At 44.9% G+C, this 144179-nt stretch overlaps 1 protein-coding gene across 1 annotated transcript; it reads right to left on the bottom strand.

Moving 5' to 3' along the window:
* Positions 1 to 49106: 49106 nt before the first annotated feature.
* soul4 (heme-binding protein soul4) lies at positions 49107 to 121495 on the bottom strand. Its single transcript, XM_070884259.1, is given in 5 exon segments — positions 49107 to 49281; positions 55873 to 56035; positions 63930 to 63946; positions 72645 to 72790; positions 121412 to 121495. Coding segments are annotated over 5 exon segments (585 nt in total).
* Between the last annotated feature and the right edge of the window lie 22684 nt (positions 121496 to 144179).

The raw sequence follows: 144179 nt of genomic DNA, 5'->3' as shown, positions 1-144179 counted from the left end.
ACATCCTTCTCCATCCTTACTTCACTAATATCTATTTTATTTCATTTTAATCCAGAAATCAAAATAATTCACTGTAAACAGCTATAACACCAATCACCGAAAACACAAGAATCCTTCACCAGCTTTCTCCACTATCCCTCTCTCTCCTCGTTCACTTTCACTCTCTTCTGCGCATGTGCAGATGACCCCTAACCTCCTGAAATGCGGGAAAAAAACGTTGCTATGGACGTCGGCTTTTCACGACTGAGAAAACCGCTAACGCTCATTTCACATCGCTACAGCTAATGGCCAAATTATAAAGTGGAAACTAGCGGGTTTGAAAATGGGTGATATTCCAGCGATCACAAAAACCAATATAAATGCTAACACTGGAAATATCGCCCACTTTTGGGCAATCTGGAGACTAATGTAATGTAAAGTCTAGCCCTAAGACCTTAGCGAGCGTGCAAAAAAGATTTACAAGAATTATTCCAGGGATGAGGGACTTCATGTATGTGAATAGACTGGAGAAGCTGGGGTTGTTCTCCTTGGAACAGAGAAGATAGATAGGAGATTTGATAGAGTTCAAAATCATGAGTGGTCCGGACAGCGTATATAGAGAGAAACTGTTCCCACTGACAGAAGGACGCAGATTTAAGGTGATTGGCAAAAGAACCAAAGGCGACGTAAGAAAAAACCTTTTTTACATAGCGAGTGGTTAGGATCTGGAATGCACTACTGGAAGGATGGTGGAGGCAGACTCAATCACGACTTTCAAAAGGGAGTTGGATAAGTACCTGAAATAAATCTTTTTGCAGGGCTACGGAGACAAGGTGGGGGAGTGGGACTAGCTGAAGTGCTCCTGCAGAGAGCCGGCATGGGCTCAACGGGCCGAATTGCCTTCTTCCGTGCTGTAACCATTCCATGATTCTATGATTGCTCCTGTCCTACTTCTGACTAGCATTTTTAAATCATCAAACACAGAAACACAGCTGTCATTATGCCTACTTTTACAGCATTTTAGATTGTGTTGCTTTAAGAGCTTCTACTTTCGTAGGCGCATGGCACATCCTTCCTGGAGCCCTGACATAATTGCTATGTTTCTATGTTTTGTAATTAACAGATCACGTGATCAAATGTCCATTCTCAAAAAGCCTTGGCACTGTTCAATTTCTCCTTTCTCCACCGCCCTTCTCTCGAAAAACATTGAGGTCTTACTAGGGTGCAATTTTGTGGGCAATGCCAGCCTCCTTGCTCAAATGGTCATTCTTTATGTGTAAACCCAGACAGTGAGTAGTGGAAGACTACTATAGACGGTGAGGGCATCATGGGAAAATATGATCCTGGTCTCACCCATTGAGCACAAGTGTACTTTCCAGCCATATTTACGAGACAGTGATTGGGAGTGTGAACCCTAGCTTATTATCCACTTCCTTTGTGCATGGTTGCTGAGGCCTATTGTTGTACCCTAACTGATGCTGCTGCCAATCTTTGGCTCCCTTCCTCGCCCCGCCCCCCCTCAGTGCCTGTTTCTTTCTTTTTTTCTCCTTGTCTCTAATGGCAGTTAGTCATAATCCCACCATTCACACCCTATCTCGACTAATGTTTTTCTAACTCCTGGCATTACCATTTGAATTTGGGCCATCATCTCTTTTGTCTCTTGTCTCATCTTTCTTGTCCTCCAACCTATCACAGACCTTCCCTTTTGTACTTTCTTCCCCTCCCCCTTTCAGTGCTTGTTAAGAATCTGTTCTTTTCGAACACTCTCCAGTTCTGACGAAGGGTCATCGACCCAAAATGTTAACTCTGCTTCCTCTTTACAGATGCTACCTGACCTGCTGAGATTTCCAGCATTTTCTATCTTTATCCCTAATTGATGACCTGGCTGGGAGCAAGTCCCGCTCACCCATCATCCCTGTGCTTGCTGACCTGCATTGCTTCCGCTTAAGCAATGCCTCGATTTCAAAATTCTCATCCTTATTTTCAATTCCCTCCATGGCCTCGCCCCTCCCTATCTTTGTAATCTCCTCCATCCCCACAACCCCTCAAGATGTCTGTGCTTCTTTAATTCTGCCTTCTTGAGCATCCCTGATTATAATCACTCAACCATTGGTGGGTGTGCCTTCTGTTGCCTCGGCCCTAAGATCTGGCATTCCCTGCCTAAACCTCTCCGCCTCTCTACCTCTCTTTCCTCCTTCAAGACGGTCCACATCTTTGACCAAGCTTTTGGTCACCTGCCCTAATTCCGCCTTATGCGGCTCAGTCGCAAATTTTTTGTCTCATAATATTCCTGGGATGTTTCACTACTTTAAAGGTCCGACATAAAGACAAGTTGTTGTAGGATCAGCTTAACTCACTGCAACTAATTTACATATAACAAGGTCCCATAACCAACACTTTCATGAATGACCGAAGTTACCTGAGTTTGTTGGTGTTGGTTGAAGAAGGAACGTTGGCCAGGACACTAGGGGAATTTCCTCTTTAATAGTGCGATAGGATCTTTTACATTTACCTGAACAAGCAGACGGGGCCTCAGTTTAGCGTTCCATCTGGAAGGCAACACCTCAGACAATGATTCCCTCAGTGTTGCACCCTATATTACCTGCTTCATTCTAAACCATAATAACTGGACAAGGGGACACAGGTTCAAAATAGTAGAATGCAAATTTAAGAAGTTAGGAAGTTTTTTCACACGAAGACTGATAACAGATGAAATGGACGAATGTAAGTGTTATATATGTATACTTGTATTTACTCTGTATAGCCACCAGAGGGCTCATCCCCTAGAGTCCCAAGGGATCTCATAATCCCTTGGGAGCACAGGTATTTAAGGAGGCTTCACAGATTGGAGAGGCACTCTGGAGACCTGCAATAAAAGACCAAGGTCACACTTTACTTTGAGCTCACAGTGTTCAGTCTGACTCTTTCTCCATACACAACAACTGGTGATGAGATACAGATAGCGAACCCAAAGATGCAGAAAACAGTGGGCATCCTGGAGAAATTCTCAGAGGGAGATGATTGGGAAACTTTTGCAGAGCGACTCGACCAATACTTCGTGGCCAACGAGCTAGATGGGGAAGAGAGTGCTGCCAAATGAAGGGCGATCCTCCTCACCGTCTGTGGGGCACCAACGTATGGCCTCATGAAGAATCTGCTCACTCCAGCGAATCCCACGGAGAAATCGTACGACGATTTGTGCACACTGGTCCGGGAGCATTTGAACCGGAAGGAAAGCGTCCTGATGGCGAGGTACCAGTTCTACACCTACAAAAGGTCTCAAGGCCAGGAAGTGGCGAGTTATGTTGCCGAGCTAAGATGCCTTGCAGGACATTGCGAATTTGGAGCACATGCTCAGAGACTTTTTCGTACTTGGCATTGACCACGAAGCCATACATCGCAAACCTTTGACTGCAGAGACCCCAACCTTGAGTAAGGCCATAGCAATAGCCCAGGCTATCATGTATACATGTATAACAATACTCCCCCCACCTCCCCCGACCCCCCCCACCCCTCCAAAGTCAATAGTGTAACTGTTTACAATGTGAGTCGATCTGGGGCCCTTCTTGCCCTGGTTGATCATCTCGGTGTGAAAGCTGGCATTGTTGAATCACTTATTGGGCCCTCACTAGGCTGCTGCACAGCTGGCCTTGCTGGGCTGCCTGGTGTGTTGGGCCCTGCTGGGCTGCTGTGGATGATGGGTTCTGCTTCATGGTCGACCGTGGTGCCGGTTGACACTGGTGTGTACGTTAGGGGATCAAAAAAGGTAGATTCCAAGGTGGGTTGCTCAGGATAGTCCGTGAATCTGAGTTTGATTTGGTCCAAATGTTTCTGGTGAATGAGTCCATTTGAAAGTTTGACCCGAAACACCCTGCTCCCCTCTTTGGCCACGACAGTGCCGGGAAGCCACTTGGGACCTTGTCCATAATTTAATATAAAGACAGGATTATTGACTTCAATCTTGCATGACACATTTGCGCTATCATGGTATGCACTTTGTTGAAGCCGTCTGCTCTCTACCTGTTCATGTCGATCAACGTGAACTAACAAGAGCCTTGTCTTAAGTGCTCTTTTCATGAGCAGTTCAGCAGGTGGGATCCCAGTGAGTGAGTGGGGTCTCGTGTGGTAGCTAAGCAGGACTCGGGATAGGTGAGTCTGCAGTGAGCCTTCAGTTACCCTCTTCAAGCCTTAGTTGATGGTTTGCACTGCTCGCTCTGCCTGACCATTGGACGCTGGTTTAAACGGGGCAGATGTGACATGTTTGATCCCGTTACGAGTCATGAATTCTTTGAACTCAGCACTGGTAAAACATGGCCCGTTGTCGCTCACCAGGACATCGGGTAGGCCATGTGTGGCAAACATGGCCCGCAGGCTTTCAGTAATGGCAGCGGACGTGCTCGCCGACATTATCTCACATTCAATCCACTTGGAGTATGCATCTACAACCACAAGGAACATTTTACCCAAGAACAGGCATGCATAGTCGACCACGGTTTGGAGGTTCAAGACCATAAACTTAGCGGTGCCTCCCTGGGTACATTGCTTAACTACGAGCATGTATTATATCTGTGAACGCAGGACTCTAAGTCCGCATCGATATCGGGCCACTACATGTGGAATCTGGCTATCGCTTTCATCATTACGATGCCTAGGTGGGTACTGTGAAGGTCATTGATGAAGGTGTCTCTGCCCTTCTTGGGTACCACTACTCGATTGCCCCACAGAAGGCAGTCTGCCTGTATAGACATTTCATCTTTGCGCCGCTTTATCTCTTCCTGCATTTCCACTGGGACACTGGACCAGCTCCCGTGAAGCACACAGCTTTTGACGAGAGACAATAAGGGGAACTGGCTTGTCCAAGTTTTGATTTGCCGAGCAGTGACAGGTGATTGCTCACTCTCAAATGCTTCCATAACCATGGCTAGATCTGCGGGCTGCGCCATTTCCGCCCCCGTGGTGCGCAATTGCAGCCTACTGAGAGCATCATAGAAACATAGAAATATAGAAAATAGGTACAGGAGTAGGCCATTCGGACATTCGAGCCTGCACCGCCATTCAATAAGATCATAGCTGATCATTCCCTCAGTACCCCTTGCCTGCTTTCTCTCCATACCCCGTGATCCCCTTAGCCGCAAGGGCCATATCTAACTCCCTTTTGAATATATCCAATGAACTGGCATCAACAACTCTCTGCGGCAGGAAATTCCATAGGTTAACAGCTCTCTGAGTGAAGAAGTTTCTCCTCATCTCAGTCCTAAATGGCCTACCCGTTATCCTAAGACTATGTCCCCTGATTCTGGACTTCCCCAACATCGGGAATATTCTTCCCACATCTAACCTGTCCAGTCCCGTCAGAATCTTATATGTTTCTATGAGATCCCCTCTCATCCTTCTAAACTCCAGTGAATAAAGGCCCAGTTGATCTCGTCTCTCCTCATATGACAGCCCAGCCATCCCTGGAATTAGTCTGGTGAACCTTTGCTGCACTCCCTCAATAGCAAGAACGTCCTTCCTCAGATTAGGAGAACAAAACTGAACACAATATTCCAGGTGAGGCCTCACTAAGGCACTGTACAACTGCAGTAAGACCTCACTGCTCCTGTACTCAAATCCCCTAGCTGTGAAGGCCAACATACCATTTGTCTTCTTCACCGCCTGCTGTACCTGCATGCCCACTTTCAGTGACTGATGAACCATGACACCCAGGTCTCGTTGCACCTCCCCTTTTCCAAATCGGCCGCCATGCAGATAATATTCTGCCTTTGTGTTTTTGCCCCCAAAATGGATAACTTCACATTTATCCACATTATACTGCATCTGCCATGCATTTGCCCACTCACCTAACCTGTCCAAGTCACCCTGCAGCCTCTTAGCGTACTCCTCACAGCTCACACCGCCACCCAGTTTAGTGTCATCCAGAAATTTGGAAATATTACACTTAATTCCTTCATCTAAATCATTGATGTATATTGTAAAGAGCTGGGGTCCCAGCACTGAGCCCTATAGCACTCCACTAGTCACTGCCTGCCATTTTGAAAAGGACTCGTTTATCCCGACTCTCTGCTTCCTGTCTGTCGATCCACGTCTGTACATTACCCCCAGTACCATGCGCTTTGATTTTGTGCGTACCTTGACAAAAGCCTTTTGAAAGTCCAAATACAGCACATCCACAGGTTCTCCCTTGTCCACTCTGCTCATTACATCCTCAAAAATTCCAGAAGATTCGTCAAGCATGATTTCCCTTTCATAAATCCATATTGACTTGGTCCGATCTTGGCACTGCTTTCCAAATGCGTTGCTATTTCATCCTTAATGATTGATTCCAACATTTTCCCCACTACTGATGTCACGCTAACCGGTCTATAATTACTCGTTTTCTCTCCCTCCTTTTTAACAAGTGGTGTTATATTAGCTACCCTCCAGTCCATAGGAACTGATCCAGAGTCGATAGACTTTTGGAAAATGATCACCAATGCATCCATATTTCTAGGGATATCACCATATCACCTGAATCCGACTGCAAGGGACCTACATTTGTCTTCACTAATCTTTTTCTCTTCACATATTTATAGAACCGTTTGCAGTCAGTTTTTATGTTCCCTGCAAGCTTCCTCTCGTACTCTATTTCCCCCCTCTTAATTAAACCCTTAGTCCTCCTCTGTTGAATTCTAAATTTCTCCCAATCCTCAGGTTTGTTGCTTTTTCTAGCCAATTTATATGCCTCTTCCTTGGCTTTAACACCATCCTTAATTTCCCTTGTTCGCCATGGTTGAGCCACCTATTTTTACTCTAGACAGGGATGTACAATTGCTGAAGTTCATCCATGTGATCTTTAAATGTTTGCCATTGCTTATCCACCGTCAACCCTTTAAGTATCCTTTGCCAGTCTATTCTAGCCAATTCACGCCTCATACCGTCGAAGTTACCTTTCCTTAAGTTCAGGACCCTAGCTTCCGAATTAACTGTGTCACTCTCCATCTTAATAAAGAATTATACCATATAATGGTCACTCTTCCCCAAGAGGCCTCGCACAATAAGATTGCTAATTAGTCTCTTCTCATTACACATCACCCAGTCTCAGATGGCCAGCTCTCTAGTTGCTTCCTCGAAATATTGGTATAGAAAACCATCCGTAATACTCTCCAGGAAATCCTCCTCCACCGCATTGCTACCAGTTTGCTTAGCCCAATCAATATGTAGATTAAAGTCACCCATGATAACTGCTGTACCTTTATTGCACACATCCCTTATTTCTTGTTTGATGCTGTCCCCAATCTCACTACTACTGTTTGGTGGTCTGTACACAACTCCCACGAACGTTTTCTGCCCTTTGAAATTCCGCAGCTCCACCCATACCGATTCCACATCATCCAGGCTAATGTCCCTCCTTACTATTGCATTAATTTCCCCTGGAGTCCCAAGGGATCCCATAATCCCTTGGGAGCACAGGTGTTTAATTAGGCTTCACAGGTTGGAGAAGCACTCTGGAGACCTGCAATAAAAGATCAAGGTCACACTTTACTTTGAGCTCACAGTGTTCAGTCTGACTCTTTCTCCATACACAACAGTAAGTAGGGGCAAAAACCTTTTTAAAAAAAAAGATTCTGCCTTTCAAATTGACAAGAGGCATAGTGGGCGTTCTACATATTCTCCAATAAACAGTTTGCTGTGATTCGAGTAAATTGTTTGACCTGAACTACGTCAACTCAGTATTCAAGTTTAATTTTATAACAACAAATATTTACTCAAATAGGCCAGCCTCCCATCCTCCACCCTCCGGAAACTCATCCAAAAATATGCTGCCTATATCCCACCAAATCGCGATCACTTATCACTCCTGTCCTTACTAACCAACATTGGCTCGTCCTCCAAAACGTCCAATTTAAAATTCTTCGGCCGTACAACTTCCTGCCCCCCACCCCTCCTCCCCCCACCACTGAATTCTCATTCCTCTGACTCTGGTCTCTTGTGCATCCCCCACTTTACCCCACTATTGGCAGTCATGCTTTCAGCTGCCTAGGACTTGCGCTCTGGAATTCCCTGCCTATGTCCCTTTACCTCTTCTCCTTCGCCTTTAAAACCAACCCCCACTTAACCTTGTAGTCATCCCTTCAAATATCTCCTTTGGCTTGGAGTCCATTTATTACTGATTACACCTCTGTGGAGAATCTTGAGACATTTTCCAACATTAAAGATGCAATATAAACGCAAGTTGTTGTTGTCTGTGCTAAGTTAGCTAATCTCACCTGGGCGCTACGTTTGGCTCTAGTATTCCTGGGCTCGGGAGGGTAAAAATTATCCAGGATCAAACTCCTGACTGCTGTGCAGTGAGTATTGTTGGAAAGTGCAGTCAAATGGTCTGCCAGTACTTGCTTTCGAGGGTCACACTTGAGTAGTGGCCAATTGGGTGAGGCACCAGAGACCGACCACCACTTTGAGGCGTTGCCTTCAGGAGAGCTAAGCAACAATTGGAGGTTGGGGGAAGAGCGAAATAAATTTGGTGTGACTGATTTTATAGTGCATTCCATCAGAGCTCCACAAAGACAGAATGAGACAGTAAAAGAATAAGAGGTGATGTATGTAATTATAGTACCAATCATTGGAGAGAAATAGGATTTTTCTGTTGGGCTTTCTTTAATTAAGTTAAAGATAGTTTATTCTTCAATATATTAAGTAGGAGCTAATGGACATACAGGAAGTAGTGCAAGACTGAAAAAACAGGAAAGAAATGAAAAACAATCTCGCAGGGCTCAATGTGGGATAATGGGATGTTATGCTTGGATGTCAAGCTTTTGTCTGGAATCTCGCAGCAAGAACTGGGAGCAGAGGATATGCAATGAGTATTTTCAAGGATAGTAGATCTGAGTTACCTGTATATTTAAAGGCAGATCTTCTTCTTAGGCAGTCCCTTGGAATCGAGGATGACTTGCTTCCAAACTAAAAATGAGTTCTCATGTGACTGATGAGTCCAATGCGGGACCTACAGTCTCTGTCACAGGTGGCACAGACGGTGGTTGAAGGAATGGTTGGGTGGGGTGCCTGGGTTGCTGTGCGCTCCTTCTGCTGTTTACCCTTGGCTTCAGTTTACTCTTGGCGTAGATACTCGAGGTGTTCGGCGCCTTCGCGGATGCTTCTCCACTTTGTGAGGTCTTGGGCCAGGGATTCCCAGGTGTCAGTGGGGATGTAGCACTTTTTCAAGGAGGGTTGAGGGTGTCCTTGAAGTGTTTCCTCTGCCCACCTGGGGCTCGCTTGCCATGTCGGAGCTCCAAGTAGAGTGCTTGTTTAGGGAGTTCTGTATCGGGCATACGGATGACGTGGCCTGCCCAACGGAGTTGATCGAGCGTGGTCAGTGCTTCGATGTTGAGGATGTTAGCCTGAGCAAGAACGCTGACGTTGGTGTGCCTATCCTGCCAATGGATTTGCAGGATCTTGCGGAGGCAGCTTTGGTGGTACTTCTCCAGTGCTTTGAGATGCCTGTTGCATGGTCCATGTCTCTGAGGCATATAGGAGAGCGGGTATCACTACTGTTCTGTAAACCATGAGCTTGGTGCCGGGTTTGAGGTCCTGGTCGTCAAACACTCTCTTCCTCAGGCGACCAAAGGCTGAACTGACAAACTGAAGGTGGCGTTTGACTTCGTCATCGACGTCTGCCCTTGTTAACAGTAGACTCCCAAGGTATAGAAAATGGTCTAGGTTGTCCAAGGCCTCGTCATGGATTTTGATAATCGGGGAACAGTGCTGCATGGCAGGGGCAGGTTGGTAGAGGACCTTTGTCTTACTGATGTTTAGTGTAAGGCCCATAATCTCGTACGCTTTGGTGAAGGTGTTGACGATGGCTTGGAGTTTGGCCTTCGAGTGTGCGCAGACGCAAGCGTTGTCCGCATACTGTCATTCAATGAGGTAAACATGGCTTTCCAAAACAGGGTTTGTGACCCCAGAATAATTAGCTTTCAGGCTTCCCTTCATTGATAGAATTGCCAATTTGGAGGGAGGAAGTGCAGCGGGGTTGCAGGGGTGGGGGAGGGGGAGGGAAGGGATGGTGCTAATCCTTTATTAAAGATTTATTTCCCCAAATTCCTTCCCTCCTCTCCTGAAGGCATTACATTTTTGCTGGGGTGTAGTTCCAGTCATCCATTGGTAGCTCACCCAATTGGCCATTTTTTATATGTTATCCCAGACAGTGAATTAAAGCAAGATGTTCAAACATAAAGAGCATTGTAGCTGAGCCAAACCTGTTGTCGCCTGACAATCAGATCACAAGATAACCAGAGATGAAGGTCCATTTGGCCCATCTTAATTCATCCACTGTAGAAGTCTACATTCCACCCATTTCAGCATCTAACTGTTTCTTAAATAATTCCATGGTATTTCACCTGAACTAACATGGACATAGAAACATAGAAAATAGGTGCAGGAGTAGGCCATTCGACCCTTCGAGCCTGCACTGCCATTCAATGAGTTCATGGTTGAACATGCAACTTCAGTACCCCATTCCTGCTTTCTCGCTATACCTCTTGATACCCCTACTAGTAAGGACTACATCTAACTCCGTTTTGAATATATTTAGTGAATTGGCCTCAACAACTGTCTGTGGTAGAGAATTCCGCAAATTTTGAGATACTACATTTAATCCCCTCGTCTAAATCATTAATGTACAATGTAAACAGCTGGGGCCCCAGCACAGAACCTTGCGGTACCCCACTAGTCACTGCCTGCCATTCTGAAAAGTACCCATTTACTCCTACTCTTTGCTTCCTGTCTGCCAACCAGTTCTCAATCCACGTCAGCACACTACCCCCAATCCCATGTGCTTTAACTTTGCACATTAATCTCTTGTGTGGGACCTTGTCGAAAGCCTTCTGAAAGTCCAAATACACCACATCAACTGGTTCTCCCTTGTCCACTCTACCTCAAAAAATTCCAAAAGATTTGTCAAGCATGATTTCCCTTTCACAAATCCATGCTGACTTGGACCTATCATGTCACCTCTTTCCAAATGCGCTGCTATGACATCCTTAATAATTGATTCCATCATTTTACCCACTACCGATGACAGGCTGATCGGTCTATAATTCCCTGTTTTCTCTCTCCCTCCTTTTTTTAAAAGTGGGGTTACATTGGTTCCCCTTCACTCAATAGGAACTGATCCAGAGTCTATGGAATGTTGGAAAATGACTGTCAATGCATCCGCTATTTCCAAGGCCACCTCCTTAAGTACTCTGGGATGCAGACCATCAGGCCCTGAGGATTTATCGGCCTTCAATCCCATCAATTTCCCCAACACAATTTCCCGACTAACAAGGATTTCCTTCAGTTCCTCCTTCTTACTAGACCCTCTGACCCCTTTTATATCCAGAAGGTTGTTTGTGTCCTCCTTAGTGAATACCGAACCAAAGTACTTGTTCAATTGGTCTGCTATTTCTTTGTTCCCTATTATGATTTCCCCTGATTCTGACTGCAGGGGACCTATGTTTGTCTGTACTAACCTTTTTCTCTTTACATATCTATAGAAGCTTTTGCAGTCCGTTTTAATGTTTCCTGCAAGCTTCCTCGCGTACTCTATTTTCCCTGCCCTAATCAAACCCTTTGTCCTCCTCTGCTGAGTTCTAAATTTCTCCCTGTCCTCGGGTTCATTGCTATTTCTGGCCAATTTGTATGCCACTTCCTTGGCTTTAATACTATCCCTGATTTCCCTTGATAGCCATGGTTGAGCCACCTTCCCTTTTTTATTTTTTACGTCAGACAGGGATGTATAATTGTTGTAGTTCATCCATGCGGTCTCTAAATGTCTGCCATTGCCCATCCATTGTCAACCCCTTAAGTATCCTTCGCCAATCTATCTTAGCCAATTCACGCCTCATACCTTCAAAGTTACCCTTCTTTAAGTTCTCGACCATGGTCTCTGAATTAACTGTTTCATTCTCCATCCTAATGTAGAATTCCACCATATTATGGTCACTCTTCCCCAAGGGGCCTCGCACAACGAGATTGCTAATTAATCCTCTCTCGCCAGAAATAGCAGAGAACCCGGGGACTGGGAGAAATTTAGAACTCAGCAGAGGAGGACAAAGGGTTTGATTAGGGCAGGGAAAATGGAGTATGAGAAGAAGCTTGCAGGGAACATTAAGACGGATTGCAAAAGTTTCTATAGATATGTAAAGAGAAAAAGGTTAGTAAAGACAAACGTAGGTCCTCTGCAGTCAGAATCAGGGGAAGTCATAATGGGGAACAAAGAAATGGTGGACCAATTGAACAAGTACTTTGGTTCGGTATTCACTGAGGAGGACACAAACAACCTTCCGGATATAAAAGGGGTCGGATGGTCTAGTAAGGAGGAGGAACTGAGGGAAATCCTTATTAGTCGGGAAATTGTGTTGGGGAAATTGATGGGATTGAAGGCCGATAAATCCCCAGGGCCTGATGGACTGCATCCCAGAGTACTTAAGGAGGTGGCCTTGGAAATAGTGGATGCATTGACAGTCATTTTCCAACATTCCATTGACTCTGGATCAGTTCCTATGGAGTGGAGGGTAGCCAATGTAACCCCACTTTTTAAAAAAGGAGGGAGAGAGAAAACAGGGAATTACAGACCGGTCAGCCTGACATCGGTAGTGGGTAAAATGATGGAATCAATTATTAAGGATGTCATAGCAGTGCATTTGGAAAGAGATAATATGATAGGTCCAAGTCAGCATGGATTTGTGAAAGGGAAATCATGCTTGACAAATCTTCTGGAATTTTTTGAGGATGTTTCCAGTAGAGTGGACAAGGGAGAACCAGTTGATGTGGTATATTTGGACTTTCAGAAGGCTTTCGACAAGGTCCCACACAAGAGATTAATGTGCAAAGTTAAAGCACATGGGATTGGGGGTAGTGTGCTGACATGGATTGAGAACTGGTTGTCAGACAGGAAGCAAAGAGTAGGAGTAAATGGGGACTTTTCAGAATGGCAGGCAGTGACTAGTGGGGTACCGCAAGGTTCTGTGCTGGGGCCCCAGCTGTTTACACTGTACATTAATGATTTAGACGAGGGGATTAAATGTAGTATCTCCAAATTTGCGGATGACACTAAGTTGGGTGGCAGTGTGAGCTGCAAGGAGGATTCTATGAGGCTGCAGAGCGACTTGGATAGGTTAGGTGAGTGGGCAAATGCATGGCAGATGAAGTATAATGTGGATAAATGTGAGGTTATCCACTTTGGTGGTAAAAACAGAGAGACAGACTATTATCTGAATGGTGACAGATTAGTAAAAGGGCAGGTGCAAAGAGACCTGGGTGTCATGGTACATCAGTCATTGAAGGTTGGCATGCAGGTACAGCAGGCGGTTAAGAAAGCAAATGGCATGTTGGCCTTCATAGCGAGGGGATTTGAGTACAAGGGCGGGGAGGTGTTGCTACAATTGTACAGGGCCTTGGTGAGGCCACACCTGGAGTATTGTGTACAGTTTTGGTCTCCTAACCTGAGGAAGGACATTCTTGCTATTGAGGGAGTGCAGCGAAGATTCACCAGACTGATTCCCGGGATGGCGGGACTGACCTATCAAGAAAGACTGGATCAACTGGGCTTGTATTCACTGGAGTTCAGAAGAATGAGAGGGGACCTCATAGAAACATTAAAAATTCTGACGGGGTTAGACAGGTTAGATGCAGGAAGAATGTTCCCAATGTTGGGGAAGTCCAGAACCAGGGGACACAGTCTAAGGATAAGGGGGAAGCCATTTAGGACCGAGATGAGGAGGAATTTCTTCACCCAGAGAGTGGTGAACCTGTGGAATTCTCTACCACAGAAAGTTGTTGAGGCCAATTCACTAAATATATTCAAAAAGGAGTTAGATGAAGTCCTTACTACTAGGGGAATCAAGGGGTATGGTGAGAAAGCAGGAATGGGGTACTGAAGTTGCATGTTCAGCCATGAACTCATTGAATGGCGGTGCAGGCTAGAAGGGCCGAATGGCCTACTCCTGCACCTATTTTCTATGTTTCTATGTTTCTATGTTTCTATGTTTCTATTACACAACACCCAGTCTAAGATGGCCTCCCCCCTAGTTGGTTCCTCGACATATTGGTCGAGAAAACCATCCCTTATGCACTCCACCATATTGCTTTCAGTTTGGTTAGCCCAATCTATATGCATTTTAAAGTCACCCATGATAACTGCTGCACCTTTATTGCATGCACCCCTAATTTCCTGTTTGATGCCCTCCCCAACATCACTACTACTTTTTGGAGGTCTGTACACAACTCTCACTTACATTTTTTGCCCTTTGGTGTTCTGCAGCTCTACCCATACAGATTCCACATCATCCAAGCTAATGTCCTTCCTAACTATTGCATTAATCTCCTCTTTAACCAGCAATGCTGCCCACCTCCTTTTCCTTTTATTCTATCCTTCCTGAATGTTGAATACCCTTGGATGTTGAGTTCCCAGCCCTGATCATCCTGGAGCCACGTCTCTGTAATCCCAATCACATCACATCTATCTGGGTGTCCATTTCAACCGTTGATTACTCTTTGTGTTTTTTTGTTCCTGGAATGTGAACATCGCTGGCAAGCCCAGCATTTATTGCCCATCCCTAATTGCCCTTGAGAAGGTGGTGGTGAGCTGCATACTTGAACCACTGCCATCTGCTTGGTGAAAGTACTCCCACAGTGCTGTTAGGGAGGGAGTGCCAAGATTTTGACCGAGTGACTATGAAGCAACAGCGATATATTTACAAGTCAGGATGGTGTGTGACTTGAAGGGGAACTTGGAGGTGGCGGTGTTCTCATGTGTCTGTTGCCCTTGTCCTTCTTGGTGATAGAGGTCGCGGGTTTGAGAGGTGCTGTCGAAGAAGCCTTGATGAGTTGCTACAGTGCATCTTGTAGATGGTACACACTGAGGTAGTGAATGTTTAAGGTGGTGGATGGGGTACTAATTAAGGGGGCTGCTTTGTCCTGGATGGTGTTGAGCTTCTTGAGTGTTGTTGGAGCTGCACTCATCCTGGTAAATTGAGAGTATTTCATCACACTCCTGACTTGTTCATTATAAATGGTGGAAAGGCTTTGGGGAGTCAGGAGGTGAGGTCTTGATGCAAGACAGAGATCGATAGATTTTTGAATATTAAGGGAATCAAGGGACATAGGGATAGTGCAGGAAAGTTGAGTTGAGGTAGAAGGTCAGCCATGATCTTATTGAATTGTGGAGCAGGCTTGAGGGGCTTAATGGCCTACTCATGCTCCTAATTCTTATGTTCTTGCCACATTATCATCATCATAGGCAGTCCCTCAAAATCGAGGAAGATTCGCTTCCACTCTAAAGGTGAGTTCTCAGGTGGCTGTGCAGTCCAATGCAGGAATTACAGTCTGTCACAGGTGGGGCAGACAGTGGTTGAAGGAAATGGTAGGTGAGGAGCCTGGCTTGCTGCCCACTCCTTCCGCTGTCTGCGTTTGATTTCTGAATTCTCTTGGCAACGAGACTCGAGGTGCTCAGCTCCCTCCCAGATGCTCTTTCTCGACTTTGGGTGGTCTTGGGCCAGGGATTCCCAGATGCCGGTGGGGATGTTGCACTTTATCAAGGAGGTTTTGAGGTTGTCCTTGAAATGTTTCCTCTGCCCATCTGGGGTTCGCTTGCCGTGATGGGGCTCCGAGTAGAGCGTTTGCTTAGGGAGTCTCGTGTCGGGCGTGCAAATGATGTGGCCCGCCCAACGGAGCTGGTCAAGTGTGGTCAGTGCTTCGATGCTGGGGATGGCCTGAGTGAGAACACTGACTTTGGTGCGTCAGTCCTCCTAGTGGATTTGCAGGATCTTGCGGAGGCAGCGCTGTGGTGCTTCTCCAGCACTTTGATATGTCTGCTGAATATAGTCCACGTCTCTGAGCCATGTAGACCATAAGCTTAATGCCAAATTTGAAGTCCTGGTCGTCAAACACTTTCGTCAGGCGACCAAAGGCTGCGCTGGCACACTGGATGCAGTGTTGGACCTCGTTATCGATGTCTGCCCTTGCTCATAGTAGGCTCCCGAGATATGGAAAATGGTCCACGTTGTCCAAGGTTAAGACCCAGTTATGAAAGCCCTATACAGCCAGCGCCTCACTGCCAACCTGTCGACCCTTGATGACCCCGAGACGCAGAGTGCCCACAGCACCTGGTCTGCCCTCAAGACCTCCATACCCAGCGCCTGTGAAGTGATGCTCGGTCACTCAACCAGGTTCTTGCCACAGTATTTATGTGGCTGGTGGAATTGAGTTTCTTGTGTGAAGAAGTACTTCTACATATTAGCCTTAAATTGATCTTTTTACTGTTTTCAACATATATCGCCTTGTCGTCTCTCACAATTTATTTCAAATAATATTCTGGATTTACCTTTAAAATTCCCTGAACTATCTTGTATAAGATCATCTCTTTGACGCCTCCTTCTCTGGATGAAAAATCCAACTTGTTCAGTATTTCCTCATGAAGCTCTTTAACAGTAGGGATCAGCCCTCATAACCCTTCCTAGCAGTGCCTCCAGCACTTAAATGTTTCCATTGTTGCTTAACAACCAGAACCAGACACAACACTCAAAGTTTGATCATAACTTCCTCTGTCTTGCATTCTGCTCTTTTGGCTATGTAGTTTAGCATTGGATTGACTTTGTTGTTGCTGCAGTCCTTGTGCTGATGGTACTTCCATGATGGTAGAATTCCAGGATTTTGACCCAGTGACAACCAAAGTATGCAGTATATGTCGAAGTCAGGATGGTGTGTGGTGTCACCACATGGCATGGTGTTCCCATGCTTGTGCTGCTTTTATCCCTTTTGATGGAAGACGTTATGGCTGGTGAAGTATGTTAAGTATGTTGTCACAGTGCAAACTGCAGCCAGGGTATGCTGGTGGAGGATGGAGTCGATATTGCGTGCCCTAGAAGGGGTGCCAATCATGTTGACTGTTGTGTCCTGGATGGTGTCGAGCTTTTTTAAAAGCCCAAGTTTCCCTTATCTGCCCTCATAACTCAGCTCTCAAACACTAGGGATCAACTTCATGCCTCTTCTCTGCATCACCTCCAGAGCTTCAATGTTTTCAGCTATGCTCATCCAGAAGAGTAATTATTCCCTGGCACTTATGTGCCACAAATATTACCTGCCATTTGCCAGGCCAAAAAGCTTGATACCATCCGAGATACAGCAATCAAAATGATTGGCACCCCTTCCAGGGGACGCAATATCTACTCCCTCCTCCACCAGCAGACCCTGGCTGCAGTTTGCACTGTGGCAGCTTACTTACCAAACTTCATAACGTCTTCCATCAAAAGGGATTATTAGAGGAGTTGTGCATGAAGCTAAACACTGTAGAATTTTCAGCAAACAACTCTACTCCTAATCCTAAGATAGAGAGAAGGTCATTGATGAAGCAACTGAAGATAGTTGGGCTGAGGATGCTGCCCTGAGGGTCCCCTGCTGCGATGATTGGCCTCTCAACAACCACAGCCATCTTAGTTTGTGTCATGTATGACTCCAACCACTGGCCAGTTTTTCATTGGGCCCTATTGACCTCCGTTTTGCTTGGGTTATTTGATGCCATACTCAGATGGATGCTGCCTTCATGTCAAGGGCAGTTGCTCTTACCTCTCCTCTGGCAATCAGATCTTGTATAAATGTTTGACTCAAAGCTATGACAAGGTATGGAAATTACTGTTTCTGGCAGAACTCAAACTGAGCATCAGTGAGCAGGTTATTGGTGAGTAGTTGTTTAATGGCACTATTGATGACTCTTTTCATCACTTTTCTGATGATTTTGAAGAGATTAATAGAAATCAAGGAATAACTTTAATTTAAAAAGCATCTTTCACAATCACAGGAAGTCAAAAATCACTTCAGTCATGAAATACTTTTGCAGTGCAATACCTGTTGTAATGTAGGGAAATGTGGCAGCTAATTTGAACACAGTAAGGTTCCACAAACAGCAATGAAATAAACCAACAGATAGTCTCGTTTTGGTTGAGGAATAGACGTCAGCTCTTCTTTAAATAGTGCCCTGAGATCTGTTACATCTACCCGAGAGGTTAGACAATACCTCGATCTGAAAGTCAGCACATGCAACAATGCAACATTCTCTCAATACTCATCATCATAGGCAGTCCCTCGAAATCAAGGAAGTCTTGTTCCCACTTTAAAAGTGAATTCTCAGATGGCTGTACAGTCCAATGCGGGAATTACAGTCTCTACAGGTGACGCAGACAGTGGTTGAAGGAAAGGGTGAGTGGGGAGCCTGGTTTGCCGCACGCTTCTTCCGCTTGGTTTCTGCATGCTCTCGGCGATGAGACTCGAGGTGCTCAGCGCTCTCCCGGATGCTCTTTCTCCATTTTGGGCGGTCTTGGGCCAGGGATTCCCAGGTGCTGGTGGGGATGTTACACTTTATCAAAGAGGCTTTGAGGGTGTTCTTGAAGTGTTTCCTCTGCCCACCTGGGGCTCGCTTGCCATGTAGGAGTTTTGAGACATCCCCACCGGCACCTTGGAATCCACCACCTACTGCTTGTGGTGTTTAGTTGAAGGTAGCTCTGTGTTGTAGCTTCAGTAGGTTAGTGCTTCATTCAAAGATATGCCTGGCACACCCTTCTACACTCTCATCAAACCAGGGTTGGTCTCCCAGCTTTCTGGTGATGGATGTGTTGGGCCGTAAGTTTGCAGTTTGTGGTGGTCCAATTTTATTCCTACTGATGGCCCATGGCGCTTCATGGATGCCCAATTTTGGGTTGCTAAATTTATCCTTAGTCTGTCCCACATTGCATGGTAGTAGCATCACACTACACAATAGAGAATGCCCTCACTTTGAAGATAATACTTTGTTTTCATAGAACTCCTAATGATGCTATCGTGGACAGACCAGTCTGTGACAAGTTGGTTGGTGTGTCACTTATTTTTCTCTCTTGTACACAATACTTTATGTTCACTGTCCATCAGAGGCTGCTGAAGATAATCAGGAGCTGCTTTCTTTTTTTATTACCTAGTTCAGAGCACTGCGACCAGTTATACTTCCCCAGCGGCTGCCCTGGCTGAATTCAGCTAACTCAGCACAGACCGAGGAATTGTGGGGCATTGTGAGCTCTCTGCACTAGTGATTAATGCTTATATTCAATAAGCTATTGAAGGGGAGCTCATTAGCTATTGGTGCAACTATTGTTTAAGGTGGTAGGGATTTTCTGATCCACGTTTTCCAATCTCTTGGGCCACCATTATGATTGATCAGTTTTCTTTTGTTGAAGTGTTGCAATCAAGTAGTCTAATTGAATGTTCCAGTTAATTTGCATATATCTTCAGCTGTGAATACTAAAATATATTGATATTCTGATAAAGGATATTTCAACCAATGACACAATAGCACTAGGACATATCTTCCAAATGAAATTCAAACAAGACAAACCAGCAATTAAGAAATATTTAATGCAATTAGAACTGAGTTGCCTGGGATTTATTGCCAGACCTCACAGGCTGAATATGGCCCACAGGCTAGTTTGTTCAACCTGTAATGTCTGTAAGCTTGTCATGTTTGTAGCTTCACACTGTGGATGTGGACGTATTGTGTACTGAAACTGCAGAGTTAATAATAAACAGAACCAGGCAGATTCCGGAGGCTTCCGAGAGAGAGCTGCCTGCCATGTTAGGAGCTGTGTGTGCTGTGCTCTGTGAATATATCGCTTTTGGCGATGAGATGGGATTTTTCGGATTTAAAGCTTAAATTTTGTTGGGGAAGGATTCAGCCAGCCGGCAGAGAGACTTTGGAAGTTTCTGTCTTTGGAAAAAAGCTACAAAATCCAAGGTAAAATACAGCACACGGTGTGAACAGCTAGAGATTAAAATGGCAGGTGTAATCGGACATTTGGGGGAATATAGACACAACCGGGAACGTTTTAAAGCATATGTGGATCGGCTAGAAATGTATTTCACTGCAAATAACATAATCGAAGTTCCAGACAATGCAGTCCAGAACCGGGCTGTGTTGGAACATAAGAAAGTGATCTTCTTATCGGAGGCGGGTCCGGCATTATATGAAACCCTTGTAAATCTGCTTGTGCCTGACGAGCCAAAGGGCACAACGCTTAAAGAGATTTTAACGAAGCTGGAGCAGCTCGATAACCCAAAACCGTTAGAAATTGCTGAAAGCTATCGTTTCGGGATTCAGAATCAAAGGCTGATGAAAGTATCAGTGATTACATCGTAGCATTAAAAAAGCTATCGATGCACTGTAATTTTGGAAACTTTCAAAACCGAGCATTACGGGATCGTTTTGTTTGTGGGATGAAAAATGATGCGATCAGAAGGAAGTTATTGGCGACGGATGACTTGACTTTTGAGATTGCTTGACAGACAGCGAGGTCGATGGGCATGGCCGAACAATATTCCCGAGAATTAAATAATAATTACGGTCGTCAGGCAACCACGGTAAATCACCTGCAGGTTCAAAGTAAAAGATGGTGGGGGCCCAAAGTCTCAGAAACTGGGAATTCTAACAGAGCGTCAAAGTTGTGCTATAGGTGCCTGGGACAACACATTGCTCAAAGTTGTCCATACGTGAAGGCAGAGTGTTTCTTCTGCAGAAAGACTGGGCATCTTGCGAAGGCATGCCGACTGAAGGGTAAACCAGCTTCCAAAGCTATGAGTCAAGCGTTCAAATCTATGAGGAGAAATCACAAGAGACTACATAGCATGGAAGAACAACAACAGGACGAGGAGGTGTTAGAGTTACACGTCATCAGGAGCACAAGGTTAAAGGACAGCGATTTGGAAAGCATCAAAATCCACATAGATGTTGCGGGATTCAAGATACCAATGGAAATTGACACGGGTGCATCCGTGAGTGTAGTACTAGAGTCACTATATCGCGACAAATTGCATGATTTTCAACTGGAGAAATCCAAGATAAAGCTGCGAGGCTACTCAGGAGAGAAAATTCCTGTGGTAGGTCATATCACCATACCAGTGAAATATAAAGATCAATTTCAGAACTTGCCTCTAATAGTAGTGAAAGGAGACAAGTCTGCCTTCCTCGGAAGAAATTGGTTGAGCTCACTGAAGCTGGATTGGAGTTAGATTTTCTGTGTGGAAGCGAGATTTTCATCAATGGATGAGGTTATCAAGCAGTATCCGAAGGTGTTCTGCGAATCGGGCAGTCCAATCCAAGGCTTCAAGGCGAGTGTCAGGGTACAGAAGGACGCTAGATCGGTTTACTACAAGCCACGTTCCATACCATATGCACTCAGGGAGAAAGTTGAGCAAGAACTCAAAAAACTAGAGACTGAGAACATTATTTGTAAGATAGATCGATGTAATTGGGCTATACCCATTGTTGTTGTACCTAAGTCCGATGGTAAGGTAAGATTGTGTGGTGATTATAAAGTAACCGTAAACCAGGCTCTAGAGGGTAATGTCCCCAATACATTGCCAAATATAGAAGATTTGTTCACAACACTGTCAGGTGGTCAAATCTTCTCAAAACAGGATCTTACGAATGCCTACTTACAGCTTGAACTAGATGAGGAGTCCAAGTCATGTTTGACTATAAATACTCATCTAGGCCTATATCAATTTAATAGGCTACCGTTTGGAGTGTCTTCCACCCCTGCCATATTCCAAGGGGTGATGAACCAGATTTTGCAAAGTATTGAAGGGGTAGTATGTTATTTAGATGACATTTTAGCACCAAATAGGCAAATTCATAATGACATATTGAATGAAGTCCTCAAACGGCTAGAGAAGCACAGAATACAAGTGTCTGATCGTAAGTGTGAGTTATTTAAAAACTCAGTGGAGTACTTAGGGTACAGTGTAGACAAAGATGGTTTCCATCCAAATATGGAAAAATTGGATGCAATTAGAAATGCACCCACTCCCAGGAATGTCACTGAACTTCGTTCCTTCTTGGGTCTTTTGAACTATTATGGGAAGTTCCTACCAAATTTGGCTACAGTATTACATCCACTGAATGAACTTTTGAAAAAACAGGTCCATTGGAAATGGTCAAAAGAATGCGATACAGCATTCAAGGAGTGTAAAAGCAAATTGGTAGAGAACACCATGTTAGTTCACTGTGACATATCTAAAGAGATTAAGCTAGCATGTGATGCCTCTCCATATGGAGTTGGGGCAGTGATCTCTCATGTATCACGTAGTGGGGAGGAGAGACCAATTGCTTTTGCTTCACGCACTCTCAGTTCCAGTGAGAGTAATTATGCGCAAATTGAAAGGGAAGCTTTGGCATTAATTTTTGGGGTCAAGAAGTTTCACAAATACTTGTATGGTCGTAAGTTTACCATTGTTACGGACCATAAGCCCCTAACAGCAATCCTCCATCCAAAGTCCACAGTTCCAACATTAGCTGCAGCCTGAATGCAGAGATGGGCTTTGATTTTGTCAGCATATACATATGATATTGAATACAGACAATCAGCTGATCACAGTAATGCTGATGCAATGTCTAGATTGCCTTCCCCATCACAAGTTACACCCGATAGGGAAGAAGTGTTTTTTTTTTCATACATTGATGAACTGCCAGTCACAGCTGAAGAGATTGGTAGAGCAACCAAACATGACCCAGTGATGTCAAAGGTGTATGATTATATTGCAAATGGATGGCCAAACCAGGTAACAGACAAAGATACACATCCATTCTTCATTCGTAGGAATGAATTATCAGTCGATAAAGATTATATCACATGGGGTTCAAGAGTGGTTATACTAAATAAATTCAGGTCCAAATTATTAGGAGACCTCCATGACCAGCACCTGGGAATGTGCTTGACCAAGAGTTTTACACGCGGTTATTTATGGTGGCCAGGTCTTGATAAAGATATAGAGTACATCGTGAGTCAGTGTACTACATGTCAATTGGTAAGCAAGCAACCACCACCAGTACCATTACAGCCATGGAAGTGGCCTCCCAGGGTGTGGCAAAGGCTACATATTGATTTTGCTGAGTTAGAAGGACAACAATTGTTCATTGTGATTGATAGCCATTCAAAGTGGGTTGAGGTGTTTCCAATGTGGAAAATAACAACAAGTAAAACATTGGACATTTTACAAAAATTATTTTCTTCGTTTGTCCTCCCTGAAGAGATTATTTCGGATAATGGACCACAATTTCATTCAGAAGAATTTGCACAATTCACGAGCAAAAATGGTGTGAAACATATCAAGGTTCCGCCATACCATCCTGCTTCGAATGGTGCAGTAGAGCGCACTGTACAAATTGTAAAACGTGCCCTCATAAAACAAATGTTAGATTCAAATCCAAGGAAATGACAGTTGTCATTGGATCACAAATTGGCTAATTTTTTGATTACATATCGAAATACTCCTCATACAACCACTGGTAGAACACCAGCAGAGTTGTTTCTCAAACGACAGCCACCAGATTCTCGTTGTTAAAGCCAAATTTGGCACAGTCCGTAGAAGAGACACAATTAAGACAGAAAGAGAATCATGATAGAGGTAGAGTAAAAGGGAGAAGTGTGAAATTAAACCAGAAGGTGAGAGTGAAGAACCATCACCATAAATGGTTAAAGTAGTTACTAGGAAGAGTGGTGAAGATATGTGGTCCTCGCACATATTTTGGTAAAGATGTTTGATAATGGACAGGTTAGGTTTGTTCATATTGATCATATTTTACCTACAGACATGGAAGGAGTTGAAGGTGGGAATGATTCAATTATTTCTGATTCATCAGATAGTTTTGATACACCAGTAACAAATCCTAAATCCAATGTACTGGAAACAAATCCAAGAGAGAATCAGAATGTAAGTCTGAGTCCGAGTCAGGAAAACAAAGAGCCTGAAGTTAGAGCGAGTTCAAATAAAAATCAAGGAAATTCCGTGGAGGAAAAGGTTCCTCAGGATGAGCCTTGAATGAGTGTGAAATCGACACCAGGTTTGGAAGGTTCTGTTCGAGAGCGAAGGTATCCTCTTCGAAACAGATAACAAGTGGTAAAGTTAAATTTGTAAATATGAAAAAAAAAAGTTTATATCCTGTGTTATGTATAAACATGAAAGTTAGGTATGATGATGGTGTAATAACTTCTTCATTAAGGAGGGAGAAGTGTAATGTTTGTAAGCTTATAATGTTTGTAGCCCCACACTGTGGATGTGGACGTATTGAGTACTGCAACTGCAGAGTTAATAATAAACAGAACCAGGCAGATTCTGGAGGCTTCCGAGAGAGAGCTGCCTGCCATGTTAGGAGCTGTGTGTGCTGTGCTCTGTGACTATAGCACACGACCCTACCATGCATTGATCTCGCAAACCATGCTCAGCACCATTAATTTAAGCTGCCATTTAAACCAATTGACCAGGTTAGCCAACTAACTTTTTCTCCTGGCAATAATGTACATAACCTACCATAAAATCTGGTGGCCAGATGCACGCCTGAAGCTCTCATAAGAACATAAGAACATAAGAAATGGGAGCAGGAGTAAGCCATACAGCCCCTCAAGCCTGCTCCACCATTTAATACGATCATGGTTGATCCGATCATGGATTCCGATCCACCTCCCTGCCCACTCCCCATAACCCCTTATTCCCTTATCGTTTAAGAAATATCTGTTTTAAATTTATTCAATGTCCCAGCTTCCACAGCTCTCTGAGGCAATGAGTTCCACAGATCCACAACTCTCTGAGAGAAGAAATTTCTCCTCATCTCAGTTTTAAATGGACGGCCCCTTATTCTAAGATTTTGCCCTCTAGTTCTAGTCTCCCCCATCAGTGGAAACATCCTCTCTGCATCCACCTAGTCAAACCCCCTCATAATCTTATACGTTTCGATAAGATCACCTCTCATTCTTCTGAATTCCAATGTGTATAGGCCCAACCTACTCAACCTTTCCTCATAAGATAACCCCCTCATCTCCGGAATCAACCTTCTCTGAACTGCCTCCAAAGCAAGTATATCCTTTCTTAAATATGGAAACCAAAACTGCACACAGTATTCCAGGTGTGGCCTCACCAATACCCTGTACAACTGTTGCAAGACTTCTCTGCTTTTCTACTCCATCCCCTTTGTGATAAAGGCCAACATTCCATTGGCCTTCCTGATCACTTGCATACTGACCTTTTGAGTTTCTTGAACAAGTACCCTCAGGTCCCGCTGTACTGCAACACTTTGCAATCTCTCTCCATTTAAATAATAACCTGCTCTTGGATATTTTTCTGCCAAAGTGCATGACCTCACGCTTTCCAACATTATACTCCATCTGCCACATTTTTGCCCACTCACTTAGCCTGTCTGTGTCCTTTTGCAGATCTTCTGGGACTTCAGCTCAGCACTTGGCGACATGTCATTGCATCACTGCAGACGAGAAATTTTTAATTAATATTTGCAAAAAGAATTTGTATTGGTGATCCTATGTTGAAGATAAATTAGATTTGCTGCCATCATGTGGACAGAAGCATACATTGCATTAACATTTAATTGTTTTCACGTGATAATTATGGATAAGAAATGCCATAAGATGTCAGCTGTGGCTCAGTTGGTAGCAGCCTCACATCTCAGTCAGTAAGTTGTGTGTTCAAGTCCCACTCCAGAGACATGAGCACAAAAATCTAAGCTGACACTCCAATGCCGTACTGAGGGAGTGCTGCACTGTCAGAGGTCTTTTGGATGAGACGTTAAACCGAGGCCCCAAGTCTGCTCTCAGGTTGACATAAAAGATCCCACACTATTTCGAAGAAGAGCTGGGAAGTTATCCCAGTGTCCTGGCCAATATTTATCCCTCAATCAACATTGCTAAAACAGATTATCTGGTCATTATCACATTGCTGTTTGTGGGAGATTGCTGTGCGAAAATTGGCTGCCACGTTTTCTACATTACAGCAGTGACTACACTTCAAAAACAAAAGTACTTCATTGGCTGTCAAGTGTTTTGGGATGTCTGGTGGTCGTGAAAGGGGCTATGCAAATGCAAGTCTCTTTCTTTCTCTCTCTTTCTAAAGGAATGCTGCACTGTTGGAGGTGCCATCTTTCGAATCGTATGTTAAATCGAGGCTTCGTCTGCTCTCTCAGGTGGGTGGAAAAGATCCCATGGCACTATTAAAGAAGAGCAGGGGAGTTCTCTGGTGTCCTGGCCAACATTTATCTCTCGACAAACACCTAAAACACATAATCTGGTCATTTATCTCATTGCTGTTTGTGGGAGCTTGCTATGTGCAAATTAGCTGTTGCGTTTCCTAAATTGCAATCGTGACCACATTTCAAAAGTACCTCATTGGATGTAATGCGCTTTTCCAACATCCTGAGGTCACGAAAAATGCTATATAAATGTAAGTTTGTTCTTAGTTCATCCAATGAAAATGAACCTAAAAGTCCTTCCATTGCAACATTCAATTGGTTCTTAAATCATTCCAGGGTTTTCTGCCTCAACTTCTCTGTGAGTCCATATACTGTTCACTCTTTGTGTGAAGAATTTCTTTATCAATCTCAAATGTGCCTTTTACTAGTTTGAACCTGTGTCCTCTTCTCCTACTAAGAATTTAATTTGATGTAATTTTCCAGATTTACTGTTTCTACACTTTATTATCATGCGTTCCTCTATAAGATTACCTTTCAGATGCCTCCATTAAAAGCCGAAAAGCCCAGGATTTTCCAATCTTTCCTCATAACTCAGTCCTCTAACATTAGGAATCAGCCCTCTGCATTCTCTCCACTGCTTGAATGTCTCTCTTGTGTCTTGCTGACCAGAACAGGAGACACGACTCAATGTGCAGTCTGATCAGATCGCTATTCAGTTTGATCATGACTTCCTTCAACTTGTATTCTACAGTTTTGGCTGTGTAGTTCAACACTCTATTGACATTGGTAATTGCTGCTCTACATTGGTTGTACATGTTGAGCATCTAGTCTATTGGGACTCTTCAATCTCTTTCAGCTTCATCCATAGTAATTTCAACTCCACATAATGGAGTATCTATATTTTTCTTCCTATGTGTCGTACTTTACACTTGTCTGCATTCATTTTCAAATGCAGTTGTTCTGCCCACATATATTTTGTCCAATTCATTCTGTGGATTTTGAGCTGTCTCCTCTGATTCTACTGCCTCTCCTAGTTTAGTATCGTCTTCAAATTTGAACATTTTGCATTAAGTTTCTGACCCCAGGTCATTTATGTTATGTATTGATGTGTGTATCGTCCTGGTACCTTAAATGTATAAAAAGCACAATGGTACACCACAGAGGGCGCTGTGGTGGGAGACCTGAAAGTACCTGCAAGAGGCAGTATAAAAGGCTGACCACCACACCTGAGAGGCACTCTGAGGCTGTTCAATAAAGGACGAAGGTCACAGCAGTTAGGTTAACACCAGACCGTGTGGAGTCAGTGATTTGTGTGCTAAATACACCACAATTTATCAAACTAGAAACATCGGTGATCTCAAGAGCAATCCTTGCTCGACATAACTCTTCTAACACGTACCCATTGGTTTTTACCCTTCAGTCAATTTCTCATCCACACCTAACATTTACTCAGAATTCCCATAGCTTTGAGCTCAACTTTCACACGGAATTATGTCAAATGGCTGAGTTATCAATTACTGACACAAGCTACCAAAATTGCTTATTTGTTTGTCTTTGGGGGAACCAACTTCCTTTAGTATATTATCCACCTTTTTAAAAACTTGAGAGATTACACCTTGCTTAAAAAAATATTAGCAGTAACTCTTTTCCAACTCGTACAATCATAGAATGGTTACAGCACAGAACGAGGACATTTGGCCCGTCGAGCCCAAACTCTCTGCAAGAGCACTCAGCTAGTCCCACTTCCCCGTCCTTTCCCATAGCCTTGCTTTTCTTCTGAAAACTATGATTGAGTCTGCTTCAACACCCTTTCAGGCAATGCACTCCAGATCCGAATCACTCGGTGCGTAAAAAGGTTTTTCCTGATGTCGCCTTTGGTTCTTTTGCCAATCACCTTAAATCTGTGTCCTCCAGTTCTTGACCCTTCCGCCAATGGGAACAGTTTCTGTCTACTCTGTCTAGACCACTCATGATTTTGAACACCTCTATCAAATCTCTCAACTTTCTCTGCTTTAGACAGAACAATCCCAGCTTCTCCAGTCTGAGATCCCTCATTCTTGGAATCATTCTCGTAAATCTTTTCTGCACCCTCTCTAAGGCCTTCACATTCTTCCTAAAGTGCGGTGCCCAGAATTGTTGAGTCGAACCAGTTTTTTATAAAGGTTCATCATAACTTCCTTGTTTTTGTACTCTCTGCCTCTATTTATGAAGCCCAGGATCCCGCATTCTTTTTTAACTGCTTTCTCAACCCGCTCTGCCATCTTCAATGATATACCTCCCCGAGATCTCTGTTCATGCACGCTCTTTAGGATTGTACCCTTGAGTTTATATTGCCTCTCCTTGTTCTTCCTCCATTAAATTTTCTACATTAAATTCCATCTGTCACATGTCCGCCCATTTCACCATCTGGTCACTAGGGGCTAGATTTTATACTTTTGTGCTTATCACCCAAAAATGGGCGTTATTGCCGGCATGGGCGGTAAAACTGTTTTTTCACATCGCCGGCTTCTCGCCCATTCTCAAAGCACCTAGTCTCCATTTTTGAAATTGGGCGTTACTGCGAGTGATATGAAATGGGCGGTAGCGTTAAATCTCGCTGACCTTCTGCCATAAAGTGTCGCCGTGCTTAGCAACGGCATGGCAATGCTCGATTCCTGCGATTCAGGAGGTCAAGGTTCATCATGACATGCACAGAAGAGGAGAAAGAGAGAGAGGGAGCTGAGAGGGACCAAAGGCGTGTGTGGGTGGGGTGTGGCTGCTTTGGGAGGAAGGAGGGAGAGTTTAGAGCTTTACAGCAAATAGGGAAACAAAAATGAGCTGTTACGAGCCACATATTTGCCCAAATTTGACCTATAATGGAGGGAGAGGAGGAGGCATCACAGCATGCTGTGGAGACTGATGCTGGAGAGAACAGTGAGATGGGAGAGGAGCACGTTGGAGGCCGCAAAAGAGCCAGGAGGTTCTCAGATGAGGCAAATGCCTCCCTCCTGCAGGAGGTCGAGTTACGCTGGGGTGATTTGACACAGGGAGGGCATGGGAAGCCCATCCCAAAGGCCTAGCAGAAGATATGGACCAAGATAGCAGAGGTGGTCTTGTCGGCGACCAATGAGGTGTGTGAGGGCAACCAATGCTGCAAATATTGGAACGACCTTGTGGGATCCGCAAGAGTAAGTATTACATTTATTTACATGTACTTATGTATTTATATAATTTGATTTGTACCAATCATGAGTGTCTATCAGCAGATATGAGGTCTCTTTCACTTTTACCGGGAATGTTTTACTCAAAGTCTGCGGTCACGGTGCATGTCTTTAGGTAAAGAATGATAATTACCATAATAATCATGATTACAACTGTCGGTTATGTGTTGTATCAGTCTCTGTGACAGGACCTGGCAATGATATCACGCAATGATCTCATACCATGTCGTTTTGTCATCTTTCACAGAAGAAGCTATCGACGATGAGGTCCGTGCAGAGGCGAACGGGTGGGGGGCCACCAGTCTCCAGCGACATCACTGAGATGGAGGAGCGGGTGCTCGCAATCATGGGGAAGTACACCCGGACAGCCACGGAAGCATCTGCAGACCCTGAAGTGATGCCACGTGAGTAAAGTTTACACCATTGCGTGATGTAAAGTCAATAGATGCCACATCCACTCATATCCGAACAATCATATATGATAGATGATTTCTAAAATTGTCATAAAAATAATGCTGGCCTAATGAAAATCATTGCAATGCAAATGTGTTGATGGTCGTGAAATGTGATGTCTGTGATGATTTTGATAGAGGTGGTGCTTTTGTTGTGCATATGCTGTGTGTAGCGCTGGACTCATCTTGTGACCCGAGCACCCCCTTCTCCTCTAATAACCTCATTTGTGTTTTGCAGCTCAGCCATCAATGCGGCCCCAGGCAAGACCACAGAGGCCAGAAGGTAGGGGCATGGGGCCCGTCTCTCTGGACGATCATACATCTGCTGAGGAGCTCTGATTCTCGCCTATCAACTCATGGGTCTGTTCTCTACGGATGAGAGCGTGGACTTCGAGGAACCTGCATCACCACGCTCCAGAAGCCATTCCACCCCAAGGCCATCTAGTGGCCCTCCGGTCATTCCCGCCTTCACTCTAGAGCTACCGGCCCCAAGCACCTCACCACAGGGCACCCCATTTGTCCCCAGGACGGCGCTGACCCCGCGGAGGCCTCGTGGATGCAGCAGGTGTGGTCCACGAGCGCCACATGAGATCGGAGAGATGGTACAGTTGTCCAGGAGGATTGTAGACATTGGTGACCAGCTCGTCGAAGCATTGGGGGGCATATCCCAATAGCTGGCCACCATGATTGAGTACATTCCGCAGTTGGCGGAGGCCTTGGATGCGATAGCCAGGAACACTGCCGGCACAGGCCTCCCAGTGGTCCCAAAGCGCGGCACTCCACCCCTAGGTTCCGCACCACCACTGCGAACGACAGATGAGAACAAGGACCAAGATCCTGCTTCTGCATTAGAGAATGTTGCCCCCTCGGCACCCCTCTGCTCCTGTACCCGTGCAACCACCGCCTCTGCCTTCATCCCCCCCAATGAGGCATCACCTGAGGGGCTCCTCGGCCAGGTGCCGTGGAGTGAGGAGGGGAAGGGGTAGAGGTGGGGAGAAGAAGGGGAGGGGGGAAGGAAAGTGAGGTGCATGTTCGCAGGTGATGGCTGTGTTATATCTCCATCTGGGTGTATGCAATTTGTTGTAATGTATGGGGGGAGGGGACCACCCTCCTGCTTTGCATTTATATTCTGTGTTGCTGGACATGTTGAACATTTGATTGATGTCAATGGTGGAAAAAGTGGGGTGTGGGCGGGGTTGTGTGTTTTTGCCTATGATACTTATAATTTCAGACCAATGTTGGTATAAATTTTTTTTTATTGAACACAACCTTGTTGCGCATTGTCTCAGATAGCTGGACCATTACACACTGGTGATTCCTTAACATGAAAGGGTTAAATAAAACTTAACTTCAATCCACGTAAACTTTAACTACCACCAAAATGATGGGCACCATTGATGTCTGAGCTGCACACATACAGCATTGTGTCAGCATTGTCACCCACAGCAACGTTCTTTCAGGCAAATCGTTCAGATATTAGTTCTTCACGTAAGAGTCTTGCAGCTATGTAGCCACCACGGGCCCTTTCCTGCAGTCTGGAGGGGGTCATGGGCATGGTTGCATAGCCAGCCTGATTGTCTGGCCCCAGGTCAGCGTCCAGCCCCTCAGCGTCCCCTTCCTCTCTCTCCTGAGGTGGAGCATCAGTCTCTTCTGGCAATTCTTGGCCCTTCCTGATAGCCAGATTGTGCTGCATGGAGCACACGACCATGAATTTACCTACTTGCTCAGGGTGTATTGTAGCTCCCCCCTGCAGTGGTCCGGACATCTGAAGCACTGCTTAAGCACAGTTTTTGTTTTGTGGACCACATTGCGTGTGTCTCTGTGGCTCTGATTGTATCGCTTCTCGGTCTCGGTGTGGGTGTCACGCAGGGGAGGTCATCAGCCAGGTGGCTAGGCCATATCGGTTATCACCAAACATCCAGCATTGTCCTTGTGGCTGACTCTTAAAGATGTCAGAGACAGCGCTCTCACGCAGGATGCGAGCCTCATCGAAGGTGCCCGGACATTTGGCATTCACTGCCATGATCTGGTTGTGGTCGACAACTAGTTGGACCTTCAGGGAGTGAAATCCTTTTCTGTTACGAAAATGCTCCGGGTCCTGAGGAGGTGGCCGCATGGCGTTGTGAGTGCACTGTATAGCTCCCTGCACCCTGTTGAACTTAGCAATGCGGTAGAATGCTCCAGCCCTGTCAGTCTGAGCCTCCGTGGTCATGGGGAAGCTGATAAAGTCCATCCTTCTTGCGTACAGAGCCTCCGTGACCTGTTTAATGCAGCGATGGGTTGCATGGTGAGACAGAGGGCAAATTTCGATCGTGGAGGCCTGAAAGGAACCGGACGCGTAGAAAGACAGTGCCGTGGCGACCTTGAACTCGACCGACACTGATGTCCTGATGGCAGGCTGCATATGTGGCCTGATGAGCTCACATATTTCATTGATCACCATCTTGTGGAAGTGCAGTCTCCGAAGGCGGCACATGTGGTCGGAGACGTCGAGGTAAGATCTCTTTTCCCTGTACGTGCGGGGTGTGTATGGTCTGGCCTTTCTCCTCATTCTTGCATGTCTTAAATTGGGGACATAATGATGTACATCACACATTGAGTCATCTGCACTCTGCTGCATCAGCGTATTAATCGATGCAGGCTGAGAAATGGCTGGCCCCATTGCAATGAAAGTATAATAGCGATTGATCAGAAGCAATAATTTCCTCACTAAACTACACCTAGAGTAAACCCCCAATAGTCCAGTGTCTGAAAATATGTCTGTTGAGGTGGTCACTTCACCTGAGAAGAACTCCAGAGTTAATGCAAACTCCCCCAAAGTTAAAGCAGCCTTTTGAATGAAGCGAACAGCGATTTAAAAAAATTGCAGCCACACCGCTGGCTTTCGTTCAGAACAGTTCCACTTTTTCTGGGCGTTTTTTTGGGTGAGTGATATTGTGGGCGATATGTGTACGAGGTGGTTAAAGTGACGGTGGGCAATCTCCTGGACGTTAGTTTCACCAAATGTGCTCTGTATGACAAAGAAAAATGGGCGGGTACTATTATTGAATCTCGGCATTAATTCCGTGCGGAAAGTAATGCTGGGCGATATTATGGGCGTTGATTTCGCCCATTCTGATGATTACGCCCAAAAAAAGTGGGCGGGCGGTATTTTTTTCCCCCAGTGTTACACACATGGGGAAAGTAACACTCGGCGATAAATCTCCGAAAAATGACCAATAGTTTCCATTTTGTGCCTAAATGGGCGATATATGGGCGTTATATGTCATGTCAGCGGTAAAATAGACGTTAAGTGGGCATTAAGCATGCAAAAAACGAGGAAACTCTAGCCCCAGGTCTTCTTGAAGTCTATCACTATCCTCCTCACTGTTCGCTATACTTCCAAGTTTATTGTCATCTGCAAATTTTGAAATTGTGCCCTGTACACCCAAGTCCAAGTCATTAATGTATATCAAGAAAAGCAGTGGTCCTAGTATCGACCCCTGGGGAACACCATTGTATGCCTTCCTCCAGTCCGAAAAACAGCTGTTCACCACTACTCTCTGTTCCCTGTCACTTAGCCAATTTTTTATCTATGCTGTCACAGTCCCTTTTATTCCATGGGCTTCAACTTTGCTGGCAAGCCTATTATGTGGCACTTTAGCAAACGCCTTTTGGAGGTCCATGTACACCACGTCAACCGCATTGTCCTCATCGACCCTCTCTGTTACGTCATTAAAAAACTCTATCAAGTTAGTTAAACACGATTTGGCTTTAACAAATCCGTGCTGGCTTTCCTTAATTAATCCATACTTGTTCAAATGACAAATTCAAATCCAGCACAAGCTTATGGTCTACAGGGCAATAGTGATACCCGCCCTCCTATATGGCTCAGAGACGTGGACTATATATATTGGACACCTCAAAACATTGGAGAAATACCACCAATGCTGCCTCCGTAGGATCCTGCAAATCCATTGGAAGGATAGTCGCACCAACATCAGTGTTCTCACTCAGGCCAACATCCCCAGCATCGAAGCATTGACCACGCTCGATCAGCTCCATTGGGCAGGCCACATCGTCTGCATGCCCGACACGAGACTCCCAAAGCAAGTGCTCTACGCGAACATTCAACACGGCAAGTGAGCCCAGGTGGGCAGAGGAAATGCTTTAAGGACACCCTCAAAGCCTCCTTGATAAAGTGCAACATCCCCAACAACTCCTGGGAATCCCTGGCCCATGTCCACCCCAAGTAGAGGAAGTGTATCTGGGAGGGCCCTGAGCACCTCGAGTCCCATCACCGAGAACAAGCAGAAACCAAACGTAGACAGCGGAAGGAGTGTGCGTCAACCCAGGCTGCCCACCCACCCTTTCCTTCAACCACTGTCTGCCCCACCTGTGATAGACACTGTAAGTCTCGCATTGGACTCCGCAGTCACCTGAGAGCTCACTTTTAGAGTGGAAGCAAGTCATCCTCGACTCTGAGGGACTGCCTATGATGATGATTTGTCTAAGTGACTGATAACTTTGTCCCTGATTATTGTTTCCCCACTGCTGAGGTTAAACAGCGATATCCTGGGGCTGTGATGACTGCCCTCCAACCACCACAACCATCTTTCTTTGTGTTAGGTATGACTCCAACCAGTGAAGAGTTTTACCCATGATTCCCATTGACTTCAAATTTACTCGGACTCCTTGATGCCACACTCTGTCAAATGCTGCCTTTGATATTAGGGGCAGTCACTCTCACCTCACCTCTGGAATTCAGCTCTTTTGTCCATGTTTGGACCAAGGCTGTAATGAGGTCTGGAGCTGAGTGGGCCTGGCGAAACCCAAACTGAGCATCGGTGAGCAGATTGGTGAGCAAGTGCTGCTTGATAGCACTGTCGATTACATCTTCCATCACTTTGCTGATGAATGGAGCGGTAATTGGCCAGATTGGCCTTGCCTCAAAGTAGCCAGCTGGAAAGTCTGTTTGGAGAAGCGAAGAGCTGAGGACTGGTGCAGGACGGAAGAGTTGTGATAGCTGCCAGGGAATTTTGCGCACATATGCATGATGATCTTCCTATGGTTGCAGATGAGCTGCACATTAAGGGGGTGGAAGCCCTTGTGGTTGACAAAGACTTCTGGGTGATGCTGGGATGCCACATATGTGCAGACGATGATGCCCTACATCTGTGGGATGTCTGCCAGTAACACTGGCTTCATCAGTGGCAAAGTTGATATAATTGGCTAACTTGTCAAACAGGGCATTGGTGGCCTGTGTGATGCATCCCTGGGCGGCCAACTGCAAGATGCTGCAAATGTCTGCTGTAGATCCCTGGAAGGAGCCTGAGACGAAGAGGTTGAGGACGCTGGTGACTTTGACAACCACTGGTAAGGCATATCCATCCGCTCCTCGGGGCTGCAGGTCTTCCTCCAGCAATGTGCAAATGTCTGCGATGACCTGGCACGTTCACCTGAACGTCCTTTGGCACTGCTGCTCCGTCATGTGGAGGAAGCTCATACTCTGTTGAGGGTAAAGATGTCAATCTTAAAAGGGAAGTGACATTGGCATTAAACTTATCAAACAAGATTTGGCCAGAGACTAGTCTGGAGAGGGATCCTCTTTTCCATGATCAATTGGATGTCTACATGGAAATCCATCACTATCCTTAAAAGTTTGCAAACAAAGCACTTAAAAATTTACAAAAGTGGAAGTTCCCTTTGTCTAAAATGAAGTGCATACTCTCTCTCTGGAAGGACACAGGCCGTTTACATAAGCCTGGCTAACCTAAGAACTCCAGTATATGAGTGAGTACTGCTGGATTTTTACCAACTAAAACCCCCATGTCCTGGCCAATTTGGCTCCCTCAAAACCACAACTAGAAATGGTAATTGGAATCTTGCTGTGTTCAAAATCACAACCAAGTTTCCCTATGCAAGTAGTAATTTTACTTAAAAGTAATCCATTGTACTTTGTGATGTCCTGACATCAGTAATAGGCAAAATGCTAAAATCTATTATTAGGTCACAGTGCACTTAGAAAATCGTACTATCCTGTATCATTAGGCAGAGTCAACATGGTTTTATGAAAGGGAAATTGTGTTTGACAAATCTGTTGAGTTTTTTGAAGATGCAACGAGTAGGGTGGATAAGGGGGAACCAGTGGATGTAGAGTATTTGGATTTTCAAATAGCATTCGATAAGGTGCCACACAAGAGGTTATTACACAAAATTAGGACTCGTGATTGGGGTTAATATATTGGCATGGATTGAGGATTGGTCAATGGACAGAAAACAGAGAGTAGGAATAAACGGGACTTTTTCGGATTGGCAGGCTGTAACTAGTGTAGTACCGCAAGGATCAGTGCTTGGGCCTCAGCTATTTACAATCTATATTAATGATTCAGATGAAGGGACTGAGTGTAACGTATCCAAGTTTGCTGATGATACAAAGTTAAGTGGGAAAGTAAGCTGTGAGGAGGACGCAAAGAAGCGGCAGAGAGATAGAGGGCTGAATTTTCGCCATCATTGGGTGCCGTTTTTTTGGCGTCCGCTGATTTTTTTGGAGCAAACTTGATTTTGCAACTTTCCTCAAAATCTGTATGCCAGTGGCGACCATCAGCGCCGGATTTTTTGGCACAGGTCTGGTTGAAAACTGATTTCCACTTTTGGGTCTATTTGGCCATTTAACGGATTTTCCCACACACTGATTTTTTTCAGAACGATGCATAGTGGCCTTAAATACCGATCAGAAAAACCCTTACGTTAACTTAAGGACATTGGCGCTAAGTATATTTCTGAGTTTTTGGAGCGAGGAAAGAAGACAATTTAAAACACAAATTCATGATGATTTTTGCAGAGGGAACTCGGAAAGTTAATATTTCGCACAGAATGTTTTTGAGAATGAGCAAATTGCGACTCCACCCCACCACAGAATCTTTGCTCGTGGGGCGCCAGGCGTGGGTCGGAGAAGTGCCGGTGGCCGGCAGCAGGATCGCTCCCTCGGCCGGACACAAGCACAGAAACTCGGCGCTTGGATTCCACCTGCAACCCCCACCCACCCCGGGCCGGGATTCTTTGCAAGCTGGGCACTGATCTCCTGTGTTTCTGATCGGCCGAGATAACGATCCTGCCAGCATACACTCTGAATTGTGCATCGGAGACGGCACAGCAGCAAACATACGCATTTCTGCAAAAGCTATGAATAGTGCCATAAATCACTGTGTGTCGTGCCTTCATAGAGACAGCGCTTAATATTGCACATGCACAGATCAGGGTGTGGTCCATTCTACCAGTGCCTCACCCAGCAAAGAATTGAGTGCTTCAGTAAGTACTTTCTCACAATAACAAAATTAAGAATAATAATTATGGGTGCAGCTATTACTCTGCCTCATGTAATAAGGTTGATTTGCATGCATGCCATGCAGAGGCGACGGATAATATGACGCCACCATCGCATAAACCAGATCGCTCGGACATTGATGGAGAGGAGGCCGTACCCTGATCGAATCTACAGGGACAGGTGCTCATACCTACACCTGAGTGAGGCAGACTGCATTTGCAGGCTGCAATTTAGAAAGGAGGTCATCACAGAGATCTGCCAGCTAATCAGGGTAGACATAGTCAAGAAGTGGCAGGCGGACTGCCCGACCTGTGGAAGTGAACGTCACTGCAGCACTTGCCTTCTATGTTTCTGACTCATTTCAAGCAGCAACTGGGGACATATGCTGCATCTCGCAGCACGCCACATATTGCTGCATTTAATAGATGACTGCTGCACTGAATGCCAAAAGGGACCAGTTCATCAATTTCTCTATGACCACGCAGGCAATGAGATTCAGGGCTGTGGGGTTCACCAGAATTGCTGGCTTCCCCAAGGTACAGTGTGCAAATGACTGTACCTACATTGCCTTGAGAGCACCTTTGGACGACTCCGAGGTTTATCGCAACAGTAAAGGGTTCCACTCCCTAAATGTCCAGCTCGTCTGTGACGATATGCATCGATCATGACAGTGGATGCCAAATACCCAGGTAGCATTCATGATTCTTTCATCCTACGTGAGAGCGTTATATCGGCGATGTTTCAGGAGCTGCCAGAAGGGTACACTTGTTTGCTCGGGGACAAAGGGTACGGACCCGCCACCTAGCTTATGACCCTCCTGTGCAATCTAACACTGAGCCAAAGCATCGGTACAACATGTCGCACATAACAACTTGGAGCATCATAGAGCAGACAATTAGCAGACTGAAGCAGTGTTTCCGATGCCTGGACCACTCTGGAGGCTATCTGCAATATGCCCCTCACCACGTCGGTCAGTTCACTGTCGTGTGCTGCATGCTGCACGACTTGGCTTTCATGAGGAGACAGGTACTGGACATTGAAGATCCTCCTGAGGGGAGAAAGGGGAGGGAGGAGGAGGAGCATGAGGAGGAGGAGGAGGAAGAACCCATGCCACCACCTCAATCCGCAGGACGACGGCAGAGGAGGCAGCCTTGTGCACCTATAGCGGTGTCATGGCCTAATTTGTGATTGCTTTGCTGCCTGAAGGCTAAATGACCAGTGTTGACTCTTTTCACCTGTTCATGTTGTTGGCTACTTATAAGCCCTACAATCTGGACCATGTGTCAGATCAATTCACTACCTTCAGTATCCTTTTTAGCGACCATCTGTCTGTCTGTCTCCCACTTTAGTGACTGTATTTTATCTCCTTACATGCGCGAAGGTGCATCTGTGTTAGTGGGGTTGGACAGGGACAAACCTAGCAGACAGAATTGTGGAAGGCCCGGGTTCCTCTTCAGACTCTTCTTCAACCTGTGGATCAACCCGTGGCACACTACCTGAGGTTGGTCTGGGGATTTGAAAGTGAGTGGCAGCAGTTGATGCTACCAATTGCTGTTGGGCAAGGGCAGCCTGGGTGTGTCCACATATTGCAGCAGCTATCTCCGACATCCCTCCCTAATCTGTCCCGACACTGCATCAGCTGCCTCCGACATTCCCTCCCTAATCTCCGACATTCCCTCCCTCATCTGTCCCTGCAGTGCTCCCATTCCTCCAGACAGTGTTGCTACTGAGAAACATGGAAATAAGTGCAGGAGTAGGCCATTCGGCCCTTCGAGTCTGCACCACCATTCAATAAGATCATGGCTCATCATTCACCTCAGTACCCCTTTTCCACTTTCTCTCCATACCCCTTGATCCCTTTAGCCATAAGGGCCGCATCTAACCCCCTCTTGAATATAGCTAACAAACTGGCATCAACAACTCTCTGCGGTAGAGAATTCCACAGGTTCACAACTCTCTGAGTGAAGAAGTTCCTTCTCATCTCAGTCCCAAATGGCTTACTCCTTACCCTTAGACTGTGACCCCTGGTTCTGGACTTCCCCAACATCGGGAACATTCTTCCTGCATCTAACCTGTCCAGTCCCGTCAGAATTTTATATATTTCTATGAGATCCCTCTCATCCTTCTAAACTCCAGTAAATACAGGCCCAGTCGATCTAGTCTCTCCTCATATGTCAGTCCTGCCATCCTGGGAATCAGTCTGATGAACCTTCGCTGCACTCCCGCAATAGCAAGAACGTCCTTCCTCAGATTAGGAGACCAAAACTGAACACAATATTCCAGGTGAGGTCTCTCCAAGGCCTCGTACAACTGCAGTAAGACCTCCCTGCTCCTATACTCAAATCCCCTAGCTATGAAGGCCAACATGCCATTTGCCTTCTTCACCGCATGCTGTATCTACATGCCAACTTTCACTGACTGATGTACCATGACACCTAGGTCTCGTTGCACCACCCCTTTTCCTAATCCGCCGCCATTCAGATAATATTCTGCCTTTGTGTTTTTGCCCCCAAAATGGATAACCTCACATTTATCCACATTATACCTCATCTGCCATGCATTTGCCCACTCATCTAACCTGTCCAAGTCACCCTGCAGCTTCTTAGCATCCTCCTCACAGCTCACGCTGCCACCCAGCTTAGTGTCATCTGCAAATTCAATTCCTTCATCTAAATCATTGATGTATATTGTAAATAGCTGGGGTCCCAGCACTGAGCCCTGCGGCACCCCAATAGTCACTGCCTGCCATTTTGAAAAGGACCTGTTTATCCCGATTCTCTGCTTCCTGTTTGACAACCAGTTCTCTATCCACGTCGATACATTACCCCTAATACCATGTGCTTTAATTTTGCACAACAATCTCTTGTGTGGGACCTTGTCAAAAGCTTTTTGAAAGTCCAAATACACCACATCCACTGGTTCCCCCTTGTCCACTTTACTAGTTACATCCTCAAAAAATTCTAGAAGATTTGTCAAGCATGATTTCCCTTTCATAAATCCATGCTGACTTGGACCGATCCTGTCACTGTTTTTCAAATGCGCTGCTATTTCATCTTTAATGATTGATTCCAACATTTTCCCCACTACCGATGTAAGGCTAACCAGCCTATAATTCCCCATTTTCTCTCTCCCTCCTTTCTTAAAAAGTGGTGTTACATTAGCTACCCACCAGTCCATAGAAACTGATCCATAGTCGATAGACTGTTGGAAAATGATCACCAATGCATCCACTATTTCTAGGGCCACTTCCTTAAATACTCTGGGATGTAGACTATCAGGCCCTGGGGATTTATCGGCCTTCAATCCCATCAATTTCCCTAACACAATTTCCTGACTAATAAGGATTTCCTTCAGTTCTTCCTTCTCGCAAGATCCTCTGTCCCCTAGTATTTCCGGAAGGTTATTCATGTCTTCCTTCATGAAGACAGAACAAAAGTATTTATTCAATTGGTCTGCCATTTCTCTGTTCCCCATTATAAATTCACCTGATTCTGACTGCAAGGGATTTGTCTTCACTAATCTCTTTCTCTTCACATATCTATAGAAGCTTTTGCAGTCAGTTTTTATGTTCCCAGCAAGCGTCCTCTCATACTCTATTTTTCCCCTCCTAATTAAACACTTTGTCCTTCTCTGCTGAATTCTAAATTTCTTCCAGTCCTCAGGTTTGCTGCTTTTTCTGGCCAATTTATATGCCTCTTCCTTGGATTTAACACTATCCCTAATTTCCCTTGTTAGAAACGGTTGAGCCACCTTCCCTGTTTTATTTTTACTCCAAACAGGGATGTACAATTGTTGAAGTTCATCCATGTGATATTTAAATGCCTGCCATTGCCTATCCACCGTCAACCCTTTAAGTATCATTTGCCAGTCTATTCTAGCCAATTCACGTCTCATACCATCGAAGTTACCTTTCCTTAAGTCTCTGAATTAACTGTGTCACTCTCCACCTTAATAAAGAACTCATCCATATTATGGTCACTCTTCCCCAAGGGGCCTCACACAACAAGATTGCTAATTAGTCCTTTCTCATTACACATCACCCAGTCTAGGATGGCCAGCCCTCTAGTTGGTTCCTCGACATATTGGTCCAGAAAACCATCCCTAATACACTCGAGGAAATCCTCCTTCACCGTATTGCTACCAATTTGGTTAGCCCAATCTATATGTAGATTAAAGTCGCCCATGATAACTGCTGTACCTTTATTGCACGCATCCCTAATTTCTTGTTTGATGCTGTCCCCAACCTCACTTCTACTGACAGTCCTGCTAATTCTACCCTCACCCCACCGATGATGTCCAGGAGCGATCTCATTAGCTCAGTGCTCTCCCTACTCTGTCCTCTGCTTCCACTATTTCAAGTTGAGCTCTCCTTCCCACCCTCCTCAGCCATCTCCCAGGTGATGCAACCCACTGGGACCCGCAGCCTCAGACTGTACACCATGAAATGTTGCATCAGTTGCATCGCTCAGCAAAGGACTTGGCACCCTCAGGGGGTTCACCGGCTCCAATTCCAATGTAAACATCTCAGTTTTGAGGTCTTCCTGCTGTCCTTCATTCTTAGCTCATCCTCGTCCTAATGTTGAAGAATATCTGGACTGACAGTTTCCTGATCATGCTCTGCATCTACTTCTGCTCCAGCTTCTGTCTCTTCCTGATGTACAACATCTGCAAAACATAACAGAGCAGATATTTGGTTAGCAGCAGGGGTGGGGGCAGGGTGACATGAGTATGCGGGTCACACAGCGCAGGCTCTTTTCAAAGACCACGATGCCAATTTGCAGGGCTTACCCTCTGTCGGTAACCTGGGTCCAGCGCCCACATTGGTGGTTGATCTTATCTTGCGAGATTTAATCATATCAGAAATCCTCTGTTCCACGGCTGTTAGTTGCAGCCTACTTAGCACACCTCCTTCAGTTTTTGACCTTTCTCAGTTGATCTGTGACAGCTTCCTCTGCAAAGATGAAAATAGAACTTTTTAAGAGAGGGTTCTTCTGCTGTGGTGGCCCCACACACACACACACACACACACACACACACACATTAGTCACATTTACAAATGTAATTGCAGTGAATAAATAAAAATATTACTTACAGTAACTGCTTGGCCAAGGTCCTGCCACTTTTTTTTGACGTGCGTGCCGCTTCTCGGGGTCATGGTCACTGCATTGAACTCTTATGCAACTTGTTCCCAAAGTTTTTCTAGTAGAGAAGGTTTCAGTTTCTTTTGTCCCATTCTTCCTTTGTTCTCAAACACATCCCATCTCCTCTCAATTATGTCTACCAGTGGCTCAATTTCTTCTGCTAGAAATCTCTTGGCCCTTCCCCCTTCTCCTTCTCCTTACCCTGGATCCATCTTTTGCAGCTAAAATTTTGTCCAGATCCAGCTCTGATCCGAATGGGTTCTCACAAGCTCTTGAACCAGACCAGGAAGGTCACTGTGGATGCGCGGGCACACCCGTCACGTAGAAAAAGTGATTTTTTTTTTCCCCGGCGCATGCTCAGAGACTTTTCAGCGCATACTTGAAGCTCCACCCCCAGACTTAACTTCGAGAACCGCAACGCCAAAATTAAATTTTACTTTGCCGAAAGTTGCATTTTTTGGGAGATTAATTCGTGTCTTGCTAAATGAAGATTTATCCTGCCCTCAGAATTTTTTTCAGTAATTTTCCCAACTGGCTGACTGGCCTGTAATTACTAGGTCTATCCCTTTCTCCCTTTTTAAACAACGGTGTAACGTTAGCAGTCCTCCAGTCCGGCACCACACCTATAGCCAGAGAGAATTAGAAAATGATGGTCAGAGCCCCTGCTATTTCCTCTCTTGGTCAGAGAACATAAGAATATAATAGGAGCAGGAGTAGGCCATCTGGCACCTCGAGCCTGCTCCGCCATTCAATAACATCATGGCTGACCTGATTTTGGCCTGAACTCCACTTCCCTGCCTTCTCCCCATAACCCTTGACTCCCTTATCTTCCAAAAGTTTGTCTATCTCCACCATAAATATATTCAATGACCCAGCCGCCACAGCTCTCTGGGGTAGAAAATTCCAAAGATTCAAGACCCTCAGAGAAGAAATTCTTCCTCATTTCCGTTTTAAATCGGCGACACCTTATTCTGAAACTATGCCTTACGAGGGGAAACATCCTCTCTGCATCTCAGAAGCCTCCTCAGAATCTTATACGTTTCAATAAGATCACCTCTCATTCTTCTAAACTCCAATTGTTCAATATTTCTTCTTATGACATCTCATGAATCAATCTCGTGAACCTTCTCTGAACTGCCTCCAATGCAAGTATATCCCTCCTTAAATAAAGAGACCAAAAGTATACGCAGTACTCCAGGTGTGGTCTCAGCAACACCCTGTACAGGTTTGTCTCCTCTGCCTGCTCCACGACGACATGCAAGCTGCGATCCTGACCAACGGATCCAACACAGGCCCAATCCACGTCTGGACTGGGGTCAAGCAGGGCTGCGTCATCACGCCAACCCTCTCGATTTTCCTCGCTGCAATGCTCCACCTCACACTCAACAAGCTCCCCGCTGGAGTGTAAATAAACTACAGAAGCAGTGGGAACCTGTTCAACCTTTGTCGTCTCCAGGCCAGATCCAAGTCCGTCGCATCCTCTGTCGTCGAGCTACAGTACGCAGACAACGCTTGTGTATGCGCACATTCACAGACTGAACTCCAAGTCATAGTCAACATCTTCACTGAGGCATATGAAAGCATGGGCCTTACACTAAACATCCATAAGACAAAGGTCCTCCACCAACCTGACCCCGCCACACAGCACAGCCCACCCAGTCATCAAGATACATGGTGCGGCCCTGGAAAACATGGACCACTTTCCATACCTTGGGAGCCGATTATCAGCAAGGGCAGACATCGACGATGAGGTTCAACACCGCCTCCAGTGCACCAGCGCAGCCATTGGCCGTCTGAGGAAGAGAGTTTTTGAAGATCAGGCCCTCAAATCTGGCACCAAGCTCATGGTCTACAGGACTGCAGTGATACCCGCCCTCCTGTGTGGCTCAGAGACGTGGACCATATACAGTAGACACCTCAAATCGCTGGAGAAATGCCACCAACGATGCCTCCGCAAGATCCTGCAAATCCCCTGGGAGGACAGACGTACCAACGTCAGTGTTCTCGATCAAGCCAATATCCCCAACATCGAAGTACTGGCCACACTTGACCAGCTTTGTTGGGCGGGCCACATTGTTTGCATGCCTGACACAAGACTCCCAATGCAAGTGCTCTATTTGGAACACCTACATGGCAAGCGAGTCCCAGGTGGGCAGAGGAAATGTTTCAAGGACACCCTCAAAGCCTCCTTGATAAAATGCAACATCCCCACTGACACCTGGGAGTCCCTGGCCAAAGACCGCCCTACGTGGATGAAGAGGATCCAGGAGGTCACTGCGCACCTCGAGTCTCATCGCTGAGCGCATGCAGAAAGCAAGCGCAGGCAGCGGAAGGAGCATGCAGCAAACCAGACTCCTCACCCACCCTTTCCTTCAACGACTGTCTGTCCCACCTGTGACAGAGACTATAATTCCCGTATTGGACTGTTCAGTCACCTAAGAACTCACTTTTAGAGTGGAAGCAAGTCTTTCTCGATTTCGAGGGACTGCCTATGATGATGATGTACAGTTGTAGCAGGACATCCCTACTTTTATACGCCATCCCACATGCAATAAAGGCCAACATTCTATTTGCTTTTCTAATTACTTGCTGTCTCTCCGTGATATTATGGACTGATGAGGACAATGTTTGAACAGTTGCTGACCAGTGCTTAAAGGGTTAAATTATGATGACGGGTTGCATTACCTTGGCTTGTACTCCCTTGAATTTAGAAGGTTGAATATTGATCTAATCGCGCAGTATTTTAAATGATTAAGGGATCCGATAGGGTAGATACAGAGAAACTATTTCCGCTAGTGAAGGAATACAGAACAAAGGGGCCATAATCTGAAAATAGGAGTGAAATCAGTTAGCTCTCTTTCCACACAAAGTGTAGTGAAAATCTGGAACTCGCTCTAGCATGGACCAGAGTTCCTGTTAAGGTGCGCGCGTGGCCACACAGTAATCTGAAAGGTCTCGCGCAGGTCACTCACCGGCTTTTACATTGTAAATATCGAGCATGCTCAGAAACTTAGAGGGACTGTGCATTAAAAGAAACAGGCCGTGCAGAACAAACGCAGCTTACAGGGAACATTGGTATGGACCTTTCCTCAACTTAGTTGCTGCTTGGCCTGCTGAGTGTTTCCAGCATTTTCTGTTTTTGTGGTGAGTTAATGCAATCTGGCTACCTGGTTCCCAAAATCATTCAATGCTTTCTGAACTTTTGTCATCCACCATTTTTGTCTAATTAAGGTTGCCAATGTCTAATTGTACTGACTGGACACCTGTTGCAACTTTGTCGTGTTCTATAAACTTCTACGGTCAGAGAGGATGGATCTTCATTTAATGTTAGTTCAATTTTTCAAAATAAAACTAGTTGAATTTTTAACACCAATTAATGACATCACCTATATTTTGTAATGTTTCCGCTGCCCACCTTTGGCTTGTTTGCCGTGGACGAATTCCGAGTAGAGTGCTTGCTTTGGAAGTCTCGTGTCTGACATGTGAACTATGTGGCCTGCCCAGCGGAGCTGATCAAGTGTGGTCAGTGCTTTAATGCTAGGGATGTTGGCCTGGACGAGGACGCTAATGTTGGTGCGTATGTCCTCCCAGGGGATTTGCAGGATCTTGCGGAGACATATAGATTGGGCTAACCAAACTGGTAGCAGTACTGTGGAGGAGGATTTCCTGGAGTGTATAAAGGATGGTTTTCGAGACCAATATGTCGAGGAACCAACGAGAGAGCAGGCCATCCTAGACTGGGTCTTGTGAAATGAGAGAGGATTAATTAGCAATCTGGTTGTGCGAGGCCCCTTGGGGAAGAGTGACCATACTATGGTAGAATTCTTCATTAAGATGGAGAGTGACACAGTTAATTCAGAGACTAGGGTCCTGAACTTAAAGAAAGGTAACTTCGATGGTATGAGACATGAATTGGCTAGGTTAGACTGGCGAATGATACTTAAAGGGCTGACAGTGGATAGGCAATGGCAGACATTTAAAGATCACATGGATGAACTGCAACAATTGTACATCCCTGTCTGGCGTAAAAATTAAAAGGGGAAGGTGGCTCAACTGTGGCTAACAAGGGAAATTAGGGATAGTGTTAAATCCAAGGAAGAGACACATAAATTGGCCAGAAAAAGCAGCAAACCTGAGGACTGGGAGAAATTTAGAATCCAGCAGAGGAGGACTAAGGGTTTAATTAGGAGGGGGAAAATAGAGTACGAGAGTAAGCTTGCAGGGAACATAAAAACTGACTGCAAAAGCTTCTATAGATATGTGAAGAGAAAAAGATTAGTGAAGACGAATGTTCACTAATGTCAGAATCAGGTGAATTCATAATGGGGAACAAAGAAATGGCAGACCAATTGAACAAATACTTTGGTTCTGTCTTCACTAAGGAAGACATGATAACCTCCCGAAAATAATACGGGACCGAGGGTCTAGCGAGAAGGAGGAACTGAAGGAAATCCTTATTAGGCAGGAAATTGTTCGGGAAATTGATGGGATTGAACGCCGATAAATCCCCAGGGCCTGATAGTCTGCATCCCAGAGTACTTAAGGAAGTGGTCCTAGAATTAGTGGATGCATTGGTGGTCATTTTCCAACATTCTATCCACTCTGGATCAGTTCCTATGGATTGGAGGGTAGCTAATGTAACCTCACTTTTTAAAAAAGGAGGGAAAGAGAAAACAGGGAATTATAGACCGGTTAGCCTGACATCGGTAGTGGGGAAAATGTTGGAATCAATTATTAAAGATGTAATAGCAGCGCATTTGGAAAGCAGTGACAGGATCGGTACAAGTCAGCATGGATTTATGAAAGGGAAATCATGCTTGACAAATCTATTAGAATTTTTTGAGGATGTAACTAGTAGAGTGGATAAGGGAGAACCAGTGGATGTGGTGTATTTGGACTTTCAAAAGGCGTTTGACAAGGTCCCACACAAGAGATTAGTGTGCAAAATTAAAGCACATGGTATTGGGGTAATGTATTGACATGGATAGAGAACTAGTTGGCAGACAGGAAGCAGAGAGTCGGAATAAATGGTTCCTTTTCAGAATGGCAGGCAGTGACTAGTCGGGTACCGCAAGGTTCAGTGCTGGGACCCCAGCTATTTACAATATACATTAATGATTTAGACGAAGGAATTGAATGTAATATCTCCAAGTTTGCAGATGACACTAAGCTGGGTGACAGTGTGAGCTGTGAGGTGGATGCTAAGAGGCTGCAGGGTGACTTGGTTAGGTGAATGGGCAAAAGCATGGCAGATGCAGTATAATGTAGATAAATTTGAGGTTATCCACTTTGGTGGCAAAAACAAGGCGGCTAAATATTATCTGAATGGTGACACATTAGGGAAAGGGGAGGTGCAACGAGACCTGGGTGTCATGGTACATCAGTCATTGAAAGTTGACATGCAGATATAGCAGGCGGTGAAGAAGGCAAATCGCATGTTGGCCTTCATAGCGAGAGGATTTTAGTATAGGAGCAGGGAGGTCTTACTGCAGTTGTACAGGGCTTTGACAAGGCCACACCTTGAATATTGTGTAGAGTTTTGGTCTCCTAATCTGAGGAAGGACATTCTTGCTATTGAGGGAGTGCAGCGAAGGTTCACCAGACTGATTCCCGGGATGGCAGGACTGACATATGAAGAAAGACTGGATTGACTAGGCTTATATTCACTCGAATTTAGAAGAATGAGAGGGGATCTCATAGAAGCATATAAAATTCTGACAGGATTGGACAGGTTAGATGCAGGAAGAATGTTCCCGATGTTGGGGAAGTCCAGAACCAGGGGTCACAGGCTAAGGGTAAGGGGTAAGCCATTTAGGACCGAGATAAGGAGAAACGTCTTCACTCAGAGAATTGTGAACCTGTGGAATTCTCTACCACAGAAAGTTGTTGAGGTCAGTTCGTTAGATATATTCAAAAGAGAGTTAGATGTGACCCTTCTGGCTAAGGGATCAAGGGGTATGGAGAGAAAGCAGGAACGGGATACTGAAGTTGCATGATCAACCATGATCATATTGAATGGTGGTGCAGGCTCGAAAGGTCGAATGGCCTACTCCTGTACCTATGTTTCTATGTTGGTAGTATTTCTCCAGCAACTTGAGGAGTCTGTTGAACATGGTCCACATCTTTGAGCCATACAAGAGGGCAGGTATTACTACGGCCCTGTAGACCATGAGCTTGGTGACAGTTTTGAGGGCCTGGTCTTCAAACACTCTTTTTCTCAGGCGGCCGAAGGCTGCACTAGCGCACTGGAGGCGGTGTTGGATCTCGTCGTCAATGCCTGCTCTTGTTGATAGGAGGCTCCCGAGATAAGGAAAGTGGTCCACGTTTTCCAGGGCCGCGCCGTGGACCTTGATGTCTGGGGGGCAGTGCTGTGCGGCGAGGACAGGCTGGTGGAGGACCTTTGTCTTAGTGATGTTCAGCGTGCTTTCGTACGCCTCCTAAATTCCAGTGAATATAAGCCTAGTCGACTATGTCCTGGAGTTTAGCCTCTGTGTGTGCACAGACGCAGGCGTTGTCCGCGTACTGTAGCTCGACGACAGAGGTTGGCATGGTTTTGGACCTGGCCTGGAGTCGGCGAAGGTTGAACAGCTTCCCACTGGTTCTGTAGTTTAGTTCTACTCCAGCGGGGAGCTTGTCCACTGTGAGATGGAGCATGGCAGCGAGGAAGATTGAGAAGAGGGTTGGGGTGACCCCGGTCCGGACGTACAGAACCGGAAGTTGTTCAACCTACGTCGCCTCCAGGCCAGGTCCAAGATTACCCCAACCTCTGTCGTTGAGCTACAGTACACGGCGACGCCTGCGTCTATGCACATTCTGAGGCTGAACTCCAGGATGTAATCGATGTATTTACTGAGGCATATGAGAGCATGGGCCTTACGCTAAACATCCATAAGACAAAGGTCCTCCACTGGCCTGTCCTCGCTGCACAGCACTGCCCTCCAGACTGCTACTAAATTTATGATTTATTTCATATAATTGAATGACCTGTGATTATCTCTGCATTGATTGAGATCCATAGCATCACTGGGAATGACGAATGAACCAAATTTCATTCCTTTGATTTGGGACAGAAGGATTTTCATATGTAGCAACAATATAGGTATCCCTCAAGTAGACATCTGTGGATCCCAGTAACTCCAACAGTGTCTCAATCTCTCGCATTATGATCTGTTCTGTGGTTGATCCATAGAAACTCCTACAACAGAAAATACAATTTAAATTTTTTTAAAGCCTTTGGAGAAGCATTTAGACAATGTATTATTGAAACGCAATCACTATGGTGGCACAGCTCCTCCTTGACAGCATCATGAAGTGGGAGAACACAGTTTCTCATGCATAAATCCCATACAGTGGCTTACTCACCTTGGCTCAGATAGCAGAAGGAGAAACTAACTAAAGCCAGGCACCAGGAAGGTAGAGGGTGTGAATAAACTTATTTCCTTGGAACTTTTTCTCAAAATGGAAGGAAGGAACCAAAATTGGGTTACACCATGTCTAACCTCTGGTTACACACTGTCCTTTCCCCTCTGGGACTGGGTGGTACAGTGGGTCACACACTGTCCTTACCCCTCTGGGATTGGTTGGTGCAGTGGGTCACACACTGACCTTTTCCCTCTGGGACGACAACAACTAATTGCATATATATAATGCCTTAATGCAGTAAAAATCCCAAAGCGCTTCACAGGAGCATTATCAAACAAAACTTGACACTGAACCACAAAAGGAAATATTAGGGCAGGTGACTAAAAGCTTGGTCAGAGGTAGGTTTTGAGGAGCATCTTAAAAGGAGGAAAGAGAGGTAAAGGGCGGGGAATGCTGAATTCCAAAGTTTAGGCCGCGTCAGATAAAAGCACGCCCGCCAATGGTGGAGCGATTAAAATCAGGGATGCTCCAGAGGCCATAATTGGAGGGGCGCAGATATCTTGGAGGGTCGGAGGAGGCGCTTGTTAACCAGGAGCCAATGTAGGTCAGGGACTGGGTAATACAGTGGATCATACACTGTCCTTTTTTCTCTGGGACTTGGTGATGCAGTGGGTCAGACACTGTCCTTATTCCTCTGGGACTGAGCGGTACTGTGGGTTGTATACTCCTTTTCTCTCTGTGACAATTGGTTACATATTTCTTTCTAGTGCAGTTACTAATGAAATCAGTTACCAGCTGAGCAGTTCAGAGGCAAATTTTCAAAGGTCATCTACCCACTCTGAACTTGAAAGGGTGGAGATAGAAAAAAGAGGTTATACAAAAGAAGCATTACTACCTATTAAAACAAAGTATTTGCAATGCAAGCTGAAGATGTTTTATACTTATCTTTTTGTCATAATGCATGTAATACTGAGTATTTACACATAGGCCAAACAGAGGACACACAAATTATCTACCCAAAGGGTAGATAGCTGCAAAGTAGGTTACCTTGATTTGTTTGATCTACCTTCTATGTAGTTAATAATAACTTTTATTTATATGGTGCCTTTAACGTAGTAAAACATCCCAAGGCGCTTCAAAGCAGTGTTGCAAGACAAAACAGATAAATTTGACACTGATCCACAAAAGAAGAAATTAAGGCAGATGATCAAAAGCTTGGTTAAAGAGGTAGGTTTTAAGGAGCGTCTTAAAGGAGGAAAGAGAGGCTGAGAGGTTTAGGGAGGCAGTTCCAGAGCTTAGGGCCCAAACAGCTGAAGGCACAGCCACCGATGGTTGAGCAGTTATAATGAGGGATATTCAAGAGGGCAGAATTTGAGGAGCGCAGACATCTTGTGGGGTTGTGAGGCTGAAAAAGATTAAAGAGATAGGCTATGGAGTAATTTGTAAACAAGGATGAGAATTTTGAAATCAAGGTGTTGTTTAACCGAGAGCCAATGTAAGTCAGAAAGCACAGAGGTGAAGGGTGATCATGACTTGATGAGAGATGGGACACGGGCTGCTGAGTTTTGGATGATCTCAAGTTTACGTAGTGTAGAATGTGGGAGGCCAGCCAGGAGTGAATTGGAGTAGTCAAGTTTAGAGATAACAAAGGCATGAATGAGGGTTTCAGCAGCAGAAGAGCTGAGGCAGGGGCGGGCAATATTACGGAGGTGGAAAAAGGCGGCTTTAGTTATGCCGCGGATATGTGGCTGGAAACTAATTTCAGGGTCAAAGGTTCACCCTCAGATTGATGCTAGGGAGAGGGATGGAGTCAGTGGTTAGGTAACTCAGTTTGTGACGGGGACCAAAGATAATGGCTTTGGTCTTCCCAATATTTAATTGGAGAAAATTTCTGCCCATCCAGTACTGGATGTCGGACAAGCAATCTGACAATCTAGATACCAAGCAGGGGTCGAGAGAAGTGGTGGAGAGGTAGAGCTGGGTGTCGTCAGCGTACATGTGGAAACTGACTCTGTGTTTTCGGATAATATCGCCAAGGGGCAGCATATAGATGAGAAATAAGAGGGGGCCAAGGACAGATCCTTGGGGAACACCAGAGGTAACGATGCGGGAGTGGGAAGAGAAGCCATTGCTGGAGATTTTCTGGCTATGATTAGATAGATAAGAATGGAACCAGGCGAAAGGAAGATATCAATGAACTGGTCCGATGGGAAGAACAATGGCCAATGGTATTCAATCTGGAGAAGTGTGAGGGAATGCATTTGGGAATGGATAACAAGGCAAGGGAATACACAATAAATGGTAGGACACTGAGAAGTGTAGAGGAGCAAAGGGACCTTGAAGTGCATGTCCACACATTCCTGAAGGTAGCAGGATAGGTAGATAAGGTGGTTAAGAAGGCATACGGAATACTTGCCTTTATTAGCTGAGGTATAGAATACAAGAGCAGAGGAGGTTATGCTTGAACTGTATAAAACACTAGTTCGGTCACAGCTAGAGTACTGCATGCAGTTCTAGCCACCACATTAAGGGAAAGATATGATTGCACTAGAGAGAGTACAGAGATTTACAAGGATGTTGCCTGAACTGGAGAATTTTAGCTATGAGGAGAGATTGGATAAGCAGGGTTGTTTTGTTTGGAACAGAGGAGGCTGAAGGGAGACCTTATTGAGGTGTATCAAATTATGAGGGGCCTCAATAGAGTGGATAGGAAGGATCTATTTCCCTTAGCAGAGGGGTCAACAACCAGGGGGCATAGATTTAAAGTAATCCGTAGGAGATTTAGAGGGGATTTGAGAGGAAGTTTATTCACCCAGAGGGTGGGAGGGGTCTGGAACTCTGCCTGAAAGGGTGGTAGAGGCAGATGCGCTTGCCACATTTAAAAAGTACTTGAATATACACTTGAAGTGCCGTACCTACAAGGTTACGGACCAAAAGCTGGAAAGTGGGATTAGGCTGGATAGCTGTTTGTCGGCCGGCACGAACACAATGGGCTGAATGGCCTCCTTATGTGCTTTAAATTTCTATAATTCTATATGATCTGAGGAATTAAGGCTATTGAACCTGAAGGTGAGATTCTTTTATTTTCTCAAATCTCTGTGGAAATGTTGACTAGTCCTTTCATTACTTACAATCATTTTACTTGTTAAAACTTGTATTTCCTTTACAAGCTAAAAATGTGCACAAAAATTCCAATTGAAATTTACAGGATTCTTTCCCAGAAAGCTGGATGAAAAAGTATTAGCTTTAGGGTTGCCACCTGTCTTACTTTTAAGCTGGCTTTCCAGGAATTTTTTAAAGTATAAACTAGACACCAAGAGGTACATAGAAACATAGAAAATAGGTGTAGGAGCAGGCCATTCAGCCCTTCGAGCCTGCACTGCCATTCAATATGATCATGGCTGATCATGCAACCTCAGTACCCCACCTCTGCCTTCTCTCCATACCCCCTGATCCATTTAGCCGTAAGGACCACATCCAATTTCCTTTTGAATATGTCCAACGAACTGGACTCAACAACTTTCTGTGGCAGAGAATTCCACAGGTTCACGACTCTCTGGATGAAAAAGTTTCTCCTCCTGTTTTGAACCTTTGCTGCACTCCCTCAATAGCAAGCACGTCCTTCCTCAGCTTAGGAGACCAAAACCGCACACAATCCTCAAGGTGTGGTCTCACCAAGGCTCTGTACAAATGCAGTAAGAGATCCCTGCTCCTATATTCAAATCCCCTCGCTATGAAGGCCAGCATGCCATTTTCTTTCTTTACTACCTGCTGTACCTGCATGCCTACCTTCAATGACTGATGAACCATGACACCCAGGTCTCATTGCACCTCCCCTTTTACTAATCTGTCACCATTCAAATCATAATCTGCCTTCCTGTTTTTGCCACCAAAGTGGATAACCTCACATTTATCCACATTATACTGCATCTGTCATGCATTTGCCCATTCACCAAACCTGTCCAAGTCCCCCTGTAGCCTCTTAGCATCCTTCTCGCAGCTCGCACTGCTTAGTGTCATCTGCAAACTTCGAGATATTACCTTCAATTCCTTTGTCTAAATCATTAATGTATATTGTAAATAGCTGGGGTCCCAGCACTGAACCCTGTGGCACCCCATTAGTCATTGCCTGCCATTCTGAAAAGGACCCCTTTATTCCCACTCTTTGCTTCCTGTCTGCCAACCAGTTCTCTATCCACGTCAATACATTACTCCAATACCATGTGCCTTAATTTTGCACACTAATCTCTTGTGTGGGACCTTACATTTTTAACATAGTTATTTTTTTCATTTATGTAGATTTGTAGCATTTGTGGTCATGATACCATTTTCAAGGCTTATCATTGTCCAAGCAATAAAGAAGATACTCCGAATCCAATAACATCTTGTGATGGTGCAACCTGTGAATGGCAGCAATGGATTTGTAATTCATGGAACCCACAGCATCTTTCTTTAGCCATTCTTTTCAAGCCACAATTGCAGCTCTTCCCTTTCAACCTCCTGTTCTTTGAGAAATCAAAATGAAGGGCTGAGGCCCACAATGCAGAATTCTTAAATTAAAAATAAAGAACATTCAGGTAAATCAGGAACTAATGATTAAGCCACAACAAGATTGGGTTTCATGAGCCTAGGTTATAGGAAGAAAGAAACGTTGAGAGAGACGCGGTTCACAGTTTTATGCTCCTGGGCACAATGAGTTAAGAGTAGGAAACTGTACAAATCAAGCCATAACCCCAATTGCCTCTCTCGCCGACCTTCCAGACCAGCGTTTTCCCCTGGGGGCTAATCTCAACCACCTTCTTCCTGTCTCACTCACCCCACACACCACTGCCCCCTCATAATATGGTAGCAGATCATAAAACTGCCTTCTCCGCATTACAGTCTAGAATGTCCATTCACTCCCAAACAAGGGTAACTGAAGTACTGGTTGCAACAACAAGAGAACTAAAGACTGGTTCCACTGGCAGGAGGGTCGGTAACCAGAGCACACAGATCTAAGATAACTGGCAAAAGAAACCAGATTGGCGGGGGCGGGGGGCGGCAGGGTGAGGGAGAGATGAGGATTTTTTTTTTTTTACGCAGCAAGTTGTGATGGTCTGGATGAGGCAACATGAGAGAAAAAGCTGAGGTGCCAGTAAGCATGCTACAATTATCCTCAACACCCCTTGTTTAGGGAGTGGAAATTCAAACAAAAGTGGCAAGCGGATGATACGGTCTGTCTCCTTCCAACGATCTACCATCATAGATACCGTGTAGTGTCAACGTAATACAGGTGCAGTGTCAAGAATCCGAAACCCTCGGGACCGAGGCCGTTCCGGATTCCAGGCTTTTCCGGACTTTCGATCATCTTTCTGAAATCACGAATCCGGAAACACCCGAGCCCATGTTCGGGTATTTCCGGATTTTGGAACGTCAGAAAGGGGAGGGGAGCCCGCTGAGGAGAGGGTCAGGGCTCCGCCAAGGACAGAGGGTCTGGGCCCTGCCAAGGACAGAGGGTCCGGGCCCCGCCAACGATGTGTTCGGGTGGGCCCCGCCGTCGAGAACATGTTCAGGCGGTCCCCCGCCGAGGAGATGTTCGGGTGGGCCGGCAGCGAGGCCCCGAGGCAAGGGCAGCAGCGGTGACCGAGACGTGGAAGCGAAACCCGAGATCGGGCAGCGGCAGGGCCCCGAGGTCGGCAGGGTCTGGATTCCGGAACATTTTACGGATTCCAGGCGACCCTGCCACCGATCGGTCCGGATTCCGGACATTCCGGATCTTCAATGGTGCACCTGTACCATGAAGCAGCAAAGTGCACTGGACATAGCCAAGACTGTGAGCCATGACAACATCGAGGTTTTAGTGCTGAAGAACGGTGCACCAGAGCAAGCTTTCCTAGCCAAGCTGTTTTAGTACTGACACGACCCAATACTTAGAAAGACTGCTCAGGTATGTCCTGGACACAGAAGTAACAAGCTAAATCTAACCTCGCTAATTATTGCCCCATCTGCCTCCTCACGATCATGTGTAAAATGATGAAAGGGCTGAATAATAAATAATGTCATAAACCGACACCAAGTCACCAATATCTGCTCCTGATGTTCAATTCTGGTCCCACCAGAACCACTCGGCTGATAAACATATACCTTAATCCAGACATCGATGGAAGAGCTGAATGACGGAGGAAGTAACTGCCCGCATCATCAAACCAGAATTGCACCAAGGAGCAAAACTGAAATCAATGGGGTTCATACAGAAAACTATCCATTGGCCCAAACACCTTCAGCTGCTTCATCAATGACCTTCCCGCCCCTGACCTTATGATGAAAGGGCTGTTTGCTGATAATTCCAGGATCATGATTCAGCTTCAGAATACTTTCAGTTATTTTGAGTAGCACAGCATTAACTGACTGAAGTAGATAATTTCACAATAACCAATCTTCTCACCTGCTAATGATGCTCATGGCCTGACGTTCTACAATTATAATGTCCGGGTCTGTGGGCTGGGGCGGCTCATCTTGAAACTATGCTGGCAGATAATACCCAGTGATGATGTCTTGGACAAAGTCATTCCTTTCTTCTGTCATTCGTAATTCATTAATGATGGGAACTGGTTGGCAAACAGGAAGCAGAGAGTCGGGATAAACGGATCCTTTTCAGAATGGCAGGCAGTAACAAGTGGAGTGCCGCAGGGCTCAGTGCTGGGACCCCAGCTCTTTACAATATACATTAATGATTTGGATGAAGGGATAGAGTGTAATATCTCCAAGTTTGCAGATGACACTAAACTGGGTGGCGGTGTGAGCTGTGAGGAGGACGCTAAGAGGCAGCAGGGTGAATTGGACAGGTTAGGTGAGTGGGCAAATGCATGGCAGATGCAGTATAATGTGGATAAATGTGAGGTTATCCATTTTGGGGGCAAAAACACGAAGGCAGAATATTATCTGAATGGCGGCAGACTAGGAAAAGGGGAGATGCAACGAGACCTGGGTGTCATGGTTCATCAATCACTGAAAGTGGGCCCGCAGGTACAGCAGGCGGTAAAGAAGACAAATCGTATGTTGGCCTTCATAGCTAGGGGATTTGAATATAGAAGCAGGGAGGTCTTACTACAGTTGTACAGGGCCTTAATGAGGCCTCACCTGGAATATTGTGTACAGTTTTGGTCTCCTAGTCTGAGGAAGGACGTTCTTGCTATTGAGGGAGTGCAGCGAAGATTCCAGGGATGGCTGGGCTGTCATATGAGGAGAGACTGGATCAACTGGGCCTTTATTCACTGGAGTTTAGAAGGATGAGAGGGGATCTCATAGAAACATATAAGATTCTGATGGGACTGGATAGGTTAGATGTGGGAAGAATGTTCCCGATGTTGGAGAAGTCCAGAACCAGGAGACATAGTCTTAGGATAAGTGGTAGGCCATTTAGGACTGAGATGAGGAGAAAATTCTTCACTCAGAGAGTTGGTAACCTGTGGAATTCCCTGCCGCAGAGAGTTATTGATGCCAGTTCACTGGATATATTCAAGAGGGAGTTAGATATGGCTCTTACGGTTAAGGGGATCAAGGGGTATGGAGAGAAAGCAGGAAAGGGGTACTGAAGGAATGTTCAGCCATGATCTTATTGAATGGCGGTGCAGGCTCGAAGGGCCGAATGGCCTACTCCTGCACCTATTTTCTATGTTTCTATGTTAATATAATGACCTAGACAGGAGGAGAATAATAAGAGGGAGGGTGCTTCAGAGGAAAATTATGAATGAGAAACTTTGAGCACATGGTAGTTAATAAATCAAATACTGCATACCAGGTCCCCAGTGGCTTAATGGGTAAAGACATCATACATTATATAGCAGTAAACCATACAGACCAGAAGATACCAGGCTCAATTGTTGGTCTATGCTAAGTTAGCTGATCTCAACCAGGGTAGGAGAAGTACCACAATTGTTCTCAGTATCCCAGGCAGATTGGGTAAATCAGCCAAGCTTCACACTTCTGATTGCCAACCAGTGACTTTTGCTAAAAAGTACATGAGTATGAATATCAGATGAGGCTAGAACTAGATCAACAACAACATGTATTTATATAGTGCCTTATTGTAGTAAAATGTTTCAAGGCACTTCACAGGAGCATTAAAAAAAGCAGACTGGGCTGTGATGCCCTCCAAGGTGGAATAGCCTGTTTACACTCTTTCAAAGTCAGGTATGAAGATTGGCTCCTTGGGTAAATTATCAAAAGGCTGCAGCTGCCCATTGAATCATTTGCCAGCATACCTTCAGGAGAGGAGGAGGCAAATGAGCAGAAAAATAAAAAATGTAACAATTGATGCATGGAATTTAATGTATTTAGAAAGAAAATTAGTGCAATTTTGTTTTCAGTGAGAACAGTACAATCAGTTACAAATATTTTCCCAAAGCATTTTGTACTAAGAACATATGAAATGGCTCCACCATTTAATAAGATCATGGCTGATCATCGACCTCAACTCCACTTTCCCGCCCGATCTTGAGACTGTGCCCCCCTAGTTCTTGACACTCCAGCCAGGGGAAACAACCTCTCGGCATCTACCCTTCAGAATCTTGTATGTTTCCAGAGAGTATAGGCCCATTCTACACAATTTCTCATCATAAGACAGCCCTCTCATCTCAGGAATCAATCTGGTGAACCTTTGTTGCACCGCTCCAAGGCAAGTATATCCTTCCTTAGATAAGAAGACCGAAACAGTGCACGGTACTCCAGGTGTGGTCTCACCAAGGCCCTGTACAATTGTAGCACAATTTTCTTACTCTTATACTCCAAACTCCTTGCAATAAAGGACAACAAGGGGGGAGGCCATCTTAGACTGGGTGTTATGTAATGAGAGAGGATTAATTAGCAATCTCGTTGTGCGAGGCCCCTTGGGGAAGAGTGACCATAATATGGTGGAATTCTGCATTGGGATGGAGAATGAAACAGTTAATTCAGAGACCATGGTCCAGAACTTAAAGAAGGCTAACTTTGAAGGTATGAGGCGTGAATTGGCTGGGATGGATTGGCGAATGATACTTAAGGGGTTGACTGTGGATGGGCAATGGCAGACATTTAGAGACCGCATGGATGAACTACAACAATTGTACATTCCTGTCTGGCATAAAAATAAAAAAGGGAAGGTGGCTCAACCGTGGCTATCAAGGGAAATCAGGGATAGTATTAAAGCCAAGGAAGTGGCATACAAATTGGCCAGAAATAGCAGCGAACCTGGGGACTGGGAGAAATTTAGAACTCAGCAGAGGAGGACAAAGGGTTTGATTAGGGCAGGGAAAATGGAGTATGAGAAGAAGCTTGCAGGGAACATTAAGACGGATTGCAAAAGTTTCTGTAGATATGTAAAGAGAAAAAGGTTAGTAAAGACAAACGTAGGTCCCCTGCAGTCAGAATCAGGGGAAGTCATAACGGGGAACAAAGAAATGGCGGACCAATTGAACAAGTACTTTGGTTCGGTATTCACGAAGGAGGACACGAACAACCTTCCGGTTATAAAAGGGGTCAGGGGGTCTAGTAAGGAGGAGGAACTGAGGGAAATCCTTATTAGCCGGGAAATTGTGTTGGGGAAATTGATGGGATTGAAGGCCGATAAATCCCCAGGGCCTGATGGACTGCATCCCAGATTACTTAAGGAGGTGGCCTTGGAAATAGTGGATGCGTTGACAGTCATTTTCCAACATTCCATTGACTCGATCAGTTCCTATAGAGTGGAGGGTAGCCAATGTAACCCCACTTTTTAAAAAAGGAGGGAGAGAGAAAACAGGGAATTATAGACCGGTCAGCCTGACATCGGTTGTGGGTAAAATGATGGAATCAATTATTAAGGATGTCATAGCAGTGCATTTGGAAAGAGGTGACATGATAGGTCCAAGTCAGCATGGATTTGTGAAAGGGAAATCATGCTTGACAAATCTTCTGGAATTTTTTGAGGATGTTTCCAGTAGAGTGGACAAGGGAGAACCAGTTGATGGTATATTTGGACTTTCAGAAGGCGTTCGACAAGGTCCCACACAAGAGATTGATGTGCAAAGTTAGAGCACATGGGATTGGGGGTAGTGTACTGACATGGATTGAGAACTGGTTGTCAGACAGGAAGCAAAGAGTAGGAGTAAATGGGTACTTTTCAGAATGGCAGGCAGTGACTAGTGGGGTACCGCAAGGTTCTGTGCTGGGGCCCCAGCTGTTTACACTGTACATTAATGATTTAGATGAGGGGATTAAATGTAGTATCTCCAAATTTGCGGATGACACTAAGTTGGGTGGCAGTGTGAGCTGCGAGGAGGATGCTGTGAGGCTGCAGAGTGACTTGGATAGGTTAGGTGAGTGGGCAAATGCATGGCAGATGAAGTATAATGTGGATAAATGTGAGGTTATCCACTTTGATGGTAAAAACAGAGAGACAGACTATTATCTGAATGGTGACAGATTAGGAAAAGGGGAGGTGCAAAGAGACCTGGGTGTCATGGTACATCAGTCATTGAAGGTTGGCATGCAGGTACAGCAGGCGGTTAAGAAAGATTTATTTCAGTTCTTTATTTGTGAATTTAATTATTTACTTCAGTTCTTTATTTTTTATTGAATGCTTATTACTTTTTGTGCTTTGTTTGGTGCTTGGTGGTGCTTTAAATGTAGTTACTTGCGCTGATTCCTTAACTCTAGGTAAGGTTTTTCTGTGCGGACAGAAGTGGCAACATACGCTGGCCTAAGTTAGTTTGGAGCAACTATTTGCTGGTCAAACACCTAAGGTTGGCATGCAGGTGCAGCAGGCGGTTAAGAAAGCAAATGGCATGTTGGCCTTCATAGCAAGGGGATTTGAGTACAGGGGCAGGGAGATGTTGCTGCAGTTGTACAGGGCATTGGTGAGGCCACACCTGGAGTATTGTGTACAGTTTTGGTCTCCTAACCTGAGGAAGGACATTCTTGCTATTGAGGGAGTGCAGCGAAGGTTCACCAGACTGATTCCCGGGATGGCGGGACTGACCTATCAAGAAAGACTGGATCAACTGGGCTTGTATTCACTGGAGTTCAGAAGAATGAGAGGGGACCTCATAGAAACATTTAAAATTCTGACGGGGTTAGACAGGTTAGATGCAGGAAGAATGTTCCCAATGTTGGGGAAGTCCAGAACCAGAGGTCACAGTCTAAGGATAAGGGGTAAGCCATTTAGGACCGAGATGCGGAGGAACCTCTTCACCCAGAGAGTGGTGAACCTGTGGAATTCTCTACCACAGAAAGTTGTTGAGGCCAATTCACTAAATATATTCAAAAAGGAGTTAGATGAGGTCCTTACTACTAGGGGGATCAAGGGGTATGGCGAGAAAGCAGGAATGGGGTACTGAAGTTGAATGTTCAGCCATGAACTCATTGAATGGCGGTGCAGGCTAGAAGGGCCGAATGGCCTACTCCTGCACCTATTTTCTATGTTTCTATGCCATTTGCCTTCCTCATTGCTTGCTGTACCTGCATGCTAGATTTCTATGTTTCTTGCACGAGGACACCTAAATCTCTCTGAACACCAACATTTTAAAGTTTCTCACCATTTAAAAAATATTCAGTTTTTCTATTCTTCCTACCAAAGTGAATAACCTCACATTTCCCTCCATTATACTCCATTTGCCCACTCACTTAGTCTAAATCCCTTTGCAGACGCTTACTGTCCCATCCTCACAGCTTACTGTCCCATCTGGCTTTGTTTCGTCAGCAAACTAAGATAGATTACTGTCGAAATCTCGACTCACAATATACGACTCAGACACCTTCAGCTCCGGTAGATGTTCCTTTAATTTCACTTGCAGCAAGGGAAAAGTCTCACTCAGTCAATGGCTAAGTGAAGACCTTCCAAATGGTACAGTTTCATGAGATATTTCAACAGTAAAAACACAAATTATGGCCTCTTCCTGTGTGTTGGCTCTGTCTTGCAGTCAGTGAATATAGATAAAGAGTTAATCACCACACCCTTGTCCTGACATGATTCCCAAATGTCTCCTTTTGTCAGGGTTATTAGTTAGCCAGTCGGCCATTACTCGATGAGAGTGTGATAATGAGCTATTACCTGCCTTGCATTGTGTCAGGATTGTCCAGTTTCCTGGTCAGTTATCTTTTTGCATGAAATGGATGAGGTCTGTAGAAGAGATAATGGCTGGTGGTTTGAGTATCTCAAAAGGGGGGTAGGGGGAGTGGAACTGGTGCTGCAATGGACAATACAGGAGAGCACCATGGGTGGTACTTGTCTCAGCAGCACAGTCTCCATGCTGTCCGGTGACTATTAATCAGCTATCAGCCGTTTCAAGCCAAGTTTAGTTGTTTATGCAAACAGACTGTCTATTGCAGAAATTTCTAGAAGGACCAGGACTCCATTTTGTTTTATATCAAAAAGGATATAAAATACAGTGTGATACAGCTTAGATAAGAATACATTTCCACATTCCCCCCTTTTGTCCTTCACAAGGACAACTTAATCCATTCTAATCTTGCACAGTCTCTCTAGTTCCATTTCCACACAAGAACCTTCAGTGGTTGTTGCTACCATAACTCCAGCAGTGGTCTCAGTAGGTAACACTGTTTTTTCCAACCTGACACAGCAACACTTAACGAAGACAAATAAAAGATATAGGGCAAAGACTATCAGCAGGAATATGATCAAACCCTGTACCACAGATCTCCCTAGGGATCCCAACCATCCCGATGCCCAATCCCACAAGGTGGTACCGTCCTGGCCAACTGTCTGTTTGTACTCTATTACCTTTTTCCTAATGTATTCAGCTAGACTGCCGATTTCTTCTGACTTATCCGGGATATATGTACAGCATTCTCCACCTATTAATGCGCATGTCCCTCCTTCTTTGGCTAGGAGATAATCTAAGGCCATACGATTTTGGAGAGCCACTGTTCGAATGGCTACCATTTCATCATTCACCCCTTCGAAGACTTGGGAAGTTGCGTTGGCTACTGATTCGAGTAAATTAGCCAGTTCCCGTAACTGCCATTCGTTTGATGCTATTCCATAGGGTGGCATCATTACCTTGAATATTCCATTTAGCCATGTCAACTCCCGTTTAAATCTATGACTTCCATAGGCGTCCCTTAGAGTCTTTGTTGATCTAATAAAGGGTACCACATATCCTAAGTAACAGGACTCTGTCCAGTTGGCTGGTAACCATGGGTAAGCTTTATGGCCACAAATAAAGTAGGTGCAATTATAGGACGTCAGCTCCTGGTTCTTTCGTGCCATCCATACTCGAGTGGTCTCACTGTCCCTCCCTTCACCTGAGGCTTTGTTATGGACCATCGTCCAGCTAACGGTTGCTATCTTTCGCCCATCAGTGGGATTCATTGTGTCTTGCCATTTAGTCATTTGGGAACACTTGCTGCATCCCATTTCTGGTCCTTTAGTCTCATTACTTACTAGGCATATTATACCTTCAGGATTTTCTATTCCGGGAATAATACTTAGGAAGGGTGGCTGACGGTTATTATTATAATTTGGCTGGTACCATTCCTGGAAGGTTGTAAGTTTATACCCTGCTGACTTCCATTCTGTTAGATCCTTCGTTTCTGACACCTTGGTTAGGTTTGTCTTATTTTGCACTATCAACCATTCTACCATCTCTGATTCGTTAAAGGGGACGGATCTTAGGGGAATACCCCCTTCGGAGTGGACAGGTACATGGGAACATATCCAACAACTAGTCAAGTTTCTTTCTTGAGCATACTAATGACTCAGCGCCATAAATACGTTTACCTGTAGTTCCCTTTGTTTGCGTGTCTGTACCCCTGGTATAATCAAAAATGCAAAGCAAAATCCTGTCAAGCCCAGCACCATCAGTCCCCATAGTCCGTACAGTTCCTTATTCAGTCTTCCTTTTTATGTTCCTCTGATTCCTTCTTCCCTTCCTCCTGCTCGGGTGCCCTTTTGCAAAGAGACGCATGGATCCATGTGGTTCTTTCCTTCACCTTGATTGCAGTATTAGTCGCCGCAAGACCTGGTATGGTCCTTCAAATCTTGGTTGTAGACTGCTTTTTCTTTTAAAGATTTTGATGTAAACGAATTCCCCGGGCTCCAGGTTATGACATTTCCCTTCTGCTGGTTTGACTTGAGCTTCTTTTACCTGCGAATGAAAGCTGGAAATACATTTGGTTAGTGCAATACAATAATTCAACATCTTTTCCTCCATTTTGTGGATGTCTATTTGTTTTGCAGTAAATGGTGCTGTAAAAGGTAGTCGTTGGGGACGTCCCATAACTATCTCATGCGGTGACAGGCCTGTTGTTCTGTTGGTTGCAGATCACATTACCATCAAAGCTAAGGGCAGCAGTTCTGTCCATTTTAGTCCAGTGTCATTGCATAATTTTGCCAGCTTATTTTTAGGCGTTCCATTATATCTTTCAACAAGTCCAGCTGATTGTGGATGATAACTGCAATGAAAACGTTGATTAATCTGTAAAGCTTTACACATTTCTCTTATAACAGTTCCCGTGAAATGTGACCCGTTATCACTAGAAAGCTTAGCAGGGATTCCGAAGCGCGGTATGATTTCTTTGAACAAACATTTAGCAACAGTAGTGGCATCGGCCTTTTTACATGGAAAGGCTTCAATCCATCTAGAGAACACATCTACAATAACTAATACATACTTGAATCCCATACACATAGGTAATTCACTAAAATCCATTTGTAAATGTACAAAAGGCCCCATTGGATTTGGGTGGGAGGCAGATTCTACTTTTTCCGTCTTACCCGGATTCATTTTCTGACAGGTAACACAATTTTCACAGATTTGTTTTGCAATTGCCGAAATACCTGGTGCATACCAGGTTGCCAAAATATAATCTGCCATTCCCCCTTTGCCTGCATGTGTGAATGTATGAACACATCAGGCAATCCATGGAAGTAAGGATTTAGGCGCCACCACACGACCGTCGTGGTGAACCCATATTCCTTCTGGATTTTTATAACATTGATCCTTCATCCAGGTCAACACCTCCTCCGTACTGGCCTGTGTCTGAAAGGCCAGCACATCATTAATAGTGGGTGGCGGATCTGAGCAATTATTTTTTCTTCGTGGAAACAATGACACCTGCATCCCCCCTTTTGACAGGGCTGCTGACTTAGCTGCATTATCAGCTCTGGTGTTCCCAAGTGTCACCTCATTCGACTGGCCTGTATGTGCTTGGCATTTGATAATGGCAAGTTTCAAGGGGCACTGAATGGCTTGCAGGAGATTTTCTACTTGTTCTGCATTTTTGATAGTGGTTCCTTAAGAAGTCAGGTACCCGCAAATTTTCCAAATTTGTCCATAGTCATGTGATACCCCAAAAGCATACCTGGAGTCAGTGTAGACATTAACTGTTTGTCCTTCAGCCAGAATATATGCTCGAGTTAACGCAAACAATTCGGCTTGTTGGACTGAAAGGACTCTGGAAGAGAGGCTGTTTCGACAACATTAAACTGGGTTACAATTGCATAAGCCGCTCTAGGTTGGCCCCTATCATTTCGTAAGGCTGATCCGCCAACATAGTACACTAGATCAGGGTTACACATTGGTACATCTGTTAAATTGATATGTGGTTTAATCACTAATTCGGTTACCATTTCACATGAATGGGGTTCGTTGGCTTCTTCCATGGAGAGTAGAGTGGCTGGATTTAAGGTAGTACATCTTTTGATGATAAGGTTCGGATTTGATAACAGTTCAACTTCATATTTAGTGGTTCTTGCAGAAGTTAGGTGTTGGTGGCACATTTAAGTAAGTAAAATCTCAACAGAGTGTGGGATGTATAGAATGGTTTGATGATTTAGAGTTATTGTGTGAGCCTGTTGTATAGCGTAATAAGCTGCTGCCAATGAAGGAAGACATCCTGGGTCTAGTTAGGCACTGAAATACGCAACCGGTCGCTGCCTGTCCCCATGTAACTGAGTCAAATCAGATTGTGCAAAACCCGACTTATGATGAACAAATAAGTTAAATGTCTTAGTGTAATCTGGTAATCCCAAGGCTGGTGCTGAAGTGAGGGACTGCTTAAGATTCTGGAAAGCATTCCGGGACACTTCATTCCAAATCAACTTTTCTGGTAGTGAGGGCATGGACATGTCTAGCAATGGTCTAACGATCTTGGAATAACTCATAATACATTGCCTGCAATATCCTGACATGCCGAGGAAATGTTGCATTTCTCTCTTGGTTATTGGTAGTGGAGCAGCGCAGCTTGCTTTTACTCGGTCTTGTGTCAATTGTCTCGAATCTCTGACCAATTTGTGTCCGAGATACCGAACATTTTCTGAGACAAGTTGTAACTTCGCCTTTGACACTTTGTTTCCTTTCGAGGCCAAGGCTTTTAATAACACAAGAGAATCTGTTTCGCAGGCCAATTTGGAGGGTGAGTCGAGCAATAAGTCATCAACATACTACACAAGTGTAGAACCTGCTGTTAAAATTACATCTTCCAGATCCCTCTTTAAGCATTGTGATAGTAGGGCTTTCGGTAAATCCCTGCGGGAGTCTTGTCCTTTATACGTGAAGGCAAACAGGAATTGGGATTCTGGGTGAATGGGTACTGAGAAAAATGCTGAACACAGATCAATCACCGTATAATACGTTGAGTTTGCCGGAATACTGGTAAGTATAATCGCAGGGTTGGGTACCACCGGATAAGTTGGGAATACAGAATGATTCACGGCTCATAGGTCTTGGACAAATCTCCATTTGTCACTATTGGGCTTCTGAACTGGAAAAATCGGTGTGTTACACGGACTTCTAGTTGGAACTATTATTCCCTGTGCCAGCAGAGACGTAATGACTGGCTCGATACCTTGTTCTGCGGCTGGAGACAAGGGGTATTGGGGCTTCTTAGGGAGTGGGGCGGTTGAATTGATCGCGACCTTATATGGTTGTGCGGTGAGCATCCTTCCTACTTCATTAGTGTGTGTAGACCATAGTTGCTCTGGGACCTTAGCAAGAAGTTCTGCTGTACCTTGTTGCAATGGGAAGCTAGTGACCGAAAGCATCTTTTCTTCTAAGATCGCATCGAAATATATTTTCCGATTCAACTTGACAGAATAGCCTCCCCATGCCCCTCATGTTGCCCCAGAGTTCCATTAAGTGTGTGCCATTCCTCTTGTACTGGGGATCTTTGCATTCTCTTAACCATTCGTCCTAAATCCTGGGGTTTATGTGTGCCTGCAACCGCAAGGGTGCAGTGTGGAATGCTCCCTTTAACCCTTAACAAGATCTGATTGTGGGAGGATAATTCAACCCCTGTCGCTATTCCTTCAGGTCCGATAAAAATTTGTTCAATCATCAATTGATGTTTCTGGTGCAGGAATGGTTGATAAAAAATGTGTGTTGTAGCATCTGATCCAGTGTTGTCACAATACGCTGTGCTGTGTAGAGTTTCATGCCAATTTCCCAAGGTTTGAGATTTGAGGTAGTTTGTCACACACCAATATGAACCAACCAAATGGGATCGGGTTTTGCTTAGTGTAGGGTCCAAACTTTTCCAGGCATACAATATGGGTGTTGTGGGTTGAAGTAGTGGATATGCGCCACATTTATCGATGGGGACTTGAACTTCCATACCGGTTAGAGAACAGAGGATAGTGGCACTCATTTTACATAATAGGTCACGTCCACACAGATTTACTGAACCTCCTTAGACAGTAGGAATGAATGACTATCTTTGTAATCTTCTAATTGTACATTGACAAGGTCGGAGAAAAACATTTGCTGTGCGTGTCCAGATAGTCCAATCACTGAGGTTTGGTTAGTGGAGGTGGGAATTCCCTTCGTAGCCTTCCTTGAAAAGACCGAATGGGTGGCGCCAGTATCCACTAGGAATGGAATATCCCTTCCTTGTATTCGTATTTTTACTTCAGGTTCTCCTATGGCATTTAACGAAACGACGGGTAGCTGTTTGTTTGCAGCACTTGGATCTGCGGATTGGGCGTCATTAGTCATTATGTGGACAATTTGGTCGTTGGCCAAATTGCTTTTGATTCTGTGGTCCAAATGGATTTTGAACAGAGAAATTAGTCTGAGGTTTAGCATGTACCTGGATTTGAGTCGCATACGAGTTGGGTTATAGAGGGGGAGGAGGTGGTCTATTACCAGCCTGTTGAGTCCAATCATAATTTGGTTGTGGCTGGTTTGACGGACAATTTCTAGCCCAGTGTCCAGATTGGCCACAAATGTAACAGATGTCATCTTGTCCTCGCCCTGCACCTCCTCTCCCTCTTCCCCTGAAATTTCCTCCTCTGCCTCGCCCTTTACCCTGTGGAGGGCAGTAGGACGGTGTCACTGGGGCGGATGTTGTTGGGGCTGCTTGTTCCATAAACACAGTGACCTTGCTTTTAGATTCTCTATTTCGCTACTGTATGTCCTTTAACATAGATACAACCTTAGATAGCAATTCCTGTCACCATCCGAGACAAACTAGTTTCAAGGGATCTCTGAGTTTGGGTCGTAGCCCGTTTACCATGGCGCTGATCATGGGAGATTCTACCTCCTCTATTTTCATGCCTGAACATTGGTTCATGATCTCTCGCACTCTTTCTATATACTCAACATCCTCCTCCTTTCTTTGTGTAGTTTCCATAATTTTGGACCAATTCGTTTTCCTTGGGAACACCTGATGTAGGGCCTCCCAACATCTTCCCCAGAACCCCTCTCCTGGCTTCGTGCTGGGATCTGCATTGGGAGCCTCTCGATGGGTTTAAAATCTGTAAATTTTGTCTCTAATTCGGCAAATTTAATGTCCTTTAACCATGCTTTCAGTAAAATTTGACCATCTAATATACTGGGTTCATGGCACAAGATGATCACTTTTAACTGGTCTATGGCCTTTTCAATACTGGTTTTAGCATCTGCCAATCCACCTCCACAATTATTTTTAACTCACTTGGTGACCATGGTCGATAAATAGGAATTGGAGCCCCGTCAGGGAGTGGACTGGGGAAAAGTCTTATTGGGAATGCGGATGATGGCTCCAGGGCACTGGGCCCTTGTCCACAGTTATGACTTCGCATGCTGCCTGCAGGGCCATCATGGTATTGATTTCCTTGTGACGGATCTATTTCTCCTGCAGCCACACCTGCATTGTTGGGAGCGGGTGTTACCCCATTTCCCTGTGCTCCAGCCCGAGGATCGTCTCCTCCTTGTTGGCCTGGAGTGCCCCCCGGGTGTGGTCGATGGCTGTAGGGAGTCCAATTCTCGTCCCAGTCCTCATCCTCATCTTTTTCCCAACCCTTAGGGGCACTTGGTGAGTGTGCCTTTGTCTCTTTAGCGACCATAACAGATGGATGTTTACTCTGTCTAGGGCGATTCACCTGCTCTACTCGTTCATCCACCTGCTTTCTCCCTCTAGTACACTGCTTGCTAACCCTTAGACCCTTTTCGTGTCGTTCCTCAGCTTCCCTTTTCCAATCTCCAAACGCCGACCAATTTACTTTCTTTTTACCTCTTCTACCTGGGTCTCTGCCTATAAGGCATTTCTCTAGACATGTTATTCTCTCTAAATTAAATGAACCATCGGGTGGAAATGGCCTGTTTTCACCCTTAGTCCACTTTACCCATTTTCTTAGGTGGTCAATTGAAGACTGACCACAATTCTGGAGCATAAAATAGGCTGGTGTGCCCTTTGGTGGTGTTTTACTTGCTCCGGCACCCATTCTGGATGATTAAGATTTTCCACAGTTTCTGATCTCACAATCCTTTCGGCCAACCGAGTTCTCTACGCCCACTTCTCCTGGCAGTCACGTGGTCTGAAAAGGCTCTTAATTCAGGCTCAGTCTGGGTGTGTGAGAGATGTTTGCACGAACCAACCGTAGTTGATCAATCAGTTACCGTTTCTTTTCTCAATCCTTGCTTTCCTGAATCACAATTTTCCCGAATGACTCATCCTGTTTCCCTAATTGCAATGTTGCACAAAGATATTGAACACAACAGTATAACAAGGAAACTAGGGCAAACAATATTCACGCAAGTATACAAATCATAACCTTACTCTATCTAAACAAATAATCAATTCTCAGTCTGCGTTGTACGCCACTACAGATCGAGTCCTTAACTTATCCTAATAAAACTTATAAAACTTATGGTCCCATTACCTTAACTCTTATCACATAAGAACCGTTTTCCCAATCTTATCACATCAGAACCGTCGATCGATTGAGGATGAGGAAGTAGTGTCTCAAACGAACGTACTATGCTTAAACAAAGGGGACTGCAGTGGGATGAGGGCAGAGTTGGCTAAAGTAGACTGGAAACACAGACTAAACAGTGGCACAATTGAGGAACAGTGGAGGACTTTTAAGGAGCTTTTTCATAGTGCTCAACAAAAATATATTCCAGTGAAAAAGAAAGGCGGTAAGAGAAGGGATAACCAGCCGTGGATAACCAAGGAAATAAAGGAGATTATCCAATTAAAAACAAATGCGTATAAGGTGGCCAAGCTAAGTGGGAAACTGGAAGATTGGGAAAATTTTAAACGACAGCAAAGAATGACTAAGAAAGCAATAAAGAAAGGAAAGATAGACTACGAAAGTAAACTTGCGCAAAACATAAAAACAGATAGTAAAAGCTTTTACCGATATATAAAACGGAAAAGAGTGACTAAAGTAAATGTTGGTCCCTTAGAAGATGAGAAGGGGGATTTAATAATGGGAAATGTGGAAATGGCTGAGACCTTAAACAATTATTTTCCTTCGGTCTTCACAGTGGAAAACACAAAAACCATGCCAAAAATTGCTGGTCACGGGAATGTGGGAAGGGAGGACCTTGAGACAATCACTATCACTTGGGGGGTAGTGCTGGACAGGCTAATGGGACTCAAGGTAGACAAGTCCCCTGGACCTGATGAAATGCATCCCAGGGTATTAAAAGAGATGGCGGAAGTTATAGCAGATGCATTCGTTATAATCTACCAAAATTCTCTGGACTCTGGGGAGGTACCAGCGGATTGGAAAGCAGCTAATGTAACGCCTCTGTTTAAAAAAAGGGGCAGTAAAAAGGCAGGTAACGATAGGCCGGTTAGTTTAACATCTGTAGTGGGGAAAATGCTTGAAGCTATCATTAAGGAAGTAATAGCGGGACATCGAGATAGGAATAGTGCAATCAAGCAGACGCAACATGGATTCATGAAGGGGAAATCATGTTTAACTAATTTACTGGAATTCTTTGAGGATATAACGAGCATGGTGGATAGAGGTGTACCAATGGATGTGGTGTATTTAGATTTCCAAAAGGCATTCGATAAGGTGCCACACAAAAGGTTACTGCAGAAGATAAAGGTACGCGGAGTCAGAGGAAATGTATTAGCATGGATTGAGAATTGGCTGGCTAACAGAAAGCAGAAAGTCGGGATAAATGGGTCCTTTTCGGGTTGGAAATCGGTGGTTAGCGGTGTGCCACAGGGATCGGTGCTGGGACCACAACTGTTTACAATATACATGGATGACCTAGAAGAGGGGACAGAGTGTCGTGCAACAAAATTTGCAGATGACACAAAGATTAGTGGGAAAGCGGGTTGTGTAGAGGACACAGAGAGGCTGCAAAGAGATTTGGATAGGTTAAGCGAATGGGCTAAGGTTTGGCAGATGGAATACAATGTCGGAAAATGTGAGGTCATCCACCTTGGAAAAAAAAACAGTAAAAGGGAATATTATTTGAATGGGTAGAAATTACAACATGCTGCGTTGTAGAGGGACCTGGGGATCCTTATGCACGAATCCCAAAAAGTTAGTTTGCAGGTGCAGCAGGTAATCAGGAAGGCGAATGGAATGTTGGCCTTCATTGCGAGAGGGATGAAGTACAGAATCAGGGAGGTCCTGCTGCAACTGTACAGGGTATTGGTGAGGCCGCACCTGGAGTACTGCGTGCAGTTTTGGTCACCTTACTTAAGGAAAGATATACTAGCCTTGGAGTGGGTACAGAGACGATTCACTAGGCTGATTCCAGAGATGAGGGGGTTACCTTATGATGATAGATTGAGTAGACTGGGACTTTACTCGTTGGAGTTCAGAAGGATGAGGGGTGATCTTATAGAAACATTTAAAATCATGAAAGGGATAGACAAGATAGAGGCAGAGAGGTTGTTTCCACTGATCGAGGAGATTAGAACTAAGGGGCACAGCCTCAAAATACGGGGGAGACAATTTAAAACCGAGTTGAGAAGGAATTTCTTTTCCCAGAGGGTTGTGAATCTGTGGAATTCTCTGCCCAAGGAAGCAGTTGAGGCTAGCTCATTGAATGTATTCAAGTCACAGATAGATAGATTTTTAACCAATAAGGGAATAAAGGGTTATGGGGAGCGGGCGGGTAAGTGGAGCTGAGTCCACGGCCAGATCAGCCATGATCTTTTTGAATGGCGGAGCAGGCTCGAGGAGCTAGATGGCCTACTCCTGTTCCTAATTCTTATGTTCTTATGTTTATGCAAACAGACTATCTATTGCAGAAATTTCTAGAAGGACCAGGACTCCATTTTGTTTTATACCAAAAAAGGTACAAAATACAGTGTGATACAGCTTAGATAAGAATACATTTCCACATTACACTCCATCCCTTCATCTAGATCATTAATATAGATTGTAAATAGCTGAGGCTCCAGCACTGATCCTTGCGGCAACCCACTAGTAACAGCCTGCCAACCTGAAAAAGACCCATTTATTCCTACTCTGTTTTCTGTCCATGAACTAATCCTCTCTCCATGCTAATACATTATCTCCAATCCCATGATCCCTTATCTTGTGCAATAACCTTTTATGTGGCACCTTATCAAATGCCTTTTGGAAATCCAAATATACTACAGCCACTGGTTCCCCTTTATCTACTCTGCTACTTACATCCTCAAAAAACTCTGATAAATTTGTCAAACACGATTTCCCTTTCATAAACCCATGTTGACTCTGCCTAATCATGTTATGGTTTTTTTAAGTGCCCTGATACCACTTCCTCAACAATGAATTTCAGTATTTTCCCGATTGATGTCAGGCTCACTGGCCTGCAGTTCCCTGTTTTCTCTTTCCCTCCCTTCTTGAATAGTGGGGTTACATTTGCTACCTTCCAATCTGCTGGGATCGTTCTATAATCTGGGGAATTTTGGAAGATCAAAACCAATGCAGCCGCCTCTTTTAAAACCCTAGGATATAGGCCATCAGGTCCAGGGGATTTGTTGGCTATTACATGATTTTCAAGAGCCACCCTGGTCCACCTACCTTGTGAATTTTCACTACAGATGTAACGCATCAGTTTCATGAATGCCATGGAAATGCTTTGTTCATATAGTTTTTCTGACTTGATTACATGAGCCCATTTCCCAGCAGGGTACAAGCATTCCTCATAAATGATTTAATTGCACTGCAAGATAAAAAAAATGAAATCATGCATTTGGTTATATCATTTGACATTTAAACAGGGAATTTAAAAAAAATTATTCCGAGAATGTGGGCGTCGCTGGCAAGGTCAGCATTTATTGCCCATCCCTCATTGTCCTCGAGTAGGTGGTGGTGAACTGTTGCAGTCCATGTGGTGAAGGTACTCCCATAGTGCTGTTAGGGACAGAGTTCCAGGATTTTGACCCAGCGACTATAAAGGAATGGCGATATATTTCCAAGTCATGATAGTGTGTGACTTGGAGGGGAACTTGGAGGTGATGGTGTTCCCATGCACCTGCTGCCCTTGTCCTTCTAGGTGGTAGAGGTTGTGGGTTTGGGAGGTGCTGTCGAAGAAGCCTTGGCGAGTTGCTGCAGTGCATCTTGTAGATGGTAAACACTGTAGCCACAGTATGCCGATGGTGGAGGGAATGAATATTTTAAAGGTGGTGCAAGGGTGCCAATCAAGTGGGCTGCTTTGTCCAGGATGGTGTTGAGCTTCTTGAGTGTTGTTGGAGCGGCACTCATCCAGGCAAGTGGAAAGGCTTTGGGGAGTCAGAAGGTGAGAAACTCACTGCAGAATACATAGCCTCTGACCTCCTCTTGTGGCCGTAGTATTTATGTTGCTGATCCAGTTAAGTTTCTGGCCAATGGTGACCCCATGTTGATGTTGGGGGAATTCAGCGATGATAATACCGTTGATGGGGTGATGATTAGACACTCATTTTTGGAGATAGTCATTGCCTGGAACATGTGTGGCACGAATGTTGCTTTCCACTTATCAGCCCAAGGCTGAATGTTGTCCAGGTCTTGCTGCATGTGGGTATAAACTGCTTTGTTATCTGTAGAGTTGCGAAGAGGAACTGAACACTGCAATCATCAGCAAACTTCAGACCTTATGATGGAGGGAAGGTCATTAATGAAGCAGCTGAAGATGGTTGGGCCTCGGACACTTACCAGAGGAACTCCTGCAGCGATGACCTGGGGCTGAGATGATTGGCCTCCAACAACCACAACCATCTTCCTTTGTGCTTGGTATGACTCGGCACTCTGGCTGAAGATGGCTGCAAATGCTTCAGCCTTGTCTTCTACACTCGAGTGCTGGGCTCCATCATTGAGGATGGGGACGTTTATGAAATCTCCTCCTCCAGTCAGTTGTTTAATGGTCCACCACCATTCACGACTAGATGTGGCATGATTGCAGAAATTTTATCTGATCCATTGGTTGTAGGATCACTTAGCTCTGTCTATAGCATGCTAATTCCATTTAGCATTCATGTAGTCCTGTGTTGCAGCTCCCCAGGTTGGCACCTCATTTTTAGGTACGCCACGTGCTTCTCCTGGCATGCTTTTCTACAATCCTCACTGACCAGGGTTGGTCGCCTGACTTGATGTTAATGGCAGAGTGAGGGATATGCCAGGCCATGAGGTTACAGATTGTGGTGGAATACAGTTCTGCTGCTGCTGATGGCCCACAGTGCCTCATTGATGCCCAGTTTTGAGCTGCTAGATCTGTTCTGAATCTATCCCATTTAGCACGGTGATAGAGCTACACAACACAATGGAGAGTGTCCTCAGTGTGAAGATGGGACTTCATCGACACAAGGACTGTGCGGTGATCACTACTACCAATACTGTGAAGACAGCAGCCAGGAGATAAAAGCAGCTAGCTGGGAGCAGTGCGAATGAACCTGTAAAGGGCAAAAAATAAAATCAAAGTGTGATGTCACAAGAAAGCAGGTAAATGATTGGCTGGTGAGTATTTCCTTATTTCTCTCTTTTTTTCTAAACTTGGGCATTGGTTTAAAGTAAGAGCCATGATTACAGATTAAAAATTATACATAATTGAAATTTTAAAACTTGAAAATCTAATTAAATAAAATGCAATACAGATGACAGCGCAGGTGATGTGTTACAGCTGCAGCATGCAGGAGCTGGTGGACACCAGTGTGATCCATAGTGACCACATCTGCAGTAAATGTTGGCTGCTCGAGGAACTTCGGCTCAGAGTTGATGATCTGGAGTTTGAGCTTCAGTTACTGTGATACATCAGGGAGGGAGGGGGAGAGTAACTTCGACACTGTGTTCCAGGAGCCAGTCACACCCCTTAGATTAAATAATTCAAATTTGGTCCATGGTCAGGGACAGGAAGGTGAGACTATGTGTGAGGCAGGTATGCGGATCCAGAAGGTAGCATTGGAGGAACCTCAGCCCTTGTCCAGTACAGGTACAACCTCCGAAATCCGAAAACTTCGGGACAGAGGCCATTCCGGTTTTTGGGCTTTTCCGGATTTCGGAACAGAAATCTGATGTCCAGAACCCAGAGACCTCTGGGCCGAGTTTCGGGTATTTCCGAATTTCGGAGACAAAATCCGAAGTCCTGAATCTGGAAACTCCTGGGCTGAGTATGACACTATAAGAAGGTTGGAGTGGGGAGGGTTGGGAAGGGGAGATTGATTTTGATTTAACAATGGATACTTACGATCGCTACTATGGGCCGGAAATTCACCAACCTTGCGCCTAGCGGTTTTTAAATACCGCTGAAAAGCGGACCGCCGGCATGCAAAACTGAAAATAGCACTTTTGCCTTAATTTTGACTTTTGCCGCACCCGTATTCTGGGCGGAAAAAAAAACACCCGAGAAAAACCTGCGTTGCAGCCCCAATAACAGCGGTAGGTATGAAGACCTGCAAAAAAGGTAAGTTAAAGTTTTTATTTTTTAATTCTTTTTCAGCGATTCAATAGTTAAGTGTCTTGTGAAAGTTTTGTGATTTATTTATTTTTTACATTTTTTTTTATGTTTTCCTCTCTCCCAAGGCCTCAATCACAGCGGTAATCAGCCTCGGACTAAAGTTGGCGAGGACAGTGGTTTCTGCTGCGAATCCTCATGCAATGCCAATTTTTACTGCTGGGCGCATTTTCTAACAAAACTTAGGCCTTTAAAAAAATAACAGAGTGATTCGTGGTATTTTTGGCAAAAAAATGCCAAAAGAATACCGTGATCACCAAACAATGGATTTCCAGCCCTTTGAATGCAATAAGTGCTTGTATGCAAACTTCACTGATGGGAACGTCTACTCTTAGATTATCTAGTCAAGTTCCTTTTTTTTTTATATAGGGGACTGATAAGTTGAAACACCTCTAGATTAGGTTAAAAATAGGTGGACTACCGTCTCACTTCTACTGTCAGTATCGCGTGTTTCTGGCCGATAACCAGCTCCTCAACACTTCTGGAACTGTGCCTCAGGAAAGATGGGCAGTTTTGGACGTCTTGAGATCGGGAAAGCTGCAATATGGGAAAGATTTTGGGTGATGGGGGGGAAATGGGGGCAGTAATTGTACAGTATTGTGTAAGCGTTCTGGTTGAGTTGAAATGAATTTAATTTGATCAAGAGGAATTTGGCTATATCGGTATGGACTGATTATGTAGCGAGGCGCCGTTAAAAAAAAGTCAGGATTTCGGAACATATTTCCGGATTTAGGACGACCCCGCCACCGATCAGCACGACGTCCGGATTTTAGAACATTCCAGTATTTGGAACTCCGGATTTGGGAGGTTGCACCTGTATGAGGTTCCTACTCCCTGTGTGGACGAGAGCAAGGACTGCAGGAAAGATGCGCAAACTGACCACAGCACCATGGTACAGGGGACAATTCAAGTTGGGGGAGTAAAAAGGAACATCGTCATGGTAAGGGACATTATAGCTAGGGGGATAGATAGTGTTCTCTGCAGCCGAGAACGTGAATCCCGAAGGCTGTGTTGCCCGCCCTCTGCCAAGGTTAAGGACATCTCCTTGGCTGGAGAGGAACTTGGAGTGGGAGGGGAAAGATTCAGTTATCGTGGTCCATGTAGGTATGTCCTTTTGCAGATTTTTTGTGTCCTCATTGTGTCCACATTGCTTTTCCTCCCATCTCTGTATCGTCAGCAAACTTGGCTACATTACACTCAGTCCCTTCTTCCAAGTCGTTAATATAGATTGTAAATAGTTGGGGTCCCAGCACTGATCCCTGCGGCACCGCACTAGTTACTGATTGCCAACCTGAGAATGAACCATTTATCCAGACTCTCTGTTTTCTGTTAGTTAGCCAATCCTCTATCCATGCTAATATAGTACCCCCAACCCCATGAACTTTTATCTTGTGCAGTAACCTTATATGTGGCACCTTGTCAAATGCCTTCTTAAAGTCCAAATACACCACATCCACTGGTTCCCCTTTATCCACCCTGTTCGTTATATCCTTAAAGAATTCCAGCAAATTTGTCAAACATGACTTCCCCTTCATAAATCCATGCTGACTCTGCCTGACCGAATTATGCTTTTCCAAATGTCCTGCTGCGGCTTCTTTAATAATGGACTCCAATATTTTCCCAACCACAGATGTTAGGCTAACTGGTCTATAGTTTCTTGCTTTTTGTCTGCTTCCTTTTTTTAAATAGGGGCGTTACATTTGCAGTTTTCCAATCTCCTGGGACCTCCCCAGAATCCAGAGAATTTGGGTAAATTACAATCAATGCATCCACAATCCCTGCTGCTACTTCTCTTAAGACCCTTGGATGCATGCCATCAGGTGCAGGGCATTTAGCTGCCTTTAGTCCCATTATCTTACTGAGTACCACCTCCTTAGCCATCAGGTCCAGGGGATTTATCCGCCTCTCAGGATAAGGAGTCGGCCATTTACACTGTGATGAGAAGGAATTTCTTCACTCAAAAGGGTTGTGAATCTTTGGAATTCTCTCCCCCAAAGGGCTGTGGATGCTGAGTCATTGAGTATATTCAAGGCTGAGATAGACAGATTTTTGGAGACTTGGAAATCGAGGGATAAGGGATCAGGTGGAAAGTGGAGTTGAGGTCAATGATCAGCCATGATCTTAGTGACTGGCGAAGCAAGCTCGAGGGGCCGTATTGCCTCCTCCTGCTCCTAATTCTTGTGTTCTAACAGATCCCCCCTGCCCCAGAATTGGTCCGAATGCCCCAGGAATCTGAAGTCCTCTATCCTACACCATTTTTATGGCCACACATTAATCTATTTTATCCTACTATTACTATACTCACTAGTGATTGGCACTGGGAATAATCTAGAGATTGCTACCTTTTGAGGTCCTGCTTTTTAACTTCCTCCCTAGCTCTTGAAACTCTAACTGTAGGACCTCAACTCTTTTCATTCATATGTCATTGGTTCCCTCATGGACCACGACTGTTGGCTGTTCCTCTCCCCCGACCTCAGTGATGACTCCCTGGTGCCAGAGTAAAGGACAACACACCATGCGGGACTCACATCAACAGTTGCAGAAGCGCCTGTCTATCCGCCTGACTATAACCACTGCATTCCTACACTTAGCTGTGCAGTCCTTTCCACACGCTACCATGCTCCTGACTGCATGCCATCAAGCTATCGTCGTCCTTAATACTGAAAACTGATTCATGAGCAACACATTCCTGGAGGATTCCTGCACTGCCTGCCTCTTCCTATCCTACCGGTTGGCCACACACTTTTTGTATTGGGCTCTCGATGACTGTGGGGTGACCATCTCCTGGAATATACGATCCAGAAAATTCTCAGCCTCCTGTGTACCCTGGAGATGCTCCAGCCACTCAAGCTCAAAAACTCTGAGCTCGAGCTTAAGCACATGGAGCACTTCCTGCACACATGGTCATCCAGGACAATTGAAGTGTCCTGGAGTTTTTTTTTATATGTTCATGAGATGTGTGTGTCACTGGCAAGGCCAGCATTTATTGCCGATCCATAATTTCCCTCGAGCGATTGGTGGTGAACTGTCTTCTTGAATTGCTGCAGTCTGTTTGGTGAAGGTACTCCCGTAGTGCAATTAGGGAGGGAATTCCAGGATTTTGACCAGCAACCATGAAGGAGTGGCAATATATTTCCAGGTCAGGATGGTGTGTGACTTGGTAGAAACTTGAAAGTAATGGTGTTCCCATGCGCCTGCTCCCTGTGTCCTTCTAGGTGCTAGAGGTTGTGGGTTTTGGAGGTGCTGTCGAAAAAGCCTTGGCAAGTTGCTGCAGCGCATCTTGTATATGGTACACACTGCAGCAGTGCGTCAGTGGTGGAAGGAGTGAATGTTTAAGGTGGTGGATGGTGTGCTAATCAAGTGGACTGCTTTGTCCTGAATGGTGTCGAGCTTCTTGAGTATTGTTAGAGCTGCACTCATTCAGGCAACTAGAGAGTATTCCATCACACTCCTGACTTGTGCCTTGGTGGAAAGGCTTTGGGAAGTCAGGATGTGAGACACTTGTCGCAGAATACCCAGCCTCTGACCTGCTCTTGCAGCCACAGTATTTATGTGGCTGTTCCAGTTAAGGTTCTGGTCAATGGTGACCCCCCCAGGATGTTGATGGTGAGGGATTCAGGATGGTAATGCCGTTCAATGTCAAGGTGCGGTGGTTCGACTCTCGCTTGTTGGATATAGTTATTGCCTGGCACTTGTATGGCACGAATATTACTTTCCACTTATCCGTCCAAGGCTGAATGTCATCCAGGTCTTGCTGCATGCGGGCATGGACTGCTTTATTATCTGAGGAGTTGTGAATGGAACTGAACACGCCAATCATCAGCCAACATCCCCACTTCTGAACTTATGATGGAGGGAAGGTAATTGGTAAGCAGCTGAAGATGGTTGGGCCTTGGACACTGCCCTGAGGAACTCCTGCAGCGATGTCCTGGTGCTGTGATGATTGACCTCTAACAACCACAACCTTTGTGCTAGGTATGACTCCAGTTTTACCCCTGATTCGCAATGACTTCAATTTTACGAGGGCTCCTTGATGGCACTCTCTGTCCAATGCTGCCTTGATGTAAAGGACAGTTATTTTCACTTCACCTCTGGAATTCAACTCTTTCATGTTTGGACCAAGGTCTGGAGCCAAGTAGTTGAGCATTGGTGAGCAGTATATTGGTGAGTAAGTGCTGCTTATCGACGACATCTTCCCATACTTTGCTGATGTTTAGCATGCATGTAGTCCTGTATTGCAGCTTCCCTAGGTTGGTATCTCATTTTTAGGTACACCTGGTGCTGCTCCTGGCATGCTCTTCTACACTCCTCATTGAATCAGATTTGGTCCCCTGACTTCATGGAAATGGTAGAGTGAGGGATATGTGGGGCCATGAAGTTACTTAATGTGGTGGAATACAATTCTGCTGCTGCCGCTGGCCCACAGCGCTGAATGAATGCTCAGTTTTGAGATGCTAGATCTGTTCCGAATCTATCGCATTTAGGACGGCAGCAGTGCCACACAACATGACAATCAGTTTGAAGACAGGACTTTGTCTCCACAAGGACTGTGCGGTGATCACTGCTACAAATACTATCATGGACAGATGCATCTGTGACAGGTAGAATGGTGAGGACGAGGTCAAGTAGGTCTCTCGTGTTGGTTTTTTCACTATTTGCTGCAAGCCCAGTCTGGCACCTATGTCCTTCAGGACTCTGCCAGCTCGGGAAGTAGTGGTGCTACCGAGCCACTCTTGGTGATGGACCACCCAAAGTACATTCTGTGTCCTTGCGATCCTCAGTGCTTCTTCCAAGTGGTGTGCAACATGAAGGAGTACTGATTCATTAGCTGAGAGAGGGCAGCAGGTGGTAATCAGCAGGAGGTTTCCTTGCGCATTCTTGACCTGATGCCAAGAGACTTCATAGTGTCTAGATGGTGCAGGAATTACAAGCAAGGGATTTCAGCTGTCCCTCCATTCGATTTAGAGTCTGCTTATAAATAACACAACAGGCATATGTATTATATGTTTTATCTTCACACGCCTTTAACTCCACTTATTATTTCTTTATTTCATATTTACGTGAACCAGATTTAATACAATATCAGCTCCCTTTAGTGTTAGTATCCCCTATTTAGTTTATTTTATCCCCTTAGCTACTTATCCTAAATGCTTATCCTAAATAGTTATTTGTTTGTTAGTTTGCAATACTTTTTCTCAAACAACTTGAATCATGAGAGATCTGGATCAAATCAGTTAGTAATTAATTAATTTCTCTGATTATTACTTCCTTTTTCCCTTTTGGTATTTATTTATTTACCCTTTTGGAAGAGTTATTTCTCAATCAATGATAACCACTACAATTATCAGCGTGTACTGACCTACCTTAGTTTTCACGGGTTCCTCTTTAATTCCTCCTTAATTAATTAAATAAAATACATTAGAGATGGCAGGGGAGGTGATGTGTTACTGCTGCAGCATGTTGGAGCTGGTGGACACTATTGAGGTCCACAGCGACCACATCTGCAGTAAGTATTGGCTGCTCGAGGAACTTCGGCTCCATGTTGATGATCTGGAGTCCAAGCTTCAAACATTGCGACACATCAGGGAGCGGGAGAGTTACCTGAATGCTGTGTTCCAGCAGAGAGTCACACTCCTTAAGTTAAATAATTCAAATTTGGTCCGTGGTCAGGGACAGGTGTGTGTTACTACGAATGAGGCAGGAATGGGGACCCAGGATGTAGTGATGGAGGAGCCACAGCCCCTGCAATTTCTAACAGGTATGAGGTTTTTGTTCCCTGTGTGGACGAGAGCAAGGAGTGCAGGGAGGATGAGCAAACTGACCACAGCACCATGGTACAGGGGGCCATTCAAGTTGGGGGAGTAAAAAGAAATGTGGTAATGGTAGGGGACAGCATAAATATGGGGATAGATACTGTTCTCTGCAGCCGAGAGCATGAGTCCCGAAGGCTGTGTTGCCTGCCCAGTGCCAGGGTTAAGGACATCTCCTCTGGGCTGGAGAGGAACTTGTAGTGGGAGGGGAAAGATCCAGTTGTCGTGGTCCACGTGGGTACTAATGACATAGGTAGGACAAAGAAAGAAGTTCTGCTGAGGGAGTATGAGCAGCTAGGGGCTAAATTAAAAAACAGAACCACAAAGGTAATAATCTCTGGATTACTACCTGAGCTACGAGCAAATTTGCATAGGGTAAATAAGATCAGAGAGATGAATGCATGGTTCAAAGATTGGTGTCGGAGAATGGGTTTCAATTCATGGGGCTCTGGCACCAGTACTGGGATAGGAAGGAGCTGTTCCGTCCAGACGGGCTTCACTTGAACCAGGCTGGGGCCAGTGTCCTGGCAAATTGAATAGCTAGGGCTGTAGATAGGGCTTTAAACTAAATAGTGGGCAAGAGGGATTCGGTGAGCAGAAATTTAAAAAGTCAATGAGAAAGAAGACAAAAGTGCTTGGTAGCGATAGGAGTAATGATAACCAGAGTGCGACAAGAAGGGACAGAGCGTATACATACATAAGACAAAATTAAAAGCTTTATATCTGAACTCATGCAGCATTCGTAGGAAGGTAGATGAGTTGACGGCACAAATAGAAATAAATCAGTATGAGCTGATTGCCATTACAGAGACGTGGTTGCAAGGTGACCAAAGATGGGAACTGAATATTCAAGGGTATTTGCCATTTTGTAAGGTTAGGCAGAAAGGATAAGGAGGTGGAGTAGCTCTGTTAATAAGGGATGAGATCAGTGCAGTAGTGAGAAATGATATTAGCTCAGAAGATTAAGATGTAGAATCAGTTTGGGTGGAGATAAGAAATAATAAGAAAAAGTCACTAGTGAGAGCAGTCTACAGGCCTCCTAACAGTAGCCACACTGTAGGACAGAGTATAAATCAAGAAATAATGGAGGCTTGTAAGAAAGGTACGGCAATAAGCATGGGCGATTTTAATCTTCATGTTCATTGGACAAATCAAATTGGCAAAGACAGCCTTGAGAAAAAGTTCATAGAGTGTATGCGGAATGGTTTCTTGGAAAAATACGTTGTGGAACCAACCAGGGAGCAGACTATTTTAGATCTGGTAATGTATAATGAGTCTGGATTAATGAATGATCTCATAGTGAAGGATTCTCTTGGGAAGAGTGATCATAGCATGGTAGAATTTCAAATTCAGTTTGAGGATGAGAAAACTAGGTCTCAAACTAGTGTCCTGAACTTAAATTAAGGTCATTACAAAAGTATGAATGCAGAGCTGCTTAAAATAGACTGGGAACATATATTAGTAAAAAATATATATGTAGAAAAGCAATGGCAAACATTTAAGGAGGTATTTCATGCTAACTAAGGAAGTAAAGGATGGTATCAAATTGAAAACAAAGGCATACAATGTTGCAAAGAACAGTGGAAGGCCAGAGGATTGGGAAATGTTTAGAGACTAGCAAAGGACGACTAAAAAATGATAGAGAAGATAGCTTATGAGAGTAAACTAGCAAGAAATCTAAAAACAGACAGCAAGAGCTTCTACAGGTCTATAAAAAGGAAGCGAGTAGCTAAAGTAAACATTGGTCTCTTAGAGGATGTGACTGGGGAATTAATATTGGGAAACAGGGAAATGGCAGAGACTTTGCAAAATATTTCGTATCGGTCTTCACGGTAGGAGACACTAAAAGCATCCCAATAATTGATAATCAAGGGGCTATTGGGAGGGGAGAACGTAAAACAATCACTATCACTCGAGAAAAAGCACGAGGCAAACGAATGGGACTAAAGGTGGACAAGTCCCATGGACCTGATGGCTTGCATCCTAGGGTCTTAAAAGAGATGGCTGCAGAGATAGTTGTATTCTATCAAAATTCCCTGGATTCTGGAGAGTTCCCAGAGGACGAGAAAACCGCAAATGTAATGCCTCTATTTAAGAAAGGAGGGAGTCAGAAAGCAGGAAACTATAGACCAGTTAGTCTAACATCTGTCTTGGGAAAATGCTGGAGTCTATCATTAAGAAAGTAGAAGCAGGACATTTAGAAAATTATTACAGTCAAGCAGTGCCAGCATGGTTTTAAGAAAGGGAAATCATGTTTGACAAATTTGCTGGAGTTCTTTGACGTTGTAGTGAGCAGGGTGGATAAAGGGGAACCAGTAGATGTCGTGTATTTGGATTTTCAGAAAGCATTCGATAAGGTGCCACATAAAAGGCAAGAGCTCACGGGGTTGGGGGTAATATATTAGCGTGCATAGAGGATTGGCTAACTAACAGAAAACAGAGAGTCGGGATAAATGGGTCATTTTCAGGTTGGCAAACTGTAACTAGTGGGGTGCAAAAGGGATCAGTACTGGGGCCTCAACTATTTACAATTTATATTAGTGACTTTGATGAAGGGACCGAGTGTAATGTAGCCACATTTGCTGATGATACAAAGATAGGTGGGAAAGCAAGTTATGAGGAAGACGCAAAGAATCTACAAAGGGATGTAGATAGGCTAAGTGAGTGGGAACGAACTTTGCAAATGGAGTATAATGTGGGAAAATGCGAGGTTATCCATTTTGGCAGGAAAAATAAAAAAGCAAATTATTATTTAAATGGAGATTACAAAATGTTGCAGTACAGAGGGATCTGGTCCTTGTACATGAAACACAAAATGTTAGCATGCAGGTACAACAAGTAATCAGGAAGGCAAATGGAATGTTGGCCTTTATTACAAGGGGGATGGAGTATAAAAGTAAGACCATACGTAGAACATAAGAACATAAGAATTAGGAACAGGAGTAGGCCATCTAGCCCCTCGAGCCTGCTCCGCCACTAAACAAGATCATGGCTGATCTGGCCGTGGACTCAGCTCCACTTACCCGCCCGCTCCCCAAAACCCTTAATTCCCTTATTGGTTAAAAATCTATCGATCTGTGATTTGAATACATTCAATGAGCTAGCCTCAACTGCTTCCCTGGGCAGAGAATTCCACAGATTCACAACCCTCTGGGAGAAGAAATTCCTTCTCAACTCGGTTTTAAATTGGCTCCCCCGTATTTTGAGGCTGTGCCCCCTAGTTCTAGTCTCCCCGACCAGTGGAAACAACCTTTCTGCCTCTATCTTGTCTATCCCTTTCATTATTTTAAATGTTTCTATAAGATCACCCCTCATCCTTCTGAATTCCTCCGAGTAAAGACCCAGTCTACTCAATCTATCATCATAAGGTAACCCCCTCATCTCCGGAATCAGCCTAGTGAATCGTCTCTGTATCCCCTCCAAAGCTAGTATATCCTTCCTGAAGTAAGGTGACCAAAACTGCACACAGTACTCCAGGTGCGGCCTCACCAATACCCTGTACAGTTGCAGCAGGACCTCCCTGCTTTTGTACTCCATCCCTCTCGCAATGAAGGCCAACATTCCATTCGCCTTCCTAATTACCTGCTGCACCTGCAAACTAACTTTTTGGGATTCATGCACAAGGACCCCCAGGTCCCTCTGCACCTCAGCATGTTGTAATTTCTCCCCATTCAAATAATATTCCCTTTTACTGTTTTTTTTTCCCAAGATGGATGACCTCACATTTTCCAACATTGTATTCCATCTGCCAAACCTTAGCCTATTCGCTTAACCTATCCAAATCTCTTTGCAGACAACCCGCTTTCCCACTAATCTTTGTGTCATCTGCAAATTTTGTTGCACTACACTCTGTCCCCTCTTCCAGGTCATCTATGTATATTATTATCAGTTGTGGTCCCAGCACCGATCCCTGTGGCACACCACTAACCACCGATTTCCAACCCGAAAAGGACCCATTTATCCCAACTCTCTTCTTTCTGTTAGCCAGCCAATTCTCTATCCATGCTAATACATTTCCTCTGACTCCGCGTACCTTTATCTTCTGCAGTAACCTTTTGTGTGGCACCTTATCGAATGCCTTTTGGAAATCTAAATACACCACATCCATCAGTACACCTCTATCCACCATGCTCGTTATATCCTCAAAGAATTCCAGTAAATTAGTTAAACATGATTTCCCCTTCATGAATCCATGTTGCGTCTGCTTGATTGCACTATTCCTATCTCGATGTCCCGCTATTTCTTCCTTAATGATAGCTTTAAGCATTTTCCCCACTAGATGTTAAACTAACCGGCCTATAGTTACCTGCCTTTTGTCTGCCCCCTTTTTTAAACAGAGGCATTACATTAGCTGCTTTCCAATCCTATGGTACCTTCCCAGAGTCCAGAGAATTTTGGTAGATTATAACGAATGCATCTGCTATAACTTCTGCCATCTCTTTTAATACCCTGGGATACATTTCATCAGGACCAGGGGACTTGTCTACCTTGAGTCCCATTAGCCTGTCCAGCACTCCCCCCCCCCCCCCTAGTGAAAGTATTGTCTCAAGGTCCTCCCTTCCCACATTCCCGTGACCAGCAATTTTTGGCATGGTTTTTGTGTCTTCCACTGTGAAGACCGAAGCAAAATAATTGTTTAAGGTCTCAGCCATTTCCACATTTCCCATTATTAAATCCCCCTTCTCATTTTCTAAGGGACCAACATTTACTTTAGTCACTCTTTTCCGTTTTATATATCGGTAAAAGCTCTTACTATCTGTTTTTATGTTTTGCACAAGTTTACTTTCGTAATCTATCTTTCCTTTCTTTATTGCTCTTTGCTGTTGTTTAAAATTTTCCCAATCTTCAAGTTTCCTACTAACCTTGGCCACCTTATACGCATTTGTTTTTAATTTGATACTCTCCTTTATTTCCTTGGTTATCCACGGCTGGTTATCCCTTCTCTTACCGCCCTTCTTTTTCACTGGAATATATTTTTGTTGAGCACTATGAAAGAGCTCCTTAAAAGTCTTCCACTGTTCCTCAATTGTGCTACCGTTTTGTCTGTGTTCCCAGTCTACGTTAGCCAACTCTGCCCTCATCCCACTGTAGTCCCCTTTGTTTAAGCATAGTACGCTCGTTTGAGACACTACTTCCTCACCCTCAATCTGTATTACAAATTCAACCATACTGTGATCACTCATTCCGAGAGGATCTTTTACTAGGAGATCGTTTATTATTCCTGTCTCATTACACAGGACCAGATCTAAGATAGCTTGCTCCCTTGTAGGTTCTGTAACATACTGTTCTGAGGAACAATCCCGTATGCATTCTATGAATTCCTCCTCAAGGTTACCCCGTGCGATTTGATTTGACCAATCGATATGTAGGTTAAAATCCCCCATGCTTACTGCCGTTCCTTTTTCACATGCCTCCATTATTCCTTTGATTATTGTCCGCCCCACCGTGAAGTTATTATTTGGGGGCCTATAAACTACGCCCACCAGTGACTTTTTCCCCTTACTATCTCTACGCTCCACCCACAATGATTCAACATTTTGTTCATTAGAGCCAATATCGTCTCTCACAACTGCCCTGATATCATCCTTTATTAACAGAGCTACCCCACCTCCTTTCCCTTCTTGTCTATCTTTCAGAATTGTCAGATACCCCTGTATGTTTAATTCCCAGTCTTGGCCACCCTGCAACCACGTTTCTGTAATGGCCACCAAATCATACCCATTTGTAATGATTTGTGCCGTCAACTCATTTACTTTGTTTTGAATGCTGCGTGCGTTTAGGTAAAGTGTTTTAATACTAGTTTTTAAACCATGATATTTAGTTATGACCCCTCCTGCAGCCCCTTTATATTCAAACATATTGTCCCTTCCTATCACCTTGTGGTTTACACTTACCCCAATGCTACTGGATTACTACATACAGTTTTGGTCTTACTTAAGGAAGGATATGCTTGCATTGGAGGCAATTCAGAGAAGGTTCACGAGGTTGACTCCTGAGATGAAGGGGTTGTCATATGAGGAATGGTTAGCAGGTTGGTCCTATATTCATTGAAGTTTAGAAGACTGAGAGGTGATCTAATTGAAATGTATAAGTTTCTGAGGGGGCTTGATAGGGTAGATGCAGAGAGGATGTTTCCCCTCGTGAGGGAATCTAGAACTAGGGGGCATAGTTTCAGAATAAGGAGTCGCCCATTTAAAATGGAAATGAGAAGGAATTTCTTCTCTCAGAGGGTTGTAAATTTGTGGAATTCTCTATCCCAGAGAGCCGTGGAGGCTGGGTCATTGAATATATTTAAGGCAGAGATAGACAATTTTTGAATGATAAGGGAGTGAAGGGTTATGGGGATCGGGCAGAGAAGTGGAGCTGAGCCTAAAATCAGATCAACCACGATCTTATTGAATGGCGGAGCAGGATCGAGGGGCCAAATGGCCTACTCCTGCTCCCATTTCTTATGTTCTTATGTTCTTAATAGCCCTGAAATTCCGGTCGGAGGCTTCCCGTAGACAACTGCCTCCGACCTGAAATATTTCTATGAAAGTACCTGGTGGTCCGGGAGGAGCCTACGATTCCGTTGGGGAGGCCTTCTCTTCCTGCGCTCCCGTCCTCCAGGTTCCCAGGCAAAAGGTGCACTGCCAATCAGTTACTGTATTCCACAGCTTTCTCATTAATTGCAATGGGAACTCTGTATCTACGAGTTCTCTTTGCTATTAATGAGAAAAAAAACAAAGACACTAAACACATGTAACAAAAAATAAAAAACACACCTCACATAATTAAAATTAATTGAAATTAAAGTTAACAAATATCAATTTTTTTTTAAAATTATGGTTAAAAATAAATGTAACACAGTGGGCAGGGTTTTTAAAAATAATTTAATTATATTTTTGTATGTTTTTAAATTCTTACGCCTGTAAAAGTAGGCTATGCGCCTGCTTCGTAGAAACTTCGTACGAACCTGGGGAGGCCAGAATTTCAGGGCCATTATGTTCTCTGCTACATTGACTGTGACATCACTCTTGCAAATGTTCTCATGGTCACGGTAAACTTGTTAATGCCATGAAGAACGTTGAATTCCTCGCAAAGATCATCTCATAAAATTACATGGAATTATACAGTACAGAAAGAGCCCATTCTGGTCTGGGCCAGTATTTATGCTCCACATGAGCTTCCTTCCATCTTACTTCATCTCACCCTATTGACATATCTAGTCAAGTGATGTGTTTATTCTACCATCTTCTAAAGTCGAGGCAGATCACCTGAGGGCATATGATGTAACAAGTACCAAAGACACAGCGGTGAGGGTTTTCTATTGAATCCATGGGCTAGCTGCACATTACAGAGGATTGCACAGCATAGAAATAGGCCATTTGGCCCAACTGATCTATGCCGATGTTTATAATAATAACTTTTATTTATATAGCGCCTTTAACGTAGTAAAACGTTCCAAGGCATTTCACAACAGTGTTACAGACAAACAGATAAATTTGACACCGAGCCACAGAAGAAATTAAGGCAGATGACCAAAAGCTTGGTTAAAGAGATAAGTTTTAAGGAGCATCTTAAAGGAGGAAAGAGAACTGGAGAGACGTAGAGATTTAAGGAGGCAGTTCCAGAGCTGAGGGCCCAGGCAGCTGAAGGCATGTCCACCGATGGTTGAGCAGTTATAATGAGGGATGTTCAAGAGGCCAGAATTTGAGGAGCAGAGACATCTTGTGGGATTATGAGGCTGAAAAAGATTAGAGATAGGGAGGGGCAAGGCCATGGCGTGATTTGTAAACAAGGATGAGAATTTTGAAAGCGAGGCGTTGTTTGGCCGGGAGCCAATGTAGGTCAGAAAGCACAGGGGTGATGGGTGATCGTGACTTTGAACGAGTTAGTACATAGGCTGCTGAGTTTTGGATGACCTCAAGTCTACATAGTGTAGAATGTGGGAGTCCGGCCAAGAGTGAGTTGGAGTAGTCAAGTTTAGAGGTACAAAGGCATGAATGAGGGTTTCAGCAGCAGAATAGCTGAGGCAGGAGCGGAGGTGGGCAATGTTACAGAGGTGGAAAAATGCGGTTTTAGTTAACCCCCAGATATATGGCTGAAAACTTATTTCAGGGTCAAATATGACACCTAGGTTGCGAATAGTCTTGTTCACCCTCAGATTGATGCTAGGGAGAGGGATGGAGTCAGTGGTTATGGAACGCAGTTTGTGGCGGGGACCAATGATAATGGCTTCGGTCTTCCCAATATTTAATGGAGAAAATTTCTGCTCATCCAATACTGGATGTTGAACAAGCAATCTGACAATTTAGGTACCAAGCAGGGGTCGAGAGAAGTGGTGGAGAGGTAGAGCTGGGTGTCATCTGCATACATGTGGAAACTGACTCCGTGTTTTCAGATGATATCACCAAGGGGCAGCTTATAAGAGAGAAATAAGAGGGGACCAGAGATAATGATGCGGGACTGAGAAGAGACGCCATTGCTGGAGATTTTCTGGCTACGATTCGATAGATAAGAATGGAACCAGGCGAGTGCAGTCCCACCCAGCTGGATAATGGAGGAGAGGCATTAGAGGAAGATGGAGTGGTCAACTGTGTCAAAGGCTGCAGACAGGTCGAGAGGGACAAGGAGGGATAGTTTGCCTTTGTCAGTCTCAAAGGATGTCATTTGTGACTTTGATGAGAGAAGTTTCGGTATGGCTGGGGCGAAAGCCAGATTAAAGGGATTCAAAAATTGAATTCATGGAAAGATGATCACGGATTTGGGAGGTATAATTTGGATTATGCTCCGAACAAGCCTCCTCCCACCCAAATTACCTAGATATCATAGAATCATAGAAAAATTACGACACAGGTCATTCGGCCCATGGTGTTCGTGCCGGTCAAAAACGAGCTACCCAGCCTAATCCCACCTTCAAGCACTCTTCAAGTGCACATCAAAGTACTTTTTTAATATGATGAGGGTTTCTGCCTCTACCACCCTTTCAGGCACTGAGTTCCAGACCCCCACCACCCTCTGGGTGAAGAAATGTTTCCTAATCTCCTCTCTAATCCTTCTACCAACTACTTTAAATCTATGCCCCCTGGTTATTGACCCCTCAGCTAAGGGAAATAGGTCCTTCCTATCCACTCTATCTAGACCCCTCATAATTTTATACACCTCAATTAAATCTCCCCTCAGCCTCCTCTGTTACAAGGAAAACAAACCCAGCCTGTCCAATCTGTACTCATAGCTAAAGTTTTCCAGTCCTGGTACCATCCTTGGAAATCTCCTCTGCACCCTTTCTAGTGCAATCACATCCTTCTTGTAATGTGATGACCAGAACTGCACGCAGTTCTCAAGCTGTGGTGCTGTATACAGTTCTATCATAACATCCCTGCTCTTGTATTCTATACCTCGGTTAATAAAGGAAAGCATTCCGTATGCCTTTTTAACTACCTTATCGACCTGTCCTACCTTTTAGGATCTGTGGACATACACTCCAAGGTCCCCCCATTCCTCCACACCACTCAGTATCCTCCCATTTATTGTGTATTCCCTTGCCTTGTTGACCCTCTCACATTTTTCCAGACTGAATTCCATTTTTCACCTTTTTGCCCAACTGACCAGTTCATCGATATCTTCCTGCAGTCTAGAGCTTTCCTCCTCACTGTCAACCACACGGCCAATTTTTACATCATCTGCAAATTCTTTATCATGCCCCCTACATTTAAGTCTAAATCATTAATATATACTACTAAAAGTAGGGAACGATTACTGAGCCCCGTGGAACCCCACTGGGGACAGCCTTCCAGTCACAACACTCCCCTCAACCATTACCCTTTGCTTCCTGCCACTGAGCCAATTTTGCATCCAATTTACCATTCTCCCTTGGATCCCGTGGGCTTTTACTGTTTTGATCTGCCTACCATATGGGACCTTGTCAAAAGCCTTGCTTAAATCCATGTAAACTACATCAAATGCACTGTCCTCAACAACCCTCCTTGTTACCTCCTCAAAGAACTCAATCAAGTTAGTCACGCATGACTTTCTCTTAAAAAATCCATGCTGACTGTGATTGATTAATTTGGATCTTTCTAAATTAAAGTTTATACTGTCCCTCAGAATTGATTCCAGTAATTTGACCACCACCAAGGTTAAACTAACTGGCCTGTAATTGTTCAGTTTATCTCTTCCTCCCTTTTTAAATGTTAGCAGTTCTTCAATCTTCTGGCACAACTCCTGTAGCCGGGGAGGATTGAAAAATGATGGTCAAAGCCTCCGCAATTTCCTCCCTTGCTTCTTTTAATAGCCTCGGATATATTTCATCTGGTCCTGGTGATTTATCTACTTTCAAGGATGCTAAATCCCTTAATACTTCCTCTCTTACTATGTTTATCCCATCCAATATTTTACTATCTTCCTCCTGAACTTCAATGTCGGCATCGTCCCCCTCTATTGTGAAGACAGCCGCAAAGTATTCATTTAGTACGTTGCCCACATCCATTGCCTCCACACATAGATCACTATTTTGGTCCCTAATAGGTCCTACTCTTTCCTTTGTTATCCTCTTGTTCTTTTTGTAATTGTAAAACATCTTTTGGTTTTATTTGATTCTACTTGCCAAATTTTTTTGTGCCATTCTTTTGCTTTCCTAACTTCCTTTTTAATTTCACCCCTGCACTTTCTATACTCTCGGCTTTCTGCAGTATTGAGCTCACGATATCTGATCTTGCCTTATCTTACCCTGTATGCACCTTGTCATCTAGGGGGCTCTAAATTTGCCAGTTCTACCCTTTTTCTTTGTGGGAACATGTTTACCCTGAACTCCATGTACCTCCCTCTTGAATGCCTCCCACTGCATTGATTTATCTTCACGTAACTGTTTCCAGTCCACTTTTGCTAAAACACTTCTCAGCCTAGTAAAAGTGGCCTTCCCCCAATTTAGAACCCTTACTCCTGTTTTTTCTTCAATCTTATCCATAATTATACTAAAACTCATCATCATAGGCAATCCCTTGGAATCGAGGAAGACTTGCTTCCACTCTTAAAATGAGTTCTTAGCTGGCTGAACTGATAGTCGTTGATGGAAAGGGTGGGTGAGACTGGTTTGCCGCACGCTCCTTCTGCTGCCTGCGCTTGATTTCTGCATGCTCTCGGCGATGAGACTCGAGGTGCTCAGCGCCCTCCCGGATGCACTTCCTCCACTTAGGTGGGTCTTTGGCCAGGGACTCCCAGGTGTCAGTGAGGATGTTACACCTTATCAGGGATGCTTTGAGGGTGGCCTTGTAACGTTTCCTCTGCCCACCTTTGGCTCGTTTGCCGTGAAGGAGTTCTGAGTAGAGCGCTTGCTTTGGGAATCTCGTGTCTGGCATGTGAACAATGTGGCCTGCCCAGCGGAGCTGATCAAGTGTGGTCAGTCCTTCAATGCTGGGGATGTTGGCCTGGTCGAGGACGCGAACGTTGGTGCATCTATCCTCCCAAGGGATTTGCAGGATCTTGCAGAGACATCATTGGTTGTATTTCTCCAGCGACTTCAGGTGTCTACTGTATATGGTCCATGTCTCAGCCATACAGGAGGGCGGGTATTACTACAGCCCTGTAGATCATGAGCTTGGTCAGGCGGCCGAAGGCTGCACTGGCACAGGCGTTGAATCTCGTCGTCAATGTCTGCTCTTGTTGATAAGAGGTTCCCGAGGTATGGGAAATGGTCCACGTTGTCCAGGACCGTGCAGTGGATCTTGATGATTGGGGGGCAGTGCTGTGCGGCAGGGACAGGCTGGTGGAGGACCTTTGCCTTATGGATGCTTAGTGTAAGGCCCATGCTTTCGTACACCTGAGTGAATACGTTGACTATGACTTAGAGTTCAGCCTCTGTATGTGCGCAGACATAGGCATCATTCGCATACTGTAGCTCGACGACAGAGGTTGGGGTGGTCTTGGACCTGGCCTGGAGACGACAAAGGTTGAACAGGTTCCCACTGGTTTTGTAGTTTAGTTCCACTCCAGCGGGGAGCTTGTTGAGTGAAAGGTGGAGCATGGCAGCGAGGAAGTATGAAGAGGGTTGGCACGATGACGCAGCACTGCTTGACCCCGGCCCGGACGTGGATTGGGTCTGTAATGGATCAGTTGGTAAGGATCATGGCCTGCATGTCATCGTGGAGCAGGCGGAGGATGGTGACGAACTTTTGGGGGCATCCGAAACGGAGGAGGACGCTCCATAGACTTTCGCAGTTGACTGTATCAAAGGCCTTTGTAAGGTTGAAGGCGGCCATGTACAAGGGCTGGTGCTGTTCACTGCATTTTTCTTGCAGCTGTCGTGCTGTAAAAATCATGTCTGTTGTGCCCCGTAGGGGACGAAATCCGCACTGTGACTCCGGGAGGAGCTCCTCAGCCACAGGGAGAAGACAGTTGAGGAGGACTCTTGCGATGACTTTCCCAGTGGCTGATAACAGGGAGATTCCTCTGTCATTGCCGTGGTAGGACTTGTCCCCTTTTTTAAAAAGATAGTTATGATCACTCCATCTCTGAGATCTCCTGGCATGCTCTCCTCCCTCCAGATGCCTCTCTGCCATACTTCAGTGCCTCAGCGGGGATTCCAGCCGCTCCCATAGCCTTAAGCTGTCTTATGGCTTTTTCTACCTCGTGCAGGGCTGGGGTTTTACTGAGGTGGTGGCGGGTAGCATGCTGCAGGATGGAGTCGAGGACACGCGAGTCAAAGGCATAATCTTCATTGAGGAGATCTTCGAAGTGCTTCTTCCAGCAGCATCTGACTGCCTCGGTGTCCTTGATGAGTGTTTCCCCGTACTTGGCCAGCAGTGGGGTGGGGCCTTGGGTGTTTGGGCCATAGGTGGCCTTGACTGCAGTAAAGAATCCTCGCACATCATGGCTGTATCTCCTGTGCTTTCTCCATCCACCATCTGTTCTTTAGATCCCGAGTTTTTTGTTGGGCCTCGGCCTTAAGCCGTCTGTAATGCTGCCTTGCTGCTCCCAAGTTTGGTTGTTGTTTAAGGCTCAGAAATGCCCTGTGCTTGCGATCTATTAGCTCTTGGATCTCCTGGTCATTCTCATCAAACCAGTCCTGGTGTTTCCTGGTTGAGTGACCGAGCGTCTCTTTGCAGGCACTGGTTATGGAGGCCTGGAGGGCAGACCAAGCGCTGTGGGCATTCTGCGTCTCGGGGTCATCAAGGCACGCCAGGTTAGCTGTGAGGCGCTGACTGTATAGGGCTCTCTTAGTTGGGTCTTTGAGTGCCCTGGCATTGACTCTTTTGCGGCACTGCTTCTGCTGCCCTCGCCGCTTTGGAGCTATGTTGATGTAAATGATAGATCAGATTAGGCGGTGGTCCGTCCAGCAGTCGTCAGCTCCTGCCATGGTGCGGGTGATGCGCACATGCTCAGCCACTGATACACCTTCCACCTTTTTGTTCTCAGGCAGTCTGTTGTGGTGCAACCCATCCGGCTTGTACAGACCCCCATCTCCCCCAGCAATGGTCCCAATGCCTCAGGAATCTAAAGCCCTCCCTCCAGCACCATCTCTCCAGCCATGTATTCATCCATTCTGTCCTCCTATTTCTGTACTCACTAGCACTGGCAACGGGAGTAATCCAGCGATCACTACCTTTTAGGTCCTGCTTTTTCATCTCTCTCCTAGCTCCCTAAAATCTGCCTGCAAGACCTCATCCCTCTTTCTTCCGATGTCATTGGTGCCGATATGGACAACGACCTCTGGCTGTCCACCCAAACCCGCCCCCCCACCCCCCCAAAAATGCCCTGCAGCCGCTCAGTGACATCCTTGTCCTGGCACCAGGGAGGCAACATACATAAGAACATAAGAAACAGGAACAGGAGCAGGCCTCGATCCTGCTCCGCCATTCAATAGATCATAGCTGATCATCGACCTCAACTCCACTTTCCCACCTGATCTCCATATCCCTTGATTCCCCTAGACTTCAAAAATCTATCTATCTCAGCCTTGAATATATTCAGAGACTCAGCATCCACAGCCCTCTGGGGCAGAGAATTCCATCCTGGAGTTATCTCTGCGGCCGCAGAAACGCGTGTATGCTCTCCTAACTATCGAATCCCCTACCACTATTGTTCTTCCACTCTTCTTCCTCCCGCTCTGTGCAGCTAAATCAGCTGTGTACTTGGCTCTGGCTGCACTCCCCAGACAAACCATCACCAGTACTCAGAACAGAATACTGGTTGGAGAGTGAGAAGCACTCTGGGGACTCCTACACTACCTGCCTGGTCCTCCTCTTCTCACTGACGGTCACCCATTCCCTCTCTGCCTGCACACTCTTAAGCTGCGGAGGATCCACCTCTAGAAACGTACTATCCATGAAGTTCTCAGCCTCACGGATGTACTGCAGTGACTCCAGCTGCCATTCAAGCTCCGAAACACGGATCTCGAGCTGCTGTAGCCGGTGACACTTCCTGCGAGAAGCGTCCAGGACTTCCCACATTGCACAGGATGTGCATTCCACAAGACTGAGCTGCCCTGCCATGCCTCTATTTACGAGATTAATTATCTTTAAAGTTTCTAGTATACCATTCTTCCCTTAGTTAAAGACTACAAGACAAACTGGCTAAAAAAAAAAGTGATACTCACCGGCCCCGAACCTGAATTGTAAAGAAAAATGATGTGGCCATTTTTCAACCAATCAGTTACCAGCTATCCTGTGGGTTTTTTTGCCACTGCCGCTCATCCTCATTCTTGGGCCTCCATTTAACCTCCTCCGATCTCGCACTTCTGTTAACAGAAATTCCCAATCTTTTCCAAATTCCCAAATAAACCACTCTAAGTCCACTCTGTGCAGACCATATTTGGCAAGTAAAGGCATAATCTAGACCACATGGATCAAGGGCTCACTCACAAAAGTGATCTGAACGAGTTGGGCCTTCAACCTTCAGGAGATTGGGAAAAAGAAAATATATCTTTTATTTTGAAAAAAATCTTGATCTTCTCATGTAAACAGACTCGGCTTCTGGGGAAGCTAGATGAGTACATGAGGGAGAAAGGAAAAGTAGGATAGAAAAGAAAGATTTGGATTTATATAGGCTTTCACGACCACCGGGCGCTTCAAAGTGCTTTACAACCAATGAAGTACTTTTGAAACATAGAAACATAGAAACATAGAAACATAGAAAATAGGTGCAGGAGCAGGCCATTCAGCCCTTCTAGCCTGCACCGCCATTCAATGAGTTCATGGCTGAACATGAAACTTCAGTACCCCCTTCCTGCTTTCTCGCCATAACCCTTGATCCCCCGAGTAGTAAGGACTTCATCTAACTCCCTTTTGAATATATTTAGTGAATTGGCCTCAACTACTTTCTGTGGTAGAGAATTCCACAGGTTCACCACTCTCTGGGTGAAGAAGTTTCTCCTCATCTCGGTCCTAAATGGCTTACCCCTTATCCTCAGACTGTGACCCCTGGTTCTGGACTTCCCCAACATTGGGAACATTCTTTCTGCATCTAACCTGTCTGAAGTGTAGTCACTGTTGTAATGTAGGAAACGTGGCAGCCAATTTGCGCACAAGCAAGCTCCCATAAACAGCAATGTGATAATGACCAGATAATCTGTTTTTTTATGATGTTGATTGAGGGATAAATATTGGCCAGGACATCGGGGTTAACTCTCCTGCTCTTCTTCGAAAATAGTGCTACGGGATCTTTTACTTCCACTTGAGAGAGCAGACGGGCCTCAGTTTATCGTCTCATCCGAAAGACGGCACCTCCGACAGTGCAGCGCTCCCTTAGCATTGCACTGGAGTGTCAGCCTCGATATGTTGAAAGGATGAGATGAAGCTTGTGTGGAGCATGAACATCAGCACAGACCTGTTGGGCCAAATGGCCTGATCCTGTGCGTAAAAGTATATGTAATTCTGTGTATTCTCTCGTAGCGCAGGTGACTGATGCCAGGTCGTGAATGTGTAGCCCTTTGCTGCATTTGTTCCGGTGTCATGATGTCTTACTTGTATTACAGCAACAAGAACTGCACAGTACCCCAGAAAGGCACAAGCTAATACTCTGTAAAGGATGAATATCATGTAATTTGTGGTCTATTCAATGCGCTATACAACCAGAGATCTTCTATGCCCAATTACTGCTGTTACACACAGTGCAAATGGATTTAATGGTATTGTCCACTAATACCCCACATACCTTTTCTGTGCTGCATCCTGTAGACCAATACAATTTAGTTTATAATTCCAATATTTATTATTCTCTCATCTCATCACTTTTAATTTGTCATTTTCAACTCAACACAATTATAGCACCCCAACTGCTCACTTGACTAAGATCAGTAAACTCAGTCCAATGTAGAGATCAAAATGTAATTTCAGATAGTGCTATGGACTGTAAAGGCTCAGTAGCCCCTTTGTTTATATAGAACAGAAAGGAAAAAATAATAAGTGATAGGCCCGAGGCAGGAGCGAGGCGAGGAATTCACTTCTGAGGAGGATCTCACAGTCCTTCTCTGGGCAGGTAAATGGTTGGCTGTTTGATTGGTAAGTATCTCTCTTTTTCTTTTTAATTAAATTTTAATTAGATCAGTCTAATTCGAGGAATGGCATGGGCAGCACAGTCCTGTGCAGTGCACATCCTGCGGCATGTGGGAAAACCTGGACACTTCGTGCAGCCTATGTAGGAGGAGGTGCAGGAGGTGTCTCCAGCTTCAACAACTTGAGCTCCTCGTTTCGGAGCTTGAGCGGCAGCTGGAGTCAATACGGTGCATCCACGAGGCTGAGAGCTACGTGGATAGCATGTTTCAGGAGGGTGGTCACCCACATCTTAAAAACGTGCAGGCAGAGGGGAAGTGGGTGACCACCAGACGAAGTAAGAATGCGTGGCAGGTAGTGCAGGAGTCCCCCCATGAGTCCATCTCGCTTTCCAACCGATATTCACTTCTGACTATAGGTGAGGGCGATGGTGCCTCTGGGGAGTGCAGACAGAGCCAATTCCAAAGCTGCACAGGGTGGAGGGCCGAAGAATAAAAGAGTTCTAGTGATAGGGAATTCTATAGTTAGGGGAACAGAGAGGCATTTCTGCGGCCGTAGACGTGACTCAGGAATGGTATGATGCCTCCCTGGTGCCAGGATCAAGGATATCACAGAGCAGACGCAGGGCATTCTGGGGGGAGTGGATAAACAGCTAGAGGTCGTGGTCCATATCGCAACCAACAACATAGGTAGAAAGAGGGATGAAGTCCGACAGGCAGAATTTAGGGAGCTAGGAAGAAAATTAAAGGATAAGACCTCAAAAGGTAATAATCTCCGGGTTACTACTGGTGCCACGTGCTAATGAGTTCAAGAATAGGATAGAGAGGATGAACATGTGGCTGGAGAGTTGGTGTAGGAGGGAGGGCTTTAAATTCCTGAGGCATTGGGACCGCTTCTGGGGAAGATAGGACCTGTACAAACCGAACAGCGCCGGGACCAATATCCTCGCAGGGAGTTTTGCTAGTGCTGTTGGGGAGAGTTTAAACTAGCTTGGGAGGGGGATGAGAACCTGAGAACAAATTCAACAGGGAAGTAAAGCAGAAATCGGATAGTATGCAGTGGTGTCCCTCAGGAATAACTGTTTGAACCACTGCTGTTTTTGAGATAGATTAATGACTTGGATATACATGGCATAGTTTCAAAGTTTGCAGATGACATGAAATTTGAAAATGTAGCACACAGTGACGAGGATAGTAACAGACTCCAGGATACAGACAGACTGGTGAAATGGGCAGACACATGGCAGGTGAAATTTAACACATAGAAGTGTGAGGTGATTCATTTTGGTAGGAAGATTGAGGAGAGACAATATAAACTAAACAATATAATTTTAAAGGGGGTGGATGTACACAGATCTTTGAAGGTGGCAGAACAAGTTGACATTGCTGTTTAAAAGGCATTCGAGATCTTTAGCTTCATTAAAAAAAGGCTTGCATTTATATAATGCCTTTCACGACCTCAGGATGCCCCAAAGCGCTTTACAGATGATGAAGTACTTTTGAAGTGTAGTCACTGTTATAATGTAGGAAACGCGGCAGCCAATTTGCGCACAACAAGCTCCCACAAACAACAATGTGATAATAAGCAGATAATCTGTTTTTAGTGATGTTGATTGAGGGATAAATATTAGCCAGGATACCAGGGATAACTCCCCTGCTCTTCTTCGAAATAGGTCCACCCGAGAGCAGGCGGGACCTCAGTTTAACGTCACATCCGAAGGATGGCACCTCCAACAATGCAGCACTCCCTCACTACTGCACTGGAGTGCCAGCTTAGATTTTGTGCTCAAGTCTCTGGAGTGGGACTTGAACTTCTGACTCAGAGTTGAGCCACAACTGATGATTAATAGAGGCATGGAGTACAAAAGCCAGGAATGTATGCTCAACCTTTACATAAGCATAAGCATTAGGAACAGGAGTAGGCCATCTAGCCCCTCCGCCATTCAATAAGATCATGGCTGATCTGGCCGTGGACTCAGCTCCACTTATCCGCCCTCTCCCCGTAACCCTTAATTCCCTTATTGGTTAAAAATCTATCTATCTGTGACTTGAATACATTCAATGAGCTAGCCTCAACTGCTTCCTTGGGCAGAGAATTCCACAGATTCACAACCCTCTGGAAGAAATTCCTTCTCAACTCGGTTTTAAATTGGCTCCCCCGTATTTTGAGGTTGTGCCCCCTTGTTCTCGTCTCTCCTACCAGTGGAAACAACCTCTCTACCTCTATCTTGTCTATCCCTTTCATGATTTTAAATGTTTCTATAAGATCACCCCTCATCCTTCTGAACTCCAACGAGTAAAGACCCAGTCTAATCAATCTATCATCATAAGGTAACCCCCACATCTCCGGAATCAGCCTTGTCCGGAATCGTCTCTGTACCCCCTCCAAAGCTAGTATATCCTTCCTTAAGTAAGGTGACCAAAACTGCATGCAGTACTCCAGGTGCGGCCTTACCAATACCCTATACAGTTGCAGCAGGACCCCCCTGCTTTTGTACTCCATCCGTCGCGCAATGAAGGCCAACATTCCATTCGCCTTCCTGATTACCTGTTGCACCTGCAAACTAACTTTTTGGGATTCATGCACAAGGACCCCCAGGTCCCTCTGCACCTCAGCATGTTGTAATTTCTCCCCATTCAAATAATATTCCCTTTTACTGTTTTTTTTCCCAAGGTGGATGACCTCACACTTTCCAACATTGTATTTCACCTGCCAAACCTTAGCCCATTCGCTTAACCCATCCAAATCTCTTTGCAGCCTCTCTGTGTCCTCTACACAACCCGCTTTCCCACTAATCTTTGTGTCATCTGCAAATTTTGATGCACTACACTCTGTCCCCTCTTCCAGATCATCTATGTATATTGTAAACAGTTGTGGTCCCAGCACCGATCCCTGTGGCACACCACTAACCACCGATTTCCAACCCGAAAAGGACCCATTTATCACAACTCTCTGCTTTCTGTTCGCCAGCCAATTCTCTATCCATGCTAATACATTTCCTCTGACTCCGTGTACCTCTATCTTCTGCAGTAACCTTTTGTGTGGCACCTTATCGAATGTCTTTTGGAAATCTAAATACACCACATCCATCGGTACACCTCCATCCACCATGCTCGTTATATCCTCAAAGAATTTCAGTAAATTAGTTAAACATGATTTCCCCTTCATGAGTCCATGCTGCGTCTGCTGGATTGCACTATTCCTATCCAGATGTCCTGCTATTTCTTCCTTAATGATAGTTTCAAGCATTTTCCCCACTACAGATGTTAAACTAACCGGCCTATAGTTACCTGTCTTTTGTCTGCCCCCTTTTTTAAACAGAGGCGTTACATTAGCTGCTTTCCAATCCGCTGGTATCTCCCAGAGTCCAGAGAATTTTGGTAGATTATAACGAATGCATCTGCTATAACTTCCGCCATCTCTTTTCATACCCTGGGATGCATTTCATCAGGACCAGGGGATTGTCTACCTTGAGTCCCATTAGCCTGACCAGCACTACCCCCCTAGTGATAGTGATTATCTCAAGGTCCTCCCTTCCCACATTCCCGTGACCAGCAATTTTTGGTACGGTTTTTGTGTCTTCCACTGTGAAGACCAAAGCAAAATAATTGTTTCAGGTCTCAGCCATTTCCACATTTCCCATTATTAAATCCGCCTTCTCATCTTCTAAGGGACCAACATTTACTTTAGTCATTCTTTTCCGTTTTATATATCTGTAAAAGCTTTTATTATCTGTTTTTATGTTTTGCGCAAGTTTACCTTCGTAACCTATCTTTCCTTTCTTTATTGCTTTTTTAGTCATTCTTTGCTGTTGTTTAAAATGTTCCCAATCCTCTAGTTTCCCACTAACCTTGGCCGCCTTATACACATTGGTCTTTGATTTGATACTCTCCATTATTTCCTTGGTTATCCACGGCTGGTTATCCCTTCTCTTACCGCCCTTCTTTTTCACTGGAATATATTTTTGTTGAGCACTATGAAAGAGCTCCTTAAAAGTCTTCCACTGTTCCTCAATTGTGCTACCGTTTTGTCTGTGTTCCCAGTCTACGTTAGCCAACTCTGCCCTCATCCCACTGTAGTCCCCTTTGTTTAAGCATAGTACACTCATTTGAGACACTACTTCCTCATCCTCAATCTGTATTACAAATTCAACTATACTGTGATCACTCACTCCGAGAGGATCTTTTACTAGGTCGTTTATTTTTCCTGTCTCATTACACAGGACCAGATCTAAGATAGCTTACTCTCTTGTTGGTTCTGTTACATACTGTTCTAAGAAACAATCCCGTATGCATTCTATGAATTCCTCCTCCAGGCTACCCCGTGTGATTTGGGTTGTCCAATCGATATGTAGGTTAAAATCCCCCATGATTACTGCCGTTCCTTTTTCACATGCCTCCATTATTCCCTTGATTATTGCCCACCCCACCGTGAAGTTATTATTTGGGGGCCTATAAACTACGCCCACCAGTGACTTTTTCCCTTTACTATCTCTAATCTCCACCCACAATGATTCAACATTTTGTTCATTAGAGCCAATATCGTCTCTCACAACTGCCCTGATATCATCCTTTATTAACAGAGCTACCCCACCTCCTTTCCCTTCTTGTCTATCTTTCCGAATCGTCAGATACCCCTGTTTAATTCCCAGTCTTAGCCACCCTGCAACCATGTTTCTGTAATGGCCACCAAATCATACCCATTTGTAATGATTTGTGCCGTCAACTCATTTACTTTATTTCGAATGCTGCATGCATTTAGGTAGAGTGTTTTAATCCTAGTTTTTAAACCATGATTTTTAGTTTTGACCCCTCCTGCAGCCCCTTTTTGTTCTTTGCCTTGGGTTTCTCTGTCCTCCACTTTTACTCATCTTCTTTCTGTCTTTTGCTTTTGTCTTCTTTTTGTTTCCCTCTGTCTCCCTGCATTGGTTCCCATCCCCCTGCCATATTAGTTTAACTCCTCCCCAACAGCACTAGCAAACACTCCCCCTCGGACATTGATTCTGGTCCTGCCCAGGTGCAGACCGCCCGGTTTGTACTGGTCCCACCTCCCCCAGAACTGGTTCCAATGCCCCAGGAATTTAAATCCCTCCCTGCTGCACCACTGCTCAAGCCACGTATTCATCTGCGCTATCCTGCGATTCCTACTCTGACTAGCACGTGGCACTGGTAGCAATCCCGAGATTACTACTTTTGAGGTCCTACTTTTTAATTCGCTCCTAGCTCCTTAAATTCGTCTCGTAGGACCTCATCCCTTTATTTACCTATGTCATTGGTACCAATGTGCACCACGACAACTGGCTGTTCTCCCTCCCTTTTTAGAATGTCCTGCACCCACTCTGAGACATCCTTGACCCTTGCACCAGGGAGGCAACATACCATCCTAGAGTCTCGGTTGCGGCCGTAGAAACGCTTATCTATTCCCCTTACAATTGAATCCCCTATCACTATCGCTCTCCCACTCTTTTTCCTGCCCTCCTGTGCAACAGAGCCAGCCACGGTGCCATGAACTTGGCTGCTGCTGCCCTCCCCTGATGAGTCATCCCCCTCAACAGTACTCAAAGCAGTGCATCTGTTTTGCAGGGGGATGACCGCAGGGGACCCCTGCACTACCTTCCTTGCACTGCTCTTCCTGCTAGTCTTCCATTCCCTAGCTGGCTGTGGACCCTTCACCTGCGGTAAGACCAACTCGCTACACGTGCTACTCACGTCATTCTCAGCATCGTGGATGCTCCAGAGTGAATCCACCCTCAGCTCCAATTCCGCAACGCGGTCTGTCAGGAGCTGGAGGCGGATACACTTCCCGTACACGTAGTCGTGAGGGACACCGGAAGTGTCCCTGAGTTCCCACATGGTACAGGAGGAGCATAACACGTGACCGAGCTCTCCTGCCATGACTTAACCCTTAGATACCCTTAAATTGGCAACAACAACGTTAAAGGTTACTTACTGTTATAAAAAATAAAAATAAATCATTATCATCATCATAGGCAGTCCCTCGGAATCGAGGAAGACTTGCTTCCACTCTGATTATGAGCCCTTAGGTGGCTGAACAGTCCAATACGAGAACCACAGTCCCTGTCACAGGTGGGATATATAGTCGTTGAGGGAAAGGGTTGGTGAGACTGGTTGCCGCACGCTCTTTCCGCTGCCTGCGCTTGATTTCTGCGTGCTCTCGGCGTTGAGACTTGAGGTGCTCAGCACCTCCCTGATGCACTTCCTCCACCTTAGGGCAGTCTTTGGTCAGGGACTCCCAGGTACCAGTGGGGATGTTGCACTTGTAACATTTCCTCTGCCAACCTTTGTCTCGCTTACCGTGAAGGAATTCCGAGTAGAGCGCTTGCTTTGGGAGTCTCGTGCCTGGCATGCGAACAATGTGGCCTGCCCAGTGGAGCTGATGAAGTGTGGTCAGTGCTTCAATGCTGGGGATGTTGGCCGTGGACGCTAACGTTGGTGCATCTGTCCTCCCAGAGGATTTGTAGGATCTTGTGAAGCCATCGTTGGTGCTATTTCTCCAGCGACTTGGTGTTTACTGTACCTTTATAAACCACAGCTTAGGCTCCAGCTGGAGTGTTGTGGTCAATTCTGGGCACTACACTTTAGGAAGGATGTCAAGGCCTTCAAGAGGGTACAGAGGAGATTTACTGGAATGGTACGAGGGGAAACTGGGATTGTTATCGTTAGCGCAGAGAAGGTTGAGGAGAGAATTAATAGAGGTGTTCAATATCATGATAAGTTTTGATGGAGTAAATAAGGAGAAATGGTTTCCACTGGCAGAATGGTCAGTAACCAGAGGACACGGATTTAAGATAATTGGCAAAAGAAGCAAAGGTGACATGAGAAAAAAAAGTTACGCAGCGAATGGTTGTGACCTGGGAAGCATTACCTTAAAAGGGTGGTGGAAGCAGATGCAATAATAACTTTCAAAAATGGACTGGATAAATACACGAAGGGGAAAAAGTTGCAGGGCTATGGGAAAAGAACAGGGGAAGTAGGACTAATTGTATAACTTTCATAGGTACAGTGGGCCAAATGGCCTACTTATATGCTGTATGATTCTATGAGTTGATTAAAAGTTGATAAAAAAAGTCTAAAATGTATATCAAGTTGTTTAAAAGTTAGTGTTCATCGTTAGCGACCTAGAGCAGGTACAGCCCGTCGTTGTGCCGGGCCAGTTGATTGAAGAGACCCGGAATGCGAGGCTGGGCTTGGCCCTCTGACCGAAAGGATCTGAAGTGCGAGGCTGGGTCAGGCCCGCTGGCTGAAGAGACCCGGAGTGCGTCGGAAAAAGGGAGCAGCGCCAGCCCTTATACATAGCCTTTTCGATCTTACAAAGGCCTTTGACACTGTCAACCGTGAGGGCTTATGGAGCGTCCTCCTCCATTTTGGATGCCCGCAAAAGTTTGTCAACATCCTTCGTCTGCTCCACGACGACATGCAGGCCAAGATCCTTACCAGCAGTTCCATTACAGACCCAATCCACGTCCGGACTGAGGTTAAACAGGGCTGCGTCCTCACTCCAACCCTCTTCTCAATCTTCCTCCTTGCTATGCTCCACCTCACAGTCAACAAGCTCCCCGCTGAAGTGGAACTAAACTACAGAACCAGTGGGAAGCTGTTTAACCTACGCCACCTCCAGGCTAGGTCCACGATCACCCCAACCTCTGTCTTTGAGTTACAGTACGCGGACGACGCCTGTGTCTGTGCACATTCTGAGGCTGAACTCCAGGATATAGTTGATGTATTCACCGAGGCATATGAAAGCATGGGTCTTACGCTGAACATCCATAAGACAAAGGTCCTCCACCAGCCTGTCCTCACCATACAGCACTGCCTTCCAGTCATCAAGATTCACGGCACGGCCCTCGACAACGTGGACCACTTCCCATACCTCGGGAGCCTCTTATTAACAAAGGCAGACATTGATGCGGAGATTCAACATCGCTTCCAGTGCGCCAGTGCAGCCTTCGGCCGCCTGAGAAAAAGAGCGTTCGAAGATCAGGCCCTCAAATCTACCACACCAAGCTCATGGTCTACAGGGCTGTAGTAATACCCACCCTCCTGTATGGATCAGAGGCATGGACGATGTACAGAAGATACCTCAAGTCACTGGAGATATATCACCAATGATGTCTCCGCAAGATCCTGCAAATCCCCTGGGAGAACAGGCGCACCAATATCAGTGTCCTTGCCCAGGTTAACATCCCCAGCATTGAAGCGCTGACCTCACTCGATCAGCTTCGCCGGGCAGGCCACATAATTCGCATGCCAGACACGAGACTCCCTAAGCAATTGCTCTATGCGGAGCTCCTTCTCGGCAAATGAGCCAAAGGTGGGCAGCGGAAACGTTACAAGGACACCCTCAAAGCCTCCCTTGTAAAGTGCGACATCATCACTGACACTTGGGAGTCCCTGGCCGAAGACCGCCCAAATTGGAGTAAGTGCATCTGGAAGGGCTTTGAGCTCTTCGAATCTCAACAGCGTTGTTAGCGTTAGTGTTTTCTTAGAAGAATCACTCAACACTCAGAGTCGGTTCCAATGCTGATGCAGCTTTTATTACGCTCAGCGGGGAGGAAAAACTCAGGACCGTATCCAGGTTTCTCTCCACAGAACAAAGGGTTACATGCACCTTTATATGTTTCACAACAGTTACAAAACAGTTTACTACAGCTACACAGCCCATCACGGCTGGACACAAGCCAATCACATATAACCCAATAGAATTCCCCTAGTATCCAGGGAACCATATGTTCGGTTATTGTCAGCTTGGGCTGATCGATGACTTTATAGGTTCTCTCCCTAGTTCTTTCATCTGGGAGAAATAATTGGTTTATAACCTTGTTTCAGGAGATGGTTTCCCTCTTATCTTTCTTCCTGGGGAATTAATTGGTTTATGACCTTGTTCACAGGAGATGGTTTCCTTCTTATCTCTGTCTTCCCGCATTCCAGGCATTCCGACAGTGGGCCTCACAGGGTTATTGCTTGGTCATTGAACGTTCAACAGTTCACAGCTTGACTACCTGATTTCCCATCATGCCTGGGCAGCCATTTTATGTGTGTGTCCATTTTAAGCTTATGTGAGTTTTGATATATCTAGCAGGTGCCTAATGCCTAGTATTCTGGTATATTCTAAAGGTGCCTACCTCCTACAACAGCGTGAACGTAAAAAGGTCAGGCGCAGGCAGCGGAAGGAGCGTGCAGCTAATCAGTCCCACCCGCACCCCCCCTCTTCCCCCGACGAATGTCTGTCCTACCTGTGACAGGGTCTGTGGCTCTCATATTGGACTGTTCAGCCAACAAAGAACTCACTTTAGGAGTGGAAGCAATTCCAAGCGACTGCCTATGATGATGATTCTATGATTCAATTGGCCAGTGCCAAGTGAAAAACTCTGGCCACTAGGTCTCAATTTGTTTTAATTTTCTCAGCATGTGGATTTATTATCCATCCCTGGTTGCTTTGAGGTGGTGGTTGTGGGCTTTCTCCTTGAACCACAGAAGTCTTTGTGCTCCCATGAAGCATCTACAGTATTAAAAGTGGTTGTCCAGTCCTCTTTCAACATTGAAGTCAGCCAAAATATCATCTTTTTCTGAAGTGAGTTCTTGGATGACTGATGAGACTGACTTTTGCTGCAATTGAGCATCCATGAATTGAACAGTTGATCCCAAATAACCAGGTTGTGGATTTTGTTCTTTCAAGCGGGTCTTCCTCACCTGGTGTTCATATTCAGAATCAGCAATACGAGGGGCCTCTTATTGGGCCCAAGTTTCCACATGATTTGCGCCTGATTTTTAGGAGCAACTGGTGGAGAACGGACTATCTTAGAAATCGCAATTCTCCACATTTTTTTTTCTGCAGTTCTAGTCAGGTAGAACGGTTCTACTTTGGAACAGAATTTTTTCTTCAAAAGGGGGTGTGTCCGGCTACTGACGCTTGATTTCAAAGTTTCCACAGTGAAAACGTACTCCAAACTAAAGTAGAATGGAGCAAGTGAAGATTTTTGGAGAACTGAAAAACCTGTTCTACACATTAAAAAATCAGGTGCAGGTTACAAATCAGGCGCCCAGAACGAGGTGGGGGGGAAGGGAACTCATTAAATTCTACAATCAATCCTTATTTATACTTATACAAATATTATACAAATAAATCCAACCTGAATAAACATTTATAAGCAAGGAAAAGATTAAATAAATCATCTTCCTACCTGTGTGAAAGTGCTTCAGCCAGGAAGAATGGTGCAGCAAGCCTCACAAAACGAGGGAGCCGACCGAACGCGGGCGGTGGGGGAGGAGGGAGGAGGGAGCCGACCGAACGCGGGCCGGGGGGCGGGCGGGAGGAGGGAGGGAAGGGAGCTGACGAACGCGGGGGTGGGGAGGTGGAGGGAAGGGAGCCGACCGAACGCAGGGGGGGAGGGGGGGCGGGGAGGGAAGGGAGCCAACGAAGCCGACCGAACGTGAACGTGGGGGGCGGGAGGGAAGAGAGCCGACCGAACGCGGGCGGGAGGGAGCCTACCGAACGTGGCGGGGGGGGGTGGGGGGGGAGGGAGCCGACCGAAAGCGGGGGTGGGGGGAAGGGAATGGAGCCGTTCCAGACGGCTGGCGGGAAAGAGAGAAGGCTGCAGGAAGCCTCAGAAATTGAGGAGCCATTTCCCGACGGCAAACGGCGGAGGTCGTCGGGAAGCGGCTGCCTCAACTTTCTGAGGCTTCCTGCACCCTTCTCACTGCTACAAGAAGCCTCTGTGCTGATGGCAATGTACTTTTATTAAAACATTTTTAAAAACTAAACAGCTACAAAGAACTACAAAGAACTACAAAAATGGCCGAGTGCCAATGTTTTTTTCACACTGAGCATGCGCGAACGCTCCAACGCGCACGTGCAGCGTTGCCGGCAGGAAAAAAACTAATTTAAATAGTACCCGCCCCCTCCCACTTACAAAATCGGCGTGAGTGTAGGCTCCGCCCCCCTGCACGCAGACAAGGAGCTGCAGAACGCTCCAGAATCACGATTTTTTTTTTAGGCGTGAAAAACGGGCGCCCAGCTCGGAGGGGCGCCCATTTTTTTTCTTGTGGAAACTTGGGCCCATTAGGAGGTTGCAACGCTCTTTTCGATCTTCCTTGCTGCAATGCTACATCTCACCATCAGCAAGCTTCCCGCGGGAGTGGAGATAATCTATAGAACAAACAGGAAACTGTTCAACTTCCGTCGCCTTCAGTCCCGATCCAAGGTTGTGCCATCCTCTGTCATCGAATTACAATATGCAGATGACGCTTGTGTCTGCGCTCACTCAGAGGACAAACGCCAAATCATCGTCAACATGTTCAACGAACATGGGTCTTACACTAAACATCCGTAAAACAAAGGTGCTCTATCATCCTGCCCCCGCCACACAGCACTGCCCCCGATTATCAAAATCGATGATGAGGCCTTGGACAATGTGGACCATTTTCCATACCTCGGCAGCCTACTGTCAACAAGGGCAGACATCGATGACAAGGTCCAATACCACCTTCAGTGTGCCAGCGCAGCCTTTAGTCGCCTAAGGAATAGAGTGTTTGAAGACCAGAACCTTAAAACTGGCACAAATGCTCATGGTCTACAGAGCAGTAGTGATACCTGCCCTCATATATGCTTCTGAGACATGGACTATATACAGCAGGCACATCAAAGCACTGGAGAAGTACCATCAACGCTGCTTCAGGAAGATCCTGCAAATCGATTGACAGGATAAGTGCACCAACATCAGTATTCTCATGCAGGCCAACATCCTCAGCATTGAAAACGCTCAATCAGCTCCGATGGACGAGCCACATCGTTTGTATGTCTGATACGAGACTCCCAAAGCAAGCACTCTACTCAAAGCTACGACACGGCAAACGAGCCCCACATGGGCAGAGGAAACACTTCAAGGCCTCCTTGAAGAAGTTCAACATCCCCACCGACACTGGAGAATCACTGACACAAGATCACTCAAAATGGAAGAGAATAATCTGTGAGGGCGTCGATCACTTCAAGTCTCTTCGTCGAGTGCAAGCGGAGACCAAGCATATGGCGGAAGGAGCGCATGACAACCCAAGCACTTCAAAAAACCGGGACTTCAACCACCGTCTGTACAACCTGCGACAGAGACTGTAGCTCCCGCATTAGACTTAACAGTCATCTGAGAACTCATTTTTAATGTGGAAGCAAGTCATCGTCGACTCCAAGGGACTGCCTATGATGATGATGAGTAGGAGGTGCCTTCATGAATGGTTTTTTGCCATACTTTATCTTGAGCAAGTTGTTCCCACTTATGGACATCTATTTTGCACTGTTTCATGGTCGCTTTTAGGCAGTCTTTATCTCTCTTTTCCAGTCCACCACAAAATTGTTTCCCAGATCTCAGCATGCCATAAATTATCTTCAGAATTAATGGAGGCATGTGAAAAAGGAACGGCAGTAATCATGGGGGATTTTAATCTACATATCGATTGGTCAAATCAAATCGCACGGGGTAGCCTGGAGGAGGAATTCATAGAATGCATACGGGATTGTTTCTTTGAACAGCAGGTTACAGAACCTACAAGGGAGCAAGCTATCTTAGATCTGGTCCTGTGTAATGAGACAGGAATAATAAACGATCTCCTAGTAAAAGATCCTCTTGGAATGAGTGATCACAGTATGGTTGAATTTCTAATACAGATTGAGGATGAGGAAGTAGTGTCTCAAATGAGCGTACAATGCTTAAACAAAGGGGACTACAGTGGGATGAGGGCAGAGTTGGCTAAAGTAGACTGGAAACGCAGACTAAACGGTGGCACAATTGAGGAACAGTGGAGGACTTTTAAGGAGCTCTTTCATAGTGCTCAACAAAAATATATTCCAGTGAATAAGAAGGGCGGTAAGAGAAGGGATAACCAGCCGTGGATAACCAAGGAAATAAAGGAGAGTATCAAATTAAAAACCAATGCGTAAAAGGTGGCCAAGGTTAGTGAGAAATTAGAAGATTGGGAAAATTTTAAAACAACAGCAAAGAATGACGAAGAAAGCAATAAAGAAAGGAAAGATAGATTACGAAGGTAAACTTGCGCAAAACATAAGAACGGATAGTAAAAGCTTTTACAGATATATAAAACGGAAAAGAGTGACTAAAGTAAATGTTGGTCCCTTAGACGATGAGAAGGGAGATTTAATAATGGGAAATGTGGAAATGGCTGAGACCTTAAACAATTATTTTGCTTCGGTCTTCACAGTGGAAGACACAAAAACCATACCAAAAATTGCTGGTCACAGGAATGTGGGAAGGGAGGACCTTGAGACAATCACTATCACTAGGGGGGTAGTGCTGGACAGGCTAATGGGACTCAAGGTAGACAAGTCCCCTGGTCTGATGAAATGCATCCCAGGGTATTAAAAGAGATGGTGGAAGCTATAGCAGATGCATTCGTTATAATCTACCAAAATTCTCTGGACTCTGGGGAGGTACCAGCGGATTGGAAAGCAGCTAATGTAATGCCTCTATTTAAAAAAGGGGGCAGACAAAAGGCAGGTAACTATAGGCTGGTTAGTTTAACATCTGTAGTGGGGAAAATGCTTGAAATTATCATTAAGGAAGAAATAGCGGGACATCTAGATAGGAATAGTGCAATCCAGCAGACGCAGCATGGATTCATGAAGGGGAAATCATGTTTAACTAATTTACTGGAATTCTTTGAGGATATAACTAGCATGGTGGATAGAGGTGTACCGATGGATGTGGTGTATTTAGATTTCCAAAAGGCATTCGATAAGGTGCCACACAAAAGGTTACTGCAGAAGATAAAGGTACGCGGAGTCAGAGGAAATGTATTGGCATGGATAGAGAATTGGCTGGCTAACAGAAAGCAGAGAGTTGGGATAAATGGGTCCTTTTCGGGTTGGAAATTGGTGGTTAGTGGTGTGCCACAGGGATCGGTGCTGGGACCACAACTGTTTACAATATACATAGATGACCTGGAAGAGGGGACAGAGTGTAGTGTAACAAAATTTGCAGATGACACAAAGATTATTGGGAAAGCGGGTTGTGTAGAGGACACAGAGAGGCTGCAAAGAGATTTGGATAGGTTAAGCGAATGGGCTAAGGTTTGGCAGATGGAATACAATGTCAGAAAGTGTGAGGTCATCCACCTTGGGAAAAAAAACAGTAAAAGGGAATATTATTTGAATGGGGAGAAATTACAACATGCTGCGGTGCAGAGGGACCTGAATCCCAAAAAGTTAGTTTGCAGGTGCAGCAGGTAATCAGGAAGGCGAATGGAATGTTGGCCTTCATTGCGAGAGGGATGGAGTACAAAAGCAGGGAGGTCCTTCTGCAACTGTATTGGGTATTGGTGAGGCCGCACCTGGAGTACTGCGTGCAGTTTTGGTCACCTTACTTAAGGAAGGATATACTAGCTTTGGAGGGGATACAGAGACGATTCACTAGGCTGATTCCGGAGATGAGGGGGTTACCTTATGATGATAGATTGAGTAGACTGGGTCTTTACTCGTTGGAGTTCAGAAGGATGAGGGGTGATCTTATAGAAACATTGAAAATAATGAAAGGGATAGACAAGTTAGAGGCAGAGAGGTTGTTTCCACTGGTCGGGGAGACTAGAACAAGGGGGCACAGCCTCAAAATTCGGGGGAGCCAATTTAAACTGAGTTGAGAAGGAATTTCTTCTCCCAGAGTGTTGTGAATCTGTGGAATTCTCTGCCCAAGGAAGCAGATGAGGCTAGCTCATTGAATGTATTCAAGTCACAGATCGATAGATTTTTAACCAATAAGGGAATTAAGGGTTATGGGGAGCGGGCGGGTAAGTGGAGCTGAGTCCACGGCCAGATCAGCCATGATCTGGTTGAATGGCGGAGCAGGCTCGAGAGGCTAGATGGCCTACTCCTGTTCCTAATTCTTATGTTCTTATGTTCACACCACATGACCTGACCATTGCAGTCTTGTCCTCATAAACCGACCATCCATACTTGGCATGTCCTTTTTTTTTAAGAACTTTGGTGTCGGGAATCTCCTCTTGCCATCTGATCTTCATTCGTAATAAGATGATTATTTTATTATTGGTTCTGTCTTCACGAAGGAAGACAGAAATAACCTTCCGGAAATACTAGGGGACCGAGGGTCGAGTGAGAAGGAAGAACTGAAGGAAATCCTTATTAGGCGGGAAATTGTGTTCGGGAAATTGATGGGATTGAAGGCTGATAAATCCCCGGCGCCTGATAGTCTGCATCCCAGAGTACTTAAGGAAGTAGTCTTGGAAATAATGGATGCATTGGTGATAATTTTCCAACAGTCTATCGACTCTGGATCGGTTCCTATGGACTGGAGGGTAGCTAATGTAATACCACTTTTTAAAGAAAGGAGGGAGAGAGAAAATGGGTAATTATAGACCGGTTAGCCTGACATCAGTAGTGGGGAAAATGTTGGAATCAATTATTAAAGGTGAAATAGCAGCACATTTGGAAAGCAGTGACGGGATCGGTCCAAGTCAGCATGGATTTATGAAAGGGAAATCTTGCTTGACAAATCTTCTAGAATTCTTTGAGGATGTAACTTGTTATGTAATGATGTGTGTATCGTCCCAGTACCTTAAATGTAATGTAAGTACTATGCCACACCACAGAGGGCGCTGCGGTGGGAAACCCTGGTAGTACCTGTAAGAAGGACTATATAAGGGTGACCACCACACCTGGGAGGCACTCTGGAGCTGAACAATAAAGGGCGAAGGTCACAGCAATTAGACTTACACCAGACCGTGTGGAGTCAATGATTTGTGTCCTACGTACACCACATAACTGATAGAGTGGACAAGGGAGAACCAGTGGATGTGGTGTATTTGGACTTTCAAAAGACTTTTGACAAGGTTCCACACAAGAGATTGGTGTGCAAAATTAAAGCACATGGTATTGGGGATAATGTACTGACATGGATAGAGAAGCGGTTGGCAGACAGGAAGCAGAGAGTCGGGATAAACGGGTCCTTTTCAGAATGGCAGGCAGTGACTAGTGGGGTGCCGCAGGGCTCAGTGCTGGGACCCCAGCTATTTACAATATACATTAATGATTTGGATGAGGGAATTGAGTGTAATATCTCGAAGTTTGCAAATGACACTAAGCTGGGTGGCGGTGTGAGCTGCACGGTAAAAGGATGCTGGGTGACTTGGACAGATTCGGTGAGTGGGCAAATGCGTGGCAGATGCAGTGTAATGTGGATAAATGTGAGGTTATCCACTTTGGTGGCAAAAACACGAAAGCAGAATATTATCTGAATGGCGGCAGATTTGGAAAAGGGGAGGTGCAGCAAGACCTGGGTGTCATGGTACATCAGTCATTGAAAGCTGGCATGCAGGTTCAGCAGGCAGTGAAGAAGGCAAATGGTATGTTGGCCTTCATAGCTAGGGGATTTGAGTATAGGAGCAGGGAGGTCTTACTGCAGTTGTACAAGCCTTGGTGAGGCCTCACCTGGAATATTGTGTTCAGTTTTGGTCTCCTAATCTGCGGAAGGACGATCTTGCTCTTGAGGGAGTGCAGCGAAGGTTCACCAGACTGATTCCCAGGATGGCAGGACTAACCTATGAGGAGAGACTGGATCGACTGGGCCTGTATTCACTGGAGTTTAGAAGGATGAGAGGGGATCTCAAAGAAACATATAAAATTGTGATGGGACTGGACAGGTTAGATGCAGGAAGAATGTTCCCGATGTTGGGGAAGTCCAGAACCAGGGGACATAGTCTAAGGATAAGGGGTAAGCCATATAGGACCGAGATGAGGAGAAACGTCTTCACTCAGAGAGTTGTTAACTTGTGGAATTCCCTACCGCAGAGAGTTGTTGATACCAGTTCATTGGATATATTCAATAGAGAGTTAGAATGGCCCTTACGGCTAAAGGGATCAAGGGGTATGGAGCGAAAGCAGGAAAGGGGTACTGAGGTGAATGATCAGCCATGATCTTATTGAATGGTGGTGCAGGCTCGAAGGGCCGAATGGCCTACTCCTGCACCTATTTTCTATGTTTCTATGATTGGCCACTAGATGGCACCAAGTACACATCCTGAATCAAATGATAACAGAGCCTAAAAGCTGTCTAACCTATTGGGAAAATAATCGAGAGCATGAATTGCAGCATAGAAAAATAAAACATATACGCCAATTGTGTTGAGATGAAAATTGAAAAGGTCACCTCAGTAGTGAGGGTTAGTGATCTGATAGTCCACGGTAAATTACCAGAGCATGGATCATCATTCACTTGTGCTTCAGAAGTAATTTAGCCTCCTAAGGCATGGTGATTGGAGTCAGTGCGCCTATCCACTGCACAAAGCTGCACATTCTTTTGCTCTTAAGAATTTGAGAGAGAGCATCAAATTCCTTCCATTTGCAAACCAGTCAGGGAGAAATAATAGCACAATCTAAGACACAGTTCTCTCTCTGCTGAGTGAGTCCATACCACCCGTCTGTCTCCCAACAGACAGGTTATCCTTTCATGAGATAGAAATTGAACTACTAAAGCTCTTAACTCATGTTTCCCCAGTGTAAGAATATACTCTGCCCATTCAATGATGATGGCAGAATCTTCCACCCCCAAGCATAGCGTGGCAATTAAAAGCAAGTGAAGAAAGGCATAATCACTTCGCATGGGTTTTCTCCCAGCTCCCCCCCCAAAAAAATCGAGCAACTTTTAGAAAAGGATCCATTTTCCAGATCATATAAATGTGCTGTGAGGACGCAATGCTGCTTGAGTTGTGAGGTCCAGTCCTCTGTCATCTGACTGCATTTAATAGTAGCTTGAGCCACACACCAGTCTGTAGAAAACTCAGCTTGAATTGCTTTAATGATCAGGTTATTTGTGTTGCTATCCCTCAATTTCAGCTAACAACTGAGGAACAGCAAAATCTATCTGAATGTAGGCAAAGAAAATATATAACAAGGTAGGGTAGGAAAGTAAGTCCCAGGTTTAATCCCTGCTGTATGCTGAGCTATATCATTTCGGCCAAGCAACAGTAGGAGCATTGCAATTGGTCTTGGTACCCATGGGCTAAGGGGGAGTATACAGGTTGAACCTCCCTTATCCGGAACCCTCAGGACCTGGCTTTTCTGGAGAAGGGTTGGTCACGTTAAATTGGATGGTGCAGGTACTGAGCAAGAGGATATCAGGGCTGGCTGGTTTGGGGCTGGGAGGTCATTGGGGAGTGGGGGGGGCGGTGGATCACAGGATCAGGCCAGCGAGGAAGGACTTCAATTTGTTCATGTCGGAGTTCTGCGAATGCGCCACCCCGTGGCTGGGCATGGTTGCGGATAAGGGAGTTCCGGATAAGGGAGGTACAACCTGTATTAAAATCACTCTGAGTTCTTACTCCTGATTTCGATCATGCTTGACTGTGATGACCCTGCGGTGGAATACACTGCTGACACTTTTCAACTCACGCATAAAAAAATCATCCCTTGGGTACTAGAGGATAGCCAGCACTCATGGAACTTTACCACAGCAAGAATCAACGGCTTCAAGACAGGAACAGAAAAAATGAAGACAAAAAGAAAACCTGTCATAATCAGGTACGAAAGTATAGATGAAGGACTCGATCCAAGGAATGGGTGCAGAAAAAGGAAATCTTATAATGGCTGGTGCCGTTTGTGGAAAATGTAGCTTTTGATGAAATACAACATAGATAAAGAAAGAACTTGAATTTTTGTAGTGCCTTTCAAATTCTCAGGATGTTAAAAAGATCTCCAGACCCAATAAATTATTTTTGAAATACAGTCACCCTTCTTAGAATAATAGAATAATACAGCTCATCATGCCTGTGCTGGTTCTTTGGTAGAGTTATCCAATTAATCCCACTCCCCTGCTCTTTCCCCACAGCCTAGTAAATATTTCCCCTTCAGGTATTATTAAATTCTCTTTTGAATGTTACTCTTGAATCTGCTTCCACCACCCTTTCAGGCAGTGCATTCCAGATCACAACAACTCACTGCCGAAACAGATGTTTCCTCATGTCACCTCTCAGATTCTTTTGCCAATCATCTTAAATTGGTGTCCTCTGACCCTTCTGCCACTGGAAACGGTTTCTCCTTAAGTACTTTATTAAAACTGTTCCTCATTTTGAACAACTATCAAATCTCTTTTTAACCTTCTCTGTTCTAAGGAGAACAACCTCAGCTTTTTCAGTCTCTACACATTACTGATGTCCCTCATGCCTGGTACCATTCTAGTAAATCTATTCTGCACCGATTCCAAGGTCTTGATATCCTTCTTAAAGGATGCTCAGAATATAACTCAATATCCCAGCTGAGGCCTACCCAGTGTTTTATAAAGGTTTAGTATAACTTCATTGCTTTTGTACTCGATTCCTCCATTAATAAAGCCAAGGAGCCCATCTGCTTTTGTAACAGGCTTCTCACCTTGTCCTGCCACCTTCAAAGATTTGCGCACATATACCCTCGGTGTCTCTGTTCTCGCACTCCCTTAAAAATTGTACTATTTAGTTTAAATTGCCTCGCATTTTTCCTTACCCAAATGTCCTTGTGCATGAAACACAAAAAGTTAGTATGCAGGTACAGCAAGTAATCAGGAAGGCAAATGGAATGTTGCCCTTTATTGCAAGGGCGTTAGAGTAGATAAGTCCTTCTTCAACTGTACAGGGTATTGGTGAGGCCACACCTAGAGTACTGCGTACAGTTTTGGTCTCCGTATTTAAGGAAGGATATACTTGCATTGGAGGCCGTTCAGAGAAGGTTCACTAGGTTGATTCCGGAGATGAGGGGGTTGACATGAAGATAGATTGAGTAGGTTGGGTCTATTCTCACTGGAGATCAGAAGAATGAGGGGTGATCTTATCGAAACATATGATAATGAGGGGCTCGACAAGGTGGATGCAGAGAGGATATTTCCACTCATAGAAGAAACTAAAATTAGAGGGCATAGTCTCAGAATAAGGGGCCGCCCATTTAAAACTGAGATGAGGAGGAATTTCTTCTCTCAGAGGGTTATAAATCTGTGGAATTCTCTGCCCCAGAAAGCTGTGGAGGCTGGGTCATTGAATATATTTAAGGCGGAGATAGACAGATTTTTGAACGATAAGGGAATAAAGGGTTATGGGGAGCGGGCAGGAAAGTGGAGCTGAGTCCATGATCAGATCAGCCATGATATTAAATGGCCTACTCCTGCTCCTATTTCTTATGTACACCGTCACACTTCTCGGCCTTAAATTTCATCCGCCACGTGTCTGTCCATTTTCTTCTTCTTAAGCAGTCCCCCGGAATCGAGAATGACTTGCTTCCACACTAAAATGAGTTCTCAGGTGACTGATGTGACCAATCTACAGTCTCTGTCACAGGTGGGGCAGACGGTGGTTGGAGGGACGGGTGGATGGGGTGCTTTATTTGTCGTACGCTCCTTTCGCTGTTTGTATTTGGCTTCCGCGTGCTCCTGGCAAAGAGACTTGAAATGTTCGGTGCCTTCTCGGATGGTCCTGCTCCACTTTGAGCGGTCTTGGGAAAGGGAATTCCAAGAGTCAGAAGGGATGTTGCATTTTGTCAAGGAGGCTTTTGAGGGTGTCCTTGAAACGTTTTCTCTGCCCTCCTGGGACTCGCCTGCCGTGACTTAGCTCGGAGTAGAGTGCTTGTTTCGGGAGTCTTGGCATTGGGCATGCGGACAATGTAGCCCACCTACCGGAGCTGGTCGAGTGTGGTCAATACCTCGATGCTGGGGATGTTGGCCTGAGAGAGAACACTAATGTTGATGCGCCGATCCTGCCAATGAATTTGCAGGATTTTGCGGAGGCAACATTGGTGGTACTTCTCCAGTGCTTTGAGGTGCCTACTGTACATAGTCCATGTCTCTGAAGCATATAGGAGGGCAGGTATCACTACTGCTCTGTAGACCATGAGCTTGGTGCCTGGTTTGAGATACTGGTCTTCGAACACTCTTTTCCTCAGGCGGCCAAAGGCTGCACTGGCACACTGAAGATGGTGTTCGACTTTGTCATCAACGTCTGCCCTTGTTGATAGTAAGCTCCCAAAATATGGGAAGTGGTCCACATTATCCATGGTCTCATTGTGGATTTTGATAACCAGGGAGCAGTACTGTGTGGCAGGGGCTAGTTGATAGAGGACCTTTGTCTTACTAATGTTTAATGTGAGGCCCAGACTCTCGTACGCTTCAGTGAAGGTGTCAACAGTGGTTTGGAGTTCGGACTCCGAGTGTGCACAAACGCAAGCATCACCTGCATACTGTAATTCAATGACAGAGGTTGGAGCAACCTTGGATCTGGACTGGAGACGTCGGAGGTTAAACAATTTCCTGCTTGTCCTTTAGATTGACTCCACGCTTGTTAAGGGTGAGATGAAGCAATGCAGTGAGGAAGATTGAGAAGAGCGTTGGTGCGATAATACAGCCTTGCTTGATCCTGGTCTGCACTTCTATGTGGTGGATCCGTTGGTAAGAATCATGGCTTGCATGTCATCGTGAAGCAGGCAGAAGATGGTGACGAATTTTTGAGGACAACTGAATTTGAGAAGGACACTCCATAATCCCTCACGGTTGACAGAGTCGAAGGCCTTTCTGAGGTCAAAGAAAGCCATGTACAGAAGTTGATGCTGCTCCCTACATTTTTCTTGCATTTGTCGCGCGGTGAAGATCATGTTCGTTGTGCCCCTTAATGGGCGGAATCTGCATTGCGACTCTGGGAGGAACTCGTCAGCACTGGGAGGACACGATTAAGGAGGATTCTTGTGATGATTTTCCCTGCTGCAGACAGCAGGGGTGCTCCTCAGTAATTACTGTAGTTGGACTTGTCCCCTTTCTTGAAGTTGGTCACAATTATGGCATCTCTGAGATCCCCTGGCATGCTCTCCTCCTTCCAGATGAGAGAGATGAGGTCATGGATTTGCACCAGGAGTACTTCTCCATCATGCTTCAGTACTTCGGTGGGGATTCTGTCTAATCCTGAGGCCTTGTGGTTTTTCAGTTGTCGGATGGCCTTTTCAACCACATGCCGGGCTGGAATTATGCAAAGGTAGCATGCTGTGGGATGGAGTCAAGGACACTCACATCAAAGACATCAAAGAGTTGAGGAGATCCTTGAAATGCTTCTTCCAGCGGGCACTGACTGCCTCTCTGTCCTTGATGAGCACCTCTCCGTTCTCGGCTCTCAATGGAACAGGACCTTGAGTGCTTGGGCCGTAGGTGGACTTGACTGCGCTAAAAAAATCCACGCACGTGGTGATCGTCGACTTGTTGCTGGATCTCCTGTGCTGTTTCCACCCACCATTTGTTCTTTAGGTCACGAGTTTTTTTGATGGATCTCAGCCTTCAGTTGTATGTAGGTCTGCTTTCTTTCACTGGAGTTATGGAGTTATTTCCAATTCAGAAATGCCTTGCGTTTGCAGTTTATTAGCTCCTGGATCTCCTGGTCGTTCTCATCGAACCAGTCTTGGTTACTCTACCAGAAAACATCAAGAATTTCTTCGCAGGTATTAATTATGGTGGACTTGATGGCAGACCAGGCACTATGGATACTTTGCGGCTTCGGTTCATTGGAGGTCATCAGGCTGGCTGTGAGGCGTTGGCTGAATAGGACTTTCTTTGCAAAGTCTTTGAGTGCTTCACGGTTGACGTTTTAGCAGCAGCATTTCTGATGCCCCTGCCGTTTTGCGGCTACGTTGATGGAGGTAACAGTGTGGTGGTCAGTCCAGCAGTCGGCAGCTTCTGTCATGGCGTGTATGATGCGGACGTCCTTGCAGTCCCTCGCTCGGACGATGACGTAGTCTAGCAGATGCCAGTGCCTGGAGCAAGGGTGTGCCAGGAGGCTTTTTTCCTGGTCTTCCTGATGAAACAAGGTGTTGGTTATGGCAAGACATGTTCTGAGCATTTTGTCAGGAGGAGACCATTGGAATTGGTTTCCCCTACCCCTTCCCTGCCAATCCCCCCTCTCCAGAGCTCTGTGTCCTTTCCAACTATGGCATTGAAGTTGCCAAGATTGTTCAAGGCTGCAGTAGAATTCCTTTTTGGCCTCATCCGTAGCTTCCAGGTTTAGGGCATACACACTGATGACTATAGCATACTGGTTCCAGGTTAGGGTGAGCCGAAGGGTCATGAGGCATTCTTTTATTCCGTAGGCTCAGGGCTTGGCTCCAAAAGAAGCCCGGGAGGGGGAGGCGGGTAGAAGCCAAATTGAACTGCCAGCCACTTATATTTCTTATACAAAGGAATGAGAACCCTTCGGCTATAAATTATCAACTTCAAAAAGCTCTGTTTTCATCCTCCATACTGTCCACCTCAGCAGCTTCAAAAGAAGCCGGGTGGGTGCGGCGGGGAGAAGCCAAGCCCTTGTACCTAGTCGAGGGAGCGATTTTGCCATCCGACATTCCGACCTTCGAGCCCGGTGAGGAGAGGAGAGGTGGTGAGGTGGTATTTTGAAAAAAAAATCAAAAATTCAAGAACTGCATTACACGTTGTTGCCCCAAATGTCTTCATTAAATGCCGAGCTTCACGTTGTAAGCAAGCCTACTGCGCATATGCAGACCAGGGTCTGGTCCATACTAGGGCGTCCATCACTCAAGTGTGAACTTCAATCCCTTACCTTCTCACAGCATGTGATGGGTTGGTAGGGCACATTCTCCTGTGCCCGATTGTTTTTTGATAACTGCTGAATTGGTCCAGCCATCTCTGTAAGTCACAGTCAGAGAGAAAGCAATGTAATATTTGGTAACTGAGAGAAAAAGCTAACATTTGCTTGAACCTATATATTGTCTGCAAACTGAAAATAAATGAATGACCTGATAATCTGTTTTTGGTGGCTAGAGGATCTTTTATATCCACCTTACTAAGCAGGCGGGGCTTAATTTTAACGTCTCAGCTTTAAACAAGCACATATAGCATTGCAGCACCCCCTCAGTACTTTACCACTGCATTTCAACCTAGATTACATGCTCAAGTTCATAGTGGGGCTTGAACTTTTAACTTTCTGATTTGGAGACGACAGTGAAACCAACTAAACCAAGCGGACATTGTCAAAGTATCACTATAAAGTATCACACATTGCATATCGCTTCCCCAAGGGAAACATGTTTCCCACAATTTCCTCCCCTCTTCTTCTGTAGGCATTGGCTCATGCTGGGGCATGATTCTACAGGTGTCAGTCACCTTCTGATAACTCAGCCTACCATCAGCAAACAGGTCAAACACAGAGAGCATAATAGCCAATCCAGATTCTCTCCTCGCAGAGCCCTCAATTAACATCACTAAAACAGATTATCTGATCATTATCACATTACTGTTTGTGGGAGCTTGCTGTGTGCAAATGGCTATATTACAAGAGTGACTACACTTCATAAGTATTTAATTAGCTGTAAAGAGCATTGGGACATCCTGAGATTGTGAAACGCAGCATATAAATGCAAGTCTTTCTTTTCCTTTTCACTGAGATACTTGCACCTTCCAGCAGGTGTCACTGGAGAGCAATCAGACGCTGTTCAGATCTGGCTGATAGTAGTTCATCCACTGGTGTGGAGTACTAATCACCTCCGATGGACCTCTGGATCATGCTCAATTTTCCATACTTCCTTGGTTCTCTATTTCCCATGGAAATATCTTTAGCAATGTGCCCGCTTATACACTACCCTTCAAACAGCTCCTGGACTTACTCGCTCTCATCACCAGTTCATCAGTGCTCCAAGCTGATTCCACCCAGTCTACAAAGCAACTTCAACCCACCACAGGATCTCTGATTTTAACTTTGGAATCTCTCATTATCTCCTTCCTATTCTCCGTCTACACCTAGGACATATCTATCGGAATCTTTGCCATGCTTATTTAACCCGACTTTCCGTGTCTATTCACGTATACATTTTGGCTGCCACCCTGGACCTGAGCCCATTATTTCTATCTCCCTTTTCCTCCTCTCCTTGGGCCTTCTCTCCTGTTTCCTTACTGTCCTGTTATACAGTCAAGCCTCCTTTCTCCTATATCTCCCCCTCAAGTACTTTGCCCCCACAAAGCCCTACCCCCCAATTATTCACTATTCTTCAACCCCCCTGCTGCCATTCGATGCTTCAGTCCCTCTTGGAAATGCTCAAAGTTTCCCTCGGTGCTTCTCTGGACATTCTCCAAAAGGTCAGAGGCACTTGTCGCTGCCGTCTTACAACCCAACTGTCCCATCCTACTCGCTCACCAACCTTCCCAACCAGCGATTTCCCTGGATGCTAATCTTCTCTACCTCTTTCCTGTTCCATTCACCCCTCCCACCACTAACCCCATGGACTCTGCCACTTTTCGCATCTCCCTCCATAATGTCCGTTCACTTACGAACGAGGCCCTTGCCATCCATGACCTTATTGTGGATGCTTGCATTGACATCATGGCCTTGCGGAATCCAGCTCATGGGAGATGTCACCTTCCCCCTTACTGAAAACTCCCCACCTGGCTATACTTTCCACCACCTGCCCTGCCCAATCCGCCTTGGTCTGTAACCCTAGTCCTCTGGCATCTTAAAGCAACTCATTTTGTTCCATCCCTCTTGCCTCTCCTTCAAAATCATTCATCTCTACTGCCCGCCCAAGTTTCTCACTGAGATATCTTCACTGCTTTTCTCCCTCAGTCTCTGTACTGAGTAACTTCTCATCCTCGGCAATTTCAACCTCCATTTCAACTTACCTTGCCCTCTGTCCTGAGTTCACTAGGCCCTTTAACTTCTCCTTCCATATCACTTCCTTGTATCCTTCATGACTCACAATTTTCCAACCCCACTTTCTTCTGTGCTGCCGCTGGAAAAAAACTCTCCCTCAAAGTCACTTTCAATGGCACTTTCAAACTCCCAGCTGTCCAGCCTTTAGCCCTCCATTCGCAATACTTCTGCAGCTCTTCTGCTCAATATACCCTCACCTTGACTTTTGATGGCCTTGTCCCCAGTAAAACCTTTGTTTTCTACTATCACGATTGTTCCCCTTGGCAAGGACTAGTCCAAGGATGCAGGCTTGAATGTTTTTGACACAGAACTAGTTTAGCCATTCATCGTCAGATCATGTTGGACTAAATCGAGCCATGCTCACCTCTGCCAAAATGTCTCACTATTCCAAGATCAGCCTGGAATGCAAAGTTAACTGCCACCTTCTTTTCTCTACTACCAACCGTCCAATTAAACGTCTCTCCTCTGCCCCTTCCACTTTCATCTCCAACAGCGAGCACGAGGAGCTAATAGACGTCATTTGTCAATAATATTGAGATCATCAATTCAGCTGCCGCTACCTCATCCCTTTGCCCCTAGACTGTCAAGCCAAGACTCTGTGGAGGGTCCCCCCTGCCCTACACCTGAACTCGCATCTCTCTCTAGTTTCTTTCCAGCTCTCCAAGCTTATCTCGTCCAAGAAACCCACGTCCTGTTCTCTGAACCCTTTTCCTACTAAATCGCTGATCACCCAACTTCTTTTCCTGGCCCCTATATTGTAAATGGTTCCCTCTCCTCAGAGTCTCTCCTGCTCTCTTTGCAATCTTTCAACATCACCCCCCTCAAAAAAATCCACCCTTGACCCGTCCTTTCAAACTATCACCACATCTCCAACCACTATTTATTTTCCAAAGTCCTTGAACCTGTTGTTGTCACCTCCCAAATCTGCACCCATCTTTCCCACAACTCCATGTTTAAACCTCCAATCTGGTTTCCACTCCTGCCACAGCACCACAACAGCCCTTGTCAAAGCCACAAATGACCTGTGACCATGGTGCACGCTCTCATCTTTCTGCAGTCATTGACATGGTTGACCACACCATCGTCTTACAACTACTCTTCTCCGTTGTCCAGCTGAATGGGACTTCTCTCGCCTGGTTCCACTCTTACCTATCCAATTGTAGCCAGAAAATCTCCTGCAATGGCTTCGCTCCGCACTGGTAACCCAACGATCTGTCTTTGGATCCCTCCTATTTCTCATCTACATGCTGCACTCGGCAACATCAAAAACACGTCAGATTCCACATGTACACTGATAATACCCAGTTCTTCCCCACCATCGCCTCTCTTAACTCCTCCACTGCTCGTGTTGTCAGACTGCTTGTCTGACATCCAGGGGCCGAAATTGTTTCCCTCCTTAAAGGTACAATGGGGCGATAAGGCCTTTCCGACTGGGGACAGGCGGATGGGCCGACCCATCAGAAATTTCCCCCGGGCTGGGAACGGCGGAAACAGGTATCCGCCCCTTCAGGCGCACGTCAAACCCTTACCGTTCTGCCCCACGAGGGAAATTGCCCCGCGGCCGTCGCTCGGTGTTCCCGACACCTTTTCCCGCCGGGAAGCTGCCAATGGCTAGGTGGCACGTCCACCCTTAAAGGGGAGGGCGCACCGCCGCAGCCGCCATTTTATTTTAATTGTTGGCCCTTGGTTCTCCACTATTTCCGGCAAGTATTTTGCTTCTTCCTTATTCCCCATTATAATTTCTCCTATCTCAGCCTGTAAGGGACCCACATTTAATTTTGTTAATCTTTTCCTTTTTACATACCTATAGAAGCTTTTACAGTCTGTTTTTACGCCTCTCACTAGTTTACTCTCATTCTATTTTCTTGGTCCTCCTTTGCTGAATTCTATGGTTGGACTACTTTTCCTGTGGGGATTTTGTGTCTTAAAGGAATGTATATTTGTTGTAAATTATGTATTCTTTAAATGCTATCCCTTTTAATGTAGTTTCCCAATCAACCTTAGCCAAATCGCCCCTCATTCCGATGTAGTTTGCTTTGTTTAGATTTAAGACCCTAGTTTCGCATTTAATGAAATCACTTTCAAACTCAATATAAAATTCTATCATATTATGGTCACTCTTTCCTAAGGGCCCCTTTACTACAAGGTTAGTAATTAACCCTTTCTCATTGCACAATAATCACAGAAAGTTAACATGCAGGTACTGCAAGCAATTAGGAAAGCAAATGGTATTTTAGCTTTTGTTACAAAGGGATTAGAGTACAAGAGTACAGAAGTATTACTACAATTATACAGGGCATTGGTGAGGCCACACCTGCAGTACTCTGTACAGTTCTGGTCTCCTTACCGAAGGAAAGCCTCAGAAGGAGTGCAACGAAGGTTCATTAGACTGGTTCCTGTGATGAGGGGATTGCCCTATGAGGAGAGATAGAGTAGACTAGGCCTATATTCCCTAGAGTTTAGAAGAATGAGAGGTAATCTAATTGAAACAGATAAAATTCTGAAGGGGCTTGACAGCATTAATGCTGAGAAAATGTTTCCCCTGGATGGAGAGTCTAGAACACGGGGTCAGTCTCAGAATAAGGGGTCGGCCATTTAGCACTGAGATGAGGAGAAATTTCTTCACTCAGTTATGAATCTTTGGAATTCTCTACCCCAGAGAGCTGTGACTGCTCAATCATTGAGTAAATTCAAGATAGAGGTCGATAAATTTTTGGGATCTAAGGGAATTAAGGGATATGTGGATAGTGCGGGAAGGTGGAGTTGAGGTAAAAGATCAGCCATGATCTTGCTGAATGGCGGAGCAGACTCGAAGGCCCAAATGGCCTACTCTAGCTCCTATTTCTTATGTTCTTATGTTCAATCGTCAGCAAAGTAATTGAAGGTGATGTCGACAGTACAATCTCAAGTGGCACTTACTCATCAATAACTAGCTCACCGATACTTAGCTTCGGTTCAATCAAGACCACTCGGCTCCAGACCTCATTACAGCCTTAGTACAAACATGAAAGAGATGAATTTCAGAGGTGAGGTGAGAGTGACTGCCCTTGACATCAAGGCAGCATTTGACCAAAGAATGATAGAAATTTACAGCACAGAAGGAGGCCATTCCGGCCCATCGTGTCCGGACCGGCCAACAAAGTTATCCAGCCTAATCCCACTTTCCAGCTCTTGGTCTGTAGCTCTGTAGGTTACAGCACTTCAAGTGCACATCCAAGTACTTTTTAAATGTGGTGAGGGGTTCTGCCTACCCTCAAATCCCCACTAAACCTCGACTAATTTCTTTAAATCTATGCCTCCTGGTTGTTGACCCCTCTGCTAAGGGAAATAGGTACGTCCTTTCCACTCTATCTAGGCCCCTCATAATTTTATACACCTCAATAAGGTCTCCCCTCAGCCTCCTCTGTTCCAAACAAAACAAATACAGCCGATCCAATCTTTCTTCATAGCTAATATTCTCCAGTCCAGGTAACATCCTTGTAAATCTCCTCTGTACCCTCTCTAGTGCAACCTAACTAATAACCTCCCTGCTCTTGCTTTCTATGCCTCGTTAACTTACTGGAATTCTTTGAGGATATAACGAGAATGGTGGATAGAGGTGCACCGATGGATGTGGTGTATTTAGATTTCCAAAAGGCATTCGATAAGGTGACACACAAAAGGTTATTGCAGAAGATAAAGGTACACGGAGTCAGAGGAAATGTATTAGCATGGATAGAGAATTGACTAACTAACAGAAAACAGAGAGTTGGGATAAATGGGTCCTTTTCAGGTTGGCAATCGGTGGTTAGTGGTGTGCCACAGGGATCGGTGCTGGGACCACAACTGTTTACAATATACATAGATGACCTGGAAGAGGGGACAGAGTGTAGTGTAACAAAATTTGCAGATGACACAAAGATTAGTGGGAAAGCGGGTCGTGTAGAGGACACAGAGAGGCTGCAAAGAGATTTAGATAGGTTAAGCGAATGGGCTAAGGTTTGGCAGATGGAATACAATGTCGGAAAATGTGAGGTCATCCGCCTTGGAAAAAAAACAGTAACAGGGAATATTATTTGAATGGGGAAAAATTACAACATGCTGCAGTGCAGAGGGACCTGGGGGTCCTTGTGCATGAATCCCAAAAAGTTCGTTTGCAGGTAATCAGGAAGGCGAATGGAATGTTGGCCTTCATTGCGAGAGGGATGGAGTACAAAAGCAACGAGGTCCTGCTGCAACTGTACAGGGTATTGGTGAGGCCGCACCTGGAGTACTGCGTGCAGTTTTGGTCACCTTTCTTAAGGAAGGATATACTAGCTTTGGAGGGGGTACAGAGACGATTCACTCGAATGATTCTGGAGATGAGGGGGTTACCTTATGATGATAGATTGAGTAGACTGGGTCTTTACTCGTTGGAGTTCAGAAGGATGAGGGGTGATCTTATAGAAACATTTAAAATAATGAAAGGGATAGACAGGATAGAGGCAGAGAGGTTGTTTCCACTGGTCGGGGAGACTCGAACTTGGGGGCACAGCCTCAAAATATGGGGGAGCCAATTTAAAACCGAGTTGAGAAGGAACTTCTTCTCCCAGAGGATTGTGAATCTGTGGAATTCTCTGCCCAAGGTAGCAGTTGAGGCTAGCTCATTGAATGTATTCAAATCACAGATAGATAGATAGATTTTTAACCAATAAGGGAATTAAGGGTTATGGGGAGCGGGCGGGTAAGTGGAGCTGAGTCCACGGCCAGATCAGCCATGATCTTGTTGAATGGCGGAGCAGGCTCGAGGGGCTAGATGGCCTACTCCTGTTCCTAACTCTTATGTTCTTATGTCTAATAAAGGCAAGTATTCCGTATGCCTTCCGAACCACCTTAACTACTTCGCCTGCGACTTTCAGGGATCTGTGGACATGCACTCCAAGGTCCCTTTGTTCCTTTGCACTTCTCAGTGTCCTACCATTTAATGTGTATTCCCTTGCCTTGTTAGCCCTCCCCAAATGCATTACCTCACACTTCTCCGGATTAAATTCCATTTGCCACTGTTCTGCCCAACAAACCAGTTCATTGGTATCTTCCTGCAATCTACAGCTTTGTTCTTTATTATCAACCCCACAGCCGATTTTAGTATCATCTGCAAACTTCTTAATCAGACTCCATGCATTCAAGTCTACATCATTGATGTATACCACAAAAAGCAAGGAATCTAGTATTGACTTCTGCGGAACCCCACTGGAAACAGCCTTTCAGTCACAATAACACCAATCAACCCTTTGTTTCTTGCCTCTGAGCCAATTTTGGATCCAACTTGCCATTTTGCCTTGGATCCCATGGGCTTTTACTTTCGTGACCAGTCTGCCATGTGGGACCTTACAAAAGCCTTGCTAATATCCATATACCCTGCATCAAAGACACTACCTTCAACGACCCTCCGTGTTACCTCCTCAAAAAATTCAATCAAGTTAGTCAGACACGACTTTCCCTTAACAAATCCATGCTGACTGTCCTTGATTAATCCAGGTCTTTATAAATGAAGATTTATCCTGTCCCTCAGTATTTTTTCCAATAATTTTCCCACCACCGAGGTTAGGCTGACTGGCCTGTAATTACTCGGTCTATCCCTTTCTCCCTTTTTAAACAAAGGTACAACATTAGCAGTCTTCCAGTCCTCCGGCACCACACCTGTAGCCAGTGAGGATTGGAAAATGAAGGGCAGAACCTCTGCTATTTCCTCTTTTGCTTCTCTTAACAGCCTGGGATACATTTCATCCTGGCCTGGGAATTAATTCACTTTCAAAGCTTTGAAATCCCTCTCGCACTATGTTTATTTCATCTAATATTTCACACTCCTCCTGCCTGATTGCAATGTCTGCATCGTCCCTCTCTGTGAAAACAGACTCAAAGTATTCATTAGGAACCCTACCCACATCTTCCACCTCCACACACACATTACCTTTTTGGTCTCTTAATAGGCCGTACTCTTCCTTTAGTTATCCTGTTGCTCTTAATGTATTTATAAAATATCTTTGGGTTTTTCCTTGATTTTATTTGCCAAAATTGTTTCACACTCTCTCTTTGCTCTCCTAATTTCCTTGTTAATTGTACCCCTGTACTTTCCATAATGCTCTGCCGTATTTAACCCTCGGTATCTGTCATAAGCCTCCCTTTTTTTCTTTATCCTACCATGTATGTCCTTTGACATCCAGGGGGCTCTAGATTTATTAGTCCCACCCTCTTTTTTTAAGGGAATATGCTTGCTCTGAACCCTCCGAATCTCGTCCTTGAATGCCTCCCACTGATTTGCCTTCAAGTAGCTGTTTCCAGTCCACTTTGGTTAAATCCCATCTCAGCTTAGCAAAATTGGCTTTTCCCCAATTGAGAAACATAGAAAATAGGTGCAGGAGTAGGCCATTCAGCCCTTCGAGCCTGCACCACCATTCAATATGATCATGGCTGATCATGCAACTTCAGTACCCCATTCCTGCTTTCTCTCCATACCCCTTGATCCCTTTAGCCGAAAGGGCCATATCTAACTCTCTTTTGAATATATCTAACGAACTGGCCTCAACAACTTTCTGTGATAGAGAATTCCACAGGTTCACAATTCTCTGAGTGAAGAAGTTTCTCCTCATCTCAGTCCTAAATGGCTTACCCCTTATCCTTAAGACCCCTGGTTCTGGACTTCCCCAACATTGGGAACATTCTTCCTGCATCTAACCTGTCCAATCCCATCAGAATTTTATATGTTTCTATGAGATCCCCTCTCATTCTTCTAAATTCCTCTGAATATAAGCCTCGTCGATCCAGTCTTTCTTCATATGTCAGTCCTGCCATCCCAGGAATCAGTCTGGTGAACCTTCGCTGCACTCCCTCAATAGCAAGGATGTCCTTCCTCAGATTAGGAGACCAAAACTGTACACAATGTTCAAGGTGTGGCCTCACCAAGGCCCTGTACAACTGCAGTAAGACCTCCCTGCGCCTATACTCAAATCCTCTCACAATGAAGACCAACATGCCATTTGCCTTCTTCATCGCCTACTGTACCTGTATGCCAACTTTCAGTGACCGATATACCATGACACTCAGGTCTCTTTTCACCTCCCCTTTTACTAATCTGTCACCATTCAGATAATATTCTGCCTTCCTGTTTTTACCACAAAAGTGGATAACCTCACATTTATCTACATTATACTGCATCTGCCATGTATTTGCCCACTCACCTAAACTGTCCAAGTCACCCTGCAGCCTCTTAGCGTCCTCCTCACAGCTCACACTGCCACCCAGCTTTGTGTCATCTGCAAACTTAGAGTTATTACATTTAATTCCTTCGTCTAAATCATTAATGTATATTGCAAATAGCTGGGGTTCCAGCACTGAACCTTGCGGTACCCCACTAGTCACTGCCTGCCATTCTGAAAAGGACCCGTTTATTCCTACTCTTTGCTTCCTGTCTGCCAACCAGTTCTCTATCCATGTCAATACATTACCCCCAATACCATGTGCTTTAATTTTGCACACCCAATCTTTTGTGTGGGACCTTGTCAAAAGCCTTTTGAAAGTCCAAATACACCACATCCACTGGTTCTCCCTTGTCCACTGTACTAGTTACATCCTCAAAAAATCTAGAAGATTTGTCAAGCATGATTTCCCCTTCATAAATTCATGTTGACTTGGACTGATCCTGTCACTGCTTTCCAAATGCGCTGCTATTACATCTTTAATAATTGATTCCAAGAACAATTATTCCTGGTCTATCTTTGTCCTTTTCCATAACTACCCTAAATCAAACTGAATTATGATGACAAGCACCAAAATGCTCTCCAATCGACTACAAAATGCTCTCCAATTAATTCCCTGGGACTAAGTTCAGAATCGCCCCCTCCCTTGTTGGGCTCACTAAAAACTGGCTAAAAAAGTTCCCATAATACATTTTAGGAATTCTGCACCCTCGATACTATTTTTATCCCAGTTAATATTAGTGTAGTTGAAATCCCCTACTATTGCTGCACTATAGTTTTTACCCTTTCTGCCCTTCTGTCAGCCAAGTCTCAGTAATACTTATACCATACTTCCATGTGTCTATCTGTGCTCTCAGCTCATCTGCCTTATTCCCTATACTCCTTGCATTGAAGTATATACCATTTAGCACTGCCAAACTTTCTTGCTTGCCTTTGTTTCCTCGGTCTTCCAAATTCACTTTCTACTTTTTTGCTTTCCAATTCCAGCTTTGCTTCTCTTCCTACTGAATCTATTCTCCAGTTCCCATGCTCCTGCCAAGCTAGTTTAAACCCTCCCCAACAGCACTAGCAACTCACCACCACCGCCAGCCCCCCAACCCCGGCAAGGATATTGATCCCGGCTCTGTTGAAGTGTAATCCGTCCAGCTTGTACAGGTCCTGCCTCCCCCAGAAATGGAACCAATGCCTCAGGAATCTGAAGGCCTTCCTCCTGCACCATCTTTCCAGCCACACATCTGTCCTATCCTCCTATTTCTGTACCCACTAACACGTGGCACCGGGAATAATCCGGAGATTACTACTTTTGAGGTCCTGATTTTACATTTCTCTCCTCGCTCCCTAAAATCTGCCTGCAGGACCTTATCCCTCTTTCTACTGATGTCATTCGTACCTATATGGACCATGACCTCTGGCTGTTCACCCCCTCCTCCCAGAATGCCCTGCAGTCGCTCGGTGACATCCTGAACCCTATCACCAGGGAGGCAACATACCATCCTGGAGTCATGTCTGCGGCCGCAGAAACCCCTGTCTGCTCCCCTAACTTTCGAATCCCCTACCACTATTGCTCTTCCATTCTTCTTCCTCCCCCTGTGCAGCTGAGCCACCCGTAGTGCTGTGGACTTGGCTCTGGCTGCACTCCGCAGAGGTACCAGAACAGTGGCAAATGGAATTTAATCCGGAGAAGTGTGAGGTAATGCATTTGAGGAGGGCTAAAAAGGAAAGGGAATACACATTAAATGATAGGACACTGAGAGGTTTAGAGGAACAAAATGAACTGGGAGTGCATGTTCACAGATCCCTGAAGGTAGCAGGCCAGGTAGATAAAGTGGTTAAGAAGAAAAATGGAATGCTTGCCTTTATTAGCCGAGGCATAGAATGTAAGAGCAGAGGGGTTATGCTTGAACTGTATAAAACACTGGTTTAAGCCACAGCTGGAATACTGCATGCAGTTCTGGTCACCGCATTACAGGAAGGACATGATTGCACTGGAGAAGGTACAGAGGAAATTTACAAGGATGTTGCCAGGAGTGGAGAATCTTAGCTATGAGGACAGATTGGATAGGCTGGGTTTGATTTCCTTGGAACAGAGGAGGCTGAGGGGAGACCTCATTGAGGTGTATAGAATTATGAGGGTCTAGTTATACTGGATAGAAAGGGAGTATTTCCCTGAGCAGAGGGGTCAACAACCAGGAGGCATGAATTTAAAGTAATTGATAGAAGCTTTAGAGGGGATTTGAAGGAAAATGTATTTACGCAGAGGGGTTTGGAGGTCTGGAACTTACTGCCTCAAAGTGTGGTAGAGGCAGAAACCCTCACCACATTTATTATGTACTTGGATGCGCACTTCAAGTGCTGTAACCTGCAGGGTTACGGACCTAGAGCTGGAAAGTGGGATTAGGCTGGATGCCGTCTTGTTGGTCGGCGCAGACATGATGGGCCGAAATGGCCTCCTTCTGTGCTGTAAACTTCTAAGATTCTATGATTCGATACTCAGAACAGAATACTGGTTGGAACATAAGAACATAAGAATTAGGATCAGGAGTAGGCCATCTAGCCCCCCGAGCCTGCTCCGCCATTCAATAAGATCGTGGCTGATCTGGCCGTGGACTCAGCTCCACTTACCCGCCTTCTCCCCATAACCCTTAATTCCCTTGGAAAGCTGAGATGCACTCAGGGGACCCCTGCACTACCTGTCTGGTCCTTCTCTTCCATCTGGCGGTCATCCACTTCCTCTCTTGTGTCGAAATCTCGACCTCCAATAAACGACTCAGACACCTTCAGCTCCGGCAGAAGTTTCTTTAATTTACTTGCTAGCAAGGGAAAGGTCACACTCAGTCAATGGCTAAGTGAACACCTCCACAATGGTACAGTTTCACGAGATATTTATACAGTAAAATCCAAGTTATGGCCTCTCCCTGTGTATTGGTTCTGTCTCGCAGTCAGTGAATACAGATAAAGAGTTAATTACTACATCCTTGTCCTGACATGGTTTCCAGATATTTCCTTTTGTCAGGGTTATTAGTTGGCCAGCCGGCCATCACTCGATGAGAGTGTGGTAAGGAGCTATTGCCTGCCTTGCATTGTGTCAGGATTGTCCAGTTTCCTGGTCAGTTATCTTTTTGCATCAAATGGATGAGGTCTCTACAAGAGATAATGGCTGGTGGTTTGAGTACTTTGAAAAGGGTGGGGTTGAGTGGAACTGGTGTCTTATAGACAATAGGAGCGCACCACGAGTGGTACTTGTCTTCAGCAGGACTTGTCTCTTAGCTGTCTGGTGGCTATCAGCCATTTCAAGCCAGGTTTAGCTGTTTATGCAAGCCGACTGCTTTATACAGAAATTTCTAGAAGGACCAGGACTCCATTTTGTTATATATTGCAAAGGGCACAAAAATACCGCGTGGTATCAGCTTAGATAAAAATACATTTCCACATTCCCCCATTTTGTCCTTCACAAGGACAACTTAATCCATTCTGATCTTGTACAGTCTCTCTATTTCCATTTCCACACAAGAGCCTTCAGTAGTTGTTGCTACCATAACTCTAGCCGTGGTCTCGGTAGGTAACATGGTTTTTCCCACCCTGGCACAGCAACACTTAACCAAGACAAAAAATAAATATAGTGCGAAGACTATCAGCAGGAATATGATCAAACCCTGTACCACAGATCTCCCTAGGGATCCCAACCATCCCGATGCCCAACCCCACAAGGTGATACCATCCTGGCCAACTGTCTGTTTATACTCTATTACCTTTTTCCTAATGTATTCACCGAGACTGCCGATTTCTTCTGATTTATCTGGGATATACGTACAGCATTCTCCACCTATTAATGCGCATGTCCCTTCTTCCTTGGCTAGGAGATAATCTAAGGCCATACGATTTTGGAGAGTCACTGTTCGAATAGCTACCATTTCATCATTTATCCCTTCAAAGGCTTGGGAAGTCGCGTTGGCTACTGATTCGACTAAGTTAGCCAGTTCCCGTAACTGCCATTCGGTTGATGCTATTGCATAGGGTGGCACCATTACCTTGAATATTCCGTTTAGCCATGTCAAATCCTGTTTAAATCTATGACTTCCATAGGCGTCCCTGAGAGTCTTTATTTATCTGATAAAGGGTACCACATATCCTAAGTAACAGGACCCAGTCCAGTTGGCTGGTAACCATGGGTAGGCTTTATGGCCACAAATAAAGTAGGTGCAATTACAGGACGTCAGCTCCTGGTTCTTTCGCGCCATCCATACTCGAGTGGTCTCACCTTCCCACCCTTCACCTGGGGCTTTGTTATGGACCATCGTCCAGCTAACGGTTTCTATCTTTCTCCCAGCAGTGTGATTAGTTGTGGCTTGCCATTTAGTCACTTGCTGCGTCCCATTTCTGGTCCTTTAGTCTCATTACTCACTAGGCATATTATACCTTCAGGATTTCCTATTCTGGGAGGGAGGGAGGCTGATGGTTATTATTATAATTGGGCTGGTACCATCCCTGGAAGGATGTAAGTTTATACCCTGCTGACCTCCATTCTGTTTGCTCCTTCGTTTCTGACACCTTGGTTAGGTTTGTCCTATTTTGCACTATCAACCATTCTACCATTTCTGATTCGTTAAAGGGGACAGATCTCAGGGAAATACTCCCTTCAGAGTGGACAGGTACATGGGAACATATCCAACAACTCGACAAGTTTCTTTCTTGAACATACTTATGACTCAGTGCCATAAATAAGTTTCCTTGCAGTTCCCTTCGGTGGCGTGTCTGTACCCCTGGTATAATCAATAATGCAAAGTAAAACCCTGTCAAGCCCAGCACCATCAGTCCCCATAGTCCATACAGTTCCTTATTCAGTCTTCTTTTTTCTGTTCCTCTGGTTCCTTATTCCCTTCCTCCTGGTCAGGTGCCCTTTTGCAATGGGACGCATGGATCCATGATGGTCTTTCCTTTACCTTGATTGCAGTATTAGTCGCCAGCAAGACCTGGTATGGTCCTTCAAACCTTGGCTGTAGACTGCTTTTTTAAAAAAAGATTTTGATGTAAACGAATTCCCCGGGCTCCAGGTTTTGACACTTCCCTTCCGCTGGCTTGACTTGAGCTTCCTTTCCTGTGAATGAAAGCTGGAAATACATTTGGTTAGTGCAATACAATAATTCAACATCTTTTCCTCCATTTTGTGGATGTCCATTTGTTTTGCAGTAAATGGTGCTGTAAAAGGTAGTCGTTGGGGACGTCCCATAACTATCTCATGCGGTGACAGGCCTGTTGTTCTGTTGATTGCAGATCGCATTACCATCAAAGCTAAGGGCAGCAGTTCTGTCCATTTCAGTCCAGTGTCATTGCATAATTTTGCCAGCTTATTTTTAAGCGTTCCATTATATCTTTCAACAAGTCCAGCTGATTGTGGATGATAACTGCAATGAAAACGTTGATTAATCTGTAAAGCTTTACACATTTCTCTTATAACAGTTCCCGTGAAATGTGACCCGTTATCACTAGAAAGCTTAGCAGGGATTCCGAAGCGCGGTACAATTTCTTTTAACAAACATTTAGCAACAGTAGTGGCATCGGCCTTTTTACATGGAAAGGCTTCAATCCATCTAGAGAACACATCTACAATAACTAATACATACTTGAATCCCATACACATAGGTAATTCACTAAAATCCATTTGTAAATGTACAAAAGGCCCAACTGGATTTGGGTGGGAGGCAGATTCTACTTTTTCCGTCTTACCCGGATTCATTGTTTGACAGGTAACACAAGTTTCACAGATTTGTTTTGCAATTGCCGAAATACTTGGTGCATACCAAGTTGCCAAAATATAATCTGCCATCCCACCTCTGACTGCATGTGTGAATGTATGAACACATCAGGCAATCCATGGAAGTAAGGATTTGGGCGCCACCACGCGGCCGTCGTGGTGAACCCATATTCCTTCTGGATTTTTATAACATTGATCCTTCGTCCAGGTCACCACCTCCTCCATACTGGCCTGTGTCTGAAAGGCCAGCACGTCATTAATAGTGGGTGGCGGGTCTGAGCAATTACTTTTCCTTAGTGAGAACAATGACCCTTTTGACAGAGCTGCTGATTTAGCTGCATTATCGGCTCTGGCGTTCCCAAGTGCCACCTTATTTGACTGGCCTATATGGGCTTGGCATTTGATAATGGCAAGTTTCAAGGGGCATTGAATGGCTCACAGGAGATTTTCCACTTGTTCTGCATTTTTGATAGTGGTTCCTGAAGAAGTCAGGTACCCGCAAATCTTCCAAATTTGTCCATAGTCATGTGATACCCCAAAAGCATACCTGGAGTCAGTGTAGATATTAACTGTTTGTCCTTCAGCCAGAATACAGGCTCGAGTTAACACAAACATTTCGGCTTGTTGGGCTGAAAAGGACTCTGGAAGGGAGGCTGTTTCGACAACATTAAACTGGGTTACAATTACATAAGCCGCTCTAGATTGGCCCCTATCATTTCGTAGGGCTGATCCGTCAACATAGTACACTAGATCAGGGTTACACATTGGTACATCTGTTAGATTGATACGTGGTTTAGTCACTAATTTGGTTACCATTTCACATGAATGGGGTTGGCCGTCTTCTTCCGTGGGGAGTAGAGTGGCTGGATTTAAGGTAGTGCATCTTTTGATGATAAGGTTCGGATTTGATAACAGTTCAATTTCATATTTAGTGGTTCTTGCAGAAGTTAGATGTTGGGTGGCACATTTAGTAAATAAAATCTCGACAGAGTGTGGGATGTATAGAATGGTCTGATGATTTAGAGTTATTGTCTGAGCCTGTTGTATAGCATAATAAGCTGCTGCCAACAAAGGAAGACATCCTGGTAGTCCACGTGCCACTGGGTCTAGTTGGGTACTGAAATATGCTACCGGTTGCTGCCTGTCCCCATGTAACTGAGTCAAAACAGATTGTGCAAAACCCGACTAGTGATGAACAAATTAGTTGAATAGCTTAGTGTAATCTGGTAATCCCAAGGCTGGTGCTGAAGTGGGGGACTGCTTAAGATTCTGGAAAGCATTCCGGAATACTTCATTCCAAATCCTTCTTTAAGCATTGTGAGAATATAGTAGATTCATTCACAGCTCGTAGGTCTTGGACAAACCTCCATTTGTCACTATTGGGCTTCTGAACCGGAAGAATTGGTGTGTTACACGGACTTCTCATTTATGCTTACAGTGATTCACAGATCACAGAATGCAAAGCATTCATTTCACAATTTTATTAAAAGGCTTCCAAACCCAAGATTTTTCCAATACACCCAAAATGTTGATAAAGGAGATCACCTGAAATATCTCAAAATCCCAATTCAACTATTGTACTGCCACTCTTTATCTAAAAAAACAAATCCTCTTACTGAGCTGGAAGCTTTTGCGTCAAGATTTTATACCAAGGACAATGGGAGCGTACTCCCCCAGCCTGCACCTCGAGAGATCCACAAAGGCTTTTTTGGAAAAAAAAGGCATTTCAACTTCCCTTCCCCGTTCTTTATCTCACTCCTAAACTAAATTTATGTCTTTCAACCCAATGTAATCAATGATTGCGTGTCTTCTTTCGACAAGTAAGTGAGCGTGTCAAATAAATTCTCTTTTTTTTTTAACCGGGACCATGTCTCAACAAACCTATCCTTTGTGCATTTCCTATCTCCGTAACTTCTCATCCGAATAAATCCACACCTGCGTTTCTAACTTAAAATGTCTTAAACTTCCCACATACAGGACAACACTATGAAGGGTTAAAAAAAAAAACTTCACTCTGTTTGAAAAAGTGGGTGGAGCTAAAACAAACAGGCAGTTGCACCACCTTTCCAAACAGGTTTCCAGACACGAGAAAAAAAACACAGAAGCACTCTCATTCAAAGACAGACATTCACAAAAGTCTCTCTTCATTCAATAAAGCTTTTTTTATTGGCCAGCTTTATTTTTTTTTGAATCCATAAGTCACTATCAGGTTCTCTTTTTTTTACATATTGATTTACTTCCTCTGTTAATTTTACATGGGCTTGAAGAATCGGAACCCAGGCCTTTTCTATTACTTTCCTTTTTTTTTTACCTCTTCTACCTGGATCTCTGTTTATAAGACACTCCTCTCGACATGTTGTTCTCTCTAAATTAAATGAACCATCGGGTGGAAATGGCCGATTCTTTTGTACATTTACAAATGGATTTTATTGAATTACCTATGTGTATGGGATTCAAGTATGTATTAGTTATTGTAGATGTGTTCTCTAGATGGATTGAAGTCTTTCCATGTAAAAAGGCCGATGCCACTACTGTTGCTAAATGTTTGTTAAAAGAAATTGTACCGCGTTTCGGAATCCCTGCTAAGCTTTCTAGTGATAATGGGTCACATTTCGTGGGAACTGTTATGAGAGAAATGTGTAAAGCAACGTTTTCATTGCAGTTATCATCCACAATCAGCTGGACTTGTTGAAAGATATAATGGAACGCTTAAAAATAAGCTGGCAAAATTATGCAATGACACTGGACTGAAATGGACAGAACTGCTGCCCTTAGCTTTGATGGTAATGCGATCTGCAACCAACAGAACAACAGGCCTGTCACCGCATGAGATAGTTATGGGACGTCCCCAACGACTACCTTTTACAGCACCATTTACTGCAAAACAAATGGACATCCACAAAATGAAGGAAAAGATGTTGAATTATTGTATTGCGCTAACCAAATGTATTTCCAGCTTTCATTCACAGGAAAGGAAGCTCAAGTCAAGCCAGCGGAAGGGAAGTGTCAAAACCTGGAGCCTGGGGAATTCGTTTACATCAAAATCTTTTTTTAAAAAAGCAGTCTACAGCCAAGATTTGAAGGACCATACCAGGTCTTGCTGGTGACTAATACTGCAATCAAGGTAAAGGAAAGACCATCATGGATCCATGCGTCCCATTGCAAAAGGGCACCTGACCAGGAGGAAGGGAATAAGGAACCAGAGGAACAGAAAAAGGAAGACTGAATAAGGAACTGTATGGACTATGGGGACTGATGGTGCTGGGCTTGACAGGGTTTTACTTTGCATTATTGATTATACCAGGGGTACAGACACGCCACCGAAGGGAACTGCAAGGAAACTTATTTATGGCACTGAGTCATAAGTATGTTCAAGAAAGAAACTTGTCGAGTTGTTGGATATGTTCCCATGTACCTGTCCACTCTGAAGGGGGTATTTCCCTGAGATCTGTCCCCTTTAACGAATCAGAAATGGTAGAATGGTTGATAGTGCAAAATAGGACAAACCTAACCAAGGTGTCAGAAACGAAGGAGCAAATAGAATGGAGGTCAGCAGGGTATAAACTTACATCCTTCCAGGGATAGTACCAGCCCAATTATAATAATAACCATCAGCCTCCCTTCCTAAGCATTACTCCCAGAATAGGAAATCCTGAAGGTATAATATGCCTAGTGAGTAATGAGACTAAAGGACCAGAAATGGGACGCAGCAAGTGTTCCCAAATGACTAAATGGCAAGCCACAACTAATCCCACTGCTGGGAGAAAGATAGCAACCGTTAGCTGGACGATGGTCCATAACAAAGCCTTGGACGATGGCCAAAACTTAATATCATCTGCAAACTTGGATGTGTTGACCTCTATTCCCAAATCCAAGTCATTGGTAGAGTGAAAAAGCTGGTGCCCTGGTGTCAATCCTGAGCAGCCAACACATGTCACTGCCTGTCAATCTGAGAATATACACTTTATTTCAAATCTCTGCCTCTTGATTCCCAACCAGTTTTCTATTTGTTACACAAGACTATCTCCAATTTTATGCACCTCCATTTTAGCCAGAATTCTCTTATGTGGAATCTTATCAAATGCCTTTGAAAATTAATGTATACAGTAGCCATTAATATTCCTGTGACTGTCAAAAATTAGTTAGACATAAGTTAGACATAAACTATCTTTAATAAATCCATAATGACTCTCCCTAAATTGATGAAAAAAATGTTTAAGTGCTCACCTGATTTGTTCTTGAAGAATGATTCTAGCTCTTTTCCTCATTAATTATGGCAAATATTCAATGGTTTGTCCTTTCCACTTTATTACCAATTCAGATCTACTGTAGATACCTTCCTGTTCAATGGTATCAGACATTCTCTCACAAGCAGTCTGAGCATCTTACTGTTATGGGAGTTGACTCATACTACTCTTATACATACTTTTACGATAGCATGACCTAGGAGTGTTACAATAGAACTCCCTTCTGATCTGAACTGGACATCCATGTCTGTTGTATGCCATTTCTTTAATCCATCCTAAGGCAGACCAGATTGATATGAAGCGTGGTTCAAATTGTTAAGCTGTTTTATTCCACAGTTAGGCGATATGCACAGAGCAATAATTATGATTGAGTCATTTGTTCAATCGGTACAACTTCTGTACATGTAATGGTACAAAATAAAGAACACATCACGCTTTTCCATATTGGTGGGCCATCTTACTTGACCTAAACAAGAGGTCTTTGAACTATCCACCACCATTTTTGATCTCTTTGCGTCAAAGAAGCTGGTTGGGAGTCCAGAAAAAACAATCAAGTCTGCCTGAATGTGGATCTCCTTTAAAATTGGCTCAATGCAATGCTCAAAAAAGTTGAAGCATTAGAATCCTTAATTTGTGAATACAAATATGAAAATGAAGGATAGGAAAAGACGAGCTGGTCCACCGAGTCTATTCTATACGGTCAAGGTACATGTTAAGCACATAACAGCCCCTGTCCATCTTCCCCTTTTCAACTAGCCAATCTCCTCAGAGGTAAAAAAAAACTGAGGAATGTTTGCTATAAAATAATTCAACGAGTTCGTATTGTCAGAATATATCTAGATAATTCTTCACCTCATTTCTAATCCACATCTTATGGGGCTGTCCTAAAGTGAGCTGTAACTAATAGCACATTTTAAAAGGATGAACATGTAGATCCTGTACATGGAAAATGTCAAAAATCCCAAAATGTGACGATCTTTTTTTGAATAAAAGTGACTATTTGCTACCTTCCAGTCCTCCGGTACTATCCCCGAATCTTGAGCACTCCCCAAATTTCCTCACTGATTTATTTTAATGCCCTCAGTGTAAACCATCAAACATAGAAACATAGAAAATAGGTGCAGGAGTAGGCCTTCGGCCCTTCGTAGAGGTCTGTCGAGTTGTCCAGCTTCAAAGCCATTATATTATTCATTATAGTTTTTCTGATTCTATGATCAGATCTCCCATGGCAGTGTTCATGGCGAGTCAGAGAAAAGTGTTTTATAATAATAGGGCTATTTATGCCATGTTGGGGATAACATCAGGACCAATGATTTACAGTGACTGACTACGTCAAATTCCATTTTTATTAAATGGCATGGAATTTTCTGTGGGTCTTTTGTTATTAAATTCCATGATTCTGTCCATTATTCTGGAACATATTGAAATTTGTAAGTGGAATGAACACTATATAAACATTTTCTATGATGGCACAATGGACAGATGGATGATGACGTTTTTAGCTGTCTTTGTCATCTTGTTTCTTCATGTCCTTATTCTGTTTCTGACATATTCTGCTTCTGGATGTGTCTTTTTTTTCTTCTTTCCTTTCAGTTGGGAGATAGAGATGGAGTGCCACATTTTCTGATGACAGGTGTGGTGATGATGCAGCCTAGACTGACTACCTTTCTATCCGCTGAGCCTTCACCCCATCGCTGCCACTATACTTCCCCTTCCTATCATCCTTTTGCGACCATTGCCTCTTACCTTTCAAATATATGGTGAAACTATGCCCTTTGCATTACAGTATTTTGCATTTGATTTTGTTTTTGTACACACAAATGGAGTTTGCTCTCCCTTGCATGCTATTCCCTTAATCAGCCCCACTCTTTAGCTTTTAAGATTCCCTCCATGACACCCTGAAACTTTATATCTCCCATTGTACAGTCCCTTTCATCCTGTCCCACTCCCCATACCCACCAAAATCCCATGCCTTCTTATTCCTCCTCATTCCCCATTCCCACCTGCGCATACTTCATTCCTGTTCCTCATCCTCACCAACACACTACCTTCAGTTAAGCTGGTTCCTGGTTTACTAATATGGAAACTGCCAGTGTTTTCAAAGCACATAACACTATAAATAGATAATGATGTAAGCACATTAAAAACAAACTGCCAGTTCCCATCTTAGTGTTGAAATGCAGCAAAGAGACAGGAGGACCATCAGTCAGGGGGAAGAGCTGATGCCGGGCAAGGGAATGGGACCACGCAGTGAGGACAGATGACAGTGGGAAATGATTGAAAATAGGGCAAAAAAGGGAATTGGCTAGGTCTGGGAAAGGCGCAGTGTCAAGTGAGCATAGGGACGAAACGAGATTGCCATTGAGGTCAAGGGTCAGTGAGGGGCTGGGAAGTGACTGTAAAACATAAAAATAGATAAAGAGGAGGTTCTAGAAAGGCTGGCAGTACTTAAAGGGGATAAATCACATGGTCCAGAAGGGATGCATCTTAGGTTGCTGAGGGAAGGAAGGAAGGGTAGAAATTGCAGAGTTACTGGCCACAAGCTTCCTTAGACACAGCAGTGGTACCAGAGGACTGGCTGATTGCAAGGGGAGAAGGATAAACCTGGCAATTACAGGCCAGTCAGTTTAAAATTGGTGGTGAGGGAAGCTTTTAGAAACAATAATCCCGGAGAAAATTAACAGGTACTTGGATATGTATGGACTAATAAAGAGCCAGCACGGAGTTGATGACAGCAAATCCTGTTTAACTAACTCGATTGAGTTTTTTGATGAAATAACAGAGAGGGTGGATGAGGGCAGTGCAGTTGATGTTGTGTATATGGACTTATAAAAGGCATTTGATAAAGTACCATATAATCATTAGCAAAATTGGAGCCCATGGGATAAAAAGGGCAGTAGCAGCATGAATACAAAATTGGCTAAGGGATAGAAAACAGTTGTGGTGAATAATGGCTGCTTTTTAAGACTGGAAGGATGTATACAGTGGTGATACCCAGGGTTCAGTATCTACAATGGCTTCACTTCTCAGTCCCGCTCGATTACCTCTGGAGTCCTCAGAGGATCTATCCTTAGCACCCTCCTATTTCTCATTTACATGCTGCCCCTTGGTGACATCATTCGAAAACACACCAGATTCCACATGTATACGGAAAACACTTGTAATGTATTTGCTTAATCGGTTCTTTGCTTAAGAATTCATAGCAACACTTTGTTATTAAGAACTTGTTGGTTTATTAGCAAAGGTTTAACAATCACATTACACATTACGAGTTCATCCACCTGCCTCATCGTGGATCCGCGGAACTGGCTGGGGTTTAGAAACATAGAAAATAGGTGCAGGAGTCGGCCATTCGGCCCTTCGAGCCTGCACCACCATTCAGTATGATCATGGCTGATCATTCACCTCAGTACCCCTTTCCTGCTTTCTCGCCATACCCCTTGATCCCTTTA

This window comes from Pristiophorus japonicus, chromosome 7 (assembly GCF_044704955.1).
Source record: "Pristiophorus japonicus isolate sPriJap1 chromosome 7, sPriJap1.hap1, whole genome shotgun sequence".
NCBI lineage: Eukaryota > Metazoa > Chordata > Chondrichthyes > Pristiophoridae > Pristiophorus > Pristiophorus japonicus.
Note: the sequence above shows the minus strand (reverse complement) of the source record. Positions and strands in the feature narration are given on the sequence as shown.